We start from the raw sequence: 109,063 nt of genomic DNA on the forward strand, positions 1-109,063 counted from the left end.
TCATCTCAAACAAGCACTGTCTCTCTGGCAATGCTCGAGAAAAAGAATGTGAGATCCTCAGCTACCCAGCATCATTAGCTGTTTGATTCCTATGCATTATCCACCTGCTGAGGATAACGCACAACTTCCAAAAGAGAAGGCTCCGTTCTACACACACTGGTGATCAAGATGTCTGTGGGATCAGTAGGTTGAAAGGATTTTTGCTCTGCACTCAACTCTTCATTCTTACATGCACTGTTAAGTATGGACTGCCCTGTGGTAGTATGCACAGAGCTCCACTTGCTTGACAGCGATCACCCTTATCTCCATTTGTGATGCATGCAAGTGTGTCTCACCCCATGCCGCTGGATAGGGGAGCATTTACCCTGAAGAGGGAAAGGAAGCATATGAATCTATTTTCAAGCCAAAAGCTTGTTAGGGGTATGATGTTAGGCTTCAGTTTTTAGGGGTAAAGTTCTAAAGCACATGCATGATATGCCAATCTCCTGCCTTTGCCACCATGTGTACAACATCAGTGATGGTTTAACAGATGCCTTAAGTGCTGCCTGTACTAATAAATGACGCATCCATTTGGGAACTAGCATCTCCAGTGGGACAGCATCACATAAATCACCTTCAGCTTTTGTTATTTGAGTCTCCTTTCTACACAGTTTTCCCACATTTCCTTGCTTATAGAGGTAAGGGGCTTTGGGCACAGAGATACCACTAGAACTGCAATTTCTCCCCAAATACAGCTCCTCCTTACTGATTTAGACTGAATCCAGCCCTACCAGCACCTCTGCAGCTACCTGGCCAACAGTACTCACAGTATAGGCTGAGCAATGTATCCGTATGCGCTTTTATGCCTTTCCCTTTGTTCAGTGCCTTTTGCTTTTTTTTAAATCACCAATGAAATGAAATGCAGCATCGGAAGTCACCGAAGAGGTGACACTGCACTGTGGCTTTATTTCAGCAGCCTGCATGGCCATCTGTCAACATGACCACTACCAAGGCAGGATTAGATGAGTCGCTGCAATGAACACAAATTATGAGAGGCCCCCTCCTCCCCACTGGGTCTGTGATGCTCCTCGCAGCCCTGTAAAATGCTGGGCACTACTCCCATAGAGTTCCATCCTTCAGTTTGACAGGGACGTGAAGAATTCATGTCAGTGGTGGGTCGAACTCCAAGTTTCCCTTCTGGTTTTATCATGATTTCCCCACAACCAGCCTGCAGCATGCTCGGCTGTGAGGAGAAGATCCCGTCCCAGCAGGGTTTTGAGAAACAGCTAGGAAATGCAGCACCTACAGGGAACAAATCCTTGCAGAAAGTGTGGCTTTCAAGGCTATCTCTCCTTGCCAATCCAGAAGCAAGGAGCAAATGCACCCAGTGAAACTCCCTGTAGCCATGGCTGGTTGGAAGCTGCAGCATGGATTTAAGAAGTTTGCCGTCCACAGAGTTCATCCCTGGTTCTCACTCAGTCAGCAAACACAAATAAGGCTGTCAGTGCTTTTCAGTGAGGTCTGCAACTACCCTTCTGCTCTGCTTTTTGGACTTAAGTGCAGCTAGCAAAAATACGCTCAGGCATAGATGGAGCCTGGCTCTTGTGGTAGCAATGCTCAACTGGGAATAAAAGTTACTTCTTTATAGCAGATGTGTAGCTCAAAGTTCACCATAAATGTATTTGCATCAAGAGCATGGTGTATATCATTCTACAAAAAGAAACCCCAAAACCAAAAAAACTAGACTTGGCCCTTCATGAGGCTTCAGAACAGCTAATTTCTTTATTCTTTATTCTTTATTCAAAGAGTAGTGAGATCAAGCCAGAATTAACCCTCTGGTCTCCTCCTAGCAGGGATTTCTTTAACATCCGTGGGTTTGGGATGTATGCTTTGCTCATCTGCATGCAGAGGTGGATGCAGAAAATCTGGGCATGGCATGATGCCCCATAACAGCTTTTCTCATCAGGACATGAGCTGTGTACTGTACTCCTTCAACAGTCAGCCATGGTGCCAAGGCCAGTAGGAGCACCACCTCGTCATCAAAAGACTTCTACTCACTTTGTGTGTGTGGATATGCCTTGCGATCTTCAACCACTGTTATAACCTCCAGAGAAAACCAAGAGCAAGAAATGATGCATTTTCTAAAAAAAAAAAATACCAAAAAATTCTAAAAGAGTTCCATGTGGGAATGGATTGTTTTCTTACTGAACAAATTAAAAAGTAATACTTGCAGGCAAGTAGGCAGAGAGGAGAGGTCCCATGAGAAAACTTCAAGCACGTATTTTTAGGTAGTTTTGAGCAGAAGGACAGAACGTAAGACATGTATCACATTCTTTCTCCCACCATGGGAGTGGTCACATGCATGTCTATCACTTGCCAAGGACTTGGGGTGCTGAGCTTGGGATCTTCTCCAGATGGCCAAGGTGATGAAGGAAATGGTTTGAGTTCACCTCCTCCTCCTTTGCCCCAGTGCTATATGTATATGAGATCTGTATCCCAGCACTCACTGAGTATCACTTGCTAGCATTTCTTTTTCACCCTGTTTGGGCTGAAAAAGGCAGAGGACTGGCCAAATCTGCCCAGGGCTCTGTGAGCATGCTGTAAGCATCACTTCCATAACCCAGCACTGGGGAAATGAGAGCTCAGCACTGTGGCTGGGTGTGCTCTGTTGTAAAGATCATGACATGCACATTTCCCTGGTGCAGAGATTTGCAGGGTGATTAGCACTGAGAAAGGAAGGACGTTTCAGCACCAGCACAGGTGAGGGAGAAGGTGGTGCCATTGAATTTGGCAGGAGCCCTGTGCCAAAAAGATAACTTCCCGCTGAGCAATGCCCTCGTGACCAGTGTGGAGCAGGCTCAGTTCCTACAGCTGCACACACGCTTGTGCCTCGCTGAGCCCTGTCCCTATATTTGTAGCCATCCAAGAGGAGGGGGAAGCCAGGAACTGCTCAGTGCACTAGGCTCTCCCCTGCTGGTATCATGCCCAAGGCACCCAAATACAGTGATGCTCAGCAATATCATTACCAAAGGTGCAAGTGAAATGTCAGAGTTCAGCAAAATCCAGGCAAGGCTCACAGAAGGGCCACATGGTGAGATGGGCAGAGTGGCAGCAGGCAGCTCCGGATTTCAGGGTTTCAGCTCTGCCGCACAAAGCGGCTTATGGACAGAACATCCGAGCCAGAGCCTGGATTAAGGCAAAGCCAGCTATGGCCCTGCAGGAATCTCGTCACAGAGGCTCAGCGCCCAGCAGCTCGGGAAGAGCCCTCATCACCCCTGGCCCCATGCCAGCTTCCTGGTCACACTGTGCTTTGCAGCACTGGCCAGCCAAGCAAATCACCCCCAAACCTGGAAAGCAGGCTTTGGCTGTAGGGAGTGCTATGGAAATCCATCGTGTGCTTTCAGCTGGGAAGTGCCTCCCATCTGCAGCTGCCTTTTAAAAACTAAGCAAAACAAAACACAAACAAACAAAAAACAAACCTAAATCAACCTCAGTTTACTTGTACATGCTTGCACAAAAATATGGCCTTATTAAAGGGATCCAGTTTATGAATTGAGGAGCTGGGCACCCATCATCTCTTCCTAGCTCTTACTGACAATGAGCTAAATTCCTATAAACTGCATTCAACACAGCATCTTTATGTCTTCCAGGAACAATGCACATTTTATTTCACAGCCCTGAGAGAGTTATTCCAGCTAACAGTCACCACGTGCCCTGTGCAGGCAGGGTTGTAAGATGTGTGTGCATTGAAGCCTGGCAGAGGCAGAGGCAGCCTGGATGAAATGGTTAGGATGAGGCTGTTCCTGGCCATAGCAGAGGATTGGAGGTCTTCAGAAGAGGCTATGGGCTTGGGCTGGACATGTCCCCAGCTCCTTGTCTGAGAGCTAGCCCAAATCTAATTCATCCTGAAGTAGGACGTTCTCCCACAAGGCTTACCTCTTCTCACTACAGCCCACATGGTGGATACTATCTGCTCCCAGCATCTGTCCCTGGGGGCCCATGGGACACCTGACAAGCAGAGCTGCCCTTGCTGGGTCTGTGGATATTGGATTACAGATTAGAGAATCAGAGAACTGCAGGGGTTGGAAGGGACCTCAAGAGATCGAGTCCAAACCTCCTGCTAAAGCAAGTTCTCTACAATAGTTTGTACAGGTAGGTGTCCAGACAGGTCTTGAATATCTGCAGAGAAGAAGACTCCACAGCCTCTCTGGGCAGTCTGTTCCAGTGCTATGTTATCATTGCAGTAAGGAAGTTCTTCTGCATTTTAGTATGGAACTTCCTATGTTCAAGTTTCAAGCCTCTTCCTCTTATCACTACACACCACAGAGAAGAGCCTGGCCTCATCCATTTCCCTTCCTCCTCTCTTTATCTATTTATAAACATTTATCAGATTCCCCCCCCCCCCCCCCCCCCCAGTCTTTTTTTCCCCAGGCTGAACAGACCCAGGTTACCCAGCCTTTCCTCATATGGAAGATGCTCCAGGCCTTTCATCATCTTTATGGCCTGGACTGCTTCTAGGAGATCCCTGTCTTTTTTGAACTGGGGAGACCAGAACTGGACACAGTAGTCTAAATGTGGCCTTACCAGGGCAGAATAGAGGAGGAGGATAATATCCCTCAACCTACTGGCCAGGGACCTGGTCAGACCTACTGGTCTTCGTTTTACTATTGACATACCTAAAAAAACCTTTCTTGATATCCTTTAACTCTTTTGCAAGGTTTAATTCCAAGAGGGCCTTAGCCTTCCTTGTTGCACCCATGACCAGCTTGAGAGCTTATGGGTGAAAATCAGGTATCGGTCCAGTAAAGGGCATCTAGTGGTTGGGGTCTGCTGAAGGCTGGCTTCCTCAGACATAAAAAAAGCTGTGGTGCTCAGTAAGTGAGCCTTGGTCTTCACTGATGGTCAGGCTTCCCATGTCTGGCAGGACACTGAAGCTCTTGGTGTGACTGAGAGGAGTAGACTCTGTCCCATTGTAACAGTGGAAGAAGTCTGAGACCTCCTCATGAAACTGAATGTATGTAAGTCCATGGGGCTGGATGATATCCATCCTACAGAGATGGCTGATGTGGTTGCTGAGCTGCTCTCCATCATATTTGAAAAAATCCTGACTGTCTGGTGAAGTCCCAGTGACTGGAAAAAGGAAGGAGGATATTAGCACTTTTTGGAGATGAGCTTTGTGGATCTGATGAGTTCAGTCAAGCAAGGGATGAAGGGCTCAGACAAGGGATGGTCACTGGGTGGAAGTTAACACAACTGTGAGTTAAAATGCTTTGAGCAATTGCGGTCCGTTCTTTTCTTGTGATGAGAAAGACAATAATGAAGTCATTTGAGATCTGAAATGCTTTAATTCAGCTGAAGTCTTTGGGCATTGGATGTGGCTCACGACATCCTGGAGATCATACACAGCCATTGCCTGTGTCTGGAAACAGGGAGATATGGCTCATAATTGATTGATCTGGCAGTTAACCAAAAATGACCTCCATCTGAGCAAGGCTGAGGAAATAACACCTGACCAGTCTGCTGCATGTATCCCTTTGGATGCAAGCAATGGCCTCTTGGAAACATCTCGTTACCCACCTCGCATGGGAAAGATGGCCATGTTGTCTCCCTGCTTGCATATAGGAAACCAGACTCTGCTACAGAGAGCCAAAGCTACCCTGTGCTGGGGATTTCCTGCAGAGCAACATGTCCATGAGCACTTAACACTCCATCTTAAAAACAACAACAACAACAACAAAACAAACAAACAAACAAACAAAACCCAACCAAGTACTTTTGCTTAAATTGACTGAATCTGTAAGACAGGGAAGAGGCATTTTGATAGACTGTCATGAAGTTGGGAATAATGAGAGCACTTAGCATATGAGACTCATCATGATTCAAGTTTGATTATAATTCTGGCCTTAAAATCACTAAATCTGATTACCAGGCATTCCGAGGTCTAACAATGACCAAAAGTGTAGGACTGCTGAATGGCTGGGGTCAGAGGTAGCTCTGCTTGTCTGCCACTGGCAGTACTTATGTCTGCTTCTGACATCAGGCATCATTACTCTCTGGAGCATGCCTGTTTGTGAGGCAGCTACAGAGTCAATGTAATGTCAAAGATGTCTCATTTTCTGTTTTCTGCATGCCACATGTTTTTCAGGAAGGTTATGCATTTGGCTTTTCAGTGGTTTGGTAGCATTCAAAATTGAAGAAGGGAAAGGAAATGTAAATTTTAGTGTGCTTTAATGCAAAATGCAGCTTTGAAGCAAGGGACGGAAAGAGCAAAGACGAGGAAAAAGCAGCATATCCAATCAGTCTGGTAAAATTGCAAGCTGTTCCTTCACCCCTGCAGGGAAACAACTGACTTCTTTCCCACATCCTTCTCTGTGCGCTAAGGCAGAGTTTGGATAGAGAACAACTTGGTTGGATAGATCCCCATAAGCCATCAAATACATCCAGCAATGGTGCTCCCACTGCCATGGTGGCAGCTGCTAAGGGAACTGACCGCTCAGTGGGATACTGTTGTGTATGGCTCAGCGTTACAGAATAAATGTTTCTCCCTTGGGAACCTATTCCTGGAGTTTACTTGGATGATAGCTGAAAAGCAAATATGAAAGATGTGGCTAGTTTCACTGTTTTTGCTTGTTTTTATCTAGGTTTTCCAATACGGCAATATCAAACTTTGCTTCAGCTTGGACTTGAGTTGCTTTTCAGCTAGACGAAAACTGTTCCTCAACAGGTTAGTTTACTATAGAGCCATGTGGCTACCTTTCTCCTTGGGAAACAGGAATTCAAGTATTCCTGTGGAAGACCTGTACACATACATGCTCACCATTCAGTGGTGGAAACCTACAGGTTCAGAGCTGATTGAAGCAGACACAATAACGCTGAGTTTTAAACTTGATTACTTCAGAAGAGAAGAAAAAAATCAATGAATCCAGCTGGTGCTGTAAAATACCTTTCAAAGATGTTTTAAAAATAAACTTAAGTCTTAGAATTCTTGGTCACTTAACACACTCCATTAGAAATAGTCAAAAGCAGCATCAAACTACCATGTTCAGTTGCGTGTGAATGCAAGACGTCAGATTTTTGTGAAATGAGGGGATTTAAGGAAGAGGCAGAATTGTAGCTCTTTAATAGATGTGTGGTTAAAATTCTGCCAGTGGAAAATAGTCTTTTTATTTTTATTTTTTTTTGTTTGTTTTATTGCTGTAGTACACAGAAGTGCTAAACTTGTGACATTTGATTTAGGAGAAAGGGCGAGGTAAATTCAAACTTAGTATAAATGGTTTCTTGGTTAATTATTAAGCAATTTTAAAATTGATTTCCCAGAAACACTGCTTAGTAGCTTAGAAATACTTGAAACTGTGACAGGTAGTATTTTTGACACAGTTACACTTGCTTTTAGGATTTTAGGAATTCAAGTCATATTCCCTGTTCATTCACTCACATCTGTATTTATATACTTCCCTAGACCTGCTTCTGCATTTCTACACTTGTTTTGCCAAAGAAAAGCATAGAGCTGTCTAGAAATCATCCTGCTTTCAAACAAACTGCTTAACTTAAATCAGTTTTTATAGTGGTGGTGATTTAACTGCAAATGGGAAATGTCAGCACAGTTTTCTTATTAACATGCTATCATGGAATATGCTTCAGTTATTTCCCCTCCTTTTCTGCATTTGCCAGAGAAAGCAGCTAAGTCACCTTCCACATTAGCTGCTGTTACCCTGACTGCTCCATCACCTTGAAGAAGGAAAAAGCTGTTCCTGGCGCTGGAGCCTGTGCCAGCACATAGCCACAATGCACAGGTCACTCCAGCGTGGCCAACAGTCTACTTTGGTGGCCCATCATTTCCTGCAGCAGTGTCAATCTCTTTCTTTCACCAGGGTTTCAGAAAGCTGCAGACTAAGAAAGCAGGGTGGCAGAGATCTGTGATGCCTTCTTTATATTTGTCCACACCAGGAGACATGGTTAGACCTACAGTAGACCATCCAAGTTGGAAAGCATAGCTGCTAGAACTCAGTAGCTCTGACTAGAGATATCAAGTAAAGTAACCACTCAGCACAGATCCTGGTAAATTCATTTTAATTCCATTTCAGTAATTATTGCAATACACCACAAAATCTTCCTTTATTACTCTATTTTTTACAAAATAGAAGCCAGTGGCTTTAATAGTAAACTAGAATTCAATGCATCATAAAAAAAAAAAAAATTAATCATAAATCCAGTTTAGCAGTGAATTGCAACAGTTATAAATGAGATCTCACAGTCTCTGCAAGACTCATGGCAGACTCTATGCAGCCATCAAAGTTGGAACAAGTAAATCCATCGCCCCCACAGATCAGGAGAGGTTGAGTATGAAGAATCATCTGTCCCGGACAATTGGGCACTGCTTTTGTAACCTGAAAAAGAAAAGCATACAGGGAGATGGAAAAGAAAGTATCTTATTTACCTGAATTCAATGTCAGAATGATCAGTACTACCTAGGAAAATATTTTCATATGAAATGCTCTTTCCATCCCAGATTTTAGGTCCTACTATTAACAATCAAGAAGTAAAATATTTATCTTGTGATGTTAAATAACTAGAATAAATCTCTTCTGCATATGGAAAACATAATTTTTACTGCCCCATCCTGTCTTATTCTCATCTGTTTCATCAGAAATAAAGCCTTATCCTGGACAGATCACGACGGGCATTTCAACCCAAAAGGCTTCAGATGAAAATGATTTCTTTTGTTTCAAAATCTTCCCATCATAAAATATGTAAAAAAATTAGGAGTTCAAGAGGTAAACACTCTTAAATGGGACATGACAAAATATTAACCAGTAAAGAAGTTTTGTTCAGTGAATTGTACCTCTTTCTATCCCTGACTTCCCAAGCTATTCCACGCTTGGCAAGGATCTCGACCCAATGATCTCATGGCCTGAACACTCAGAAATCAATACAGAAACTTTGAAGGATTCAACTATTGTTGTCCATAGTTGTTGGCTTTATTTGCTTCCTTCATCATCTGAGAATACAGCTGAGGCAAAGCATTTAAATGTTAATAGAGCAAAGACATTTAATCCAAATAAACCAAGTCATCTGCCCTCTGACTCACAAAGAGAGCAGGCATGGGAACTGTGCACCAACATCATTATGTGGGAAATCTGGCCAAGAACATGTGCTAGATCTCGTGATCTTACTAGATTTAAACACCGGATTGGAAAAGCCATTGGCTTTTTTTCTTATCCTGTATATTCTCTTAAATTAGGATCACCATGATGCCACACAATGACTTAATGGACAGAAGGAGAGCAACACAGCTCCAGAGGAAGCCAGTACATTCCAGAGTGGCACTGGTGTATGCCAGAACAGAGGTAAGGTAACAGGAACAGCAGTGGTAAGTGTGATGGCAAAAAAAGTACCAGGTAGAAGGGAAAAGAAAAGAATGATACAACACACTACAGCTTTATGATGTAGTTATGAGAGAAGAAATGTTGGAAGAGATATTCTTGTAAGAGAAATGACAAAACATGACCCACATGGATGAAATGCTGAAATACAGGAAGAAGTATCAAGAGTGACACGGAGAGAGGAAAAAAAGCACAACAATGGAGCATAAACAGAGATCAAACCACAGAGATCTTAAGGCATGATATGAAGAACATAATTTTCTTTCCATATTCCCTTGATTTTCTGCCTTGCTTTTGGGCCAAAGATATGTTTTGGGTTCTTGTGTAGTAAACTGTTACTGAGCCCTGTTGTGCTAATGTCAGCTCTTGTGAACAAGATCTAGACGCAAGGCAACTTGCTTGAGGAGATTTTTCCAGTGACTCAGATGTAGCTCATCATTGTCAAGAAGACCCACAGTTACCGAGCTGCCACAGAAATCAAAGCACTAGTAAAAATAATTCTCACTACAAAAGCAGTAAGCGTGCACACATGTGCATATGTAGAGAGAAAAAGTGAGACACAATGCACAGATGTATATAGTGAAGTCTAGCAAAAAAGATCCCAGTCATTAGCATGCAGAACAGGTGCTGTCCAAAATTACCTTCAGCTACATAGCCCAACCTGCTGGATCACCATCCTTGGAAGACTTAACGTCTGTTTACGAGGGTGAGCAGTGATAGGACAAGAAAGAAATGGTTTTAAACTGAGACAGGGGAGGTTTTGGTTGGATCTTAGGAGGAAGTTTTTCACCCAGAGGGTGGTGACGCACTGGAACAGGTTGCCCAAGGAGGCTGTGGATGCCCATCCCTGCAGGCATTCAAGACCAGGCTGCATGTGGCTCTGGGCAGCCTGGGCTGCTGGTTGGTGACCCTGCACATGGGAGGGGGGTTGAAACCAGATGATCACTGTAGTCTTTTTCAATCCAGGCCATTCCATGACTCTATGAAGACTTCAAGACTCAGCAGGAAAAACTCATGGTGAAACTGATCTAATGTTGGCAACAGTTCTGCTTTAAGCAAAAGGCTGAATCAGAGGCCTGAAGAGGTCCTTTCTGAGGTCCAATTTCTATGATTCTGTTTTTTGCCAAAATCCCTTGCACATGTGAAGTGATTCTGTACAAGGGATGGTCTGGGAAGCTGGTGGCTCTGAATGTTAATAGTATCTTATAATTAAAGCAGGGGATCCAGAATTGCATCTGTGCTGATCAGTAGTGTAAGTAGAAGTTTGGAATTTCTAATCCCTCATCCGCCATGGATAATTGTAATGTCTGCATTTTAATCCCAGGATTGTGTTGGGCCATGTGAAGGATGCTACAGACGGATTTAATTAACAAGCAGGATAAATCCTGTCTAAAAGAGTCAGGGGAAAGATGCACCCATCTTATCAGTTCCCCTTGCTTCTGTGACAACAGATTATTATAACTGAAAGTAAAGATAGCTTTATGACAAAGGGGGAGTTCTGAGAAAGGGAGAGTTCTGTCCCAGATATTTAATTTATTTTATTAATTTATTTTACAGGGTGCCCACCTGGAAACAGACATCTCTTACTGAAGCAACTTACCTGACCTATGCTAACTTATTCACAATTACATATTTACATTCACCCCCTGAATTAAAGATTGGTGATAATTCTTCCTGTGACACAGACATAAAGCTCAAGCAGCCACTGAAACTGGTGATTTTAGCTGGTAGCAGTGCAGCAGGTAGCAGGCAAGAGAGTCAGAAGATAGTGGGAAGAGCTGTAAGTTGTACACTGGCTTGGTGCTCAAGAAAATAACAGATACAGTAGTACAATGTCTGAATGTAATTTTTAAACAGAAGAATCAGGACATACACCTGGTGATTTAAGAAGATAACAAATTTGAAGCAATTGTGGAAAATAAGAGTTTATTCTGACAGCCACTGTTCCAACCACTTCTAAAAGATGAAACAACTGGGCACTAGTTTATACTAAATCTTGTCTAGTCAGAAGGAAGAAAACTAATTTTGCCTCTATTAAAAAATAATATGGTGTAATATACTACTGAATAATAAAAATTAACTTATCCTCTTTGAGCTTTCCACTGTGTCAGTTTTCATGGTGAAATAAATCAGAACAGGCCATACAGGCTGCATATGCTTATACATCACCTTTGACACTATGCCAAAAGTATGAGGGGTGTAAAGAAAGGGCATAGTAAGCTCCATGATGTTTTAAAGAAAAGAAGTGCATAGAGCTCTGCTGCAGCAGCATTGAGGGTGCATTAATTTTGTTTAGAAATACTTCTTTCTTTGTTTTGGGAGCCCTTCCCAGACTTGATCAACCAACATCTGATCAAATTCTTTTCCCTAACACCTGCGGCGCTTGTGCTTGCATGAAGCTTGAAGGAATAAGGTAATGCAGAAGAAAAGAAGGCAGAATCAGAAAAAAGTGAATTAACAGTGACAACTGTACAGAGATACCATAAATGACAAAAAAAAAATAAATCCCTGAACCAATCAACAGGAACATATAAAACACACAATATGAGGCATCTAAAACATAAATGCATGCATTAATGTCATTTTCGTATGACAACAAACACTATGTACTGGAAAGTGATTTGCAGACTACCAGTAACTAATTCACAGAAAAATAAACTTTGTCCTAACAAGACCAGGTTATGGTCTCTGGATGCTGATCAAGGGGTACAAGCAGACTTCACAGCAGCTATCTACAGTAACTTTTCCAGACTTCATAAAAGGAGAAATTTTTAGGGACTGCCTTAAGTAAATATTTTGCATTGACTTCCACATTCAATTTCACCGATGTAATTTAACTTAAGAGGCTTTGGGTAAACACGTAGATATACGCCAATCCTTGAGGAAATTGCCAACAATTTCCTTGGATTTCTAAGAGACATCTGCAAAATATGCACATTTTACTACCCTTAGGTAGTTTACATTAAAATACTTTTTGCATAACATACTGTTAAATTGAAGCAGGCTGAATCAAATAGTAACAATTAGTATATCCAAACACAAGAACTCTCACTATTCTGCGGTAGGGTGGGAGTTTTGCTAATAATGCCACATACTTTCAGAGGCAGAAGAGACAGACTTAGCCGTAGTTTTAAATACCAAAAAAATCTCAGTGAGGCATGTGGGATTTACTTCCTTCCTGTGTACTGCTGCTGTTCCTTCTTATAAGGATCACTGCATAACTTAACACTGAGCCAGGTCCACTATGTGAAAACATGACTAGCAATGATCCGGCTATAGCTAGCCATCAATAAACACTGCTCGTGTTTATGGAGCTACATGGCTACATGGAAGAGTGCACTATGGATACCAGATGGATATCGTTTTCCTTCTCCTGGCTCCGAGGATGAACACTGGGCTGTGCGATGTCCTTTTTCCCAGGACACCCTCTATGCCTGTTCAACAATACCCTCCCAGCTGCCTGATTGACCTGGGTTACCTGCGAGTATCTCCACTTCTGACACTTGACACTAGCTGCTTTGGGCAGGGAGGGCACAAGGCTCTCCAGGTGGCTGAGAACCAGCTGTTGAACCTCATCAGGGTCTGAATCCAAATGCTCTTTTCCAAATGTCACCGTTGTATGAACTACAACCGAGGGTCCAATTTCAGGAGAATCTGAAATGAAGAAGAAAGATGCTTCTAAAAGATTACTCGTTAACATTTGCATTCCCTCAATACTGCCCACTGCGCCTCTCTCTAGACTAGAATTAAATAAGTATCTGCAGCACCACCCTGTTCCTCCAGCTGGAGAAACATAAGAAACAATAATACAAGTTATTTACAAGAGGTGCAGTAAAGAAATCAAGACGTACTGCAAAATTTGTAATGGTTTTCCTATTGCAATACCTCTACTTTTCTCCTAGAGGAGCCCCAAGGCAAAAGACAAAAGTAGGAAGAGTGTTTGCAGCATTACTGAAAAAACATCTGCTTACTCTATAATTGGTTGCATATTGGCCATGCAACACTATCTACATAATTGACACTAGAATAAAACCAATATTTTACTTTTGTGGAGGAGAAGGGAAACAGAAGCCAGGGCAGGTTGGCTTGATAAATCACTATCTTGATCTACACAAGTGAACTCGAGTTTTCCTGCTCTGGGACACCAATGCGGGGTTATCTACATACAGGTTTTGGAGAGTGTAAAGCTTCAGTACAACCTGTGTAGTGGAAATGCTGTCACAGCCTGAAACAGTGATTGAACACGTGATGGGAAGGCAGGGCCAACCCAGGGGAGCTCAGGTACATGCAATGGACCTGAGTGACTGGAAGGGATGGAGCAAGGATCCACACCCTCCAAGATCTCATTGAAGGGTTGGCAGTGGATACAGTGCATACAGTGGATACAGTGGTGGTGGATCTCTCTTGAGATCCCTTCCTACCTGTAGAAGGAAGGCTTAAAAACCTGCTGAGATGGAGCCAGACAAGAGGAAATGAGCACAAGCTGCCACTTGGGACATAATGTCTCCATGCAAGTAAGATGGCCCTGGTGGTGGAATGTCCCCATTCTTGGGGACAGCTCTGTTTTTCCTGGACATGGTCCCAAGGAGCCTGGAGTGTTGTGGTGCTGGCCCTATAGCCCTGGTGTTTCCAGGTATCTCCAAGTGATTACATAACTGCATGGCTTTGCTCTGAGGCAAAACTAAGATCTTTCATCTTTCTAACAATAAATATAACACAAGTGCACAGGAACCGGGACAGCCAATGAGAGCATTTTCCTAGAATACTGGATTTCAAGGCTGAGTGATTTCCCTGACCCTAGCAGATCCTTGTATGAGGTTCTTCCTGTTGGGGCTGTTGCATTTTAAATGAACTGGATATACTTGCTGGAGAAAGGATAGGACCTGGATTCTGCTATATTTCAGGCTGAATTCACCAGGTTGGTAGTTAAATTAAACGATTCCCTCTTGCTCTATTTACTAGAAACTCCCTCCTTTAGAAGCAGAAAGTCTTTTCAGGCTAAACCTCTGTTTGAACTAGCTAATTCCTAGAAAAATATTTCAGTTGCAGTAAATGAGCATTTTCTGACTAGATAATCCATGCAATAAGAGGGATTTGAATGCTTTCCAACCATAGAAACCAGCCTGGTGGAAATCTTTACATCTTCATTGTCACTGAGGATACACAAGGCTCTTCCTCTGAGAAGCCAACACATTCTAGCTTTCAGAAGCAACCTAAACTTCATTCTCTGATAAATTTTCTGCTTATTTGCTGATCCCTGAGATCAGCACTAAGACATATCAGGACCTAGTCCAAGCACTCACAGCAAACACTTTCACTTCAACTTGAAGAATCCTTTCACTCAGTCTCTTTCTTAAGTGGCTCAGTCAACTTCTGCTCTTGAGAACAAGGAAAATGTGGGGGAAAAAAGTCCACAATCTCTACCCAGGGTGGATGTGGGATGGAGGTAAGGCAGATCAGGTGATTAACACTGTTGAGTGAAACTAGACCTAGTAGTCTCTCAACCAAAGAGGTCATCTTCTTTCCTGAGCTCTGATGATCTGGCTGCCTGAGGGTAACCTTCAGTCTCACCTTCCTGATGTTTCCCATCCCCAAGATCGTTTCACAAACTAGCACAGGACATTACCTCTGTTCACATCAGGTTTTCCAAATGTCTGCAAAACTCATGGGAATGCCACTCAGTCTGTCCTTCCCACTTTGAGGTGGAAAACAGGTATTCTAAGTCTGTCGTCTGTACATATTGCCATGGACAGATAACCAAGTAGGGAAGCCTGTAAGGTACTTGCAGAGTCTTTTTTTTAAAAAAAAAAAATTGTATGTGTGATTTGGCAAACTCTTCCACATAAACCCGGTTAAAAGGCTCATTAATAGACAACTAAGCATTTTATTACCATAAATACTTATTGCTTGCTGTGTCTTGTTGTAGTCAATGATTCTTGGACAGGGCCTACTTCTTCCAGATCTCTCATCTCTTCCATAACATATACAAAGCAAGTTTCAGGAAAACAGGCAGTTCAAGTTTTTAATTCCTCCTTAGAGCTACTCACAGCTCCCAGCTTGGAGAGTTTCCAGAGACCACTGAGTCACAGCCTTCCAGTATTGAAATACTCAGACTGCAGGGATCAAATTTAGCCTCAAGCCTTTTTCCTTTTTTTTTTTTTTTTTTTTTTTTCCTTCTACAAAAACATTGGCTAACAGACCAATTTAAAATAGATTTTTCCCTGAAAGCAATGGGGCCATCTCAGCCTCAATATCTTAAAGCTCTTGCACCAGGTATGAATGACTGTTCAGCTGCTGCAGGAGCAAAGAGCAAACCTGGTATTTTCTTCCCAGCATGTTCAGGTCAGGCTGCTGTAACGGTTAGTTTAAACACTAAAAACTTGGCAGAGCTTCCCATGAGATTTTCATTTCCTTTACATGTGGTAAGATATGAGCACTCTATGGCCTTGATGGTAGATGACAAAGCATCATGGGAGATGCAGCAAGCCAGGGAATGCTCGGCAAAGTGTGGGTTAAGATGTGAAGGCAAATGGAGGCAGCAAAAAGCTTTCATCTGCTCCCAGTTCTCCCTCTTCTCATCCCAGCTGCACAGCAATTAATCCAATCAGTTGATGTGGTGGAAGGGGTAGATCAGAGCTAGGATGAAACAGCAGAGTTGGCTGCAGCTTTTATACATACATCATTAGCCAGCAGCCACGCTGCCAGTATTGGCAGTCCCCACTCCATCCATAGTCACTGAGGAATTCCACGAAAATTTGGGAGCTTCTGCCCGGTGCTTTAGTCCTTCCAGCCCATGTGACTCCAAAGCTGCACTGATGTCATGCCTGCCCCAATCCAGAGTGGCACATTTAGGGCACATTTTGACTTGTGCCCTAAGTTCAACCTCTCCTTGATGGCATATAGAAGATGCAGGCCTAAAAATGTAGGTTTTCTTTGTTTCAGTGTTTTCTTCATTTTACCCTGAATTTCTTTTGCATCAATCAGAAAAGTGAAGAACGTGAGGACTTTCAAGACTCAGTATGCATCCATGTAAACAGAAAGGAACTGTGTGATTTCGGCATATTGTCCCATCCAGCCCCACATCCTGCCTGTGACAGTGGTGATGTCACTGCAGTGGCTACGTGCCCACCCTGGGGACCTTGAAGATGCCAAAGTTGCTATTTTATAAGGATGTGTAGACAGACTGAGCCAAGCTTTGACATGAAATCCATACTTAACAAAACCTTCCTTCCAGAGACATCTTTGCCACCATCATGTATTAGCCATGATCACTACCTACCTGAGTTATTCTGAGCAGCTTGCAGGGCCTAATAGAGCAGTAGAAATGATGTGAACAATCTGTTTCTTTTTTTTGAAGGATGGAGCTCCACCACTCCCTCACAGTCAAGTTAAAGATATTAGGTCTCTTCTCCCAAGTAACAAGTGATAGGATAAGAAGAAATTGCTTCATGTTGTGCCATGGGAGGCTTAAGGAAAAACTTTTTTAAAAGGACTGTGAAGCACTGGAACTGGCTGCCCAAAGAAGCAGTTAAGTCACCAGCCCCACAGGTATTTAAAAGATACACTGATGTGGAGATCAGGGACATGGACTAGTGGTAGGCTTGGGAGTGCTGGATTAACAGCTGGGCCATAGAGGTTTTTTCTAACTTAAGTGACTTGATTCTATGATCAAACTGCAGCTGCACTATCAGCCTGACTAGCCCTTCTTAGTAAGTCTGAAACCAAATCCAAGGAAAGGGAAAAGGGATGAAAAAAAAAATAAAGGAGGAGAAAAATATAAGTTAGAAATTGAAAAGCGAGGATTGAAGTGCATTTTCCACATCCTAAAGGGTTACAGTGAAGACAGAGCCAAGTATTTATAGAATTTCAAAGTGAAAGGACTTGAGAGAACGTATGCAGTATTAAGCCTGCTAGGACTATAACTGTCCAGAAAAAATGATGGGGCTAATAATACTCTGAAAAAGAGAAGAAAAAATAGAGCCAGCACTTTGGTTTGTGGCTCAGGAACATCTGGTGTCAGAAAGGTGACTTCTAGATTTGGATAACACATTTAATGCAGAATATAAGATGGAAAAGTACAGTGTCCTGGGTGAAGCAAAGCTACTAGGACTAGAAGCAAGGCTGCACCATTACAATAATAAGACTTATGACCACTCCTTGCACTCATTCTTTACAGCAGCACAGTGGCAATATGAACAGCCCATGTTGCCAAGTCCTCCTACAGAGACCTTACTCTGCCCTGATAAGCCTATAGTACTTAGCTCACCATGATAAGCCCAAGTGTGAACTCTGCTCCCATGTTGGCCACATCCTCCTTATCTTAGTCTTAGGAAAGGAAGGGAATAATCAGTTTGAGTGTTTGAAGAGCCAAAAAAACAGAAACATCCCAATAAAAGTAAAGCCCACCACTTCTCAGAGAAAACCCAGCGTGAATTGTCTGCCCACTGATGTCTTCTCTCTTGAAAAATGCAAAAGCTGCTTTTGTACTGTACAGTTGGTGAATCTATGTTAAGTCAGGGTTCAGAGTCCCTAGGCCAAAAAGAAATTGTAGAGATTTAACTGGTGCAATTAGCTTGATTCCTAAGATCCACAGAGGCCTGAAACTGATTGTTTCTTTAGCAAAGAGAACACCATTAGTGCCTGAGACTTGTAGTATTCATTTGGCAAATGGTCAGTATGGTATCCACAGTAATCTGGGGGTGTGATGGATTGATAGGTTCCTACAGGAATCGTGTCATGTTCCTGTCCAGTGATACAGAACCTGGAGTCAGAACAGATGCCAATAAAAATAAATAAATAAATAAATAAAAGACTTGGTTACTTCCTACCCCAAAGGAATTTTTAATCTGAGCTGGGAGCTGTGTTTTGCTATCCAAAATCCATTCTGATTCTGGGTAACATGAGAGGAAGGAAAAGGGTTTTATCATTGCCATGTCAAACAAACCATAGAAGCTGGGCTGAGAGGGAAGTGCATGGAAATACTGCTGGCCAGTGCAGAGGGCCTCATACAACTAGAAAATAAATAAATAAATAAATAAATGTAAATATATGTAAATATACATATTTACATACATAGTAAGGATAGTGAATAACTTCAGCAATCCTAGAAAATAAGCAAGGGAGGACTCACTTTCAAAATGCCACACTGCTGTTTTGCAAAAGGGAGAGATTCCCGAGTTATCCTTAGAAGTTCTCATGGTTTCTATGGCCCCTTACTCTCCAGGGAATAAAACTCACAGTAACTTACAAGGCAGAATTTGGAAGAGTCCACTGAAAGAACAGCGCTGATCTTTTCATATGCAGAAATTCACAATTTCATTAGCCTTACAGACAGTCTCCGATTTATTTATTTTTTTTCTAAAAGGCAAGCAGGGGATTACAAAGTAATTGGCCATGTAATGAGGGCAAAACCCTAAATAGCTCTTTGACTCTTTCATTTTCCTAAGAATTCATATTTTGGTACTGAGAAGATAAAGAAATCTTTATTTCAAAATTTAAAAAAAGATACTCAAATTGCACTGATCTTGAAAACCTGCAAAATAAATCTTCCCTCTATATTACATAACCTCACAGTCCTCACGCAAAAGAAGAGTACTGCTTTGATTTTTGTGTGTCAGCTATCTTTAGTCCTCTGAAATACAAAGAACTGCAAATACTGCAGTATTACAGAAATGAGGCTTGAAATACTGAAGAATTCCCACTGTCCCCCATAACCAGTTATAAATACTGATGGGGTGTTTAAGGCAGCCAATCAGACAAATATTTAATATTCATACATAGTGCACAGGGAATTCAACATACATATTTTGTAGGTTCTTCCTTATGTAACTTTTGAGCATACTACCTCTACAGATGGAGACATACCTTGCTGCAACACTGCAGATGGGAAAGTTGTCCTCATGGCAGCATGCTGCCCTAGGAGCAAAGGCTGATACTTCTGAAGAGTGATAGACGGACCTGCCTCTGTCCTGCCATTTCTAATTTGTCCTAACAAACTGATCCTGTTGTGTAATTACAACAGTGCTGAGAACATACACCCGATAAACACTGCAGCCACATCTGATGGGCAAAAAAGCAAATTTTCCCGCTAAGACTGAAGAAATGAAGGAGGGATGCAGGCAGGTACTTAAAAAATACATGCCACTGTATACAATATATATAGGAGCGTGTATGTGGCCTAAAGGAGAGGAGGTGGAAACAGGAGCATTCAGGCATTAATTATGCTGGCTCTCTGGGAAGGATCACTGTCCTGATAGGTTTCAGCTGGTTCACCCAGGGAACTGAACACTAACATAAATTTTAGCTTGAGCATTTCTGCTTCCTCTCTCTGATCGCTGACACTTATTGTTGCAAATCACCTTCCTCAGATGAATCAAGATCAGTCAAGGTTGAAGAACGGAGTAAAGATGAATGAGTGGAAGATAGTGCTAAAAGACTGGCAATGGCACCCCCCAAAAAAACAGTGGGTGAACAAAGCTGTTCCTATTTCCCTTATTGAAATGTTCCTATTTCCCTTATTGAAAGCTGTTCCTATTTCCCTTCTTGAAATGTTTCCCTTATTGAGATCAGTCAGAAGCATGGAGAGTAAAAAATGATGCAAAATACTTGTGTACACTAAAACAAACACATAGGAACTTTATACTCAGGTGTTCTGCCTGCAGAATAAATGTATAAATAAGTTTCATCTTCAGTGCCCTTTGTCCAAGTTGTCTAATAATGTGAGTGTGTGTCTGAGTTTCCATCATTAGCAGAGCTGTGTCTGTTGGAAGAAAACTGAACCACTTGGGGATCATTCTTGTGTCTCCTTCTGGCTGTTATGTTACTCTACCTTGGCTTCCACTTGTGAGCAGACTGCAGGCATGCCTTCCCATCCTGTACACAACTGGAATGCTCACAGTCAGAAATAGTGCTTCAGATAATGCACGCTGGTCTCTCATCCTAGTACTAATCTTCCAGGACCTATGCTCAAATTCGCAAAATGCAAGTTTGCCAAGACAGTACAGCTAAGACATACGATTGATCGTTTATTTATCACAAGGTGAGCCTTATGGGACAGAAATCATCTTCAGTTGCTGGAAAAAAAAAGCTACTTTCATAAACAGTGTCAACATGGATGTTCTAGTAGTTTCTAGGTAGCTGTTAACAATATGCCCCCCAACAAATACTTTGCTTTCTATTTGGATTAATTTCCTTTGGAACTACCAAAGACACAGCAACTGCCTACTTGATAATTTGATTATTGTTACAAATTCATCGCTGTCAGCGCTGGTGCTTTGAACCCACATGAGTGATCAGACAAGGAAAGGATGGGTGAGTTCCTCACTTGGGCTGTGTCTACTGCACAATCAGAATCAGGTGGCTGGGAGAACAACACCAGTCGATGCCATTAACCACCAAGCAGTTACCCTTAAACACAGCAGCAGAGATGTTACCTTGCATGCAGGAAACCCTCCAGATGTACTTTGTCAGCAACAAAAAGACAATGCCAGTGGAAAAAAAAAAAATCACTCTGTATTTTATACTCTACTTATGTACTTGCTATTGGCCCTTGCAGGAAGAAGCACATCAGCATATTGTTGTTTTGACCAGTTCAGCCATTTTTTCATTTTAAGAATTTAGGCTAAATTATTTGCACAAATAACAAAATCAGGCTTGCACAGTGGTGAGTTTGTTCATCTCTGCAATAACTTTGCTCTTAGCACAAACTGGTGAGGGTGTTTTGATGTAAGGGCAAGGTTTGCAGTGCCCAGTGTGAGTAACATTGCTGGTATTTATGGACTGCTGGCAGGAAAAAATGAATTTCGCTTGAACAAGAGAAAGTATGTACAAGAGTCTCCTACATCTGCATCTGAACATGTTTTAGCACAGCGAATGTAATCATACGTAATAACTATATCTTGAATTTTTATATAATGAAAATCCTTCCTTACCCTTTAACAGTGTGTCACCATGCTTATTATGCCAGCCTAAGGGCACACAGATTTTCACTCCCCCTTCACCAGTGCAGTTAAACTTGGTCATCATTGCAGTGTGAGCAAGCAATAGAATTGGGAAGCATTTTCAATTCCTAATTTACTTGATGAAGCTCAACTGCTAGTTGCTTGAGATACCCTATGCCAATATACTTCCCAGACTACTTGGTATATGGAATATGTTTAATAAATACAACATACAGCTATTTCATTTCCATCTTCCGGAAACACATGAGAAGTGTCTACATTGTGGGATGTTCTCCAAGCTTTACTCAACAGCTGTACAACATGCAGCCATTTGAAGGATTTTTCCATGATTATGAGAGCAAACTAGCTAACTCTAAATTAGACTAGGCAGCCTCAATTATATAACTTGTTACTACTTCCAAGCATAGTTAGTGGAAAGTACAGGAGTTGTAAAGTAACGGATGACAGGAGATAAATTGGCATGGTTATGAATCAATGTTTAAACAAAGGAACTCCAACACTTTCTTGGAATAGCAACATTTTGATGTTTCAAATCTCCTGACACTGGTTTCATAAATGCAGTAATGTAAACCATGTGCTGGGTGGTGATTTTCTGAGGACCTTCTCACTTTCATTGTGTATTTTATTGCAGGCTTAATGTGACATTAAATGCTATCTACCATGGCTTAGAGTTAAATACTTGCTCTGTTTAGAACAGCAACACTCAATTGAACAGCAGTTTTCATGATCTACACCCTCTATTGTCACTGTGTTTAAGGGAAATAATGGGAGCACTGACCTATATTGCGTTTCTTATTATCAATGGAGATGAAGCGTATGCAGGGATTATCGGTGATGTACTTTGCAGCCCAGGGGACATCAATCCGTGCGCCGACTTCATAAAAAAGTCCCAGAGCATAGCGGGAGGAGTAGCTTGCTGATTCCAGCTGCTGCTTTTGCCTTTCATTAATTACTGTGGGGAAAAGAAGAAAAGAAAAAAGAAAAAAAAAAACAAAAAAACAAACAAAACAAAACAAAACAAAACAAAAAAAAAACAACAGACATTTCAGACTGTCCCTTTTCTCTCAGAACATGAAATGTATGAATTCTGTGGTTAAGCTGATTACTCCTTCCTGAAAATGACCAGACTGCTAAAACTAAGAAGCGAATACTAACCCTAGTGCTTTGTAATATTTTTTCTGGGGCACCTCTTCATGAAGTTTTAATGGCACATTATGTGAAGTATGTCCTTCACATGCAACCTTCCCCATCTGTGGGTTGTTTATGTTCTAGATAAAGCTGCGAAACTTTGATGCCAGCTGATTTCTTCCCCAACACTTTCTCTGAAGATGAATACGTATTTCTTAGTAGGAATAAAATGTGTCAATTTGCCCCAACACAGGCCCTGCAGTGCCCATGTTGCAATGCAAATAGATGAAAAAAACACCATGGCATTGCACTTCAGCACTATAGTCTTGGATTGTACTGAAGTATCCAGACTACTAGCACATTTGTGATTGAAAACAAGAGAAGAACTTATTCTAAATATTTTTTAGCACAGCATCCATGGGGACAACCTGAGAAACTCTCAGAAAAGAGAAGATTCCATAAAGAGCTTGTAGTGAAGTTTAAGAGCTTTAGCTGAAAGGTATTTTAAGGAAGGTTAGAACATTTCAGAGAAACTGTGAATCCATTTCTCCCTGTGACTAGTTTTGTATTCCAGTTGTAGCAACCTCTGCTTTTTGCCTCAGTTGTCCAGTCTTCAGAAAATGCTGCCCAAAGTAATTTAGGCTGGGATAGACAAGCCCCATGCACGAAGCAGGGTATGCCTTCATGCCTTGCCCACATCACAGTCACCTCCATATGACAACAAGTAGCATGCATCAAATTATGACTGGCATTGCTGTCATAGCTAACATTGCTCCTCTAAACATGCAAACCAGGAAGGCTTCATCACACGCTACACCAGCACACATTCTCTCTTTGGGAACAGATATTTCCTGCTGTGCCAATGTGATAGTCCAGTACCCAAGCTACAAATCAAACCTCCATGCTTGGTGTGGTATTGAGGGACTCCTGAGTCCCAGTTCAGCCACACTGGCAGAATGTTTTGCTCCAGGACACGCAGCTGAGTGCATATTCAATCACACTGAAAAGTCCTTGCAAAAACTGCCACTAAACTCAGAGCCTACTGGTCAGCTTAAAGACCCATTCCCATTGCAGCTGGTATGCTCACCTCTCAAAAGCTTTAAGGCTGCGCATGTCTGGACTCTATTTAATACTATAAGAGACATGTCAGGACCCTGGCTGCCATTTCAGAATCCAGAAACTATATGTATGCTAGTGAATGAAAAGTGCCAGAGAAGGCTCTCCAGCACTGGACCTGGTGGCAAACTCAAGGGAGCATCCACCCCACAATAGGATGGCCACTTTCCAGACTGAGGTCAGCATGCCCCCCAGTCTTGCCCAGTCTACATCATCTGCTCAGAAGAAGCTTACCCCAGCGGAAATATTGTGAGACTTCACAGATCCAAGATGGGAGACATCTAATCTGCATTATGCATTGGAGGAAGAGTGTTTGCACTCCACAAACTGCTCCATGAAAAAAGAGGCCCAGAAAAGACCATCAGCACACAAAAAAGCTTTACATACATCAGACAACAAGTGGGTAATGGTGTCATTCCCAAGTCCACACGGAACTGCTGTCAGCTTCCAGATGTGACCTCAGAGGGCTGTCCTAACTCAGGCTCCTGGCTGTTTTCCCCCACTTCATCACAGCTCTGCAAAGCCATTTCTTCTCACTTGACCTGAAGCATGTCCTGACGGGGGAACCAGGTGACTCCTATCTATGACAAGAAGGGGATTAAGCACTCACATGGAGCTTGCTGGAGAACTGTCACAGAGAAAATGATGCCAACGTGAAGGGACCTTGAGCACCCCACCTTAATGGAAACGTTCCCTGCTCCACTCTCAAGCTATGAATTTAACAGTACAGGCCCTCAGTGACAGCATCTGGGAGCTGTCTGGGGGGTTCTTCATTGCCAAGTCCAAACAGTAATGCTATCAAATTCAGTAACTCTTCATGCCAATTCCCAAATACAGATCACATGACAGCAGGAACAGATGTATCCAGAAATTCCTGTTCTCACGCTTCCCTCTCCTCAGCCGCATTACAAGACACGAGAACACAGCCTTGCTGTCCACCCTTGGGTGTCAGTTCATCCAGGTAGGGACTCTGAACAGTGGGATTTTGAGGAGTCTGTCACCACTGAACCCCTTTCTTTATAAGTAGTCATAATGTATCTACATCTTCTTGCCGTGCTTCAAAAGAAAATTAAAATCCTACAAGTGAGCTATAAAATATATTATAAAATAAAATCCTATAAAGCTGTAATATCCCATCTAAACCATTACTTTTTCCCAGGTTACTCAGACAATTATTTCTCCTGGAGGGAAGAAAATGAACAAAACCTCTTTCAACCCAAGAAGCAAATTCCCCCAGCAGAGCTTAGCACACAGAAACCTTTGTGCTCTGGGAATATCTGAGATGGGTAAGAATTGCACTGGTGTTCAGGCTTCATGGCCCACTCCATATCCCACCTCTGGTCTGCGTAGGATCATACCTGCCAAGTGACATTTGCTTGTGCACAGTTTATTGTGTGGAATGCTTCAGCGGGTACAACCTTCACAACCTCAGTATTGCCAGCCAGCTGGCTCTAAGCACCTCCTTTAAGACTTGACAGTGCTTTACAGAGCTGTCTTCACAGGCTATAAAGTTGCAGAAGGTGTTTGGGGTTGTTGGGGATGGATGCTGAACAGCAGCACAGTCACCAAGGTAAAGTTACACAGTTGTTATGTTACCTACATAAGGAGCCTGGAAGGGCAATGCTGGCAGAAAGATGAACAAGAGGTGCCTAGATTTTTTAAAACTTGTCTGTAGTTCATGAGAACTCTAAACTGTCAGACATTTAAAAGGCAGAGCAAGTTTATATTGTTTGAGATGGCAGTAAAGTGATATCGTGGTCTACCAACAAAACAACTAACAACCAGAAGGTGAACCATATGCAAGCATCTACGGGTTTTAAGGCCTATGTTTCATTCTTTTTATGTTTCAAAAAGGACAAGTTGATCTAAAGACGTGAATACAACCTTCATTTTGAATTTCCATGCTTTGATTGCTTTAAATGAAAACCAGACTATTGTTTTAATGTTGTGTATGAAACCATTAAAAATTATTAATTTTTTCCATTCCAACAAAAATGGCTAAGATGATATTAATAACATTTTGGGGAAAAAAAACAACAACAAAACCAAACAGCTTTCAGATCACAGAATTGTCCAGCATACAAAAGCCAGCCATAGCGATATTTTTAAAGAAATGAGTAAAGACACAAAAATCATACAGTTTCCACTGAAAGACCCAGCTCCAGCTGCACTGGGAACACCACTGAAGTAAGCATCCCCTGGAGATTCCATCACATCAAAGCAAGGGGTATGTATACTTTATTTGCTGTTTCTCCAGACACTGACAGAAGAGTGGGTTACTTATCTCTCACACCCCATAAATACAGCCAGGGTCTTTTATCTGCTGTCCCAGGACTTTACTGTCACCTCACTGCCTCACTCACACTGTGGGAAGGAGAGGACCTTGAGATCCCCTTTGGCCAACAAGAGGAGGGCCAAGGCTTCAGCTGGCAGGCAGGGAGTGCAGGCACCGTACCACACAGGAGTACAGCAGTGAGCCTGGCCAGAAAGCAGAGGAGGGGTTGAAAAGTGCACCTTTATCTGCAGAAGAAAGGAAACACCTGAACCATTCACCAGAAGGGGCTCTGGTGAGGACTGGACTCACAACTGCACTTTTGAGCAAGCAGAGATGGGAATGAAGGACAACAGGAGGGCAAAGGATTCAGGTCAGTTCACACACAGTTTTGCGTACCTGTTGCTGTAGGTCACAGCTGCTAAGAATAGGGCAAACCATAGGGAAAAGAAGATCATAAAATGTGAGATGCAGTTAAAAAAAAAAAAAAAAAAAAGATGTTTTAGAAAGTTTTGCCATCCCTAATTCAGTACTTCTAAAATCTAGATTGTTCTCTCCCCATGAAGACCCCACATGGTTCCAGAACTCAGCTGGGATGCCTGTATTGATCTCTTGTGGGATAAGCGCACAGGGAAGAGCAGGCAAACTTTGGTACATCTTTAGCTTTAGTGGGAATGCTATTAGAGCCTATGTTCATCTTTGTGACCTTCTGGGACTGTTCTCTCAGTTTAGTGCTACCCCTGCTCCATGTGGACCTGCTTCCTGCACTTCTTTAAGCCATTTGTAGAAAGCAGGTCAGACAATGAGAAATGGAAATACCCTGACAGCTAATGTGATTTGTGTAATGTAACAGCCCCCACTATCCACCCTCAGAGATTACAGGAGGGAGTTGCCCTTTATCCCCCTCTGATAGAGTTTCAGTAAGCAAAAGTTTTGGACGAAGCTTTGCCAGCAAATGTGCCTCAGCACCCATTCCCACTTCAAAATATTTGCAAAGAAAATGTTCCCTTCTGTTCTGAAAGGCCAACATCAAGGATGGATAACGAGATGCCTCTGCACCCAGGAGGAACCTGGCCATCTTTACCAATTTTGGTAGGCGTTGCATGTTTTGCAGCAGATAAATTAACTGAAAAACAAACTTTTAACATCACAAGGACCCCTGGGATATCCTAATGTTCAACTTGCTTCTTGAATAGAAGGCTTTCCATTTATCCACACATTATTTCTATAGTCATACACTCTTCTCACTTCAGTAACCTTGCAATTGATGCTATCCTTGTAAGGTTTTGTTATTTTCTCAGACTGCCTTGGTCAAGACTTTATTTGCAGTATCTGACTTAATGATATGCTGACACAAATACATCAAACAGATGCCATCAGTGACACAAACATCTTTAAGTGGCTTGTGATCATCTCTAGTAAAAAAAACATTTAAAAGGGAACTCTGTGGTTAAACGGTAACAAATATATTTTTAGCCTGGGTACCACGTTAATAGATTTGAATAGCAGCATAGGCAGCTGAGCTAAGTACATGGAGACACCGCTTATTTTCACAGCTGGCCAACTGCTGGCCACTGTTTGGGACATCAGTTATTCAGAATTGTATATTACCTGAAGCCTTCCAGGAAGGATGTTTTGCCTAAGAAGTCTTGTTAAGCTTGCACATGGATTTCCTGAGCATGAAGCTGTTGCTCCAAGGTGTCTAGTCCCATGGTGAAAAAGGACAGATGTCCCAGGCAGTCCCCTGCTGCATGGCCATTAGAGCTGACACTGCGCCATGACTCTGGCTTTCTGCCACCACCATGACCCAGGCTGTTCCTGCTTCTGCGTTTGCGTAGGAGGGAGCAGAGGTTATGAGAACAAGTGGGCTTTTAAGCTCAGCTTCCTTATCAAACTGCTTGAGATTTTAAAACACGCAGCCAAACAGTTAAACAAAACTGTGCATGTATTTGCATTGAAATACTCACTGAACACTTCTACATAGTTTGCCTTTTCTTGTTAGGCTTGAATAATGCTGTTTGGATACAATGCAGTCTTGCATGCACGTTATGTCTAGTCTCAGGATAACTTAAATAATTATTTCAAATCATTGTAGTGCTGACTGACTTGACAGAAAGTCACTTTATCTAAAGTTTATGGCACATGAAAGAAACTCAAATGCATATTTAAAATGACAATTAAGCAGAAAATAAAAATGCACAATAAAGATGCAGGTTTTTATGAGGATTCTAATGATTTTGAGAAGAACTAAGCTTGAATATATGTTCTCTAGCTGCACTAACCAAGATGACAAGATCGCCTGTCTCCAAAAGGGAAACGGATACTTGCCCAGGAGCTGGCAGGACTTGTAGAGAGGGCTTTAAACTAGATAGGAAGGGGGAAGTGGATAAAGCCAGGCCTGCTAGAGATCGACCTGGGGAAGTGGTATAGGGATTAGGAGAGAGGCGAGGGGCTCAGCTGAGGTGCATCTACACTAATGCACGCAGCATGGGGAACAAGCAAGAAGAGTTGGAAGCCATAGTGCGGCAGGCAAACTATGACCTAGTTGCCATAACGGAAATGTGGTGGGATTGCTCCCATGACTGGAGTGCTGCAATGGATGGCTATAAACTCTTCAGGAGGACAGGCAAGGAAGGAGGGGTGGCGGCGTGGCTCTCTATGTCAGGGAATGCTTTCATGCTGCAGAGCTTGCAACTGGGGACGATGTGGTTGAATCCCTATGGGTAAAGATCAGAGGAAGGGCTGACAAAGCAGACATCCTGGTGGGTGTCTGTTATAGACCGCCAAACCAGGATGAAGAGGCAGATGAGGTGTTCAATAAGTAGCTGGCAGGAGCTGCGCGGTCACAGGCCCTTGTCCTCATGGGTGACTTTAACTTCCCCAACATATGCTGGGAATATGGCATGGCGGAGAAGAAGCGGTCCAGGAGGTTCCTGGAATGCATAGAGGATAACTTCCTAATGCAGCTGGTGAGAGAGCCCATGAGAGGAGCTGCCCCGCTAGACCTGCTGTTCACAAACAGGGAAGGCCTGGTGGGAGATGTGGAGGTTGGGGGCTGCCTTGGACAGAGCGACCATGAAATGGTAGAGTTCTCGATTCTAGGTGGAGCCTGGAGGGAGAATAGCAAAACTGCCACCTTAGACTTCTGGAGGGCAGACTTCGATTTGTTCAGAAGACTAGTAGGGGCAGTCCCTTGGCGTTCAGTCTTAGTGAACAAAGGGGTCCAAGATGGCTGGTCGCTCTCAAAGAAGGAAGTCTTGAAGGCGCAGGAGCAGGCGGTCCCCCTGAGCCACAAAATGAGCCGGCGGGGAAGAAGACCGGCATGGATGAATAGGGAGCTGTTCTTAAGGTTGCGGGAGAAAAAGAGAATCTACCGCATGTGGAAGGAGGGAAGAGCAACTCAGAATGACTACAAAGAGGCTGTTAAGATGTGTAGAGGGAAAATCAGAGAGGCAAAAGCCCAGCTTGAATCTAAGCTGGCCGCTGGGGTAAAAACAAACTAGAAACTCTTTTACAAATATATCAACTGTAAGAGGAGGACAAAGGGGAATCTCCATCAGTCATTATTAAACTAAAATCTCCATCAATTTGCATAACAAACATTTACACATTTCCTACAGCACTGTACATTGTCAACTGTTGCTTCAAGGAGCGAAACAGAACTGCCCCATTTTTAGAGGGCTGGTAGCAGGGTAAAAGGCCACGTGTACGGCCTTTGACCTGATCCCCACGTTACAAAGAACAGGATATGAAATTCATAAACAAGAAAACTGAAGGAGGAGATGATAGCTGAGTTTCACAGTCTGAGTTCTCCTTAAGATCACATCACCACCCACTCAGGGAATGAAAGCCAGTTCTGTCATGGTTTGAGATGCACATCTTTTAGCTGGGAAGCCTGCTTGCCCTAAGACGAGCCAGAAGAGAAGACTTGTGTTGCTGAAGAAGGAACTTCTGCTGTGACTCTGAGAGAAAACAAAAGTTCATCACCTGTGGAAGATGGGACAGACAACCAGGAAAAGGAGAAGGAAGTTGCTAGGCTGTGAAGGGAGAAAATTAGAAAGGCTAAAGCCCAGCATTAGCTCAACTTGGCCGTTGTGATTAAGAACAACAAAAAGTGTTTTTACAAATAAACTAACAGTATTCACAGGATTCACCCAAGGGTGCTGAGGGACCTGGTAGATGTGACTGACAAGCTGCTATCCACTGCCTGAGAGGTACTAAATGACCAGAGATTTGCCAGTGTGTGATGATCTGGGGAATTACAGGCCTGCCAGCCCAACCACGGTGCCAAGGATGCTTATGGAACAGATCATCTCGAGTGTGATCACATGATAGGTGCAGGACAACTAGGGAATAAGACCCAGATTGCATGGGCTCATGAACAGCAGATCCTGCTTGACTAACCTCATCTCCTATGATCAAGTAACCTGCCTGGTGGATGAGGGCAAGGTTGCTGATGTAGTGTACCTGGACTTCAGCAAAGCCTTTGACACTGTCTCCCACAGTATCTTCCTTAAGAAACTGGCATCATGTGGCTTGGACTGGTACACTCTTTGCTGGGCAAAGAACTGGTTGGAGGGCCGGGCCTGGAGAGTGGTGGTGAATGGAGTTAAATCTAGCTGGTGACTGGTCATGATTGGTGCTCCCCAGGGGTCAGTACTGAGGCCTGTCTTGATTAATATCTTTACTGATGACCTGGAGAAGGGATTGAGTGTACTCAGTAAGTTTGCGGGTGGTAAGAAGGCCCTACAGAGGGATCTGGACAGGCCAGTTCACAGGGCTGAGGCCAATAGGATGAAATTGAACAAGACCAAATGCCAGGTCCTGCACTTTGGCCACAACAACCCCAGGCAACACTACAGGCTTGGGGCAAAGTGGCTAGCAAGCTACAAGGAGGAAAAGGATCTGGTGGTGTTAGTTGACACTCAGCTGAATGTGAGCCAGCAGTGTGCCCAGGTAAGCCAAGAAGTCCAAAGGCATCCTGGTTTGTATCAGAAATAGTGCAGCCAGCAGGACCAGGGAGGTGATCATCCCCCTATACTCAGCTCTAGTGAGGTACCTTGAATAAAGTGTTGAGTTTTATGCCCCTCACTACAAGAACGACATTTTGGCACTGGAGCATGTCCAGAGAAGGGCAAAAAAGCTGGAAAAGGGTCTAGAGCACAAGCTTTATGAGAAGTGGCCAAGGGAACTGGGATTGTTCAGTCTGAAGAAAAAGAGGCTCAGAGGAGACCTCATAGCTCTCTTTGTAGAGAGAGCTGAAGCCATCTGAAATGAGGCTGTGGTGACAGATAAGGGACTGGCCTCAAGTTGTGCTAGAGGAGGTTCAGGTTGGATATTAGAAGGAATTTCTTCTCTGAAAGAATGGTTAGGCATTGAAACAGGTTACCCAGGGAAGTGATGAAGTCACCATCCCTGGAGGTATAAGACTACATGGACTAGATGTAGTACCTGTGGACACAGTTTACTGGGCAATATTGGCAGTAGGCGGACAGTTGGAATAGACGATCTTAGAGGTCTTTTCCAATGTTAATGATTCTATGATTCTTCCAGATTTTCTGGGGAAGAAAAAGAAATAACTACCTGTACGGAGCCAGGAAGACATACTGACTCCTTCCAAAAAGGAACCTGAGTACTAAGGATTGGTCAAGAGATTTGGGATTTACTTGGAAATTTTGTACACCTGCAAACAGTTCCAAGAAATTATGCAATGAAGGCCAAATAAAATACATGTAACACATACACACACATTGTACATCTGTATATAATACATATTATCTACCTATATTTCACAAATGCACACTGCAGCTCCTATTTTGTAGACATTTGCAGGTAATAAAGTAGAATATGCAAGCTATGCCATTATATTACTCTCATTAGCATTACTGCAAACGCACTTTTCATACTGTAAGCAGAACAACACTTACTAAAAAATAAATTAAGCTCATTGCCACATCTCCTCTGGATTAATTTACAAACTAATTTACAGATTAATTCAGATTCATCCTCCTGTTGTTTCTTATTATTACTTAAAATAACTTTCTTCCTACATCAAGTTACCAAGTGCTACGCAGAATTCTTTTATTCTTTGGCGCCAAAATGTAAAACCTTATTACTTACATAATTTTAATCATAAAACATTTAGCAAATTACTTACACACCTGTTGTACACTGCACTGAGCTGCACAATAAAGTGAGAAGATTTGTTTTCTTGGAATATGACACTAGTTGCCAAAATAGCATTAAAATCTTTTCATGGCAACAAAGAAAAATACTGTCTTACTGCCCTGTGTATTGACTTGGATGGCATAAACACATGAATAAGTTGAATTAGATTTGCCCAGCATTTGTGGCTGCTGCACTGCAGCTCCCCACTGACTGCAGCAGAAGATCCTAATGGCACGCAAAGGTTCGCACAGCAATCAGAGGCTTGCCATCAATATCTTAGCTCAGATCCAGTCCTTGCCATGTTTTCCTATTTGCTGAGCTCAAGTCAATACCAGGAACACAATCTCATATAGTGGTAATGTGCACTCACAAAACAAAAATGCAGCTTCACAATAATGGACAAAGATATTTCAATTTAAATAAGTAATGGAAAAAATGCTTTCAGGCCTTAATTACTAAGGAAGGATTCAGCTTGCCACTTGAAATCTTTGCCTATGTGAAAAAAATAACTTCTTTTGCTTTCCTTTTCAAGTATACAAGCATGCTTAGTTTATTATCAGGAAGAAGTAAAAGGGAAAAGTATAGGTCGAGTTAATAATAATAATATAAAATATATTTTATAAAATAAAAGGTATTGTTATCCCTTTAGAAATCTACTGGTAGGAAGCAGAGGAAAGGCACAAGTACAGAGACATTCCAGTATCGAGTTGCTAGAAAATTCATGACAGCACTAGCAATTTTCTGATTACCAGCACTTTGCCTAATCACACCTAATTGAGACTATGAACCCCAAATACTTATTAAAAGCAATCAGTAAATGTATCTACCTCCTCCGCTGTTATTATTGGTGGTTGTAAGGAAACAAAACCACAATGTTTATCTTTTCAGGAAGAAAATACCTTTTTTTCTGAGAAACAAGTTTTATTATTACAGAAGATGCTAAAGGAAAAGTTTATTATTACAAGCTGTTGACACTGTAATAATTAGCTAAACAGAATTTAATACAGAAAGTTTCAAGAATCCATATCCCGAGATTAAGCTACATAACACTAGAACAGCACTTGAGTTATACTCTTACACACTTCCTAATCATGTCATGAAAACCGGTATATAATTTAGAGCTTATTATTTACAATATTGCGTAGAAAACATTTCTAAACAAATCCAATCCATTTGTTTTTGTTTCAGAAACATTCAAGCAACTTTGGAAGACAACACAAATCCAGCTGCAGGAGAGGAAGGGTCCATGGGACAACGGGAAACGCCAAGACTTCCCAACCACCTGCCTGAACAGACATCTCCTGCACTACCATCCCACATCTTTCAGAACCCATTACTCATGTCTTCTGTAAAACCTTCCCTAGATTAACCATTTTCTTTTTATCTCTCACCAAGTTCCAGTGCCTTCATTCAGTATTACCCACCAGAACTGTGAAATACACACTAATCCCCCCCACACAAGCAAAAAGACTCAGGATATGAAATGCTACTTCAAGCTACATGTGCTACACGTGAGGTTTACATTGACTTTGTTTTTTAATCATGTAACACCGTGGCTGTATATTTCTTTCTGGTTTTTGTTTTGTTCCTACTTCTCTTCCTGCAACTGAATCTGTTATATATTTCATGGGGCTTCCCTCCCAGAATTCTAATACAGCAAAGACTGAAAAGTTGAAACAGTTTTATACTTCACTATTTTTAGAAGCATATTTGAATCCTTATGTGCATATTTTTGTAACTACAAGGATGAGGAAGTGGAGAAAACATACTTTCTGATATATTTCAGCACAGCAATATTCAAATCTAATGCAGGGGGTGGAAAGGGAGAGGAAGGAGAGAGAAAGGAATAAACTGTAACTGAATAAAGGAATACAAGGGAAAGAAGTAAAAGAGATGGGAATCAAAGCACCAGGCAGTAAGCTTAGGAGGACAACATGCATTTACAAGGCAAAAGGGAAGGAGGAAAAGATTATGTAAAACATGGCAGAGATGATAGATTGACAGAGTAAAAAAGTTTAAGATGGTCACTTTTCAAGAAAGTAAAGGATGAATCGAGAAAAATGTGAACTGGGAAACAGAACTAAATTAAGACAGAGGTGGCCAGAGTGAAGGCTCACAACTAAGATTAACAGATACTTTTGTGCACTTCCATAGCAGATGTTCTGTCTCCCTAAATTTAGACAAGACAATGGGATGAGTTCTTTTACTGAATTGGCAGGGTACTTTATTTTCAATTACGTGGTTTAATAATTAAAGTTGCCCTGGCTGGTACTGTATGTCTGAAAGCTTCTACGACGTTCTGCTACCTTTGCTCTGGGTGCTGAGCTTAAGATAAAACCATTTTTTCTACTTTCTCATTCATCTGTGCAATATTTTGCAGCAGAAACCAGTTTCAGTGTCTGCGCGCTTTTGTCAGGTCCTGATCAAAGTCACACAAAGAGATAGGCTCTTCCGTTCTTCAAGTTTTCATACTAACATTTAAACAAATATTTTATATTAATGTCGGAGATACAAAAATGTGCTGATGGAATAAAACTAGTTTGATGGACACTGTTGAGACTGTTATGACAGGAGCCCATCCAAATGTAGATGTTTAAATGAGGTTTACAGATGTCACTGCGAACTCCTTAAGAAAAAAGATCAATTTATTTGTTTCTGCATTTAACTTAAACCAATACTCTTTGTCTGTAATTGCAGAACACTAGATATCATGCTCTCAGTGGACCACTGCATCCCATGCTGCTACTGCTAGCACAGGTGCATCTGGAAAGCACTGATCTGTTTCCCCAGGTGTGTTCTGCAGACAGCTTTTGACTACACACATTGCTACATACTAGATCTGTATTTAAATAAAACTCAAGTGGGAAGTAAGCTCACAGTGTTTTACCCTGAATGCGCACTGTATTGCTCAGTGGTTAGCAGACCAGCTGAGGGTTACAACTGGTAATGCCTGAATTTCAGCAGCGCTGGTACCCAGAGCTTGCAGGTATCCTAGAAAGTTTATGTAAGTAAGCAGAGACATTTAATTTACTACTGTCTATAGCTTAACATTTGATAATAAAATATAAGTTAAAGAGAAAAAAAGATCTTCCCTCCATCTCTGAAAATCATGGCAAGCCTCAGGCTCTAGGACACACTGTCCAAACTTAAAAATCTGTTTAAAGATTTCCATTGTAACTGATTAGAAGAGTTATCCAGAGAACTGCTTTTCTTCTCCCAATGAATACAAGTGGTGATTACTTCTTCTACTTTAGGCTCCCCAGGGAGGTGGTTGAATCGCCATCCCTGGATGTGTTTAAGAGCCGTTTGGATGTGGTACTCAGGGATATGATTTAGCAGAGGTTTTTTTAGAGATGGGGTACTGGTTAGGCTGCGGTTGGACTTGATGATCTTCAAGGTCTTTTCCAACCTGGGTAATTCTATGATTCTATGATTCTTCTAAAGCATAAGGCCATGCCAGAACAGATCTCTCTCTCATAAAATACATTTAAAAAGTTATTGTATTCTGTAATGGAGTGGGCAGCACCACTTCCAATCACAAACAGGTTTTGACTTCATTCTACATTTGCACAAAATAATAAGAAATGCTAAGACAATAAACAAATAAGCCCACATAATCAGTCAGGCCCATCAGCAGATACAGTGGTAAAATACACTAAAAATGTAATGAATGCAGGAATGTTCATTTATATTATTGTCCAAAGACAGAAATATATATATATATAAAAATATATAATATATATATTATATATATATTATATAGTGTATATAATATTATATATAATATATATAATATAATATATATAATATATATTGTATTATACATATATAATATATATATATTGTTTCATACAAGGATGGATGAGAAAGCAGAAATGCAGTACTGAGAGAGCTCTCATTATTTATAAAGACATATATAAAAACACAGGAAGCTAGAGTAGCAAGTAGGAGGAAATTATGTACAACACTTATCAGATGGATACTGAAACGCTGCATCCAATTTTGGTCTTTAAAAGGATCCAGGAGAATAAGATGACTGAGAGGTCAAATAGTTAAAGAGGAGCTGTGCAAACTCTACCTTCTGACACCAATCTGCATCTTTTAGAGAGTTAAAAGTCATTTTGTGCTTAGTCACTTCACCATACCCCACTCCTCCTTGTAGCTGGGAAGGAATTACAGGACAGCAAGCATTTGAATGTTGGCTTTCCTTCCAAAGGTTGGTTTGATTCATGCACCGGGAGCACGCAGACCCTGCTTTCACAAGGACTGGGAATCTGGAGAAGGAACACGAAGGAATTTTCTGCACTGACCTCTATAGCCGCACCTTCAAACAAACAGGTGATCTGAAGGATAAAGTGCTGTTCCCTCTCTCCTTTGCCCTACTGGATATCAGTCCATACAGCTTACATAAGACAATACGACACTATGACTTCCCAATTCAAAACAAGTGACCTAGTATCTCAGCTAGAAAAGGGATGCTCTATTATCTCTCTCAGTTATTCTTGTTCTTCATACTGTACACAGCTTGACAGAGAGGAACTTCCTTGGCATTCCCATTCAGTAGGAATTATTCACTAACACCAGTCAGTCACTCTTCTTTTACAAGAGCCTGTTTGGTAGCTGCTCTTGATGGCTGTTTGGAAAATAATTATGGCTATTTCATCCCTATACCCTTGTGTCTAATCAGTAATGGAGTACAGTTATAGATAGAGAAAAAAGAGGGGAGAAAATACCCAAGCACCAAGACCCAAACAACCCTCTCACCTTACTGTCTGCAACTTGGCTAAGGGGAAGACAGACCTTGCATGCACTGAGGCCCAAAAGCAGGATGCCAAGCTCTGCTGCCGCATCAGCCCTCAGCACGCAGGCACGCACAAAGCACTGGTAGTACAGCCATTTGCTGCAAGTGGGCTAAATGTCAGCCAAAGGAGCGCCAAGGCATGCAGAGCAACATCACTTTCAGCTCTTAGGCACGAATGGTCACACACAAAGGTTTTAGGGAACTGATGTTGCTGTGCTGCATTATATTGTTAGTGGCATCACTAAACTTCAGCATCCCCAGCTCCTAGGTTAGGCTTTGACAATGAGGGTATAGTTGAGCCTGTTTGCTTTCTGACTTGTTTTTTTTTTGTTTGTTTGTTTGTTTGTTTTTTGTTTTTGTTTTTTTTCTCCACACTTTAAAACTGTGCTTGCTGACTATAGAAAACTTCAAATCAATTTTCCAAATGTGATCAAAGGAGTTTAGAATATAAAGTGACTCTTTAACTCCAGACTTTAAACACAAACCAAAACAAACCCACTATATGTTGCAGAATAAAAACCCGATATACTGCTGTAACAACATGAAAAATACAGGTCCGACTACTGCAAAAACACTATTTCTATCTGAATAGCTGCCTGGCACAAGCAAAGCCTTCTACAAAACTGGGACCAAATATCTTTAATTCACAGCAGAAATCCCCTCAATGCCACAGGAAGCCTGCCCCTGCTGAATTGTTAAGAGAAAAATCATTTACGTTGCAAAGAACTGTGGCAATAAGCACTGCTTTGTTGGAAAAGATGATACCAATCATTTCCTGGATAACATTTAACTCTGACCTTTTATTATGTGTTGTATCACTATTAGTTCATACCCAATAAGAGAAAAAGCCTGAAAAAGTCCAAAATCAATACACTGAAAGCTGAATAAAATGGCCACTACATCTTAAAGTTACTGTTCAGAAGGTTCACTGTCCATCATTGGAATGGAAAATTACTTATTTTAGATAAATCTCTTCATTCTGCAGACCATCCTGCTGGAAAACTACTACAAGGAGGTGCAACTCCTTGTCCTATAAGGGTCTCTAAACAACTATTTACTGAAGGGAAAATCAATAACAGCTCAGTCTATCCGCAAGAAATAAATCCATCTACCTAACAACCAGCCCAGCTATCTTCAGTTTGGAAAAAATGCCCTACAGGTAACTTCCAACCTTTACATCACATGCAGAGTCCTACAATCAAGCAGTGTACACAAGTACCCAGCAGGTCAGACATGGGCCTGAAGAAAACACCAGTCTGATTTCCAGTGAGAGCACTGCTGGTTACCAGGAAGTACCCCTTTGATTCTGGCTTTAAACAATGCCCTTGCCCCGGAGTAAACAGCAGTTTTTTTTTCTTTTTAACCTTACCTGCCAGAAGTCAGGAAAAAAAAAGCCCTGAACATCATGATACAGAGAAAAACTGTCCAATTTGCTGGAAGAAATTCCTTCCCAAAATCGTGTCCTAGACCTTAACAGATGGTCTGCTCTGTAAGTTCACACATAGTGCACCTGTCTCACTAAAACACATTATGTTAATTAAGTTTCCTATGTCTACAGCCAAAGTTGAGCAAGTGAATGATACTCCACACGCAGAAGTTAACTTTGCTGTCATGTCTACTAGCTTGGCCTACTACATTGTCCCTTCCCATCCTTGTTGTGTTGTGATTTATGGGAAGGGCAGTAAAGAGCAAAACTCTCTCTCCTCGTGTCTGAAATCCATCTAGCACTCCAGGTCTCCATACAGGAGACTTCTTATACTATCAAACCAAAAGTAACACCACCTCAGTGTTCAAATTACATGATGGCCACAATGGATACAACACACTGCTGTTTACCAACAATGGTTCTGCAGAGAACATCAGGCACTCACTGACCTCTACATCAGGAGCTGTAATTTCAAATGGAGTTGTGGATGCCCCATCCCTGGAGGTATTCAAGGCCAAGCTGGATGTGGCTCTGGGCAGACTGGTCTGGTGGCTGGTGACTCTGCAGAAAGCAGGGAGGTTGAATGAGATGACTGTGGTCCTTTTCAACCTAGGCCATTCTATGGTTCTATGATTCTATGAATGGACTCATTTGAGTGAGATCACTTCCACATCGCTGGACTGAACAAAGAGAGATAACTGAACATCAGCTCACGTCACCAGCAGAATTTTGAAACCATGGATATCCACATGTGTCTCACAACACCATGGAACCAGAGCTGTCTGTGAAAAGAAAAGCTATCTTTAAAGCAGACTTTCTGGATTGAGATTTGATAGAGCTCTGGCTCAATCTGCTGCCTCGTTCACAAAGAATTATGCTCTAGTGTCTATAATGTTTATGTCTCATTACGTTTTAATAAAAGGTTTAATGTTGGCCTCATTGAAGTCACAGGAAATTTCACCAATGGCTTCAGAACTCGCGTTTTACCTAAAATAGATCAATGAATCAACTACTCTGCAGAAAAATTGAGGTTGCTGGAATGACACTTCATGACAGTAGTTCATCAGATGCTGATAAAACAGATCAAAACAGACAAAGGCAGATAAATACAAAAATAACATTAATATTTTTCTATCAAAGTGGTTCAGAGCATGCATATACTTATTTTCAACAGTGCTGCACACTGACTCCTGTCCCAAGTAGGAACGTTCCCAGCATGGAGCACCTCCCATCTTCTTCCAGCCCTCATTTCAGCATGAACACCATACATCTAGGTCTAATCCCACAGCTCTTTATCCAGAGGCAAACAGGATTCTTTCCCAGTTAATTTCAAAATAACTTATCTGTCTCTAGGGAAATTGCTGCATCATCACACCAGCAACTCCAGCCACAGCCTCAACACCACCACAAAGCTGCAGAAAACTTCTGCCTCTGGGCTTAAGTAGTGTAAGTGAGCTGCTCCAAGTAGGACAGAGGCAGGATGCTGAAGGCCATCAGAGTAGATAATGCCTCTGGATACAGGTAATTTTGTTATGCTTTTCCAGGTGAGTTCTATCTTAGTTCCTACAATTGTCATCTGTGCTTCAGCAAACGTCCCCACTGCTAACTTCCTTTTGTAGTTCATCTTCTCAAAAAGATTTTAAGGGAACACTGGACAACAGATATTTTGTGACAAGAAAACCAGCCATAGAAAAGATATCTTAATCATTCAGGTTATTCAGTGAAACAATCACAGAGCTGGCACATGCAACAAGTCCTGTTCAGGAATATATGGAGACATGGCATTGAAAAATGTCTTCTAATGAACAGTGCCAAGAAATAAGTTAAGCATGCTGCAACTGTGTAAGTCCGGGAATCAAACCTTTGATACAGCACTTCTGACTCTGGAAGACAAAAGTCTAACAAGACTGAACAGTTAGCTAAATCCAGACTCACGAAATGGCCTGACATTTGTAACAGTGAGAGAAACAAAACATTCAGAGGAAAGGAATGGAAGCACTCACGCTCTTTCCAAAAGCCAAAAATCAAAAACCAGAGCAAATCCCACTAACGTACCAAGCATCACTTGGGTCATTCAACACTTAAGATGTTTATGCCAAGACTGGGTATTTCTTTCCCCATTAGCCCTGATTATAACAGTATTATGGCCTGCAGAGGACTGTTTTATCTGGTCATGGTGGTCCTTCTGGGCTTTCTAATCCACAATCTAATTTTCAATCACAGAACTGGACTGCTATGTGCTCTTGGTTCCATCCTCGGAAGTGTCATGCGGTGCAGGATGTGGTAAATGAACACACATAGCACTCATTTTTAAAGCTGTCTGTGATGAGATAGGGAGGAAAGACTATTTGTGGGTGGTTTAAATGAACATACTATATTTAACTCATGGCATTCGTCAGATGACACAGCAAGAGACACATAATAAAGATCAAACCATTAAGATTTTCTGAGAAAATACAGTAATCCTATTTGTTTGGAAGGAGTAAAGATGATCTGCTCCCTCAAACCACCACTGGATGTTTCTTTTCCATTCATGGGTCTCCCCCTAAAGCCTGGGAGTTAAATATATATCTGCTGTGCTCTTCTACCTGCCTGTTCAAGATTTCAACAAACTTCACAGCTGGCAGGAGGGCTAGCTCTTCTGAAAGCTACATCTACCTGACTAAAGAGTGCATTTGTAAAAAGAGACCCAAAAAAACCTGAACGTTTGCTCACATTTTTCCAGTATGGCTCCAGAAAACAAACAAACAAACAAACAAACAAACAAAAAAAAACTAAGGAACCTTTTAACAGTGTGTTTCACAGACTAGATTTTTTTAATACAATTTTTATCTATACAATTCCAAGTCTTGGGAAATTTATCTGTAATCTTTCTTTTACTTCTCATTCTGAATGTAAATGAAAACACTTAGTACTGCTGTGAAATCAACAGTCAGGAGACTTTTTATATGACATTAAACATCAAGCAGTCAAATTTCATTCCACAAGAGCTGTGTGAATAATTACTCCGAGTTTTTCTGGAAGGCAGCACTGCAGTGTACTAGACAGACAGTCATTCTTTTAATTTTCAGGTATCTACCTCATGAGCTTATGAGTGGGAGCTCCTTTACAACTAAAATGAACGAACGAACCATACACACAGAGCATATCAGCCAGACAAACAACAAATAGCCCAGTGAGGTCAGATTGCAATATTACAGCAAAGACTTGACTAGCACGTGTGCATATTACATAAAAGTTCAAAAAGTCACATACGTTTTTAACAAACCAAAAACTCACATTATGTCCTTATTACTATTCAGTTCTCAGAGCAGCAGCTTAGCAGACAGGATTAAAAACCAAAACAATTTTATAGAGTCCCATGTCTTTTTCTGCATAACAGATTTAAACCCTGTGCATCTCTATAACCAGACAAAAATTCCCACTCTTTCTTATTCAATCTGGGATTCCCATAAACTCTGAGAAACGAAACCCCAAAACTATGCAAATCACTCCCCAAAACATATACCTGTCTGTCTCAGAAAAGAAAAATGAAAGTAATTAATGTGCTGCAGTTTAAATTGCACATAATTATTTTCTCTCACATGAGTTAGCAGAAGAGGAACAGAAGTCTGTCTACTTTGTGGTTAAGTCGCAATGCATTTAGCAAACTTATACAGCTCCTGCAGTAGATTTAAGACTCTTGAGTTCTGTTCAAGTTAAATTAGAAATTCCACAGTTTTGAAGAAACTAATAATTCCACAAAACAGAGAAGTGCAAATGTAACTGTTACTGTAACTTAAAAAAAGCCTATTGAAAACAAATCCTGTTCGTTAGATACAGAAAGGAAGTACAAATGTCACATCTGTACTACCACATTTCCTCAAGAGTGCTGTATATGGGGAGCATGTCAAAATGGAAACTATACTGTGTCGTCAACCCAGAGAGCTATGGCTATCTACAACTCCAAATGGCCCAGCCCTAGTCACAGTGCAGGCCTTGCTGCACCCAGCTTCCTGGATGCCCAATCCAGAAAGGAATTTTTGTCACCAGATTGCAGGGCTGGGAGGGGGATTCCACGGTAAAGACCAAACTCTGTTTTTCCCAGGGGAAACTTGCTGCCCCTGGGTCAGAGCTTGTTCTGCTCCTCTTTCTCACAGATTTCACATTTCTGGGATATTTAAGACAGCTCTGCAGCACAGTCTTGGTGTTGGCTTCATTCCCCTTTGCACAGACACATCTCTTGGGTATCCACTGAAAGGCTACCCACTGAAATCTATGTAGATAGGTGGCTGAATTTTTCAGTGGAAGGAGGATTAACAGGACTCTTTCCTCTGTAATTACAAAGGAAAAGGACCATCAAAACGCAATACCAAGGGCCATCACTTCATCTGGTTGTCTGTGACAGAAGGAAACAGGGCCAAGTAGGAGTTAATACTGGTTTCCTCCGATGCCCCTCGTTGCACTGCCGCTCCCAGCTCTACCACCAGCTGCAGCACCACCTTCTCTGGATGCGCAGGGCCACTGACAAAGAAGAGTCCTTGCAGTCTTCAGCACCGAATTCAGACCAGCGGAGTACCATTCTAATTGAACCAAGTGTATCCAATGAACAAGGCTACAAAGACAAATTTTAAATTGATTCAGTTGCCAGAGCCAGACTGAAGTTAATAATTTCCTGAAGAAAAAAAAAACCAAAAACAACTGCTAAACTGTATAAAGTTGCTCAGTGCTACTTCTTTAAGATACACAATTACCTGTGGTGGCAGAAGAACCTCCAATTCTGTGACAGCCTTCATTTCAACTGGATGGAATTACAGGGACTTCATTTCTAAGGGATGGTTCCCACTACCCCTGAGTTCACATGTGCCTTTGTTGCTTGCCTGCATAACAGGGCAGTACAGAGCCAGCAATAACATTGGTTCCTTTTATGTTTACTTACTCTGGCAAACTCCTGCCAGTGGCAGCTGCTCCCGGCAGGTGCTCAGTGATGTCTCAGTCCTCTCCTGCAGCCATTTCATGCCAATAGGCCTGCAAAGGTCTGTCAGAACAAGCCTCGGCCATCAGAAAGCTACATGATATCTATTCACACTATCAAGTCAAACTGCCAGCTTCACTGCCATCTCAAGGTAACAGTTTCACAGCTTGCTTAAAACACTGTGCATGTATGCACTTCCTGGTTATTTGGTTTTAATGGAACAGCTTATCAAGCATTTTCACATAACCCCTTACTTCCATTTCATATAAAATGTACAACTCCAAAACTAAAGCAGATTACTTTTTCCTAGTTGCTGAGAAATACAAAAGTAAAAGAACTCTTAAGAACTGCAAATTACATTAAAATCTGATTTTATTTATAAAAGCCAACTCTGGGCTTCAGTTTTGAGACAAGACTAAATCTACAACCTGGTTTGTAAACTGTATGGAAGATAACAGGGGAAAAAAAAGTCCCAAATATTTCATGCAATCACATCAACCAGTAATTCAAACATGAATACTTATGGAATTCTTTTTATTTTAAGGGGTATGAACCGAAGATTTCGGTTTTCAGCCTGAATGAACAAGGCTACAATAGCAGAAGACCTGACAGCAGCTAGGGAAGGGATTCAGGCTACCTGAAATACCACAGGCTTCCCTGAACAGCCCTTAGCATCTAACCATCAGAGCTATCACCAACTGAAAATTAAGCTTTAGACCTGCAGTCACAGACAGAATTATAGAAACACAGAATCATAGAGTCACCAAAGTTGGAGAAGACCTCTAAAATCATCCAAGTTCAACCGTCCACCTATCAGCAATACTTCCCACTAAACCATGTTCCTCAGTACAACATCTAAAGGTTTCTTGAACACCTTCAAGGACAGTGACTCCAACAGCCCCCTGAGCAGCCCTTTCCAGTGCCTGACCGTACTTCCAGGGAAACGGTATTTCCTAACATCCAACCTGAATCTCCCCTCTTGCAACTTGAATCCTATAGACCTCTATTCTTATTGATAGTTATATGGGGAAAGAGGCTGACCTCCACCTCATCACAGCCTCTCTTCAAGTAGCTGTGGAGAGCTACCTGAAGGAGATAGCTCTCCACAGATACCTGAAGAGAGGAATAAGGTCACCTCTGAGTCTCCTCTTCTCAAGACTAAATAATTCCATTTCCCTCAGCTGTTCCCATAAGACTTGTGCTCCAGACCCCTTGCAGTTTCGTTGTCCTTCTCTGAACATACTCAGGGCCTCCATGTTTTTCTTGTAGTGAGGAGCCCAAAACTGAACACAGTACTCAAGGTACGGCCTCACTTGTGCCGAGTACTAGTAATACTGAGATAACAGAGTACTGTAGGACTGAGATAACATCACTGTACTGTGGCTTTGCCACCATCAGTCTGAGAGTGCCAGCTGGCAACATTTCACCTGGAAGCTCATGCAGGCAATTTCCAAGTTGACATGGAGTTGTGCACACATGATGGAGGGAACAGTGAAGAAGTTCAGAGTTCTTACTTGCCTAAACAGGTCCATATTTAAAAGCTACATTAAAAAGTCTAATGATGATCTATATGCAGTGGTTAGCTTATTATAAGATAACATTTCCAATACAGTGATTTCAGATCATCACAATGTTCATGCAGTCAGAACTGGATTAATTTCAGCATTTCAGATGGTCTGTTCAAAAGTACCTATAGTTGACTCTTGCTATAACCACATCCTGTTTACCCTACAGCTGTGTCTGACCAACTTCATTAAAAGAATGATAGCAAAGTCCCACAGTAAACTGAAGTCCAAAGCAGTCCTCACCTCACCTTCATACTAAGCCAGATTTTCCCCCTTGTAGCTCTTGTGCTGCCCACTGAAGATCACTAGTGTTGCTTTCTGTAGTAAGGGTGGACTTAAATGTAGGACGGACTACATCTAGCAGCATTGCCTGAGAGGTTGTGGATATCCCATCCCTGGAAACATTCAAGGCCTGGCTGGATGGGGCTGTGAGCAACCCGGTCTAGTGAGCGGTATGTCCCTGCCTATAGCAGGGGAGTTGGTACTAGATGACCTTAAAGGTCTCTTCCAACACAAACCATTCTATGATCTAAAATGATCTGTAAGAAATAAAAACCAAACAATTACTATCTATCTGATCTACTTAACAGGAACACTCAAATAGACATCATTTGATTGCTGGAGTCAGTCGAAGTCTCACTGAAAAAAACCACAACATTAGATCCCATATTATGTTATGAAAAATAACACAAAAAATAAACAACCACCTTTGCAGAAAGAATTTTCACTTATTGGGCAATCCGAGCCCTGATTTCCTTTAATTTTGCTGCCACAAACCCAAAGTTCTCCCTGTTACCTTCTAGTTTAAATACTGAAGTATGTCCCTCTGGCAGTCTTGAATCCCTCCTGAAAGAAATGTGAAAGAAAGCTGTAGAACTTGAGTTGTGAGGAACCTTCCACGGACAACCTTCTGATTGTGAGGAACCTTCCACAGACAACTACTGACTTTCCAGATGTTTCCATTTGACAGTTCAATACTGTGATAAGAGGCAGGTTTTAAAAACGACATGCATTGCTTGTCTACTTTGGGAAATTCACCAATGAAACACGAGTCTTACAATTTTAAAGGATATAATGTATGTGCATGTGTGTATGTGCTGATTCACATGCTTCACAATGTGTGTATACACAGATATACATACATAGAAACATACATGTGCAGAAACACACATCAGATATTCTCTTTTAAAAACTGTGCAAACTTAATGTACCCCTGAAGGTCGTGCACTTGCTTTCTCCAAGTCTTTCCATGTGTGGTGCTGTCATAGATGCAGTCTGCAGAATGAGTCTGCTAGGCTGGACCACATCACTGCACACAAAAGCATGTTGGTGAGTATGTTAAAATAGGTTTCCTCTGAAATGGCCAGCAGACCTCATTTTGCAGGGGTCATCTCTGCTCCTGTGGTGTCCAACAGCCCAAACTGCAAACCTCAGCAGTCAACTTTCTATTGAAACTATGCACAGATCTCATCAAGGCCCAAGGAAGGTCTAAAGGCATAGAGAGAAAGCAGAGGTGTCTGCTCCCATGCATAATAATTGCTGCAGCACTGCCCAATTCCTGTGCTGTAAGCGAACTGCCACATTAGCCATCTGAGCTGGACATTAGACCCCTTCATCATCCTGAAAATACTTAGAATTCTAAGTTTAAAAATATCTAGCAAACATCTTCAAATTTTGCATAAGATTTGTAATGCTAATAAAATCGATGACTCATGATTTATAGCTTCATTAAGTGAAACTGCTGACATCAAATCATCAACAATGGTGAGCTGGCACGATAATTATGCCCATTTATTGTTAGCTAGCCAACTGCCTCCCAGAAATAGAACGAGAGATACAAGGTCTAATCAGAAATGCCTGAATTATCAGGGTTCCTACAGCAGAAAAACTGATAAGAACTCAGAAGAAGGTTTCAGTTTCAAAGTAGTAATTCTAGTAAAATATTCTCTGTGCAGAATTAAAACCCCAACTTAAACACAGGCCCCATGAAAAACTTACTACCTGCAAGTTTCATCCTTTGATTTACAGCTAATTCTTTCAGTTCTGTGAGACGATGTTTTAAGTCCTCTATAATGAAAGCACATCTTGCAAATGACCACACTCACCAGAAATTTGTAAAGAGAAGATAAATCTTACAAAATGCACTGAGAGTTTTTGATGTACAATCCAGTTTACACCTCAATGGGTAATGAACAATTAATTAATCCACATTTCTAAAAACACTTGAAAGTTAGGGCAGGAGAGATTACACATAACCATATATTATGAAAATGCATACTGTATCTGTGCAGTACTGGTTTATTTCCTTCTTTGTTAGAAAGCATCTTAAAGTACAGAATTGTACCTGAAATCAGAGCCTGAATCTAGGAGGTCAACAGAAGTCCAAACCAATTCCTTTAGCAGGCACCTTGTGTCCCTTTCTGTTGCGGCTGAACAGGAAGGCCTGGTGGGCCCCTTTACTGCAAGCCTGCATTGCCTTAGCATAGTATCCATAGCATCTCTGCCATGGAATCTTGCATGAAAGACACTGAATTTAATTTTCCTAAAAAGTTATTATCCTAGCACTCCTAGCCAAGAGTTCCCATCCCTTTTTTTAGATGAGCTATTGCCATCTGAGCATTACAAAGGCCTTCTAACATATCCCACTCTAGCCTTCGTTTCCCTCTTAATATCTGAGATCAAAGAGAGAAGTTTTTCCACACACAGGGTGGTGACACACTGCAACAGGTTGCCCAAGGAGGTTGTGGATGCCCCAACCCTGGAGGCATTCAAGGCCCAGCTGGATGTGGCTCTGGGCAGCCTGGCAATCCTGCACATGGCAGGGGGTTGGAACTGGATGAGCACTGTGGTCCTTTGCAACCCAAGCCATTCTATGATTCTATTATCTGCTCCCGTGTTGTTCTTCTACTTCCATGTTCCCACACAGCTCATGCTGCCATGCTCCAAACCCCATATTCCCACCAGGCTTATTTCTCCAAATCTACCTTTCTGCCACCTGCATCGTATGAACTTCCTATGAAGCAGAGCTAATGTATATAGAGAGGACTGCCACACAGCTCCCAGAAGCAAAACATGGCACTGGGAGAGGCACAAAAGCCTGGCAACTGGCTGGAATGAAGAGCAAGGTCTGCCTTCCTACAAGAGGATCAATGTTTCCTTCTTAGGCACAAGTATGACTTCTGCAGACACAGCAGAAGACAAACCACACTGGATTGGTAACCCAGAAACATACAGTACAAAAGACTTTGCACAACAGGATCCGACCCAGTTTTCTGGAGTTGTGCAGCATACCCTGATTAAACTGTCAGGCTAGACTACAACAGGCTTACTTTGTATCAAAGACTCCACCAAACCCTGCCACACACCGAAGCACAAAAGGTGATGGGTAAGAGTGCAGTCTCACTGGACAACATTTTTAAAAGAGAAAGGAACTCAGACTCTCCTGGACAACAGCTCCATAGCTTTTCACGTTACTGCAGTGTTGATGAAACTGATACAACAAGTAGACAAAGGACGTGTCCTGCTCATCAGCCTATTTTCCTTTCATAAATTCTGGTAATGCTGATGCCCATATACATGAATCATATGACAACTAGGTCTGGTTTTATGTGTTGATGGAAACAGAACTTTCATGTACAACAATGACTGAGAATCTAAGGAACTGGTCTGGAGGCTCTGCATGTCATTTCCCAGGCAAACCATAAAAATCACAAAGCTGATAGTACTGTCCCCTTCAGAAGTGCCTATTTAAGTAGAAGTTCCAATTTAAGCAGAACCACCTGGTAAATGACCCAGAGCTCAGCCTGCAAACACCTGTATGCACTGCTTCATTTCATACACAGACAGTAGGCATAATATGGGAAGAGCAAAACCTTTCACTTTCTATAGGCATTTGTTACTGCAGCCTCTGTAAAACTTTTTAAAAAAGTTTTTAAGGCATTCAAACCCCTGTTGGAGCTGTTTGATAACACTTCCTTGCAGATCTTTTCTAAAGAATAAAGTATTACCGTTGAAAAACTATGTAAATTGAAAAAGGTCAGCCAGGCCATCGAAGTCACTACTTGCACCACTCTGACATGAACATTTACTAATATAGAAACGAAGCTAGTTTTGGTACCAATTGCTCCCACATAAAGGGAACACTGGCTCCAGTTTTCCCCAAACAAACAAACAAACAAACAAAAAAAAAAAGCAAGGAAAGACATTTTTCCATCACAGAAAAATAAAAAGAACTGATATAACCAGAAGGAAGTGTGGCTTGTGTGTCACATTATTAATCTATCTTGACTGAACAATATATATTTTATTTTACTTCATACTTCCGCCTCCCCTTTTTGTTTGTTGTTGAGGACAGATAAGCACTACCGGCAGCATCTTGGCGCAGCCCTTTTAACTAAACAGTGGGTACTGTACCAGCAAAACCTTAAATCCACAGGTTGTTTTAGAACTCCATTCTACACCTATTTGACTGAAAGTTCTCAGCTCCAGATATCTGCTGGAAAAACAGCTTAAGTTTTCTCTGTTGAAAGTGCCAATGCAGTCAAAGTATTTTAAAATTCTCATTAAATCCCATAAGCTTCTGCTGACCACGTATGATGAAGGCAAACATTAACAGAGACAAAGAACAGAACTTCTGGAGCCTGCAGAGTTTTAAACTCAGAAGCACTGCTAGTTAAGTGAGGCACAGAACGATGGGAAAGTCAAAACACTGGTGCTGAGGACTGCTTAACAACAGGAAATAGAAAGTACTTTTGATACACACTACCATTTAGAAGGAGCTCATCCAGTTCTGAGCCGGAAACACAAACCATACTTTTAACACTGAACAGCAACAGTGGTTTGTAAGCAGCAAAAATTGATTCAACTTTCTAGTAATGGAATTATTATTTTTCTTTTTCTAGTGATAGCATAGAAGCTATCAGAGGACCCCAAAAGATGATAGTGAGATGGTCAGGGGGTGAGAGCAACACCTATCCAAGGAAGACCGGCAGAGTGAACTTGCCTCAAGATGAAAAGGCTTCAGGAGCATTCACACCAGACCTGAAAAGAAACTTTTTACCTTTGAGGACAGGCAATCAGAGCAGCAGGTTGCCCAGGAAGGCTATGCAGTCTCTGAAATTGAAGTTTTTAGGATATGACCAGATAAACCCTGAGCAGTCTGGTTTCACTCCACCACATGACCTGCTTCAAGCAGGACCTTGGGGACTTCCCAAGGTTCCATTCAAACTGAAATACTCTCTGGTCCTACAACGTGCATAGCTGTCCAGAAACTCAACATATGCAAGGGGACAAGGACAGAGTCAAGACTTAGAAAGATAGACTGGAGAATGTGTGTCTTTTGAGAAAAGTCCCTCTCTGGTACCACTGCAGAATCATTAACACCAGACATCCAGAAGAACCAAGACTTGAGAAGGAAATAGGAACTCCTGATATGAGAACTGTGAAGGAGAAATTAAGATCTAGAAGACTGACACTTCTGATGCCAGGTGAATAGTCCTCACACAGCTCTACTTTAGACCCAATCACACAGAGCAGTATCCAGGAATGCCAGCCTGAAATGGAGACAGATCTCCATAGCAGCTTCATGGGCTTAGAAGCACATCAACTGCAGCACTCAATAACAGCAGGAACAAAACATACATCTTGCTGGACATGTTTCAGTCTTCTAGTAGGGAGAGTCAGAGATCCACTAGAGATCCAGAAGGTTCTAAGGACAGAAAGTTGCTGAGAAGTTTCTCCCTGACATGAAAGCCAGCACCTAACACATTAGGAAATTCCATACAAAAAGACATAGAAGGGACTAGCTCTTTCCAATGAGTATTTAGAATTATGGTGTTTAAGTATTCTTTCTTTGAGGATTTTTCAGATCCACTTGCCAGCTGTGTCATCTCATGTCATTTTGACAGGTCTCCTAAATGAGCTTTTTGTTTATTCTGAAGAGTGTTTTCAGGGAAGATTTAAAACTGTCAGGGAACAGAAGTGCTAAATCTTCTAAGTGAATGTATCTTAAATTTAACTGCACTGCTGCACCTTTGATTGTTTAAGGATCTAAGTGAGGCACATGCTGCTGAGAAGCCATATCCTCTATTAGTTCAGCAGACAGCTCAGAGAAGGAACAGACATGCTATTAAGCTCACTAACCTTGCCTGCCTTTTTCAGGTCTGAAATAAAAACCATAATTGGTAAGCCGAGTATTAATTGAGAGCAACTGATCCGACTGTAACCAGATTATGTTAATCAAGTAACAGTTTTGGGGGGAAAAAAGCCCACAATGGTGATTGGTAGTAGTTATCTTTCTCTTCTGCAAGACTTACACAGTTATCATCATCTTTCCTAGCACCCTTTTAGTACAGGGAGATCAATTACCTTTTCTTTTTCTGTTTGACTGAAATACAGCTGTGCCTTCTACAGGCAGGATGTTACACAACATTCAGATTTGGTTTTAATTTTTCTAGTGTTATTTGTAACAAACCCAACCAAGTTCTTTAGGGTAGCCTGCAGATTTCAGGCACTTTTTATTGCAAGACATATATGAATCGTGTACATTGCACTAACAGCCTCAATCATAACTGCATGTGAGAACATAGATTCTGAACTACAATTTACCTACTTGTTTTCCAAGAACATCAACACCTCTCCTTCTCACCTCCAGCCAGATTTATTTTTCCCCTTTCCATTCTCAGTAGCTCCACGGGGTTCACTTCATTCTTCAGAAGGTAGATCTTCATGTTTTGGTTTTCTTGAAAGAGGCAAACTCATCCTTCAACACTCAATACACTTAAGAATGCACTCAGTAAAATCTAGTTATGATAAGAGTCAATGAGGACTCTGCTATCAGCTAGGACTTGATCACACTACAGGATCCAGCCTTCCCTTCATTTGGTGATGATTGTGACAGAACTATTTTAACAACAGATTTATTTTTCCTATACACTATTCCAGGATTCTCTTACTCGTGTTTTATTATGCTTCTGAAAAGACACACATTACTACATATTCGTGTAATTTTTTTTTTGTTTTTAATATGTTCAATATTTTCCACCAATTTTATAACCAGAATTTCTTCTTCTGACTACTTCTCTCTTCTTCCTTCTATTCCCGAGTTCAGGGATTCCATGTTTTATTTCTACTTTTCTGCTAGGACTTCAGTTTTTTTGTTTTGTTTTGATTTAGCAAAGCTTTCCCCAAAATGACTACCTAAACACAGAAGTCCAGAGCGACACAAACTGTATTGTCTCCTACCAACTTTAAGTCTTTAACATCATCTGTGCAGTTAAGACAAACTGATTTAAAATTAACCTGGGGTGAAAGAAATACACCAGAATTGCAGTTAAATACTGTCAACTGTTTTGAGCTGGTTCAGCCCCAGTCCTGTGGATTGATGGGGCAGAAGGCCTCACAGACCCACACCTCAGGAGAAGGGAAAGTGGGAAAAGGCGAAAGGGTAGAGAGATGGGCCTAAAAACACAAGATAACACAATTTAATAGGAATTAAAGCCAATAAATCAAATGAGAGTGTCTAGAACCAAATGCTTTACTCTAATGCTGAAGGTGAGATGGGTAGGGAGCGCACACCACAGTGATGAGCAGTAAAAGAAGGGACAAGAAGGGCAAGCAGTTTTATCTTTCCCTCTAAATGGATATGGACAGTGAATCTTTTTGGAAGATGTAGTTCTTCTCTTCTGAGAACAATCCACAGAACTGAAACATCAAATCATTAACCTCTGTGCTCTACATGATGTTTGGATGTGGAATACCAATAACAAAGATCATAAAACCATGACATTCCATCCCTTATTCCACATCATGCTTTATATATATCATATATACAAACAGTAATTAGCATGCATTAAACATGCACATATAGACATGGAATTACTGACAGCCCACCCCAACATTTAATTCCCTTGTGGTACGCAGGAAACATTTTTCTGCATTACCCATCAAGCAGATCCAGGCCCCTGGGCAAAAACAGTTCCACAGAGTTTGCCCTTTCCAGAAGCTGGAAAGACCCAAACTGCTTTTACCAACATGTTCTTTACATGTACTACAAAGACCTTATCTCCCGTTTAGGGAGCTGGATTAGGCAGGACCATCTCAATTGATATATCCTCAAGTTGAGACCAAACAGGTAGCCCCTGCCAAATGTTTATCCTAGTGTTTAAATGTTCCATCACCCACTGCTTTCAGTGTAGTTTTTAACAACCCATTGTACCATTTCATCTTACAAAAGCTGTTGCATGATAGGGGATATGATAAATCCACTCAATGCCATGATCTTTGGCCCAAGCACTTAGAAAAGAATTTTTGAAATGAGTCCCATTATCTGATTTAATTCTTTCTGGAGTGCTATCTTGCCACAGAACTTGAGACCCAATATGGTGTTTCAGGCAGTAGCATGGGGTAACGCATATGCTTCAAGTCATCCAGTGGTTGCTTCCACCATAGTAAGCACATAACTTCATTGCACGATTGTGGCAAGGTGATACTATTAACCTGCCACACCTCCCCATATTTATACTTTTGCCATCGCCCTTCCCCCCAGAGAGGTTTCATTCTCTTAGCTTGTTTAATTGTGGTGCACATTACACAATCATGAATAACCTGTGCAATAGTATCCATAGCCATTTATATGTAGGATCTCTTCCTTGATGGTCCAATGTCTCAACTCTTCACCGCAGTCCAAAACAACCCATATCTTTGATTCAAAGCACTAATTCTTATTCAAACAACTCATTACGTTAACTGGGGGGAAATACCCTCAAAGCAGGCTAGCAGACTTCCCTAGAGTTAAGCATTTAGTATTATTACAGTGGCATTGCTACTTAGTTGGCTGTAGTTAAGAGGGTCTGGAGAAGGAAGAGGGGCCTAAAGAAGACTCTAACCATTCTGCTGCAGGCTTGCCCACTAGCATCAACTGAAGATTAACAAAGTTAAATACAATCACACTATGCTCCATCAGCAAACCCAAGAAAACAAAATCTCCAGGTACTACCCTGCTGTGTCTGAGGTCTCCGAACCCACGTTGCTGGCCCAGTGTAAGCACTGCTCATTCACAACCAGCATCAAAGGCAAGGTTTGAGCCCAGCTAGTTTCTTATTCAAGATCAGGCTGGACAGGGCTCTGAGCAACCTGATGTAGCTGTAGTGTCCCTGTTCACTGCAGGGGAGTTGGACCAGATGGCCTTTAAGGATCCCCTCCATCTCAAATGTTCCTATGATTCTATAAAGCCACAAGCAGTGATTGTAATAAAGACGAGGCATCAAAGTTTTAAGTAGAAATTGGTAAGGCCTTCAAGATCCCATTGAAAATTACTTCTATGGAGCTTTTTAATCTGATTTTCTTCATGCAGACAATGGATTGACTCAACTGACATGAGTGTAAAATTAAACTCAAGGTTTTATTTCACTATGGACTTTCATTGCTTTACTTCCAAAGCCATTCAGCAGATGGAGAACCCACAAACAACCCAATTACTGCTGGGGTCAGGGATTTAACTGATCACAGAAATTTTACATAAGCCTGCAATCCTGCACCATGCTCTTTAATACAAAGCTTGGATTCTGCAGCTTTTAAGATATGGAACAGATGGTAAGTCCCCCCACTTTTTTGGTTCAAGAACCAAAATGACACTCTTCCAATGCGTGGTAATTAAAGCCTAGCATTGGCTTTAATGCTAGCTAATACAACAACCAATTTTCAAAAATCACAGAATCACCAAGGTTGGAAAAGATGTACAAGACCATCCAGTCCAACCATCCACCTATCACCAACAGTTCTCACTAAAGCATGTCCCTCAACGCAACATTCAAACATTCCTTGAACACCTCCAGGGTCAGTGACACCACCACCTCCCTGGGCAGCCCATTCCACTGCCGGACCACTCTTTCAGAGAAGCAGTATTTCCTAATGTCCAGCCTGAATCTCCCCTGGCAACCTGAAGCCATCCCCTCTAGTCCTATAACTAATGACATGAGAGAAGAGGCCGACTCTCAGCTCACTACAACCTCCCTTCACATAGTTAGAGAAAGCAATAAGGTCTCCCCTGAGCCTCCTCTTCTCCGGGCTGAACAATCCCTGCTCCCTCAGCCGCTCCTCATAAGGCCTGTGCTCCAGACCCCTCACCAGTTTTGTTGCCCTCCTTTGAACATGTTCCAGGGCCTCAATGTCTTTCTTGCAGTGAGGGGCCCAAAACTGGACACAGTGCTCTAGGTGTGGCCTCACCAGAGCTGAGTACAGGGGGACAATCACTGCCCTGTTCCTGCTGGCAGCACTGTTTCTGATGCAAGCCAGGATGCCATTGGCCTTCTTGGCTACCTGGGCACACTGCTGACTTATGTTCAGCCTGAAAGTAAGAATCAGGTAAATAGGGGCCTTTCATGAAGATTAAGTATCCTAGGCTTTGGGGAATGTTAGAAGAAAAGGACTAGTGGGACATGTCAACATTGCATCAATCAGTGCCCCCAGGTCCATTTCCTCTACACAGTCTTCCAGCCACTCCGCCCTAAGCCTGTAGCGCTGCCTGGGGTTGTTGTGGCCAAAGTGCAGGACATGGCATTTGGTCTTGTTGAACCTCATCCCATTGGCTTCAGCCCAGCTCTCCAGTCTGTCCAGATCCCTCTGTAGGGCCTCACTACTCTCAGGCAGATCCACACTTCCAGCCAATTTGGTGTCATCTGCAAACTTACTCAATGCCCTCATGCAGGTCATCAATAAAGATATTGAAGAGGACAGGCCCCAGCACCGACCCCTGGGGAACACCGCTCCTGACCGGTTGCCAGTTGGATTTAGCTCCATTCACCACCACTCTCTGGTTCCAGCCCTCCACCCAGCTCCTTACCTAGCCAAGGGTGTACCTGTCCAAGCCACAAGCTGCCAACTTTGATAGGAGAATACCAATACAGTGTCAAAGGCTTTGCTGAAGTCTAGGTAGACCACATCAACAGCCTTTCTGTCATCCACCAGACAGGTCACCAGATCATAGAAGGAGATCAGGTTGGCCAAGCAGGACCTGCCTTTCATGAACCCATGCTAGCTAGACCTGATCCCCCTGCTGTCCCACACATGCTGTATGATCTCCCTCGAGACAACCTACTCCGTACCCTTCCCTGGCACCAAGGTCAGGCTAACAGACCTGTAGCTCCCCGAGTCCTCCTTACAACCCTTCTTGTAGATGGGAGTCACACTGCCAAGCCTCATCTTCTGGGACCTCACCAGTCAACAAGGAGCGCTGATAGATGATGATGAGGCCTCACCTCGAGTACTGTGTCCAGGTTTGGGCACCTCAGCACAAGAAGGACATGGAGGTACTGGAGCAGGTCCAGAGAAGGGCAACGAGGCTCGTGAAGGGCTTGGAGAATCAGCCCTATGAGGAAAGGCTAAGGAAGCTGGGGCTGTTTAGTCTGAGGAAGAGGAGGCTGAGGGGAGACCTTATTGCCGTCTTCCAGTACCTGAAAGGTTCTTACAGTGAGAGTGGGGCAGGTCTCTTCTCACTAGTGACGTGTGACAGAACGAGGGGAAATGGCCTCAAGTTGCGCCAGGGAAAGTTTAGGTTGGATATTAGAAAGAACTTCTTTACAGAAAGGGTGGTTAGGTACTGGAATGTGCTCCCCACCGAGGTGATTGAATCGCCATCCCTGGATGTGTTTAAGAGCCGTTTGGATGTGGTACTCAAAGATATGATTTAGCAGAGGTTTGTTGTTGTGGTGTTGTTTTGTGGTTTTTGTGTTTTTTTTTCTTCAAGGTCTTTTCCAACCTGAGTAATTCTATGATTCTATGAAAGCGTCTCGGCTGGCACCTCAGTTCCCTCAGCACTCTCGGGTGAATCTTGTCTGACCCCATGGACTTGTTGTCCAGTTGGAGCAGTAGATCTCTGACTGTTTCCTCCTGAATCGTGGGGGGTTTTGTCTGCTCCTCAGCTGAGACCACCAGGTCAGAGTGTGGAGTAGTCTGAGGATAACTGGTCTGATCTTTAAAGACAGAGATAAAGAAGGCATTCAGAACATCTGTCTTTTCCTTATCCTCAGTGATCACATTCCCAGCTTCATCCAGTAAAGAACAGAGATTCTCCTTAGTCCTCCTCTTACTGTTGATGTATTTGTAAAAGTTTCTTGTTCCTTTTTACCCCAGCAACCAGGTTGACTTGAAGCTGCACTTTTGCCTTTCTGATTTTTCTTCTACACATCTTCAACAACTTATCTGTACTCTATGAGTTGCCTGCCCCTTCTTCCATAGGAAACAGATTCTCTTTTTCTACCATAGCCTCAAGAATAGCTCCCTACTCATCCACGCCACTCTTCTTTCCCATCTGCTCATTTTGCAGCTCAGGGGGACAGCCTGCTCCTGCGCCTTTAAGACTTCCTTCAAGAAGAGTGACCAGCCATCTTGGACCCCCATTACTGAATCCCAGGGCACTCCCTCTACTACTCTTCTGAACAATTCAAAGTCTGCCCTCCAGAAGACCGAGGTAGCAGCTCTGCTGCTCCCCCTCCTGGCTCCACCTAGAATCGAGAACTCTAGCATTTCATGGTCACTCTGTCCAAGACAGCCTCCATCCTCCACATCTCCCACCAAACCTTCTCTGTTTGTGAACAGCAGGTCTAGCGGGGCAGCCCCTCTTGGAGTCTCTCTCACCAGCTGCATCAGAAAATCATCTTCCATGCACTCCAGAAATCTCCTAGACTGCTTCTTCTGCACTGTGTTGCGTTCCCAGCATATATCAGGGAAGTTGAAATACGCCATGAGGACAAGGGATGGGGATCACACAGCTCCTGCCAGCTGCTCATAGAACACCTCATCTGTCTCTTAACCCTGGTTCAGCAGTGTATAGAAAACGCCCACCAAGAAGTCTGTCTTGTCAGCCCTTCCCCAATCTTTACCCATAGGGATTCAACCTTATCAACCCCCAGCCACAAGCCAAGTAACATCAAAGCACTCTCTAACATAAAGAGCCACACCGCACTCCCTCCTTCCTTGCCTGTCCTTCCTGAAGAGTTTGTAGCCATCCATTTTTAGCATACTTGAAAAAGGATTCAAATGGTCTTTGCTCACAACAACTTCAGACATCTATTTTATATTGCCTTTTTCATAATTATATTATTACCACAATACTCTACTGGCTGCAAATCTGCATTCCTCAAATATGTTTCAATGAGATGTCAGCTGCACTTCAAAGCCAACAAACAGGGAATCACGGGCAACAAAAATATCTATTTATTGTTGCTCATCACCTTGGGACATGATGCACTTCAGTCTCATGAAAGCTGATGGTTTTCCACTTCCCTTTTTCATAGAACAGCTCTATGTGAACTGCACAAAACCTGCAGGCTGCTGACAGTTGATAAGACTGCTGCAACTGAAAGGGAGAACTGTAATAACAGAGCTCAGAAAATACATGCAGGAGCACGCATGTCAAGTCATACTGCAACTCCAGTTTAAAAAAAAAAAAGAAAAAAGAAAAAAGAAAAAAGAGAAGTACAAGAGAACTTCAAAGTCAACACTAGAACCAGAAACAAAATACACTAACTTTTCTGTAGCTGGTTCATTCAGGAGTGTGACTCAGCAGAACAAAGTCTTCTGGCTTCATTTAGAAAGTCCATACTGTATATGAAGTGGCAAAATCTGTTCTCTGGAATTGACTACAGCTCTACTAGTTTTAGGGGGAATGTAACAAAGAAAGTCCCAAGCGTTACATAGGTGGTAAGTCACAACCCTGTTCCACAAAGCTATTAATACCAGGTTAAGAGCCTGACTCTTCTAAGCATGGAGAGATATTAAAACAGGAAAAAAACAGAATCTATATAAAAAATATGACCAAAATGGTCACAACTGATAGCACTTGATTATTTACTTGTATTTAATGAATCTGTAAATACCAATCTGAAAAGCACAGGAGAATGTGACAAAGTCTGTGTTACCACTACTGATCCAGTATCGTCTAACAGTCGATAACAGTACCAGCAAATTTAAAACTAACATCCACATCAGAAATATGTAGTATCTGCCACAGATAACAATAAAGGATGCTGAAAAAGGAACACACACATCAATCAATTTCTAAATAATCAGTTTCTAAAAATCTGCTTTAACAGTACTAAGAGATACTAATCACTTGGATGTGACCAGACCAAGAGGCCATAGTTCATTAACATTTTTAAGTTAAACATCCAGTAGAATAAAAAAAGCAATGTGTTCATCATTAAATTTTCCAGTGCAAATGCAGCATTATTCTGCATACAAAAATCTCTCAGGAATTACCTGCTCTCATGAAAAGAAGCATAGGACTTGTTCAGATTTTTCTAAAATAAAATCTGTAATGCTTGGGTTTTGCAAAGCATACCTCCGACATGCAGCACTAGCAGTTTCTGTTACTGAAGCCACGTTTTTCTTTCTCCATCCTCACATTCGTTTAAACTACGTGCTTTGGTGACAAAGGAAGATAGATATTTTTTAACCATGCTCCATGTTAAACTACCTCATTTCTTTCTTGTATCATGACTTCTTTAGTGATCTAAAACATATCAAAGGGGAAGTGCCATAACTCTTCTCAGCACTTCTAGTTCTGAGTTACGCAAAGATCTCTCCCAAGAACAGTTTTCTTTCCTTCCCTGGTACTAAACAATAAGGAAAAGCTAAAAAGTTGGGTTATTCAGATGCTTGGAATTAGCCTCAGAGACCCTGCAAACATAAAAAGTCACAGTATTATACAAGGAAAGGTGTTTTTGTAGATTAATTCAAATATATTTTGTAAACACTGTTTTTTATTAAAGGCTATGCTGTTTCCACATTCTTTACTATCTAGAACTGCACTGGTTTACAAAGCAAGAGCAAAAAAAGCAGCATATAGGCTATCTTGTCTCAAAATCTAGTCCTAAATTGAACCAGCCCTCAGTGCTTGACTGTGCACTACACGTTCACTTTCATTTGTGCAGGCTGCTATACTGGTAAAGAGAAGGTAAGCCTTCTCCAAAGCTGAAACAGCATGGGCATACAAATCACATTCAAGCTATGGAGCTCACAGGTCCTGTCAATCAAAAACTGCCGTTAGATTACTTTTCCATTAATTATACTTAAAAATAAATAAATAAATAATAAATATAAATCTCCTTGCTTGATACTTGGATATAACTAAAATATAAATCACTAAAAAAATAGAACTTGTACATTGACAGTGATAGCTAAATCTGACAAAGCCAAAAGCAGTAGAAATCCTGATCTCATAAAACGCTGCTTAGAGACTTGCAAGTATCATGAAGAAAAAATTGTAATGCTTTGCATCTTGATATTTGACTTAACAGCAAAATATAGATACTGCCAGAGTGATTAAAAAAAAAAAAAAAAAAAAAAAAAAAAGCAGGGAAATAACAAGACAGGAAAAGAATAAACATGCATTTAAAAGAAACCAAGTATGTACGTATCTCACTGGCTGCAAATACAAGCATATCAGCAGCAGTTTCACTGCCAGGAGATTTAGGAGAGCTTAAAAAAAATACAAAGTAAAAATGGTATTAATACATAATCCAGGTCAGCAAGCCATCTGAAAACCCTGCCAAAGCCCTGTGTTGCCACACCATTTTAGGGCACATGCAAGATGTGAAAGTTAACCATTTTCTTTTATGAACCTTGAGCTGAAGCTGTCCACGAGGAACTGTCAGACCTTTTCCCATGGAATTACTATGGCATTTTACCACCTCCTAAACATTTAAAAAAGAAAGGATGTTACGTGTTTACTTTCTAAAGACCTAACAGTGTTTCTGCTTCTTCCACTGTAAGGCATAGCATTGTATCTGCTCTCATCAGAAAGGGGTGAGTGAAAACAACAGGCATTCATCTAAAGAATCAACAGGATAAAACCTGAAGAGTTGAAGCTTCCACATTTACTTGTCAAAATTATCACCTTTCACAGGACTTTAAGCAATATACAAGCTAAGGCTAAATGCCTTCCTGGAAGTATTCTGACAGCATCAAAGAACATTTATCCTACTTTTTAGCCATTTAGCCTACTTTTATCCAACCTAAAAGGTGCTCCTCTTGACAGATCCTGTAGCATAGGTACAACGCAAACAGAATTCCTGCACTTACCCACAGATATCTATTACACAATGCCTTAGGAAAATAGTTGGGAAATGCTAGCAACCTATAAAGTAATAACAACACGGAGACAAAGAAATGTCAAACTACACCTCTTTTGCACATGGGAGACAATTTCTATTTCCTTTTAATCTTGGTACTGTTTTACCATTTAAGATTCCAGGCTGTACTGTGAAGAGAAAATGCCTCTTGTAAACACAACAGAACACTGACAAAATATTAAAAGAAAATTGGTTTACATTTTGCCTGAAATTTAAGCACCTATTTACTTTGTAAACTCCGTTAGCTGCAATGAAAGTAAGGGAAAGTTCACTGAGGTCCCAGTGATTATTCCTATAATCCTTTGCAGATAAACATTCAAAATTTAAATTTGAGGAAACCTTCCTTGTTTTGGGAAGAACTGCACTTTCTTCAGAGTAGAAAATTAAGCTCTTGTTAGGCAATGGTATCTTAAAGAAGTGTCCAATCTTTATATTCTGCCAGTCATAAACTCCAGAAGTAGTTCAGCTATTTGAAAACAAGCAATTATTTCTGACTTAATATTTTGCCTGCTTCCGAATTTGAGAAGCATAACATGTTATAAAACAAGAACAGTGGTGTAACACAGTGACATAGCATAGTGGAAAGTACAACGATGACAGCAGAGTAGCAAGGTCTAAGGCTGCAGCAAGCAAGGATTTGTTCAAACACAATAGCTGCATGCACAGAAAAAGCTGCTTACCATCAGAAGGCCTCCAATACAGCGAGACATCCTTGCCTCCACTGACAGTCCTTAAATTAGGTCTGGGAAGGGGTGCATCCTGGCTCCACCCCTTCAGGTCACTCAGGTGCACTGCATGCACCTGAGCTCCCTTGGGTTGGCCCTGCCTTCCCATCAGGTGCTCCATCACTGGTTCAAACAGTGATTCAGCATTTCCACTATGGTTGGCTTTGAGCTTATTTTTGCAACAAGCATTCCTAATTCAAAATAGATGAGACTATTTTTGATGAAAGCACTTCCAGCTGTGCTGGTGAGAAAAGGATATGCAAACAGCCAGAAAGTCTTTTATGCTTCAAAAAATACACATTGCTTTCTTGTTCTGCCATCACTTAACAGTCTGCAAGACACTCAAACAGTGCAGTTGCTGTCTGAACATGGTATATTCAATAAAATTTGCATCCCTGTATTTCCGTAGGCTGCTATCCTGCTCAACCTTTAGTTGACACGTTCACTGCTGTTCCATCCCAACCACCACTTTGGCAGACAATTTCACAACTGAGCAACAGAGACTTCACTGACAATAAAAAATTTTAGAAATACTTTGTTCAGCTACACTTCAGGGCTTACTTATTCTATACAGGGCAGAGCAGACACTGAATTTAAAACACACTCATTTTATGTCTGCAATTGCTGGTTATCTAAATTATTGGCAGCTCAGTTCAAGTAGTTACCAGATGTCCATACGTACATCTTAGTATGGGATACTGCTCAAAAGGCAGAAATAGAAAATGAATTATATACAAGTCTTTTAGTTTTACTTAAAACAAAGCAGAAGCATCTTCTGAAGTACAAAGCCACGTGAAGAGATCAATAAACCCTTCTTTACATACAGATATACAGTTAAGCTCTTACATCTGTCGTAGAGGAGCACCAATCAGCCACTTTTCAGTTCAGTTGTGTTTTTAAAGCATTACTGCAAGGAATGGACTCAGAAAGTACTTGTGCAACGGGACTTACTTGCATATTCCTTATTCTTTGGAATAAATCCAGTGAAAGGATTGCTTTAGACCCTATAAATAATGTCATCTCCACATTTTTAACAATTTGTAACACAGAGTACTGTAAAGTCAAATAATAAAATCTTCTTTTCTCACCTAGCCTATTTCCCGTATTAAACAAGCACTGAGGCTGTGAGACTGCCTGCTTACTCTATTGGACAACAGTGGATTGGGCAAACTATGATGTAGAAGGTGCTTTCTAATCGATATTTGAAAGGTAAACCACATTCAAGCCCACTCTGATCACTCTAATGGCAAATCCTAATCAGTGAGACCCAAACACAATCACACGTTACCACTGCTGATAGGCAGATTAAAGACTAGTATTCTTGCCATCAAATTTTGCATGCATGATGGCTTCTCATTGAGAGTGAGATAAAGACAGAAATTTCAGTAGTCTGTCAATAAAAACAGGGACAAAAGCAAAAGCCCAAAACAACTTTGAGGGGAAAACAGGAAATGTCTGAATCTTTTGCATTCAACTGCTATATTTCTATTAGCTAGGCTGGCCTTTATAAATGACCCTAATTAAAAATTGAAGCAATACTTATTCTGTCAAGCACATGTGAAATAAAGTTTTCAACCCTTCAAACATCCCTGAACAAAGAACTGATAGCAGATGCTAAAGCATTTCCTACAGAAAACAAGAATTATGGTAAATTAACAAGTCCCAAAGGCCTTTGGGAAGTCTCACACCTGATTTTTTAATGAAGTTCAAACAATACCTAGCTTTTTTTTTTTTTTTTTTTTTTTTTTTTTTTTTAACAATCTATTAAGGTATATGACAAATACAGATTGTACCTCTAGGCACATTATTTTACAAAGTGTGCTCACTTGCACAAACTTCAACCTCCATTCCCTGTCCCAGATCTATAAACAATCAGGCGAGTACCAACGTCCAACTGCTAGCTTGCTGGAAACCTGTGTGGGTCTGAATGGTGGACTTGGTCTTATGATTAGAAGCCTCAGAACAGAGATCATTTTCATAAACACAACCTGGACAGTAAGAACTTTCTGAGACAAATCATGGCACAACATACTGAAAGTAACAATAAACCTGAGAAACACAATAGCAACTTCTGAAATATTTGGTTATGAAAATAGATTCTGTCTTGAAATTAAGAATCGCACAAATCTGAACAAAGTTTCAGTTTTTATTTTATTTATTTTAAAGAATGAAGTCATACAATAGAATGATGAAGTTTCAAAAAGACACCTAAGATCATCTAGCTCAGTCATCAACCCATCACCATCAATACTGCCCACTAAACCATGCGCCTTGGTGCCATACATCCACGTTTCTTGAATGCCTCCAGGGATGGTGACTACACCACTTCCCTGAGAAGTCTGTTCCAATACCTCACCACACCTTCAGAGAAGACTTTTTTCCTGGTACCCAACCTGAACCTCCCTTGGTGCAACTTGAGGCCATTCCTTCTCACCCTATTTCTAGTTACCTGGGAGAAGAGACTAACCTCCACCTTGCCACAACCTCCTTGCAGGGAGTTATAGAGAGTAATAATGTCTAAACAATCCCAGTTCCCTCAACCATTTTTCTTAAGACCTGTGCTCCAGAACCTTTGCAGATCCACTGTCCTTGTCTGGACAAATTCCTGGGCCTCTATGTTATTCCTGTAGTGAGGGGCTCAAAACTGGACACAGAGCCCAAGCTGTGACCTCACAAGTGCCGAGTACAGGGGAACAACTACCTCCCTGATCCTGATGACTATACTGTTACGGATACAAGCTAAGATACACCTGGCTTTCTTTGCTATCTGGGCACACTGCATCTTCAGCTGGCTGTTGAGTAATGCCCCTAGATTGTTTCCTGCTGCACAGCTTTCCAGACCCAAGCCTTCAGCACCGCATGGAGGTTGTTGTGATCAAAGTGCAGAACTGAGTATGCAGTCTTGTCACAGGATAAGCTCTGGAAAGGTGGATTTGGAAATCCTAGGAAGTGCAGTCAGGAGTAAATGTGGGCTTTAAGACAGTGCACACATACAGCTGAAATACCAATAGTTATATTCTGGATTGGAATTACAGAAGAAAAAGGCCTTTGTGACAATGTAAACAACCGTCTGATCTTTTCTGCTGCAACAGCGCCCATTCTTCTTCCTTTTAACATTCTGGATTTAAAAATAAAAATCTAATATAAATTCCTTATCGAGACTTATTGAAGAATAAGTTCTCAGTAACAGAATCAGGATTCTTACAACACAGAAACCATCAGCTCACTAAATGCATGTACCATGAAACATGAATAAAGAAATTTCAGAGTTGTCCAGTTTGTTCATATTTTTTTGGCAGATAATATTTTTTTTCTGTAGGCTCAAGGCAAAGAGCAGCTTTGGAAACATTTCTCTGTTTAAATACAATCCCTGGACATTACCAAAGACTGCTGTTGGAAAAAACTGAGAGGTATCTGTGTTTACTGCTCAGATAAACAAATTTTAGATCATTTATTTGTTCTGTTCCAAGTACAGGCTGCGTGTACCATCACCTTTACTATTTTGCAAAAAGGCAGAACGTGTGCATGATAAAATGTCATCATAAAGAGAAGCTGTGTAATTAAGTCTTCAGGGCAGAAAAAATGGCACCCACTGACATTCATCGATCCTTGCTGAATGTCTCTGGAAACCATACAGTGGATGTGAGCACAGTAAGGTAGTGGGTGGTGTGTTCAGCAATGATGCCACCATAGCAGCTATGAAATAGCAGGTCGCCTCTGGTGGCATAGTCATTTTATTTTATTTTTTCCCTACACAAGCACAGCATACAGGCTTGTTCATTGCTGATGAATATACACAGATAATGGTCATGACTATATTGAAAAACAGTGTTTTGTAGCTGAGAATTTGCTCTACCAAACAGTGTCATTGTGCTCTAGGAGGCATTACTTTTGATAAAATTTGGCTGATGAGGCCCAGGCTGCCCAGAGAAACTGCAGATGCCCCATCCCTGGAGACTTTCAACTCCCATCTGGATGTAACTCTGGGCAGACTGAGGTAGTGACCAGCAATCAACCCGTGCCATGGGTTGGTACTGGATGGACTCCAAGGTCCCTTCCAGCCCAAGCCATTCTACAGTTCAGTGAAAGATGCTCAAGTGGCATTAAATAACATCCCACAATCAAACCCACTGCAGCAATCTGCCAACCAGCACACAGAAAGGGCAAAAAGAGAAGTATAGACAGGTTACAGTAAATGCAGACAGGCAGATCAGGATGAATTACACATCAACACACAAAAGCAGCATTGCCTGACATATCAGATGTAACTTTTAAAAATCAGTTTAGCTAAATCAACATATTCTGCTGACAGTTGAAGGTGCAGGTGCTCTGAACCTCTCCTGGGACTACACAGGAAACCTAAGCTTAGAATTCAAACCACAGAACAACAAGCATTTCTTTGCTCACACGGTTATACAGATCCTATGCTATTCCCCTCCCCTTGCTGGAAGTGCATATTACACCAGTAATGTGGACCACATGGTGAACTGCAGATCTGCAACTGATCCTGCTAAAAATAACCTCCCTGCCTTTTGGGGCAGGGGGAAGTTGTGTTGCTGTGGTCTCACAGACAGCTGTGCTGATACAACAGACTTGCTGGAGGTAGAGTGGAACAAGTCACAGGACTGCTTAAGAAAATGTTCCCATAACATTACAAGGCAGCAGGTTTTGTCTTTTAGCATTATATCCTGTTGTTTTGTTTGTTTCAGATCTAAGATGTCAAATCAAAATTTCAGCTTTTTAACAGACAGAAAAGCAGCAGCGATGACTGACAATGATAAAATTCAAAGCAGCGCTTTATCTAACATATCTACTATTTGATTCTCCTCATGCAAATCTCTCACGCTCACACACATCAGATTTGATCCTCACAACTCTCAGACAAAGAAGGGGATGCAAATCAGTGTGGTGACCTGACTCTTGATTGAACCTGACTCTTTCAGTGTGTTCAATTAATAAGCGCAGGAAAAAAAAGTCCATTATTAAACAACCTAGATAGAGAGACATCTAAAAATAGGCTACATAAATCAAACACCCGCTAAAGAACATGCACTGTGACTTTTTCTGATGTTGCAATGTGACCTTTTCGTTTTAAAAAAAAATTAAAAAATAAAAAGTGTTCCCTGAGATGGAAGGCAATACCTGAGCTGCAGAAGGCAGAGGGCAGGTAACAGCTTAGGCCAATTTAAACGCAGATATTGTGGTCACAGCATCAGCTGACCAGACAGTGGTGAACTGCTTCTCACTGGTCCCAACATAACAGGGACTTCACAGCAGACAACAGCCATGGTGTGTCCTGTAACTGCTCTCTTGTGGCAAGGGTAGAGGGTTTCATACCAGAGTAAGATGTCCCACATCTCTGTTAAGCCAAACAACTGCTGCCTCACACTCCCATCAGTGTTTTACTTGATTTCACCAGTGCTGAGCCTCCAATAAAACAACCTCAGCCAGTACTAGGATGCAACCGTTTCAAAGGAGTGACTTGTTTTTAAAAGACCCCATTAATACGAACAGCCACCCACACAAAACTAATAACTACTTGTATTTCCAGAAAGCACAAATATTTGCATGGTGTGACCTCGGCTCCTAGGTCCGATAAGTAACTAACCCTTCAGTGTACATGTTTACATTGGACGTTTTAGATTTGTTAGGTAAGAAGAGTAAACTCAAAGTCTGGATAAGCCCTGCTAAGATATTGCTTGGAAATGGAACTACAGAACTGAAAATTTATCATCAGCCTATCCAAAAATAAACATATACATAAAGTACTCAAGCAAGAACTTGGGGGTCATGAAAAGCTATGAAAGTTTTGCTTTCCTATTTCACATTACATACTCCCTAAGTAAATGTAGCCCTATTTAACTGATATCTTCTCATCAGCTTGTACTATTTAAAACATGTGGGACATTCAGACAAATGGAAAAAAAATAGGTCAGACTGAAAACAAAAGCCAAAACATTCCTTCTTATTAGCAGATTAAACATGCAGAACCATAACTTTAAATTCCAAGTAAAAGCAACTTAATGAAAACATCCCTAATGCAGAAATAGAAGCTTCTTGGGATTGTTGAGATCTTTAATTGTCACGTTGCCAAATACTTTAAAGAACACAGAACCTGTAAGTTTGCCAGTGTCATTTGAAAATACATTAAAAAAAAGGCCACATTGATTAGTGACCACACAGGAATCTGTGTGAAAATCTGGGATTCTAAAAGATTACAACTGGAAGACCTTGTCTGAAATACTACTGGGTAGTAAGTATCTGTAAAATCTCATTTTTCCACTTTCAAATATTCTGCTTTTAAGCAAATGTATTCCTTCTTGACACTGAATTCATATTGCAAAACTCAGAAACATGTTTATTCATCTTCCATTTAACTTCTGCATAACCAGAATCAGCAATTATTACCAAAATATGTAAAATCCAAATACAAGTTAAGTGCACTAAATATAGTCACGCAAACTAAAAGACCAAAAAATCATTTGATTGCTGCCACCTAACGTCATTCCAAGCATGCTGCAAGGAGATAACAATTTTCTGCTGCCTCAGTCTAACTCTAGGACTCAATTACAGAAAGCTAAGGGAGTCACCAACTCTTCACATACTACATGCTCTATAAAGAACCAGAAAATGAAGATATAGTTTTGTTGTTTGTTTTTTTTTCCCCTCTTGTGACTGCTTTTGTTTGGTGATTCTAATTCTAATTGATGTTATTTCAAGTAAGCACGGGAAATAAACACAGTTTCTGGACAGAAATCAACTAAAGCAAATCAGAGACATGCAATCACATCAGATAATAGCACCAAAGGGTCATAACAGTGATCATTTCATTGTCTATCAATTCAGGCATTAGCACTTCAAGATATTTCAAAGCTTAAGACTTCCAATAGCAGTACTATTAATTCTGTCTTTGCTATTTCTAAATACACAACTGATGCATCCATTTAGGATGCATCCTGGAGCAAAGGGCCCAATACTGAACACAATACAGGGGTTTGATCACCTTCTTTGTCCTTCTGGCTACACTATTTCTCATACAAGCCAAGATGCCATTAGGATGGCACTGGCCATCTTGGCCACACTGCTGACCCACATCCAGCTGAGCACCAAGGAACACCCTCAGATTCTTTTCCTCTGCACTGCCTTCCAGCCACACTGCCCCAAGCCTGCAGTGCTGCATGGGGTTGTTGCAGCCCAAGTGCAGTATGCAGCACTTGGTCTTGCTGAACTTCATCCCATTGGCCTCAGCCCAGTGATCTAGCCTGTCCAGATCCCTCGTAGGGCCTTCCTATCCCCAGGCAGACTGACACTTCCTGCAGCTTGCTGTCATCTGTAAACTTACCGAGGGTGCACTCATCCAGATCACCAATAAAGATATTTATCAAGATAGACTCCAATACCAACTCCTGGGGAACACCATTCATGACCAGTCACCAGTACTGGTCTCCCCTGAGCCTCTTCTACAGACTAAACATTCTCCACCACTCTTCAGGCCCACTCAATCAGTCAGTTCTTCACCCAACGAAGAGCATACCTATCCAAGCCACAGGATGCCAGCTTCTACAGAATATTGTGGGAGACAGACTTAAAGGCTTTACTAAAGACTCAATAAACTATGCCAACAGCCTTTCCTTCATCCACCAGGTGAGTCAACTAATCATAGAAGATGAGGACCTGCCTTTCACAAACCTATGCTTGCTAGTGGTTGTATTTACAACAATCTGTTCCATAACCTTCCTTGGCACTGAAGTCAGGATGATAGGCCTGTGGTTCCCTGGGTCCTCCTTACAACTCTTCTTGTAGTTTGGAGTCACGCTAGCAAGCCTCCAATCCTCCAGAACCTCTCCCATTGACCAGGAATTCTGACAGATGTTGGAAAGTGGCTTAGCAATCCACATCCAGTAAAGGAGGGAGATTCTACTTAGCCTTCCTCTTACTGTTAATATATTTGTAAAAACATTTTTTGTTGTCTTTTACTACAGTGACCAAGCTGACCTCATGCTGGGCTTTAATCTTCCTAATTTTCTTGCTGCATACACTAACTTCCTTGTGCTCTCCCTGAGTTGCCTGTTCCTCTTTCCACAGGAGGTTAAATTCTCTTCTCCTGGAGTCTCCGCAAAAGTTCTCTGTTTAGCCAGGCCAGTCTTCTTCCTTTTCAGCTCACCTTACAGCACATGGGGACAGCCTGCTCCTGTTCCTTTGAAATTTCCTTCTTAAGGAAGTGTCCAGCCTTCCTGGACCCCCCTGCTTTGACTCCGAAGGGACCCTCCCTATCAGCGTACTGAACAGTTTCAAGTCTGTTCAGTAGTCAGTTCCAAGACTTCCTCCAGAAGTCCAAAGTAGCAGTTTAGCTGACCTCCCTTCTGACTTCACCAAGATTTGAGAACTTTATCATTTTGCAGTTGCTCTGCCCAAGACAGCTCATAACAACCACATTTACTGTCAGTCCCCTGTTTATGAACTGCATGTGTAGAGGGCACCGTTCCTTGTAGGGTCTCTTATCAGCTGTGTCAGTAGGTTAGCTTCCACACAAGGAACTTGCTTGACTGCTTCCTCTGTGCTGTACTGTATTTCCAGCATGTATCAGGGAAGTTCTCTATCACAGAATCACAGAATTGTAGGGGTTGGAAGGGACCTCTAGAGATCATCGAGTCCAACCCCCCTGCCAAAGCAGGCTCCCTACACCACATCGCACAGGTAGGTGTCCAGGTGGGTCTTGAATATCTCCAGAGAAGGAGACTCCACCACCTCCCTGAGCAGCCTGTTCCAGTGCTCCATGACCCTCACCATAAAGAAGTTCTTGCACACATTTGTGCAGAACTTCCTATACTGAAGTTTCAGTCCATTTCCCCTAGTCCTGTCCCCACGCACTACTGAAAAGAGACCAGCCTCGCCACTGTGACCCCCACACCTCAGGTATTTATAAACCTGGATCAAATTCCCTCTCAGTCTTCTTTTCTCAGGGCTGACGACTGCATGACTTCTGCCAGTTGTTCATAGAATGCCTCATCTGTATCTTCATCCAGGTTAGGCAGTCTATAACAGACTCCCATCAAGATGTCAGAGTTGCTGGCCTTCCCCCAGTCCCTGCCCACAGAGACTTGAACTTAAATTCCCAGCCTCAAGCTCTACAACACTGAAACACACTCTAAGGTAGAGAGTCAAGCCATTGCCCCTCCTTCCTTATCCCATGTGAAGAGCTTGTAGCCATCCACTACAACACTCCAGTCATGGGAGCGATCATACAATGTTTCAGTAATGACAACTAAGTCATAGTTTGCCTGCTACACAACAGCTACCAAGTGCTCCTATTTATTGACCTTCTGCATGCATTGGTGTAGATGCACTTCAGTTAATCAGCTGGCCCCACCCCCAACCCTGACATTCTTTCCCTATACTCATCTCTAGCAAGCCTGGTTTTATCCTCTTCATATCTAATATAACGGTCTTTCAAGGAGCCCTGCCAGCTCCTGGGCTAGTATCCATTTCCCCCTTTGAGACAGGTGGGACCCATCTGAAGCCATAAGGACAGGTACCAAGTAAATTGGCTCTATGGTTGAACAAGCCAAAATTCCTATGATGGCACTGGCCTCTTAGCCACATATGTATCACCTGAGTTTTCCTGGTCTATTCAGCATCCCTCCCTGGCACTGAAGGGATAGAGAAAGATCTCTGTTCCTGCTTTGTCAGCCAACTACCCCAATCCTGCAAACCCCTTTTGATAGCCCTCAGGCTTCTTCAGCAACTTCATTGCTGCCAAACTGAACTATCAGTAAAGGATAACAATCATAGGGGTGAATCAGGCCAGGAAGTTTTCACATAATTATAAACACAGAAGTCTAGTTTTCAGGACACATCTCTGAAAACAATAGCATACGTGTCCAAACTGCATTTTTATTAAAGAAACATACTGCATGTGTTTAAGGAGATTATTTGCAAGACCACTGATTAAAAACAATACTCCAACACTTAAATATGCTCAAGCAAGGGAAGAATACTGATGTAAGAGAGTTAGCCATCACACTCGTACAGCAAAAAGTTACATTTCTGCAAGGGAAGAATTACCATTTTGCTTGCTCACGTGAATACTCAAGCTCATAAAGTAAAGGAAGGAGAAGAATGGGGAAAAAGGGAGAAGACGTGCTGAGTTCTGTTGGGTAATTAAGTCCTGCAGTTGCAAAGAAGAAAAGGATGCTGCAAAAAATGTCTGACAGTTCCAGCAACCCAAGAGCAAGTGAAATGAACTGTTCACCTTAATTATATCTTGACGGGACCTGGCTGCTCTTTTTTTGGACAGAAAAGGATTCAATTATCCAGAAAAAAAAAAAAGTCATGCCAATGTTTTAAAAGGGGACAGATATACACAGCTGGCACATGCTTGGAAGTCTTCTGCTTCCAGTGGTTTCTATTAAATTTCATTAGCTTTTTTTTTCCCCTGTATGCTACCACTATTTCAAAATGTTTTAATGCAGTTTCAACCAATGAAAGGCCCCAACGCACCCACAAAGTCATACAGTACACATATATCACAGGTACTTCATTCAGTCCCATTCACCAAAACTGCATGTGTAATTAAATGTGTATTAAACCCAGTTTATTCCATGTAAGGTGGAATGATACAAAGATGGTAACACAGATGGTAACAGATATTCAAAAGGTTATTTATGAGGAAAAACTCACCGATGTGAATGCCTTTGCTGGGAAATGCTGATGGCAATCTCCATTGGGGAGCAGTCTCCAAGAGATACTGCCTTAGTGGTGGGCAGCCCTTAAATGAGGTCTAGAGGAGGTAGAGTCAAGCTCCACCCCTTCCGGAAGGGCAGCTAAATTACTCTCACCTGTGCTCCCACAGCTGACCCGACACTTGCCTCAGCTGATTAATCAGAGAAAATGAGAAACAACTTCTAGCCTGTTGTGACAGAGCAGTGGAATAAGCTGCCCACAAAGGCTGTGGAGTGTCCTTCTCAGGAGATATTCAAAACCCACCTGGATGTTTTTCTGTATGACCAGCTGTGGGGAACCTGCTTTAGCAGAGGGGTTGGACTAGATGATTTCCAGAGGTCCCTTCCAATTTCTAGAATTGTGATTTTTTTTTAAGAAACTTTTTCCCTTGGAAAAAGGCCCTAAAATGCTTTCCAGTTAATGCAAGGTATGCAACCTACTCAAGTAAGTGCTTTCAGCTTGGCTATTCTAATCTTTTGCAGCTAGTGAGGAGGAGACACATTATGGACAGATGTGTTTAAATGAAATAAAATCCAAGATCCAGGACACAAGAAACCAAGTTCAGATCTTCATGGAACTGAAGGAGCTGCTACAGATCAAAGAGCTGAAAAACCACTGACTTTACACTGTCTACTTCAGGAGCTGCCAGCAAGGATGCAGCAATCCCTGTGAGACCAGAGACAACTCACAACAAAGCCACAAGGCTAGTCCCACATGCTGCAAGCACAAAGAGCATTTATTAACCAGATGCAGTGTGTTCTTGGTACAGAACAGCAGATATCTTGATAAATTCACTTGTGGCTCTCCTAGAGCTTGGGAAATGGCTTCCACACAGCATCAGTACTCAGAGCTGGATCCAGAGCTCTGCCCTGTAAATCAGTGGGGCCCATCCTGTGAGTGTGCCTTAGCTCAGAACAATCTCACAGCAAACACATAAAGTCCACTTTATAAACACACTTACCCTAGTTAATCACTGAAGGATAATTGAGACTTGATAATATTTGGAGAATACAACCCCCAGGGGGCAGCCAAAAACTGTAAACAAGATGGAAAGAATGAGAAGTTTTCAACTTCTAGACTTGGGAGAGAGATCTGCTCCCGGCTTTTTCTCTCCTTATAGGACGTACGATTTTAGTCACTGTAAGGTAGAATAATACAAAGATGGTAACAGATATTCAAAAGGTTATTTATAAGGAAAGACTCACCAATACGAATGCCTTTGCTGGGAAATGCTGAGGCAATCTTCACCAGGGAGCAGTCTCCAAGAGATGCTGCCTTAGTGGTGGTCAGCCCTTAAAGAGGAGTGGAGTCAAGCTCCACCCCTTCCGGAAGCACAGCTACATTACTCTCACGTGTGCTCCCACAGCTGACCCGACATTTGCCCCAGCTGATTAATCAGAGGTTCAGGCTGTGATTACCAGTTTCCCATACAGTCACATTGCATGCCTGTATGGCCTTGAAATCACCTGTCTTTTATCAGTTTCAGATTCATTCTATCAGAGTGGAATTTAACAGACAACTCTGCCTGTTGAGTGCTTTTTTGCTACACAAGATACCCAAATCACCATTTTAGGCCTGAAGTTTTGAGGTATGCACTTACTGTTTACAATGTCACCCTGCAGCTGAAGGATCTGTGGAACGGGCATTGTGAGAATGACTACATCAAACAATTCCGGTGATGCCATTTTCCCGGAGACTTCCCACTTCCCATCTTGGAGAGAGATATGAGTTACATGGCGTTCGTAGAAGACATCTGCACCTAGTTTGAAAAAAATTAAATACATATGACTGAATGCCATGTAGAAAATGCACAGTAGTTTCTCTTAGTAACTGGATGGCTTGCTAACTGCCAAGCACACAAATGATCTGTGTGCAAAATCTCCCAAATCGGGTTGAATTGGTTTAATGGCTGGGATATCACATTAAAAAGCAGATCCGGAGAGGTTGTGGAGCCTCCTGCTTTGAGATGTTCAAAACCCAGATAGACACCTTCCTGCGTGACTTACTCTAGGGAATCTGCTTTAGCAGGGGGATGGACTAAATGATCTCCTGAAGTCCTTTCCAACCCTTATGGTTCTGCAGTCACCTGGAAAGCTCCTATCAGCCTTGCTCCAGGGCTGGCACTCCTCTGACTCCTTACTGATGGATTCATCTCCATAAATGGATGGGAAATCACCAGGTTGACTTCCTGTGACTTCAGAGAGCCAAACCTGCTCAGGATGGAACCAAATGGGCATGGGACACAGCACAGGGCAAGGAGTCCTGCAGCCCTTCTATTCATAGGCATTGTTCACACACCTGTAGCGAGCTGGTCACCAAAGCACCTTTAGGATGTGGAAACACCTAATGCTCACTGTTCTGGTTATGCATTTCAGTAACTCCAAGATGTAAATAAACAAACAAGAAGCTACTTTTCACGTTGAGGTCACTAGTTAGGCCATTCAAGAACGCAGTAATTAAAAAATTTCACACAAAGGCATCAAAACATTACCGGACTGCCGCAAATAGTACTTGACAACGGAGGAGATGCCCTGAGGCGCCACGTAGTCACAACTGCCCTCTTTCTCCACCAGTCCCTCAATGCGCGCAGACAGCGGCTTCAGGATGCCGTGAGACAGGAGCTCCTCGTAGAAACTCGATAGGAGAAAAGCACAGGGATGCAGACGCGCCCCGCGAAGCCCAGCGGCCAGCTCACCCCGTCGGCCAGCTCACCCCGTCGGCCAGCTCACCCCGTCGGCCAGCTCACCCCGTCGGCCAGCTCACCCCGTCGGCCAGCTCACCCCGTCGGCCAGCTCACCCCGTCGGCCAGCTCACCCCGTCGGCCAGCTCACCCCGTCGGCCAGCTCACCCCGTCGGCCAGCTCACCCCGTCGGCCAGCTCACCCCGTCGGCCAGCTCACCCCGTCAGCCAGCTCACCCCGTCAGCCCGGCCCCGGGGTGCCGGCATCGCCTCAGCGGCGCAGCCACCGCCGGCCCGAGCGCGCCCCCGCATACCTGCCGCGCGCCCCCGCGCTCCGGCTGACGTACTGCGCGCCCAGGTCGGCAGTGCAGGCGGCGTCCTGCGCGCTGCGGCTCGTGCTCATGCGTCCCCCTGCGGCGGCAGCTGCTCAGCGCCCGCCCGCCTCCCCCCCCTCCCGCCGCACCCGCCCGGCCCTCCCGCGCGAACCCACCTGCACCGCGCGCCTTGTCCCACACGCTGACCCGCTCCCGCGTCGCCCCCTGCAGCAGAGCCGCGCAAGCGCTGCCCGTCAGCCCCGCACCCACCACCAGCACCCGCGCCATCGTCGCGGGGAGGAGCGGCGCCGCACCACGCCCCCTGCGCGCTGAGGCGGGCGTTGGGTGCCGTGTGCCCGCCCGGCGCTGGGTGTGCCGAAGCGATCCTAGTGTGGGGTTTGGAGCTCGGGATGGTGAGCGACCTCTTGGTTTAGGGGCATAATCCATCCGAGCGTGCAGACTTGGCCTTGGCCATCTAGGCGGTCAGAATACAGCTCCTTCGGCCTACCTGCGTGTAAAGCTTTTGTTCTCCGGTGGATAGAAGAAACCCCATCATAAAACGCTAGGTGAGCTGCGTGTACTAGTGGTCTCAAACACTGCAGCTGCAGGGAGAACCTTTTGGATCTGAGAACCGTGCATCTCAAGCAGGCTTATTCCGAGAGTCCTGTCACAGTCTGATCGGACTGCACCAGAAGGTCTCCTGTGAAACATCTGAAGGGGCACCAGGTAGGTCGAAGTGTAGTGACAGTCAGGTTATCGGAAGGTAACAGTTATTCACCCTGCAGAGCCTGGTAAAGTACAGACGGCAGCCTTAACATTTGGGTAATCATAGTCATCAAGTGGTTTGGGTAGGAAGGGATCTTAAAGCCCATCCAGATCCAACCCCCGTGCTGTGGGCAGGGTTGCCACCCACTAAATCATGTTGCCCAGGGCCCCATCCACCTGGCCTTGAGCACCTCCAGAGATGGGGCATCCACAGCTTCTCTGGACAGCCTGTGCCAGTGCCTCCACAACCTCTGAGTAAAGAATCTCCTCCTAATGTATATTCTAAACCTGCCCTCTTCTTTTAGTTTTAAATCATTCCCTCTTGTCCTAACACTATTAGAGTGTGTAGAAAGTCAGACTCCATTCTTTTAAGTATGGGACAGCTGCTTTCTCCCTAGAGCTTTTCTGTTCTCTGGACTCAACAAGCTCATCTCCCTCCATTTGTCCATGTAGGACAGGTGCTCCAGTCCTCACATCATCTTCATGGCCCTCCTCTGGACCACTCCAACAGCCCTGTATCTTTTTGTGTGGGGGGCCCCAGGCCTGGGTGCAGTACTCCAGATGGAGCCTCACGAGGGCAGAGCAGAGAGAGACAATCAACTGCCTTGCCCTGCTGGCCACACCCCAGCCCTGAAATGCACGTACTTTTGTGAAGCATTATCACAAACCACAGTGAAGCTGGTTGCAAAGGATCTTCAGGCCAAACGTCCTGCTTGAAGCAGGATGATCAATTCCGGCCTAATGCCAGGGCAGCTAAACATTTGTCTACCTATCAAAGTGCAACAGATTAGCTGTAGAGTCAGTACCAGAATTTCTAACAGAGCTGAGTTATTCCTGCTTGGTTGGCAAAATTGCTGCATATACCACATCTTCTGGAACAAAACATTTGCAGGTTCTTTTTTTTATTCCCAGTGAATAATAACTGCACTTGAGCAGTGCTCATTTTATTACATTGCAGTCCATACTTTCCATCTTTTGTGAAACTATCTTCTTCCATTCATTCAGGTGGATCTGCTTTATACAGTGTAAGAGTTATGAAGATGTTGATGTAATTACAACCCCATCATGATTTAGCTTATTTGTGGCTTCATCAGGGACACAGAACTATTGCTGTATTAGGACCAGTAAAGGACATTTAAACCTTCCAAGATGGATCCAAGAGATCTAACAGGTCTGTGGAGAGAAACCAGAGCAACATTATGTGTCCTGAGATGTAATATGGTTCTGGTATCTTTAAAATTCAATAAAAATGGTAATTAATCACATTTGGGATGTGTTTATTTCTTTTCAACATCTAAAAAGCCAAAGAGGAATAATTGAGAAAAATAAATCCTGAAAAGCAATTACAAGAAGGACAGTCTAGCAGTCCTGTAATTCTGATATGCAATGTACAAAATCCAAAGTAAGAAAAGGCTTAAGGAATGTACGCATTGCCTACGTCTTTGGGTTTATCTGAGATATTTTGGTAATAAGTCCGAATCTTTTATTTTGAGTTGTTTATTTTCTGACTAAAGAGCTTTCTTCTAATTCAATATGTTTACACATGACAGACCAAGGAGTGCCACAGAAATCATCTGTAATATTACGTAATCTGTGCAGTAGATTGTGAATGCAGACAGCTGCTGGCAGAGGGTTCTGCATATATTTGAGTGAATATTATTGTCAGTACAAGTAATTCATAAAGAAATAAGATCAAGTCTGGTTGCCATTAGGACAGATGTCTTCTACATATGCATATACTGACAGTTTGGGGACAAATTGTGTTAAGATCTGCCTCAGCCAGCTCATTAGGTTTGGAGCATTTGCAGTATTTCTTTGCAAGCATCAGTAAAATGTTTCTTTGTTCCAGACTTCCTGCCTGCCTGGAGAAACACAGCCTGAATTGTTAGGGGTCTCATCCTCTCCCATCCTCCTGATCCAATTGTGATACTATTTAATATTCCATGATGGATTTTGCAAGACTTTGCACACTTGCTCTGTGAAGTCTTATAAATTTGCAGCAGCCACAGCATCCTTTGGAGAGAAGTTTTGTGGAGTAATTCATGAAAAACAACCCACAGGAACGTGCCCTGTGTTTGTTCCTTGACACAGTGATGCTTTGTCATCTGCTGCATTCTTTATAGGTCCTGTCCTATGCCTTTCTTCTTTGAAGAACACAGTGAGCAAGCAGAAATGAAAATTTAATGAAAGTTATTTATGAAGTTTGCATTCATTGTGGTTTCCTTTTTTATCGCAAGGCCACACTGCTTGTTGTAAATAATGTATGATTTAATGCTTATTTGTCCTCTAAATATGATGCTTCTGCTTCATCCACATAAACTTTCCACAGAACTGCCATTTGGTGTAATACGCTTTACTTAATCATGTTTTCCCATTTCTTCAGGACAGTCTGTCTCCAGAGCACTGCAGTAAATACTTTTGCCTCTTCTAAAAAAAAAAAAAAAAAAAAGTAAAGGATTTGTAAATTTTATCAGCTGATCAGATTATCAGCTTTTCAGATATCAGCTTATGCAATTGTTTACTTTTCTATCTTTAAAAGATTCCTTAAGCATCTTTCAGTAGCACAAATTCTAGCTCAAATTAATCCTATTTAAACAAGTTTTTTGTTGTTGTTGTTTTTTTCTTAATTCTCTTTCCTGCTCCCCAGAAACAACTTGCCCTTGGCAGCTTTCTGGACACACAGGGTAGGAGCAATTAATACCCCGCAAACAGGGCCACCATTTAGATGAACCCTAATAGGATCCCTGATGGCCAGCAGGAGCCTCCAAAAGATCAACAAAAGTAAAATTCCTCCCCAGCACACAGCAGCTCTGCAGGCAGTGCCTCTAGCCTGAGCCTAATGAATCTTGCCAGATAGAATATACCTTGGAACAGAAGCAAAAGAGAAAATAAGAGAAATGCTTGAAAATTTCCAAAGTTTGTCCCAGTTTTGGAACTGGGACCTCTGTAATATGCTGATATTTCTTCAAGGATAAAAATTTTGTGCAGAGAAACATAACTAATATTTACCAAGGCATCATATTTTGATGTGCAGCGCCAATATGGAGTTCATGCATGTTTGTACAAAAGCAGAAGAGATGGGGCACAGTATTTTAGAACAACATTGTTAGAAGCTGCTTCAGGGATTAACTCAGCTCACTGCTGCAAGAGAAACTATGGATTATGACAGTCATAATCCTTCCATCCTCCACTTATCTTCTCCTGGTGAAATGTGCCACGTTTCCACCATGGGTATCCAGATAGCCATAGTGATTGATCCCACAGTGTCCATGGGCATGGGACTGAAACAGAGACTGGGGCACAGCCAGGAGCTCCTTGGACCTGGTTTCGGGAACAGAGATTTGTGTGGTTTGGATGAGCTTGCTGATGTTTGAGGTGGTAAGTTTGGATGCCTGCACTGGCGTTTGTCACTTGCATCCTGTCAGTCATCCTGTAGGAAGGTGACATTAAACGAGACACAGAAGAACACACAGCTTGGTTCCAACCCACAGCGACTGTCACCTCTTTCACCCTGCAGTGCCTCTGGCAAAGCAGTGGTCTGATTTCATGTTGAGCATCATGTTACATCCCCAAACCCTGCCTGTGTTGTCCTCTAATCATCTGACTTGAAGAAGACCATTTGGACATCACTCTCAGATATATGATTTGGATTTTGGGTAATCTCATGCAGTTCTATCTTAGGTAGGCTTCATGACAGATCATCACATTGCATTCGGAGGATAGGATTGATAGATCTATAGAATAGTGGCTGGCTGCCTGATATGTTGAGAGACAGAGAGACAGAGAGTCAAAGAGATAGAGGGATGGGTGGAGGGAGAGGAGTAGAGAGAGTGAAAGGAAGACAGACAGAAAGTCAGGTTTCCAAGACAGTAAGAAGGTAAAAATTAATTTAGGCAACACTGTAGGCATGTTAAATTCAACTTTTTATGAAACACAGCTGATTTTTTGTCATCCCAGGAGGTCATGTGGAACACTGTTCTAGGTGAGTTATCTGTTAGTAAAGACCTAGCCAAATGCCACAGCCCAGATCATCAAATCATGGAACTGCAGAATTGGACTGGAAGGGATCCTAAAGATTAACTGATTTCAACCATGGGCTGGGTTGTCACTCACTAGATCAGGCTGCACAGGTCCCATCCAAGGCGATAACCTCCAGGGATGGGGCAACCACAGCTTCTCTGGGCAACCTGTTCCAGTGCCTCAGCAGCCTCAGAGTAAAGAATTTCTTACTGGTATCTAACCTGAATCTCCCTTCTACTGAAGTGTTGCCCTTTCACAATCCCTTGGGCTTATGGTGTGCAGTTACTTTTCCCGTTTCCTTCCACTTTCTTCCAGTTGAATATTTCTCTCTTGAAGTCAGTGCTATCCCCCTCTCACCTTTCCAGGTCCTTGGACAAGGCCTCTTGCCACCCATCATTCACCAAAAATAACACCCCAAATTACATGCTCAATTTCTGGAGTAAAATGTCATATAAAAATGTCTTTTCATCAAGTCGTGTGTACTGGCAATGCATCAGATCTGGCAAGCGAATGTTGATTTTGTGGCCAAGGTCTCCATTGGCAAGAGAATGGATGTTCTTCTATATTACATATCCCCCAGATTCTTCAGGTCACTTTGAGAACTCACCTGTAGCCAAGGGAGAACTTGAACTGGTATTGGTAGGAAGTCTGGGGCCAGCCAGGCCACAATGTGCCCCAGGCAATCAATACTTTGGGCCAAGAAAAGTTAAAAAGATGTTGCCAGGGTCTTCTGTGCACCCCTCCCCATCAGTGGCATGCAAGCACAAACATGGTGTGCCTACCAAGCAAAAGTTTGCAGTCAGATTGTTGTACAAGAGTTTATTGAAAATTCGAGTCACGGAGAACAGGCTGATTTTTTAACTCATTAAATTGGTGCAGAATAGGGTGATAGGAGGCATTTTTAAAAAGGGAAGAGGAGAACAGCACACCTCACCCCAAACTCATGCCACTGAGACTGTGGGAACAAATGGTTCTTTTGCCGTAGGCCAACATGTAGTCCCTTCATTAATTTTTATCCATCAGATTGACAATCTGTCCATACATGCGCTGTGGGGCATCCTTACCCCAGTGGTGGTCAAAGTGGTTCCAGTCAGGGAAGTGTTCATGATGGATGATGTTGGTGATACGGGAGAGCAAGCGTTGGGTCTCTGGAGGTGGGTTAACCCAGTCCTGCCCACCGCTCCACAATGCAGTCGGCACTGTCATGTCTTCTATCCTGTAGAAGGGCGGGGTGGTCTGGGGGAAATGTTGCAGTTATTCATCGACTTTGATATTAATAATGCTGATAGATACTAATAGATGTGGCGTACTGTCTTTAACATCCTAGAAGACTCTAGCCACATCAGCCACTGGAGTATGCAACCCTCATCCCATGCAGACAGCCTTATCCTCTTCATCCACAAGCTCCTGCTTACCTGGTTGTACTTCTCCTGATTCTTCTCCCCATAGTCAAACTGCTTGAACTCCCCAGTCTTGGCAGTCTGAAGCAGAAATTTTTAAGAGTCATAATCATAGAATAATTGAATCGTAGTCATTGAGTGGTTTGGGTTGGAAGCGATCTTAAGCCCATCCAGTTCTAACCCCCCTGCTGTGGGCAGGGTTGCCACCCACTAAATCATGTTACCCAGGGGATCCACAGCTTCTCTGGACAGCCTGTGCCTCCACAACCTCTGAGTAAAGAATTTCCTCCTAACGTATATTCTAAACCTGCCCTCCTCTTTTAGTTGTAAATAATTCCCTCTTGTCCTATCACTATTAGACTGTGTAGAAAGCCAGTCTCCCTCCTTTTAAGAATGGGACAGCTGCTTTCTCCTTAGTGCTATCTGCCCTTGGTGAAACCACACTAGCTGTCCCAGATCACGTCTTCACCTTGCATGTGCTTTAACATCTCAGGTGACAAGCACCCTGAATCAAGTACGGTGGAGCAAAGAGAGCATCCCAAAAATACCTCCATAGGTGCTTACCCAGGACTGGACCAGACTTCTTCACTATTGTTTACTACACTGTGGTGAAGTAATTTCAAATCACTTTTATTGGCTTTGGCACACTCTATTTCCTTATCCATTTCTACAACATTGTAAAATACTGTATTCACAGATAGAAGGAATTTGTTACTGTCATTATAAAATCAGAGTATCTACCTGTCCCCAGTGGAGAAGAGTTTTTACTGATGTATAGTCTGGAAAATGAGCTAGATATACATCCAGACGACTCTGCAGGAAGTTAAAAAAAAAAAAAAAAAAAAAAAAAAAAAAAAAAAAAAAAAAAGGAAATAATTTAAAAAATCATTATCATCATCAAATCTGTCTTACAACTGCTATGTAATTTTGATATGTGAAAGTAGCTTTACTCTACTCAGAGATGAGTAGCTGCTTTTAAAGATATGTTGTAAACCATCATTTTAAGATGCAGATACAACCAGGCCAGAAAATATTTTTCCTGCAAACACGTCACAGGCCAGCCAGAAATAAGGTCGAAGTTACCTTCCCTTTGCAGAGAAAACCACAAATGATTCTTACCTACAGCAGCATTTTTTGGGCTTAACACCCTGACAGTGAACAGTGCCGAAGGAAACCTCCAAATAACCACTGCCTTGACCAGTGATATTTACACCTTATTTTTGTTTGTTTGTTTGTTTTGGTTTATGATTATTATTGTATTGCTAATTATGCAGATCACACACAAACATATATTCATCTTACAACAAGAAAAATGTTTTTGTTTGGTGCATAATTGATAAACACTTTCTCATGCTGTCATTTTTAACTCTGCCATGCAGAGAATGTTTACTGCACAGTACCTAGGTAAAACACTCAAAGCAGCCTAGAAGAAAAACACCTGGCAGTGCTTTCCAGGAATGAGGAAACCCTGTTTCTTGAATCTCAGTATCTGTTTCCATTTGTCTAGGGAAAGCTCAGGGAAACTGGAAATGGCGTGTGTGTCACTGTGACCTAGAGAGAAGCTGTGATACACCTACTACATTCAAGTTCTTGTTGTATCCACCAATAAGGAAGATCTCATTTTCACAGACTTCAGCTATTAGCTTGTTGCTGCATGTCTTAGCAAGAATGGCTCTCTCCTTCCTTCCCACCAGGGTCAGTTGTTTTGTTCCAAATATTATCTGCAAGAGTGGAAGAAACAGGTCACTGCATCTCCTGCTACATATGTCCTCTCTTCACAGGAACCTCTTGACCCCAGACAGCGTTGTCAGGTAGCTACTCAGTAGGGCTGGGGACATGTTTGAGCCAGCCAGACTCATGAGCAGGCTGCCCCATGGTCACATCTGAGCCTCAGAACAGCATAAAGCCATCATCGTCCTTTCCACCGCATGCTGTTGTCCCCATTGTCTTGGTGTTCCAAAAGTTCTGCCCGAGATAGCCAAACTCACACAATTCATCTTCCCCTCTATTTAAAAGCAAGAATGATGGTCAAGTATGGGTGGTTTAGAGTGAAATCTGTGCGTGTTCAACTGGAGAGAGGGACATCCCTGCAGACTGGGATCTTCAAGACCAGGAGAAGGTGTGGTCTCAGTTCACGACAGCTGAAGAGCTATCATGACACAAAGGATGTGACTTACTAAAATCACTTAATTTAATTAATTCATTGGGAAAATGCATGGAAATAGCAGAAAAAATTATTGCCATACCTTCAACAGTGTGTCTGGTAAAAATGCAATCTTTAACACAGGGCCTTTAACATGATGAAAGGTGTAAAGAGGAGCCAAAGCAAAGAACAGGTTGATTTTCTCAGCCAGGTGTGGCATGCTTGAAAATGCTATGAAACCTAAGAAACAGCAAGAGATCATAACAATAACTCCAGCAGCAACAATGATGCCATATATTTCATATATATGCCTGGTCTGACTGAGGAGATCTCTGACCTGGGACCTTGTTGAAAATCCTCCCTCCCTCCTACTTTCCCTTTCCCTTTCCCTTTCCATTTCCCTTTCCCTTCCCCTTCCCCTTTCCTTTATTTCTTTTTTTTTCCCTAGAAAATGAGCCTTCAGAAGGAGATTTGACTAGCAGATCAGAGCTGGGGTAGGTGGGAACAGGTGATCCTTTTCTCTGAACAAATGAACTTCTGCTGGAAGAGAAGGGGAAGGGGAGCATATCTAAAGCTAGAATAAGACATAACATGTAGTAAACTCTTTGCACATCCAGCTCCTTGTTCCCACTCACCCAGAGAGTTACCCTGAGCATGGCCGATGTAGAATAGCTTCTCCTGCCCTGTATGTTGCAGGATGAAGTTCACCATGGCTGGGACATCGTACACAGCCATCTCATGGAAGCTGGAAAGCAAAAGAAGAGCTGGAAAGGATACCCATTTCCCACTCTCCAGCTATCTGCAACCTCCCAGGGATTTGGGGTGAGTAAAACCAGCAGCCCTGATTCCTGGCTCCACCCTCATGCTCTTCCTCACCTGAAGTCCCAAAACTCCTTCTGGTCAACAGAGAGGTTCAAGTGCTTCTGGGACCAGCTGTTGCCCCGGCAGTTTCCGATCCATACATCATACCCTTTGTCCGCCAGGATGAAGCCCAGGCTGTTATCAGGGAGATTGTCCACCCAGTCACCACCATCTAAGCTGAACCCATGCACTATCAGCACAGGTGACCTGGATCCTGAATGAGAAGAAATCAGATACTTCACACAAGAAAACTCCTTCCTAGATAAAAAGAAAATATCCTCATGAATCTCAGTGAATATTTGAGATCACTGGCTCTGAGACATCAGGAAACCCTGACCCAGGGCTGAGGATTTGCCCCAGGGAATTATGCTTTGCACAACTTTCCTCCTGTACACAGTCTTGTCTCTGAACAGTTTGATAAATGTGCTGCTTGCCTGGTGAAATCAAACTCACCTGAGTCCCCAGTGTTGCCTCTGCCGTGGGGAATCCTGTTCACTCTAAGGATATAGCCATCGTCAGTCAGCACATCATACTCCTCACTGGGGTACCCTTGGAAGTGGATCTTCTCACTCTGCAGGGACAGGAAGGCAGTGGAAGAGGCAATCTTGTCATGGTTTGATGATTTTTGGTTACTGGTATTCCACATGATAACACCATGAAGTGCACTGGGAGTTAAAGTGTTAATGTTCCAGTTCTGTGTACCTGCCCAGAAGAGAAGAAGAACTGCATTCCCCAGAGGCTTTGTGGTCAGAGAGGAGATAGAACTCCTGGCAAAGTCACCTGATCGGATTTTTTCTTTTTGTTGCTCTTCTTCTTTGCCTCTCCTGGCTGCTGCCCGTCCTGACTGTGCGCATCAATTCAGTATGACTGTAAAGGCTTTCAGATACTCTCTCATTATATTTGATTTATTAGCTTCAATTCTAATTATATTGTATTATAGTGTGTTATCTTGCATTCTGATACCATATTTAGTAGATTTGTTTCTCCCCAGATCGTTGCTGATGTTTTTAATTATTTTGGGGTCCCCTGCTTCCCTTTTCTGGAGGCATGGATTTTGCGAAATCCCTCCACCCCAGTGGGCACAGAACCGGGCTGAACCAGCCTGTCAACTGTTGACAGACCTGCTGGTGTCCAGCATGCTGAGTCTGACTCACGGCCACCCACCATGTGCCGTCATGACCCGGTGTCACCTTCACATGCACTGGCTCCACACTCACATCTATTCTGGAGGACCACCAGAGAGTGACCAACTTCAGGATGAGGGCATGAAGTGAGAAATACCAAAAGAAAAATCAGAACAACTTGCTTCTGGTCAACATCCCATGCCTTCCCCAGCAAGACTGACAGCAGGCAGAGGACAGGGTACCTTGGGGAGGACTCTTTCCTGAGGTACTTACAATGTTCATGAACTGCTCGGGGTTTTCATGGCTCAGTTCTCCATGTGGGTTGGCATCAGCCAGCTCCTGGACCAGGCCCAGAGCCACCAACAGCAGCCACATCTCTCCTCTCTGTCACACCTAGGGGACAATGGGACTGATGTAAACAAGCAGGAACACAAGGGACACCAACACCGCCTGAGTGCCCCCAGGGGATGAGGGGGGCACATGTGGTGTGAGGCCACAGGGAGTAGTTCAGCCATAGAATCATAGAATCACCAAGGTTGGAAAAGACCTAAAAGATCATCCAGTCCAACCATTCACCTATTACCAATAGCTCCCACTAAACCATGACCATCAGCACAGCATCAAATCATTCCTTGAGCACCCCCATGGTCGGTGACTCCACCACCTCCCTGGGCAGTCCATTCCACTGCCTGACCACCCTTTCTGAGAAGCAGTATTTCCTAACATCCAGCCTGAATCTCCCCTGCCACAGCTTGAAACCATTCCCTCTGGTCCTATCACCAGTTACACGAGAAAAGAGACAGACCCCCAGCTCACTACAACCTCCCTTCAGGAAGTTATAGAGCAATATATATATATTATATATATAGCAATAAGGTCTCCCCTGAGCCTCCTCTTCTCCAGGCTGAACAATCCCAGCTCCCTCAGCCACTCGTCACAAGGCCTGTGCTCCAGACCCCTCACCAGCTCTGTTTCCCTTCTTTGAACACATTCCAGGGCCTCGATGTCTTTCTTGCAGTGAGGGGCCCAAAACTGGCCACACTGGTGTGGCCTCACCAGTGCCAAGTACAGGGGGACAATCACTGTCCTGTTCCTGCTGGCAGCACTGTTTCTGATGCAAGCCAGGATGCCGTTGGCCTTCTTGGCTACCTGGCCATACTGCTGGCTCATGTTCAGCCGAGTATCAATCAACACCCCCAGGTCCATTCCCTCTACACAGTCTTCCAGTCACTCCGCCCCAAGCCTGTAGCACTGCCTGGGGTTGTTGTGGCCAAAGTGCAGGACCCAGCATTTGGTCTTGTTGAACCTCATCCCATTGGCTTCAGCCCAGCTCTCCAGCCTGTCCAGATCCCTCTGTAGGGCCTCTGTAGGGTGCACTCAATGCCCTCATGCAGGTCATCAATAAAGATATTGAAGAGGTCAGGCCCCAGCACCGACCCCTGGGAAACACCGCTCGTGACCGGTTGCCAGTTGGATTTAGCTCCATTCACCACTACTCTCTGGGCCCGGCCCTCCAGCCAGCTCCTTACCCAGCCAAGGGTGTACCTGTCCAAGCCACGGGCTGCCAACTCCTGCAGAATACTGTGGGAGACAGTGTCAAAGGCTTTGCTGAAGTCTAGGTAGACCACATCAACAGCCTTCCCCTCATCCACCAGATGGGTCACCAGATCACAGAAGGAGATCAGGTTGGTCAAACAGGACCTGCCCTTCATGGTGGCTGTCTGGGGCCTCTGCACCTAACTGTGGCCATACTGATGCAGAATGCTGTTAGCATAAGTCTGGGTCCTGCATCTTTTAGTGCCAGCTAGTACCCAGCTTTGTGTCTGTGCAGATGTATCAGTGTGTCAGTGTTGCTTCTCACCAAAATCCAGGTTTCAGCGCTTCCCAATCCAGGCCTTGTCTAGGCAGTGTCAAAGGCAGATAATATTACTGAAATAGGTACTTCAGGAAGCAGCATGGGTCACACGGAGAGAGAAGTCTGGCCTGCTTAGAAATGAGCAGTTGTCAGACAAGTCCTCCCTCTATGGTTTATAACAATAGTCTTAGCACTATTGTACTGTTGCAAAACTCACCCCGGTTTTCATTACAGTTGTGTTTTTCTGCTGCACACCCTACTTATGAAACAGTTTTTTCCTTTGTTGGGGTAGGCAATACTGTATGTATTCAACTTTTTGTATCATTTTCTTATAAAAATAGTGATTTGTGGCAGAGAATGAGAAGCAGTGCTTAGTCATTGAGTCTGAAGTACTGCAGCATCCTCTGATGTACCTTTAAATGATGATTTTTTTTGTAGCCATTGACATTAAGATGGCATAAATTGCCAAAGATCAGCAAAGCTGCTTCAGAGATTCTGTGCCAAGAAAACCTGCTTTTCTGCCGTTGTCAGAAAGAGTCCCTTGCTTGTCCAGAAGAGCTGTAAGCCCTACACTACTTTTGGACAGCCAGTCTGGAGCTGACAAAGAAGAGGTAGGTGCTGTAATGAGGAAGTTACTCAGGAAGTTCAGACTGCATGCAAGAGTGTAGGATGAGCAAGCTGACTTGGGGCAGGGTAACAGGGAAGGAGGGATCTACATTTTGGTTTCCAGGGCTTGGCTGTACACAGGCTGGTCTGATGTAGCACAGGGGATGATCCCACTTGTAGTACTTAGACCGAAGACTTGCAGAAGCACCTACCAAAGTGCAGTCAGCCCATCCCCTCACGCAGCTAATCAGTATGTTCTGTCAGCAGGAAGAAGCACTATGATGTTGCATACATCCTGGAGGAAGTGACTGAAGGCTCTGCTGTCCAAGTCAACATCTTCTAAATATTATAGTGGCACACCTCAATAGCTCAGACCTAGAACAAGTTCTGACACAAAGCCTACAAGTGTCAGTGAGAACACCAGCACTCAGCCATTTACCCATTTATGTTTAGCAACTTGTCCTGCAATCCCCAGAGATCAAGGCCTCTGTGGCAAAGGAGAATGGAAAGAGATTAGTCACTGCACATGCCTGTAGCATTCCGCACATTCACTAGTAGGCAGTAGGGTTTCTGTACAGGGTTAAATCACATATGGCCCAAATGAAATGATGGTCCACATCTCCTCATGCAAGACATCTAAGTTTCATCAGTACTCCTGGAAAATTCCCCAGGTACTTGGTGCATTCCAGAGCTACCCTGCAGCAGGGCAGCCCCTGTTCCCACCAGCAGAGCACTCCCATCAAGATCCCATTTCATCTTCTTTGGAGGTTCTGCAGCAACTTTTACAGCACCTCTGAGCTCAGATCCCAGGTACTGTGGGTCCCTTAACTCAGCTGTGGGTCTTGCCAGTGTTTACCCCCCAGCACTAAATGAAAGAGTCTACTAGAAAACACCAAGAACTCACACATTTGACAAAAGCCCAACAGTGCCTTCCTCAGAGGAGAGACTGTTACATGAGAAGGATTCAACAAAGCCAAAGCTATCAATGCAGAGACACACACACGCTCACAGAAGGGACAGAGAATCAGAGAAATGTCCAACCAGAGCCATGAAGTTTGCATTACTCCCTAAGCTCTACTGCAGTAGAGCTGATGCTCACAAAATCCACATTGCTCAGATGCAGAACTGCAAAGCAGGCTCTCTAGAGGAAACTATTACAGAGACCAAATGCTCAAGTTCTCAGTGAGTGTCTCTAGAAGAAGAAATGAATAGCTGAAGCAACAAAGAACACCTTGTGACTCTGTTGGGAACAGTTCTTTCAGAGACAGCATGAACTAGAAGGAAAGTATGAGTTACAGCTCAACCTGACCTTCTGCTCCAGGCCCGTCTGTGCAGTTGGGAAGGAAAATGACACCAAGTGAGCTGGTTACCTTGGCTTATAAAGGGACACACAGAGGCTGAGGTTTGTCCATCAAGGACGCGAAACCTGACCTGTCTGCAATCACACTGCCTGCTCTTCCTCTCCAGGATAATTCAGGGAGGGTGTCCTGAACCTCAAAGAGGGCAAAAGCATAGCACCACATCTTGAAAGGAGATAATGAGTTGTTGGGTAACAAGTACGTCATACAGAACATCCACATCTTGTGGCATCCAGTAACTGGCAACTGCATTTTTTGGCATACCTCTGCAAATGGATTCCAGCCTCCTCAACTGTAATCTGAAGGGCAACGTGTTCTGGTCTTGCCACACAGGACACTGTCTGCTCATGTGTATCTTCCTTGCCTTTGAAACTCCTTGGCAGTGTTTGCCAGCAGTGCATGCCAGCAGCAGGCAAAGGGTGACAACACTGCCCATAGAAGGTTATAAATCTTGGCCTAGGTTAAAAGGAAAGAGGCTTACCTAGCAAAGGATGAATACATAATGTTGACAGCCTGACTTTTATTGGCATGGCAATCCAGAGGACAAAGTAAATGTAGGCTGGCATGACCATCAGCTCTCTGATATGGCTCTGCATCTGCATCTTTTGGACGAAGCTGGTAGATACCTGCCCATCTGACACGGGAAAATCCACTGTCAGATTTGGATTTTCGTTTCAGACATTAGTTAAGAATGGTTGCTCCTGACAGTCCCAGGTGCCACCAGTCAGATGGAGGATTCCCAGTTAGAGACTTGATCTGAACAAGCAACAAACATGTTTTGCCAACAGTAGGTCTCCACAGAAGGTCATGCCTTTGCAGGGAGCTTCAGTATGCATACTCTTATGGGTTTTGCATTGTCCTGGTCACCCTGTGTTCTTCTTTGAATTCCAACTCACGAGCATTAAATATTCACACAACAGAAGACATAATGGGGCACAAGTGCTTGTCACTTTTTTGGGACAGTATCACCACCTTTTCTTGGCACATTTCTTTGTCAAAGTGAAATGACTCTGGCTTGGATGAACCAATGCTTATTGTGGTTTTCATCAACAGAATTATTGTTTGTTTTCCTAAATAGAAACACTTGTGTGAAAGAGCAGGATGTGGCACTAGTAAGAACTCTGTTTAATTACAGGTCCTTTTCCCCACAGTCAACAGAGTTCCTGGAGGAAGTGGGCTGGTTTTGTAACATGTGGTGTTTCTTGGAGCACAAATGTCAGGACTCAGACCAGGGATGGCAGAAGTCCAAGCAATCTGAACAGCAGAGTTTATTTACCTGCAACCTTGTTTCGTAGTCTTCTTCCAAACTCTGTTACAGTGGCTTGTGTAAACCAGAGCATGTATCTCCAGTGCTTCTGGTGGATAGAAGTTTAGAGTATGTTTACATGTACAGAATATTTGCAGGAACTCAAGCACCTGCAAACACCTCTGCCCATGACTTCACTGCACTCTGCATTCCCACTCTGTCCATATGGCTATGTTTGCAGCCTCTGCTGCCCAGAGAAAGGCTACATGCAGGTGGCAAAATACCAAGCTAAGAATGCCAGTGCAAGGAGCCTTGCCCTTAAATCAACTTCCAGGCAGCATCAGGCCTGGACCTGACAAGGCAGGAAAGAAGAGTTAAAAAAATTGCTGAGAAGTGCCGTGTAGTTCAATAATATTTGATTATCAGCTTGATCATGCAAGGCGCCTTTTATGCAAGATGTTTTTACCTTGCACTGAATGTCTTAACCAGAGTTACCCAAGAAGAATGTAGATACAAGCAAAAGGTTAAGAAGAGCCTCTTGCAACACCAGAGGCCCAGGTTCGAATCCCCCCTGTGGCGCAAGTGGTAGAAGTGCCGCTCTGCTACACAGAAGGCTCGAATCCCAGGAGTTGGACTCGGTGATCTCTAAGGTCCCTTCCAACTCGCACGATACTGTGATACTGTAATACTGTGAAGAGGCAGGGAAAGCCACTGGCATGCAATTGCTGGAGCAGAACACATCTGAGGTATTACTGGATATCAAGAAGGGGCAACTTTTGCAACAGCTTCCCATCTGGGACAAGCTGCTTCTGTACAGAGCAGAGAGTCTAATGACTTCTAATGATCCTACAGTGTAACAGGAATGGCATTTCCTGACTCAACACCTCTCAAATGTTGTCCCAAGAAAGGTGATCATAACGAACCATCTTTTCCCTCATGACCTGCAGGATAAGATCGACAGTTGCTGGTGAAAGGCCCAGAAATACATCAATACTTCAGTGGGGAAAAATCTTAGTAAATGCAGCAAAGCAATGGATCAGTTGCTGGATTATTGGTGGGATGTCCATTTGTGAAGATGCTTAAAACTGACCAGGACAAAGCATGGAGTAGCCTGACCTGGCTAGAGAATTGCTCTGCTTTGAGACTAGCTGGAGACCTACAGGGGACTGTCCAACAGATTACTGTGGATGTTTCAGGTCATTCAAAAGTGGTGATTATTCCTCACAGCTACAGGGCAGATTAAGGTGCCCATATCTGCTGAGACCTACATTTGATATAATAGATAGTATCACTCTCGAATTCCATGTCTTCTGTCCTTGGCCCCATGCCCATGCTGCCTCATCATAAAGCCACACAAGAGTTCATCTTGACACTCTTCTTTCCAAAGTTTCAGAAGTCTCCAGAAGCCTGTGTAGGTCAGGGAGACCCCTTTCACTAAAGCCTGGTCCGGTGAGGGCCCATTACCACCCATCTCTCCCAATAGGATGCTCTAGCACCAGGTCCAATGGCTGCTGCCTTCTTTTTTTCTAGGAACAACGAGAGTAATGCTCAAGAAAGAGGCGAGAATTAAGGCTGGGCAGCTATGACAGGTCAGTATTTGGATGAGATGCTGGAAAGCACAACTGTTAACTCTCACCTTACAGGCATATTGCTCATTGGGAAGGACCTTTTGGAACCCTGGAGCTGGTATCAAAGTTGGTATCAAACAGGTGGTGACGCTAGCACCTTCAGGCACAAGAAAACTGCCTCTGTCCCACCACTCTCTCTCTTCACTGTCCACGGCACAGCCAAGACCATGCTGAAACCAGTTTTCTTGTGATGCCTGTGGCTCTCTGCTCCAGCCTCCAGAGCCCTTCACACTGTTCCTGCTACTCCACCAACATGGTCTGATGATCAGACACTAACCCAGCCACACCTCAAAGCCTTCTCCCCTTTTTTTTTATAACACTGAGCCTGAAATGTCTACCATGAGGCCTCCCTTCAGCCTGCTCTTTGCTGGGCCAGACAGACTCAGGGACCTCAGCTGCTCCACACATATCTCAAATATCAAGCTGAGTGGACAGAAGGAAGGAATGCCATCAGAAGGACAATTGACAAACTTGACAGGTAGGCTCATATAAACTTAATGAGGTTCAACAAAGCCTAGTGCAAATTGTTACACTTGGGGCAGGTAAAACTGGATGTGCATACAGACTGGGAGAAGAACTCATTGAGAATAGCCCCATTGAGAAGGACCTAGGGATTCTGGCTGATGAAAAACTTAACGTGAGCCAGCAGTGTGTGCTTGCAACTCACAAGGTCAACCGTATCCTGGGTGCCATCAGAAGGGTGGCCAGCAAAGCAAGGGAGGTGATTGTCCCTCTCTACTCCTGTGAGGCCCCATCCAGAGTACTGTATCCAAGTCTGGGGCCCCCAGCACAGGATCCAGAGGAGATCCACAAAGATGGTCAGAGGGCTGGAGCAGGCCTGGGTTTGTTCAGCCTGGAGAAGAGAGACTCCAGTGAGACCTCATTGCAATCTTCCAGTATTTAAAGGAAAATTATAAACAGGAGGGAAAATAACTTTTTTACACAGCTAGATAGTGATAGGCCAAAAGAAGCAGCAGTGAATTTCATTACCAGCTAGAACACATGGAGAGAATGACGAAAGGACTTACTTCTGGCTTCCACAATACCATGTCTCCTCCACTTTCTGAGACACTCATAGCCAAAGTACAGGTGGTGCTGGAGGACGAATACCCCGTACACTGGCCCTCCATCGCCACCTCCACCTGCTGGGCTGACCGGAGCCCTGTTGTGGGCTACAGGTGTGGGTGACCAGTTTCGAGGTGTACCCAGCAGGGTACACCTTAGGTGAGGTCCTCTCTCAAGTGCTTTCACAGCACCCCCTGCTGTCCGGAACGTTCATTTGCCTTAGAACATCCCCGTCCCACAACGCTGTGCAAGACTTCTGCACTTATGTGACCGGACAGTGGCTGGACAAAGAGCAAGTAGTTCTGAGCAATTTAGGAAAGAGTAACTAAAGTGCCTTTGGGCACTCTTGGACCTTGCAAGTCTGTGAGGAGAGAGGGTGCTTGGTGGCCTTCCTTCTCCTGCCCCTGTGATGGCTCCTGGTGTTGGTGACCATGCAGAAAGGCCCTCCAGGAGCAGAAGGCTTTGCAAACATTGCTGTCAGCTTGATTTGATTTGGTTTTTGTCAAAAGAGAGAAGCTGGCTTTAGCTTGTTTTCCAAAGGTTGTATAACTTTTCAACAACATTGCATTCAAAAAATGCTTTCAAATGGCAACAAAAGCTTTCAGAGCCTGGAAAAACAACAACAACAACAACAACAACAACAAAAATAAAACCCAAAACAACAACAACAACAACAAAAAAAAAAAAAAACAACTGAAGAAAGTTCAAAGCATGTATACATCTGAAAATCTCTGAGAACTCAATTTCAGAACTCAAGCCAGTTCAAACTTTACTTTCCTCGTGGCTACCTGGGACGCTCATAGCCAGCTAGAGTGGCAAAGTCAGAGGGAGCTGGCAGTCAGAAACACCTCTCACTGAGCTCTGACTGTCCACGAGGTAAAGGACATCCTATTAGTTCAGTGACTCTTGCTTGGGATCACAGCCAGACAGAAGCCATGTCCCCCTGCTCTGCAGGCAGATAGAACCCATACATGCAGGACACATGCTCCAATTCACACCAGACCTGCAGGAATCTGATTTGTTCCAGAGATTATGAAGCAGTCCAACTGTTTGATTTGTGGATACTTTCAAACTAACCCCTTCTTTCTCTTCCTTTCTGTAGGTTTTGACTGTTGTAAGAGGAAAACAAAATATATTTTGCCACTTATGAGATAAGTTTGGCTTTTAAGTTTAGAATTATTTATCTTGATTTTGTTTTTGATTGTTGTTTTGGACAGGTAAAAGAAATATAACATTTATCCAGTAACAAATGCAAATGACAGGAAATGTAAGGATTATTATTAATTTTTTAATTATTATTTATTTTATTTTTAGGAGAAAGGAGAAGACAAGAATAAAAATATCAACAAGTGCGTCAGGTCAAAGCTGCAGTTGTTAGATAGAAACCCCTTCTGCAATACTACGGATGACACAAATGCAGCCCAGATGTCCCATCCACTACAGGCTGCAGCATGCACAGGTCTTACTTCAGCAGATGGCAGATAAGCCTCTGAGCAAGCTGATTCTGATGCTTCAGAAAATCTCTGTAGTTGATTTTATGGCCTTAAGAGCCCATGCAATAATGCTTGACTTGTTGGGGTCACTCTGGAGGCTTTCCAGTCCAACTCTATCAGTGCTTAAAAGGGGTCAGGGATTATCTGTGGGGCTACAGTGCTGGCAGCAGTGAGATATGGGCTGGGAATGGGACAGAGGGGATGGGGAAAAGGCTCTGTCCTGGTAGTGCAGCAGACTTGGCAGATGTATCAAATCATCTCTGAAAAGTCCCCGTTCCATGGCAAGAGTACATCCAGACTGTATGCAGTGGGCTGGAAAGCACTGGCAGCACAAGGTTTGGTTTCTTCTCTGCTCTCCTTCCATCAAGCTCAAGTAGTATGGGAAGTAATGCAGTTCCATACATGGTAAGAGAGACCAGGAGAGGCCATATTTAGGTCAGGAGTATAGCTACAGGAGAAGAGCCTGTAGCTGGGCTAGGAGTCTTTCTGAGGGCCTCTCCCCAAAAGAAAGGTGAACCATGTCTCATCTTGACAGGCAGTGAGAGATAGGAGTGGTTTCTTGCCTTGACATTCTTGATCCTGTTTTTCTGCCTTTCCTCCTTTCCCTGCAGCTACAAATCAGGCTTGGATCTGACTCACTATTTGTAGAGGTGAGGCTGGGAGGACTCCTGGCTCTGCCTCAGCTCGTCTGTGGTGAAAAGCAGTACTTACAGCTCAGGATCGAGGTGGGCTTGATATTCAGGCTTCCCAAAGAGCCCATGTCTGCCCTTTAGTAAGTTCTGCTTGGCCAGACCTGACAAGTATCAACAACAGGAGAGGCAATGGAGTCAGATGAAGCCCCAGAGTATGCTGCTCCCTGAAAGCCAATTTGCTGCAATATGCAGGTGTGTGGGCAGCTTGGCGAGGAGCGGAGAGGCATCTTGGAAGGCAGTGCTGCCAAAAATCCACCCGCAGCCCACGCTGTCTCCACAAAGAGCGTCTTCAGCCAGCGTAAACTCACAGGTGGGAGCACACAGAAGCTTCATCTCAGTCCCTTCCATCTCTGCACAACAGATCCAGTATAGGTGGAGAGTGGTCTGGGGGCATCATATTGGCTCCACTGAGGCCACAGGCAACACCGGATTATGCTGCACTGCATCAGATGGGAATAACTAATTTGTTACAGCTCTTGCCTGTTCTTCAGCACTGCAAAAATATTCTCGCTCAAGCCCATGTCAGAAGGGCTTCTCATTCCAGAGTGATTCCAGACCTCAGGTAAATTACACCCTAGCAGGAGAAAGGATTGGGAGAAGAGGTGACCTGTGGCACTCCCTGCTGCACAGAGCAGAAGGGATAACAGCTTGGCAAGAGTGGACCTGAGGAAAGAAGGAATCCGTCCTACTGAAGCTGACCCAACAGGTAATGCTCCCTGCTTTGATGTCCAGGGGTTGAGAACACGCTGGTGAGTGGGTTTTCTCTTTGCTAATCTTTTTGGGGTTCACCAGAGGCTGCTGAGAGGAGGGTCCCTTGGGTTTAACTTCACACAATGTTTTCCCAGGATGGTTATCCCATGCCAGGCTCTTCTCTTGAATTTGAGTAGTATTCCTGTGATGTTGCATCCCAGAAATTCTTTCTGACTCTTTCTGTGCATCCTTGTTGTGCTTTTTGATACAAGCAATGAGAGCAGTGCAAGCAGCTGCTGGATTTGAGATGGCAACCACCCTCCTTCTAGGTGTTTGGGACTCAGCTGGGCTAAGCCATGCCACCAAGACCCAATGATGGTTACAACTGAGTGGGAAGTAGGGCAAGGAACCTACCAGGTCCCCTCCGCCAGCACAGCTGTGCAGGTGAGATCCTACCTGGGTCCACTGCAGGAACAGCAGAAGTGGCTTTCTTCCCCCCTATGAAATTACCTCTTGCAGCAAGGAAAGCTGGTTCTTCCATCTGGAGAGAGATGGGTCGTGAAGGGGAACAAGGGAAACCTTCTCACACTCTTCCTGAAGGCAAAGAAGATATTTTGCAAGTGGGATGGATGCAACATATGGGCATGCCAATGCCAATCCAGCTGTGCATTTGGCTGGTGCTTGACAGGACTCTTCTTCCAGAGTCCTGTTCCAGAGCTGAAAAACTTGGAAAATTCTATTTTGAAACCAGGGCAAATCCATTGTGTCCTGGGGTCTCTAAAATCCTACCTTCAACCCTAACAAACACCTAACAAAAAGTTTCTATTATAAACAAAGCCTCTGTTATCCTAAAATTTAAAAGTGGCTGATTTACTTCCGACTGGTTCTACTACCAAATAATCTATTCTTCTGACTGTCAGTTAAAATCAGGAGACTCTTATCCTCCCCTCAAAGACCAGATTTTCTCTGGTGGGTAAAGACTTATAAACATACGTGAACGTGCACATAAGCTATTTTTCTAAATGAAAGGATCTGGCTAAGAACATGTGGTTAAAATCAGATGAAATGGAGACTCTGGCATTATTCAAGATTGCTCAAGATAAGCAACGTTTTTAGAATAATTTGGAGAACACCAGCTTGAAAATGATCTGTGTAGGGATTGTGTTAATACCCTAATGAAAATGTAGCACTTGTCAAATGCCATCCGTATCTTCTTATGTCAGTAAAATCAATGTCTCATCTGTTCATTGGTGATATTTTGCAGAGAACCACGATGTGGCTGTTCATCACCATTACTTACTTAATCTGCAGTACTGATAGTTCCAGTGCAAGCCCTGAGGTGTCTATGGATGTTGTAAGTCTTGACTTCCCTCTGCTCTTTTCCTCTTGTCATCCTTTCCCCTAGAAAGCCCAAATCTTGGGCATGCAAGTTATCTACTGTCATGGCCTAAGACTCTTAGTCTCTGCATGTGCACCTTTACCAGGGTCTGAGACAGGGGTTTATTGAAGCTTTTGTCTACATTGCATATGTACATTGTGATTTACAGCAGCCATTTTTAGGGAGCTCAGTTAGGTGACCAGGTTTGGTGCAGAGTTGGAGCTTTGCTCTCATTGCTGCCTGGCTCTTCACAAGCCCTGACTGCAAAATAAAAGTCAGCTGTGGGCCCTTCTTTACCAGACCTGTTCAGGGAGTTTGAGAAACGTGCTGCTGCCAAAGGTTTTCGCTGAAGTCATGATGTTTACACAGTGTGGGTGGAAGGGACACTGGGAGGTCACTGTTCCACTCTCCTGTTGACAGCACTATCTTTGGGTCAGGGCACCTGTGGCCTGGTCTGGCATTGCTTTGGGATGGAGACTTGCCGAGGATCTGTCCAATGTTGTTCCCATCTTGTAGGGTGAAATTGTTCGCTACCACGGGTACCCCTATGAGGAGCATGAAGTGGTGACAGAAGATGGCTATTATCTTACCTTACAGAGGATTCCTCATGGCAGAGACAACTCAGAAAGCACGAGTGCCTCCCATGAAGCAGAAACACTGGGATCCAGCATGTTCTGCCACCGTAAGTGCCACAAGAAGGTCTGCTGGGCCCTGGGGCCCCAAAAACACTTCTTGGTTGGAGGAGGCCAGGAGCAGGGCTTCCTCACCATTGGCTGGGTCCTAAGTGAAGCAGCCTTGCAGAGGTGTCCTTCAAGAGAATAAGAAATGCAAATGCCAACCATGCCAACTTTGTTGGTCCTGTGGGATCTACTGCAAAGAGGAATAGAATGATAAGGAAAATTAATAGGGCAAAAAAATCTCACCCCAAACTTTCAAAGCCAGCCAAATCCATGATGTGAGGCACAAGGGAAGCTGGATTATGGACTTATGTACTGGATAAAGGTCTGTTCCTGGTGGAGAAGTTACAAGTCATCTATTAGCCATAATAAACCTCATGTCTGATCTGATGCTGTCTCACCATTCTGATGGCTTTCTTCCCATCCCTTGCATCACTTGCACCACTGTTTCAAAGTGGAGAGGGTGATGTCCCAGTCTTGGCAGGCTGGGAAAACGGGAGAACTGGAATATGAACATGACAAGTTAGTGTAAAAAGCCAGATTTCCATTCAGGTAATTTTGTCCTCAGCTGCTCCAGGTGGAATTGTAAGTCTTTTATTGAGGGTCCAAAAAAACACCCCTTTTCACCAGGGGTTGGAGCAGAGAGGCCCTTTCCACACTACGTCTTTCTATACTCTCTTCTACTCTAAGGTCGTTGTTTTTTTTACCCTTCATCAAAACATTCAGGGATCCTGGAACCTGCCATATGGCAGGCAGAAATGGGTGGAGGTTCTCTTGGTTCCCTCCAGCATCTATGTCTCTTGTAATGGGACTTTGCTGTGCACAGTAGTCAGTTCTCAATTGGGTGGTTCCAAGGAGTTATCTGAAGTCTAAATGGTGAGTTATGTCAGCAGCTGGAGAAAACAATCTTTTGCTTCTTCTTTCAGCTCCCAAGCCTGCAGTACTCCTGCAGCATGGCCTGGTGTTGGAGGGCAGTAACTGGGTCACAAACCTGCCCAACAGAAGCCTGGGCTTCATCCTTGCAGATGCTGGCTATGATGTCTGGATAGGAAACAGCAGGGGGAACAGCTGGTCACGAAAGCACAAAGAATTTGAATTTCACAGTGAGAAATATTCATCTTACAGGTATTTTAACTGAAGCTACAGAAATGCCACTAGATCTTCCTGGGAGTGCTTTGGGAAAAGTGGAAGGGATCTGGTACTTAATGTTAGACTCTGATCCTGGTCCTGTAGTTTCCCTAAGCTGGAGAAGTAGCTCCATCACACATCTCTCACCAAGATCCAACCAGAGTGCCCTAGCCATAGCCAGATCTCCAAATAGCCTGTCCCTGACACAGCCTGTCAATTGCACCCACAGCTCTTTTAGCCTTTTCCTGCAAATAAATTATTGCTCCAGAATGTCCGAGGAGCTTTCGGGGCTCCTCCAAGAGATAGGAGCAGATGATACTTTCCAGAGTAAATGTGCTACTATTTTATGGGGACAAATAGCAAACAAACACTACCACTCAGCAGTGGTAGCACAGATCCTGCAAACATGCTGGTGGGAATGCCATTTTGCAAAAGCTGTCACGTGCCTGTCACTCTCAGTGTTCAAGATCAGCAACAGTAATTTTCTTATGTCTCCACTGCAGCTTTCATGAGATGGCCATGTATGACCTTCCAGCAACAATCAACTATATTCTGCAGAAAACGGGACAGGAGCAGTTATACTACGTGGCTTACTCTCAAGGCACTACCACAGGTACTTAAAAGGGCTCTGGATTTGAGTTGGATGTGAGTGGGTAAAAATCCATATTTGCATTAATGGAAAAATTTTGAGAACTGGTGGTTGAAAACTGATTGTGACAAATGACTTTTGATGTATCCCACCACTGCCAGAGCCTCAAGAAGGGGTTGTGGGAGCTGCAGATGGACTCAACAGTCAAGCTGGGAGTTGAAATGCATCAGCAGCGAAGGGTCCTAGTCAGGATACCTGAGTGTGCCCTTGTATCTTCATGCCACAGCATGCTCCAGGGGTTCTTACAATGAACGCAGGCATTTCAAGTCAAAAATCGTGCATAAATAGCAGGGCAGGTTCTAATTCTTAAGCAAAAAATCATGCATAAGTAGCAGGGCAGGGTCTATTTCTTTCTCACTCCTACAGGTTTCATTGCATTTTCTTCCATTCCTGAGCTGGATCACAAAATCAAGATGTTTTTTGCCCTGGCTCCTATCACCACAAGCTCAAATATGAAGTCGCCCTTGGTCAGAGTGTTTGATCTTCCTGAGGGTCTGATTAAGGTGGGTCCTCCCCTCACACTCCTGTGGTTCCATAGACAAAACCTTGTTCTTAGTTTCCTGACCAGGGTCAGCTGAGCAATGCAAGGGTCTTGCTTTCCATCATCTCCATCGTGAGAGCTGTTTTGGCTCTGCAAGCTTGTGAACCACAACAACCAATGCCTTTGAACTTCACAGCTCATCTTAGGACACACAGTGGTCTTTGATAAGGATGAGATCTTGAAGCAAGTGACATCCCGTCTGTGCAGCTACACATTCTTCAAAAGCCTTTGCTCCTTGGTCCTTTACTTGCCTGGTGGGTTCACCAACACCTTAAACGTGGTATGTATCCTCCAGATTACTTCTTCAGTGATCCAGTTTTCTGTTGTTAGAGCCCAGTGTGGATGTGCAGTTGGGAAAAGAACAGTGTCCTGGTCTCATCAGCTTTTGGGTATGGGGCAGACTGTGGGGCTGGCCACTCACACAACAGATCCCCAGAGCAGAGATGGGGTGGGAACCGGTCTATTATTTCTCAAGGAAAGTGTTGATGTTATACCTCAATTTCCCAAGCAGAGAGTGCTTGAGAAATAGCAAGTAGAATACTGTGATGTGTTGCACATCATCTTTTTAACAGGATCTGGATTACAAGAGACAGATTTTTTACTTTGGTTTGAAACCACATAGACCTGTAATGAAACGCAGCATCCTATGAAAGTTGCAAGACCCACTGAAGGGAGCTCTGTAGCACACCTAACGCTGCTGCCTGCAGTGTGGGTTTGCATGGCACAGGGTTGAGTTGTGCCTTCACAGAGATAAGACAAAGCTCTTTGTGCAAATAAGAGCCCCAGCTAGCCTGTGTGAGTAACGGAACCATTGTATGGCTACAGAACTTGGTCAAATGTATTTCTCGTGAGATTTCCCACCACACAGAGAATAAATGTCTCCAACGATTTCTTGCAGAGCCGTATAGATGTCTACCTGTCCCACTACCCTGATTCAACATCCCTAAAAAACATGTTACATTGGCGCCAGGTAACATTTCCTCCTGTTGATTGCGAGCAACCAGGGCTTACATTTTTCTCTCTAAGCTGCCAAGAATCTCTTCTCAGTACTCAGATATAACACTTCATTACATTCCCTAAGTCTTGGATGAAAGTTAAGTGAACTATGCATTTCTATGGCTTCTGTGTCCCAAAAGACAAGCTGCCTCCCCAGGTCATGCTTTCCACTCCGAGGCAAGATGGGAATTTGAATTATGTGATATCACAAGTGTTGTTCTGCTTCTATTCTTTCATGCTCTTAATAGGATAAGCACCCACAAATGGCCTCTCACTGATGTTTGAAGCTACCAGTTATCCTCCCTCACCTGCTTTTGTTTCTCTCATGGTGCCCTGTAGCACATGCAAAATTAACATAGCTCTTTTCCTCTTCTAGCTCTATCAAACAGGGGAATTCAAATACTATGATTATGGCAGTGACAACATGCTTCATTATAACCAGGTAAGAGAAATCCATTCTCATTTGTCAGCTTAAAAAACAAAAGAAAACAAAAATTCAAATGAAAGTGTTGCTGTTACTGAGACCTAATTTTATGGGATTTATAGAATTTACCATGTTATGGTCATTTAGGGTTGTATCTTTCTTACACAAAGGGGTTGAATGATGCCATTCGCTGATGAATTCTCGAACCTCTGGTAAAAATGATGAGAGTTCAAGGCATAGTTATGATCTCCACTGATATGCCATTTACTGAGAGAAAAGGAAATGCTAAGCAGCAATCAGGAGTCCTTTGTATTTTCAATCAGCCTGTGACTTCCCAGACCTTAGGCAATGTTATTTGTTTTCCAGAGCAAGCCACCCTTCTATGAACTGGAAAATATGAGAGCACCACTTGCTGCATGGTTTGGTGGCAGGGACTGGATTTCTGCCCCTGAAGATGTAAATATAACTCTGCCTCGTATAACCAACGTGGCATACAAAAAGTATATTCCTGAATTTGTCCACTTTGATTTCCTTTGGGGCGTGCAAGCATATGAACAAATATACAAAGAAATTCTTGAACTGATGAAGAAGAATGCCTAGAGGTGGGACAGTGGCAGTAATTGCTGATTTCTCCTTTACCTTTGGGGGCTTCTTTATGTGAAAAAAAAGGGTGGGTGGGGGGTGAAAGTAGGGGGGAGGGGAAGGGTTTATTAAGGTGCTGCACTTGTTGTGGGTTTATATCAGTCTGGCAAGTGAGGAAAATTGGCCAATCCAATGATCATAGAATTGTGTAGGATTTAGGTTAATTAAGTAGGTGGAGATCCTTGAAGGAGTTGGGCATAGACTTTGGACTCTGAGCCTTTCATGCTCATGGATTTCCAGACAAAAGCTATTTCTGTGGAACTCCTGGCCAGTGCTGTGGGCTCTGGGTGTTCCCAGCTGCAAACACAAGCACAGTAGCTCTGCTCTGTCCTGGATGTTGATGTTTCACCAGTTGGGACCACTGTCCCAAGAAGCTAGAAGCTATCTGCCTGGTGACAATTATAAGAGCTGGAAAACCCAGATAAGCCCAAACTTGATCGTGCGCAACAGGGTTTTTGGTAAGATTAACCAAGAAAGACCATTTTGAATCCTGTTCCTAAGGTACAAACCCAGGTGGATATTCTGATGAATTTCAGGAAATGCTTTTGTATTGCTCATGTGTGAGAGAGAAGAGTCTGGTGGAAGCCTATAATGAGTCTAACTCTGTTTTCAGCTCCTGGATTACACTTTATAGTAAGATATTGATTAGGGAAGGAATTGTGAATTTGCCTGTTTGTATAATTATACTCTTAATATGTGTCTAGGAGCAAGCAGGGCAAAGGATAAGGCTCTTTTCCCAAATACACGTATAAAAATTAACAATAAAGTAAGAGAGGGTCTACTGGGCTCTGTGTGATTGTACTGCCTTAAACCTCTGGAGGAACACGGAGGTTTTCAGCATAGCTCTCTTTCTGTATGCAGCTGAGGGATGAGGCAGGTTGCAGATGGCAGTCTGGAGGCTTAGAAAGGGTAAGGAGCACAACATGGCCACTCTCCAAAGGCCAACTGTGGGTCCAAGCAGCATGCTTTCACCCAAGTATCTGGAAGGGGTGGGATGGGGATGCTGGTGCACAGTGCTTTTGGACAAATGCAGCAGAGTCTGTTAGAGTCTAAAGAAATCATCAGAAATGTACATATGTTCACTTTCTATCCTTAAAGCTAGAACTGACCACAGAACAAACAGGGCTGGTCAAGGTATTTTTAGGGTGTAGAAATCAAGCTATAGGTTACATATGATCTATAGATTAATAGAACCGTTGAATGGTTTGGCTTGAAGGACATTACTGAATACCTAGCTACAAATCCTGCCACGGGCAGAGACATCTCCCACCTGACCAGGTTGCCCAGGACCACATCTAGTCTGGCCTTCGGACCCTTCAGGGATGGAGTATCCACAGCGTTTCTGGGCAGCCTGTTCCAGGGCCTCAACATCCTCTGAGTAAAGTTTTTCTTCCTCATATCTAATCTAAATCTCTACACTTTTAGTTCAAAGTTGTTACCCCTTATATCATCACTGCACTCCCTGATAGATTCCCCCTCAAGGTTTCCTGTAGGCCCCTTCAGGTACTGAAAGGAGCTAATGTAGTTATTTAGTGCAGGGCTCTGCCTTAGAGCAGCATTCCTCCAGTAATGCATTGTGTTCGTGCAATGAATGTGCATGCTAATGCATGAGGAGTTTCATATCCTTGCAAATAAACATCCAGACTTCTGAATAGCTTGTAAAAACTAATATATTTTGATTAAAAAACTCTAAATTTTAAAGTCTGAGTGTTCCTAAGAATTCCAGTGTTTCTGCTTTTATTCTTTCTGTTCAGTCTGCAATGTTTCTTCCATTTCTGTATTCATCCAAGACAAAGTCTGTATTGCACTGTTTTAATCCATTCCCATGGCGGAGTGTTCTGATGAAATTCTTTCCAAACCATAGTCTGAAAGTTCCAGATGGAACTGGTATTTGTTCGTTATAGGTTCAGCAATTGCTAAACAGGCACATTTTGAAAGAAAAGAAAACAGCAAATAATCAAGGTGCTTGCAACTCAAATTGCTTCAGTCAGTAAAAGGGTTTTCTGGAGAGCTGTGCTCATCTTGCAGGGACTGGAGTCCTTGCTCAACTCAAGCCTGTTGTTTTGGGGCTGTAGTTTTCTCTCCTGTGAACAAGGACATCCAGGCACCCTGCTCCTCATGTGAATGTCTTGAGACTGTTTATCCTCCATGTGTGACCAAATCTCAATCATATATCCTCACACGAAGGATATTGGTCATGTAGCCACTGACTTAACCTTCCAGATGTTCTCAGGCAGAACAATTTGTGATCTGTTTATCTTGAGAAACAGGACAGGCTTAAAACTGTGTTACATCCCATTCAAAATACTGTAATTGCATCATGTTTTATGGTCTGTAATTTTCTATCATCGTCACAATCAATGTGAAAGAAGCAGCAGGCTCACATGCTTTGCTGTGTCCACACAGAAGGCGTTTCATGCAGCCATTCCAGCTTGAGGATTACAGAGGCACAGGCTTGAAATGGAGATGCGCTTTTGTAAGTAATCCTAGGATTGTTTTGGTATCTAATTTAAGCAACTCGCTTGTCTCTGGTGACATTTAGAAACTAAATTTTACTGGGATTAATCTAGGACAGGGTTTCATCGAGTCGTGTCAGATGGTGCACTGCCTTTTCATGTTGTTCTGATCCTTAAAAGCAAGCTTGAAAAACATATGCAGTCACTGGCATTTCTGAGAAGATTCAGGTTAAGTCTGAATCTTCTGAGAAGATTCAATTTATTCCCTTGAGGACACGAGCAATCATTGTGTTATTTCCTACGTTATTTCCAAGACTTATATAAGTTCTTGAAGACAGACTGAGTAGTTGGTCACCAATACTTACGGTTTAGTGTGCTGGTACTTTAGACAGATGGAAATTGTATGAGCCCATGACAAGTTATGGCTAACCAAAATTATGGTCAGATGTAACCATCTCCAATTCTCTTCACCAGCCTGAGCAGATCTCTGCTCCTGACTGCTGCAATTTGTCCCAGAGTCTATTTGCGGGACATTACTGCTTCCTGAATTGCCTTGATCCTACGTTAGTCTTTTTCCATCAATTATTCATCAACAAAAAAGGTCCAAGAGCAAATCTGAAAAAAATAATACTTCAATAATATTACTAATTATTAAGTTTTCTGAAGTGTTTGGGTCTGCTCATGAACAAACCACTCTACTTCAGCTTTAAACATGCTTTAAAACCAACTGTACAATTGGGAATGATCAGAGAAGTATAAGACATTCAGGGTTCTTCTGGGGTCACTCAAACACAGAATGAAGGAAAGAAAATAACTAAGAGAAATTCTGGGTAACCGCATCACAGTTATTTTGCAATGTCTTAGGAGCTGCACATGCATTTGTTGATTCAGTTTCACTACAGTGTATGAAATGATTGCATGAGCAATCCTGGCAAGGTGTTGTGAAAATAATTCCCTATTTCATCAAGCTTGACTATGCAACTCTAGCACGGGTAATGCCCCTATAAACTGTGTAATCAGAGATAGTGGAGATATCACAGTCACATGGAGGGACTTTAAACGACGAGGAGTAACACCAGATAAACGTGATTTTCCTTACCAGGTTTTTTGCTTGAGCAAAGTTCTTCAAGGCTACTGCCAGGGAATTATGTTTATCTGGCCAGGATTACACAACAGTTGATGTTCCCTTATTGCTAAAAATGGAATTATGCTGTTTTTCTGAGCTCAGGATGCCAGGACCAGACCAGCTAGTAAAGTATCTCCCTATTTGTGTTTGTTTACCCTTGTGCTTGGCAAGTGTCAACATCAAGAAGGTACAACAAATACACTGGGCATACCTCCTGTCAGCTTGCACATGTGTGAAAGCATCAGAAGCATGAGAACAAGAGTTAGAGGAATGGCATGCACTGATTTCCAAGGATGTTATTAACAACAATCAAGTTGATGAGAGCTGAGCAACATGTTGCTTATGTTCTCATGTGCCACAGAGAAGGTGACTTGTTGGCAGAAGAAATACAACTGACAACAGAACAGCAGCAGAGGGGATGCAGCACATCTCATGGGCTGTTCCTGTTATCCCATGAGGAGGGCAAGTTACAATCCAAACAAGAAAATGTAAGATGCTCTTCAGCAGTGTTGTCTATCAAAACCTGAAGTAAATAAGATGCAGAGGCAAAATATCACACCACAGTATCTTTCAACTCCTAAAAGATCTCAGATGTCTGTCCAAGAACAAGCTGATCTCAGTACTTAAGAGGAAACCAAAAGGCCCCACAGCTGGCAAACCTTGCCTTCCATGTCACATGCAGGTGACCTTGGCCAGAGCACACGGGCACGCACATCTTGGCCCTGATGAGCATGAATATATGAGTGTATTGATTGCTTCTTTACCCAAATAAAATGTCCTCCTATTTCTAAACAGCCTTGCCTTTTCTTTCATTAGTTCCTGCAACAGTACTGTACAAATGCCTCCTTAGACTGAATGAGTATAAGTCTATGGGGCCAGATGGCGTGCATCCCAGAGTTCTGAAGGAGCTGGCTGAGGTGGTTGCTGAGCCGCTCTCCATCATATTTGAGAAGTCGTGGCTGTCAGGTGAGGTCCCGGATGACTGGAGGAAGGGTCACGTCACTCCCATTTACAAGAAGGGGAGCAGGGAAGACCCGGGTAACTACAGGCCGGTGAGTCTCACCTCCGTGCCTGGGAAGATTATGGAACAGATCCTCCTGGACAACATGCTTGATCACATAAAGAATGAGCATGTGATCCTAGACAGCCAGCATGGCTTCACCAGGGGAAGGTCATGCTTAACTAATCTTGTGGCCTTCTATGATGGAGTGACGGCGTCGGTGGACGAAGGGAAGGCGACCGATGTCATTTACCTGGACCTGAGCAAGGCCTTTGACATGGTCCCCCATCACATCCTCATCTCCAAATTGGAGGGAAGTGGATTTGATGGGTGGACAACTAGATGGATAAGCAATTGGTTGAAAGGCCGCAGACAGAGGGTGGTGGTCAATGGCTCTATGTCCAGGTGGAGGCTGGTAACGAGCGGTGTCCCTCAAGGGTCTGTCTTGGGACCGGTGCTCTTTAACATCTTTATTAATGACATCGATGAGGGAATGGAGTGCACCCTCAGCAAGTTTGCTGATGACACCAAGCTGAGTGGTGCAGTCGATACGGTGGAGGGAACGGATGCCATTCAGAGGGACCTTGACAGGCTGGAAAGCTGGGCTCAGGTGAACCTAATGAGGTTCAACACGGCAAAGTGCAAGGTTTTGCACTTGGGCCGGAAGAACCCCAGGCACTTGTACAGGCTGGGAGGAGTTGTCCTTGAGAGCAGCTCGGCAGAGAAAGACCTAGGGGTCCTAATAGATGAGAAACTCAACATGAGCCAGCAGTGCGCTCTGGCAGCCCGGAAGGCAAATGGGATCCTGGGCTCCATCAGGAGAGGGGTGGTCAGCAGGGATAGGGAGGTGATTGTCCCTCTCTACTCTGCTCTTGTGAGGCCCCATCTGGAGTACTGTGTCCAGGTGTGGAGCCCTCAGTACAAAAAAGATACGGAGATTTTGGAAAGGGTCCAGAGGAGGGCCACGAAGATGATCAGGGGGCTGGAGCACCTCCCCTATGAGGACAGGCTGAGGGAGTTGGGTTTGTTCAGCCTGGAGAAGAGAAGGTTGCGGGGTGATCTCATTGCAGCCTTTCAATACCTGAAGGGAACTTACTCCCAGGAGGGGAGCAAACTCTTCGAAAGGGCTGATAATAGCAGGACTAGGGGAAATGGTTTTAAGTTAAAAGAGGGAAGATTTAGGTTGGATGTTAGGGGGAAGTTCTTTACTAGGAGAGTGGTTAGGTCCTGGAACAGGCTGCCCAGGGAGGTTGTGGATGCCCCGTCCTTGGAGGTGTTCAAGGCCAGGTTGGACGGGGCTCTGGGCAACCTGATCTAGTAAAGGCGTATGTTTGGTGGCCCTGCTAGGCAGGGGGGTTGGAACTACATGATCCTTGAGGTCCCTTCCAACCCGGGTCATTCTGTGTGATTCTGTGTGTGAAATGTTCCATGAGCATGATGATACAGTTTAAGATGCCCATGATAGTCTACTTTTGGTAATATGCCCTACCATGTATCAGGAGGCTCTGACATTGCAGGCTAACACCACTGATGATTCACAGTTCTGCCAATCGACGTGCACAGCCGTATCACGACAGTGCTATTCTTTCCTACGCTTGCACCTATGTGTCAAAATGCCCAGCTCTGATCTACCAACCTCAGAAACTACTAAGGTCCCCATTCTCAGTAAAAGGCTAGTTGCCTTTTGGCTGCTCCTGGTTGGCAACTTGTCTCTCTCCTAAGTAGCAGTGCAAAATCTCTTATCGCACCTCTAGCAATATTTACTATTAGTATCTGGT

At 43.1% G+C, this 109,063-nt stretch overlaps 3 protein-coding genes and 1 long non-coding RNA gene across 9 annotated transcripts; 2 read left to right on the forward strand and 2 right to left on the reverse strand.

Moving 5' to 3' along the window:
* Window positions 1-8,032: 8,032 nt before the first annotated feature.
* On the reverse strand, window positions 8,033-75,652 carry RNLS (renalase, FAD dependent amine oxidase). Of its 3 annotated transcripts, none has more exons than XM_072340783.1 (7): window positions 75,499-75,652; window positions 75,356-75,419; window positions 74,821-74,963; window positions 73,930-74,088; window positions 22,101-22,274; window positions 12,841-13,016; window positions 8,033-8,366 (listed from the first exon to the last, which is right to left on the reverse strand). In XM_072340783.1, the coding sequence occupies exons 1-7, from the start codon at window positions 75,608-75,610 to the stop codon at window positions 8,214-8,216; spliced, it is 981 nt and encodes a 326-aa protein (XP_072196884.1). In that variant the 5' UTR covers window positions 75,611-75,652; the 3' UTR covers window positions 8,033-8,213. The 3 variants fall into 3 exon arrangements, with proteins under 3 accessions (XP_072196884.1, XP_072196883.1, XP_072196885.1); XM_072340782.1 differs by having other exon boundaries at window positions 75,323-75,419; XM_072340784.1 differs by lacking the exon at window positions 22,101-22,274 and having other exon boundaries at window positions 75,323-75,419.
* LOC140254361 (uncharacterized) lies at window positions 75,647-85,500 on the forward strand. 2 transcript variants are annotated; one of them, XR_011904175.1, is made up of 3 exons: window positions 75,647-76,048; window positions 84,347-84,472; window positions 84,558-85,500. It is a non-coding gene; the product is annotated as an uncharacterized lncRNA (long non-coding RNA). The 2 variants fall into 2 exon arrangements; XR_011904174.1 differs by having other exon boundaries at window positions 84,634-85,500.
* Window positions 81,113-85,932, reverse strand: LOC140254359 (lipase member M-like). Its single transcript, XM_072340781.1, has 9 exons — window positions 85,909-85,932; window positions 84,965-85,082; window positions 84,527-84,725; window positions 84,286-84,395; window positions 83,754-83,890; window positions 83,085-83,228; window positions 82,249-82,320; window positions 81,523-81,588; window positions 81,113-81,343 (listed from the first exon to the last, which is right to left on the reverse strand). Exons 1-9 carry the CDS (start codon window positions 85,915-85,917, stop codon window positions 81,113-81,115), a joined length of 1,086 nt encoding a protein of 361 aa, XP_072196882.1. The 5' UTR covers window positions 85,918-85,932.
* Window positions 85,933-95,761: 9,829 nt separating this feature from the next.
* LOC140253986 (lipase member M-like) lies at window positions 95,762-104,334 on the forward strand. Of its 3 annotated transcripts, none has more exons than XM_072340143.1 (10): window positions 95,762-96,284; window positions 97,533-97,622; window positions 98,244-98,328; window positions 99,250-99,448; window positions 99,955-100,064; window positions 100,467-100,603; window positions 100,778-100,921; window positions 101,540-101,611; window positions 102,014-102,079; window positions 102,428-102,662. In XM_072340143.1, the coding sequence occupies exons 2-10, from the start codon at window positions 97,542-97,544 to the stop codon at window positions 102,659-102,661; spliced, it is 1,128 nt and encodes a 375-aa protein (XP_072196244.1). In that variant the 5' UTR covers window positions 95,762-96,284; window positions 97,533-97,541; the 3' UTR covers window position 102,662. The 3 variants fall into 3 exon arrangements, with proteins under 3 accessions (XP_072196244.1, XP_072196242.1, XP_072196243.1); XM_072340141.1 differs by having other exon boundaries at window positions 95,763-96,284; window positions 98,163-98,328; XM_072340142.1 differs by lacking the exon at window positions 101,540-101,611 and having other exon boundaries at window positions 95,765-96,284; window positions 98,163-98,328; window positions 102,428-104,334.
* Window positions 104,335-109,063: the final 4,729 nt, after the last annotated feature.

The sequence above is a fragment of the Excalfactoria chinensis genome, chromosome 6 (genome assembly GCF_039878825.1).
Source record: "Excalfactoria chinensis isolate bCotChi1 chromosome 6, bCotChi1.hap2, whole genome shotgun sequence".
Taxonomy (NCBI): Eukaryota; Metazoa; Chordata; class Aves; order Galliformes; family Phasianidae; genus Excalfactoria; species Excalfactoria chinensis.

Coding starts and splice junctions, on each gene's coding strand:
- RNLS (XM_072340782.1), bottom strand. CDS start 75,610: ATGGCGCGGGTGCTGGTGGTGGGTGCGGGGCTGACGGGCAGCGCTTGC. Junction 74,964..75,322: donor AGCGCGGGGGCGCGCGGCAG/GTATGCGGGGGC, acceptor TCTCCTATCGAG/TTTCTACGAGGAGCTCCTGT. Junction 22,275..73,929: donor GCAGGGTGACATTGTAAACA/GTAAGTGCATAC, acceptor TTTTCCCCACAG/TAATTAATGAAAGGCAAAAG.
- LOC140254359 (XM_072340781.1), bottom strand. Junction 84,396..84,526: donor AAGGAGTTTTGGGACTTCAG/GTGAGGAAGAGC, acceptor TTTGCTTTCCAG/CTTCCATGAGATGGCTGTGT. Junction 82,321..83,084: donor ACAACAAGAACTTGAATGTA/GTAGGTGTATCA, acceptor AACTTCCTGCAG/AGTCGTCTGGATGTATATCT.
- LOC140253986 (XM_072340141.1), top strand. CDS start 97,542: ATGTGGCTGTTCATCACCATTACTTACTTAATCTGCAGTACTGATAGT. Junction 98,329..99,249: donor ATCCAGCATGTTCTGCCACC/GTAAGTGCCACA, acceptor TTCTTCTTTCAG/CTCCCAAGCCTGCAGTACTC. Junction 101,612..102,013: donor ACATGTTACATTGGCGCCAG/GTAACATTTCCT, acceptor TTCCTCTTCTAG/CTCTATCAAACAGGGGAATT.